At 33.7% G+C, this 144179-nt stretch overlaps 13 protein-coding genes, 1 long non-coding RNA gene and 1 other non-coding gene across 23 annotated transcripts; 11 read left to right on the top strand and 4 right to left on the bottom strand.

Annotated features, from left to right (window-relative positions):
* Nucleotides 1-16302: 16302 nt before the first annotated feature.
* LOC140841605 (LOB domain-containing protein 10-like) lies at nt 16303-19646 on the top strand. Of its 5 annotated transcripts, none has more exons than XR_012120237.1 (4): nt 16303-16527; nt 16675-16741; nt 17341-18426; nt 19445-19646. XR_012120237.1 is itself a non-coding variant. In XM_073209140.1 (3 exons), the coding sequence occupies exon 3, from the start codon at nt 17367-17369 to the stop codon at nt 18351-18353; it is 987 nt and encodes a 328-aa protein (XP_073065241.1). In that variant the 5' UTR covers nt 16303-16527; nt 16675-16731; nt 17341-17366; the 3' UTR covers nt 18354-19140. The 5 variants fall into 5 exon arrangements, 2 of the variants coding, with proteins under 2 accessions (XP_073065241.1, XP_073065240.1); XR_012120235.1 differs by lacking the exon at nt 19445-19646 and adding an exon at nt 18531-19139; XR_012120236.1 differs by lacking the exon at nt 19445-19646 and adding an exon at nt 18600-19138.
* A 5023-nt stretch (nt 19647-24669) lies between these two features.
* Nucleotides 24670-33612, top strand: LOC140841604 (methyl jasmonate esterase 1-like). Its single transcript, XM_073209138.1, has 3 exons — nt 24670-25083; nt 33113-33244; nt 33338-33612. Exons 1-3 carry the CDS (start codon nt 24712-24714, stop codon nt 33599-33601), a joined length of 768 nt encoding a protein of 255 aa, XP_073065239.1. The 5' UTR covers nt 24670-24711; the 3' UTR covers nt 33602-33612.
* LOC140841603 (uncharacterized) lies at nt 33305-43858 on the bottom strand. Of its 5 annotated transcripts, XR_012120234.1 has the most exons (14): nt 43681-43857; nt 43494-43556; nt 43310-43375; nt 43140-43214; nt 42704-42790; nt 42018-42614; nt 40921-41406; nt 40385-40446; nt 40207-40309; nt 40035-40114; nt 39588-39887; nt 39451-39507; nt 39049-39286; nt 33305-33354 (listed from the first exon to the last, which is right to left on the bottom strand). XR_012120234.1 is itself a non-coding variant. In XM_073209135.1 (13 exons), exons 1-12 carry the CDS (start codon nt 43744-43746, stop codon nt 39462-39464), a joined length of 2031 nt encoding a protein of 676 aa, XP_073065236.1. In that variant the 5' UTR covers nt 43747-43857; the 3' UTR covers nt 39006-39301; nt 39451-39461. The 5 variants fall into 5 exon arrangements, 4 of the variants coding, with proteins under 4 accessions (XP_073065236.1, XP_073065235.1, XP_073065237.1 ...); XM_073209135.1 differs by lacking the exon at nt 33305-33354 and having other exon boundaries at nt 39006-39301; XM_073209134.1 differs by lacking the exon at nt 33305-33354 and having other exon boundaries at nt 39006-39286.
* A 3852-nt stretch (nt 43859-47710) lies between these two features.
* Nucleotides 47711-48812, bottom strand: LOC140840538 (dof zinc finger protein DOF3.4-like). The gene has a single exon (XM_073207718.1). It carries the CDS (start codon nt 48501-48503, stop codon nt 47829-47831), a length of 675 nt encoding a protein of 224 aa, XP_073063819.1. The 5' UTR covers nt 48504-48812; the 3' UTR covers nt 47711-47828.
* A 13410-nt stretch (nt 48813-62222) lies between these two features.
* On the top strand, nt 62223-66232 carry LOC140841602 (uncharacterized). The gene has a single exon (XM_073209132.1). It carries the CDS (start codon nt 63124-63126, stop codon nt 65917-65919), a length of 2796 nt encoding a protein of 931 aa, XP_073065233.1. The 5' UTR covers nt 62223-63123; the 3' UTR covers nt 65920-66232.
* A 516-nt stretch (nt 66233-66748) lies between these two features.
* On the bottom strand, nt 66749-72022 carry LOC140841601 (extra-large guanine nucleotide-binding protein 1-like). Its single transcript, XM_073209131.1, is given in 9 exon segments — nt 66749-67160; nt 67162-67486; nt 67668-67828; nt 68083-68324; nt 68543-68723; nt 69571-69756; nt 69894-69998; nt 70087-70224; nt 70313-72022. Coding segments are annotated over 9 exon segments (2895 nt in total). The 5' UTR covers nt 71615-72022; the 3' UTR covers nt 66749-66905.
* Nucleotides 72023-77187: 5165 nt separating this feature from the next.
* Nucleotides 77188-78202, top strand: LOC140840537 (uncharacterized). The gene is made up of 2 exons (XR_012120016.1): nt 77188-77607; nt 77913-78202. It is a non-coding gene; the product is annotated as an uncharacterized lncRNA (long non-coding RNA).
* Nucleotides 78203-79721: 1519 nt separating this feature from the next.
* Nucleotides 79722-82303, top strand: LOC140841600 (BTB/POZ domain-containing protein At5g66560-like). The gene is made up of 4 exons (XM_073209130.1): nt 79722-80112; nt 80182-80251; nt 80353-81645; nt 81726-82303. Exons 1-4 carry the CDS (start codon nt 80090-80092, stop codon nt 82242-82244), a joined length of 1905 nt encoding a protein of 634 aa, XP_073065231.1. The 5' UTR covers nt 79722-80089; the 3' UTR covers nt 82245-82303.
* Nucleotides 82304-84210: 1907 nt separating this feature from the next.
* Nucleotides 84211-84280, top strand: LOC140842215 (small nucleolar RNA Z105). The gene has a single exon (XR_012120346.1). It is a non-coding gene; the product is annotated as a small nucleolar RNA Z105 (small nucleolar RNA).
* Nucleotides 84281-94997: 10717 nt separating this feature from the next.
* Nucleotides 94998-96817, top strand: LOC140841598 (oxygen-evolving enhancer protein 1, chloroplastic-like). The gene is made up of 2 exons (XM_073209129.1): nt 94998-95298; nt 95932-96817. Exons 1-2 carry the CDS (start codon nt 95065-95067, stop codon nt 96688-96690), a joined length of 993 nt encoding a protein of 330 aa, XP_073065230.1. The 5' UTR covers nt 94998-95064; the 3' UTR covers nt 96691-96817.
* Nucleotides 96818-98823: 2006 nt separating this feature from the next.
* LOC140840536 (CASP-like protein ARALYDRAFT_485429) lies at nt 98824-100981 on the top strand. The gene is given in 4 exon segments (XM_073207716.1): nt 98824-99207; nt 99210-99255; nt 100465-100597; nt 100678-100981. Coding segments are annotated over 4 exon segments (453 nt in total). The 5' UTR covers nt 98824-99125; the 3' UTR covers nt 100870-100981.
* A 7740-nt stretch (nt 100982-108721) lies between these two features.
* On the top strand, nt 108722-109414 carry LOC140840535 (uncharacterized). The gene has a single exon (XM_073207715.1). It carries the CDS (start codon nt 108796-108798, stop codon nt 109288-109290), a length of 495 nt encoding a protein of 164 aa, XP_073063816.1. The 5' UTR covers nt 108722-108795; the 3' UTR covers nt 109291-109414.
* A 14119-nt stretch (nt 109415-123533) lies between these two features.
* On the top strand, nt 123534-124082 carry LOC140840884 (STS14 protein-like). The gene has a single exon (XM_073208039.1). It carries the CDS (start codon nt 123534-123536, stop codon nt 124080-124082), a length of 549 nt encoding a protein of 182 aa, XP_073064140.1.
* On the bottom strand, nt 124082-127939 carry LOC140841597 (uncharacterized). The gene is made up of 11 exons (XM_073209128.1): nt 127389-127939; nt 126997-127057; nt 126687-126770; nt 126483-126596; nt 126017-126394; nt 125509-125903; nt 125320-125419; nt 125172-125231; nt 125001-125087; nt 124774-124902; nt 124082-124687 (listed from the first exon to the last, which is right to left on the bottom strand). The coding sequence occupies exons 1-11, from the start codon at nt 127451-127453 to the stop codon at nt 124379-124381; spliced, it is 1782 nt and encodes a 593-aa protein (XP_073065229.1). The 5' UTR covers nt 127454-127939; the 3' UTR covers nt 124082-124378.
* A 9294-nt stretch (nt 127940-137233) lies between these two features.
* On the top strand, nt 137234-138001 carry LOC140840534 (uncharacterized). The gene is made up of 2 exons (XM_073207714.1): nt 137234-137599; nt 137692-138001. Exons 1-2 carry the CDS (start codon nt 137281-137283, stop codon nt 137706-137708), a joined length of 336 nt encoding a protein of 111 aa, XP_073063815.1. The 5' UTR covers nt 137234-137280; the 3' UTR covers nt 137709-138001.
* Nucleotides 138002-144179: the final 6178 nt, after the last annotated feature.

Genomic DNA, 144179 nt, shown 5'->3' with positions numbered 1-144179 from the left:
TTAAAGAGACATTAATGTAAGGCAGGTTGGTCCAGCTGTTTGTTGCCTGCACGTGGCAATATTTGATTGGGTTATTAGATTAACAAAGTTCGATTTTATTTTATTTTTTATCAAATGATGTAAGAATATTTAATTTTTTGGATATTGTCGCCCCTATTTTGGTATTTGATTTGTACTATATAATAAAATATTTGCTGGGACATAATTTGGTGAGGTCTAAAATTAAATCAACCATTAGACTTGTTTAGCTTTAGTTGAAAAAATGACTTCTCTAGCTTACTTTGATATAAATAAAATTGACTTATTTAGCAAATAATGAAACCTTGGTTTCATGTTTGTTAATAAGATGAAAAAAAATAAGATCATATGTAGAAACTAATTAAAAATTCAAGATTAAGTTTAACATTTCATAAGCTCGGAAAAGTTTTTTTTATTTAATTAGGGATGCTTATTTATATTATGATGCACGCACAAACTTGTTTTAATTTACTTTTTTTGGAACTATTTATTAGGTATTTTCTCGGCTACGCTCAATTTTATTCGAGGCTTGTATTGTATTGTATTTAGTGATATAAATGAACTAAACCGTTTGTGAGTTATTCGAAACTCAATTCGATAAAAGTTCGTTTAATGAAGTTCGTTAAAATAAACAAACCAAGCTCAAGTTTTACAATATTTGTCTCGTTAGCTCGTGAACATGTTCATTTGTAAGTTCATGAGCTATCCCTTAGATTAAATAATAATAATTTTGATATTTGATTTATTGATTTAGTATATTATTCGTGAAATATATATAATAATACATTAAATTTATTTATCATAATAGATTTACAAAATTTAATAAGAATGTTATATTTTTCTCTAAATATATAATTTACTTTTTAATGAATTTAATGAATATTTAAATATATAATTCACATTTATTAAGCTCGTTTAGGCTCGATAAAATCTTTAATAAACTCGTGAGCCATTAATATATTTGTTAAACAAAACTCGAGATCGGCTCGATTATAAAAGAGTCAGACTCAAACATCCAATAGTTCGGCTCGACTCAACTCAATTACATCCCTTAGACATAGTTTGGGACATGGGATAAGAGATGAATTGATAAATAATCTTCCTTATCTTATGTTTGGTACCTTTTTAAAAAGCTCATGATAATATCATGGACCTTGATAAATAATTTTTTAGAAGGATAAAATATCCCTAATAGAAGGTGTGATAATTTTAATTTAATGATAAAATACACTACAAATGACTTAATTACCCTCAATTTATAAATGATTTTTTTATAAATCTATGCTAGTAGGTGGAAATTAAAATCAAATAAATATTTTATTTATTTTTATATATTATATAATATGATAATTATTTAAATGAATTCAAGATAATTATATAAATAATTTTTATAAATCTAAATAAAATTATTATTATCACTCGATTAACATTAAAAATTAATATTTAACTTGACTCAAAAAATCAAGGGCTTAATTATCATATTATATAATATATAAAATTAGGTAAAAATAAATAAATCATGCAAGTACTATCGACACATGATCAGATAAAAAATATGAACTCAAGTAACAACTATGAAATTATAAAATTTATTATGATAAGGTTAATTTTGTCATTACAATCTAATATATAAATTTAATCTACATCTTATTTATCCTTAACTTATCCTTATATTATATATCACATGCTTATCATATCATGTGTACCAAACTATGCCTAATTGTATTGTTAGTTTTAGGGGTTTCATATTAATTACACGAAAACGTTTTTACAAGATTACTGTATTATTAATTATTTAATAAATATTATGAGTTTTTTTCCCTTCAATCAGTAGTTTTTCCTTTAGTTTTGATGGAAAATTTTATTGCGTTCAAACCTAGACTTATCGTTTTCGTTCGTCGAACAAAGTGACATTGAAAATTTTTCTTTACTGTCTGTGAAATTGGGTTCGCTAGCTTCCGATATCATGATTGGTTATACTAGAGTTCATCTTTGATTCAAAATAGGTTAAAAAATCTTTGGAGTATTGATTCGGAATTCTTTCAAGTAATTGTTAGGGTTTTCTATTCCAAAAGTGTGTTGCTTTTTCAAGAACCTTTAAATAAAATTGATATTAATTTTTGTGTTTTCTTTTAAACAAAAACTTGTGTGAAACGGTCTTAAGAGTCGTAATTTGTGATACGGATCTTTTATTAGGTCATCCATAAAAAAATATTACTTTTTATGTTAAGAATATTACTTTTTATTGTGAATATCGGTAGGATTTATCCGTCTCACAGATAAAGATTCGTGAGACTGTCTCACAAGAGACCTATTACAAAAAAAAATGATTAAAACATCATATTAGTTAAACATCATTTAAGCCAATTGTTCTTATATATGTCCAAACTCTCATTTAATTATATCTAAGAATTTTGCCAGATTTATAGGTTAATTAACTTGGATGATTTGATTACAAATTTGTGATCGTATTTGGCTTGCTTTGATTTTCGCTAATCAACTTGATGTATTTAGCTTAAATTCAAAGTAAGTTTCTTTGACGTTTCAGGTAACGCCACGATTATCGAGATTAATTAATTGCAGTCAAAGCAATGCGTATAAATAGAGGTAAAAAAATTAAATGAATGTGTTAAGGTAAAAGGAGAGAGATATGTGAAATGTTTTGTTAAAGGAACTTTCACAATGCATTTTCATATTATATTATTATAAAAACTTTTATATGACCGTCTCACGGATTAGTTTTGTGTGACGGATCTCCAAATTGACCCAACTTACAAAAAATATTATTTTTCATATAAAAAATATTAATTTTCATGATAAGTATAGATCGAGTTGACATGTCTCACGACTATGAACCTGAAATATTATACTAATGATTTTGATACTAAGTTCCTTGAAATTTCAATAAATTTTTAATTATTATTTTTATATAGAAGTTGTAAAATATCCAAATTGTACTTTTAAATTCTCCATACTCAAAATTTTAAATTTCAAAACCTTCTAAATTTTTTTTTTTGAAATCATCCCACATTTAAAATATCGATTAGTTTGAGACACTTAGTTATTTTTTTGTGTCATGATCTGTTTTAATAATTACATTTATTAATAAACTCTGAAAAGTTTAATATAAGAATACAAGTCACATGGAATTCAGTGGATGAAGTCTTTATTTTCTAGATAATAAGTTGTAGGTTCAATTCTCAATGGAGTTTTTTTTATTTTTTTCTTTTACTATTTATTTTTTAATCATATATCAAAATTGCAGTGTAGTATCTCACTATTTCTTATAATTATATTTTGATACTAATTTAAATATAAATCACATGATTTATAAAAAAAGATATTATACAAACACGCAATATGTGTGTCAGTGTACTAGTTTGTATATATATATATAACTTTTAAATATTTTTTAATTAAAAATATCGACTGGCTGATACATATATAATCGATTTAAAAGATCGACGAACTGATTATTTTCTTCCTCGGTGTCTATCCCTTGCATGTGCTCATCCCCATATAAATCATTTGAATCGAGGATTTTTGTTTTTTTTTTATCTTTCGCAAATATGATTTGTTTAATTTGATAATTTAAGGACACCGAGAGATCCAAATAGAAAAATATTAACGAGCCAAATAGGTAGAGATATTTATTTTAAAGAAAAAATATATTGAAAGACGTTTGAGTTGTTGTATGATTTATTTGAGTTGTTTTTTACAATTATAAATTTTGAAAAAATAACAAATATTTGATCGGTTGATCTTACCTGATATGTAGTTTTTTGGGTAAAATTTAAACAATTATCACCCAAATTAATCCCAAACCTGCCCCTAAATAATTAAATATATTTCCATAATCATAGCCACAATTAGTCTAATAATCCTATTTGCTTTCCCCATTGTTTGGCTGGCTATCTTTCTTCTAAACAGTGTATATCGAGATTTTGAATAGTCGTCTCAAATCAATTTTATTTTACTTATTTCATAGAGAAAGACACTCAAATTATTTCCAATCCTATTACTTACAGATCAGATTATATATACTAGCTAGCTATCGTAACATACGTGTGGCGTGTGTAAATTAATGTGGATAATTGATACGTTGCTTAATCAATTTATTCAATTAATGTTGGATATTTATACATATTTTGGGTTTATTTTATCCTAATTTGTCCATGCATATATAGTACCCACTTTTTTTTTGAAATTGTATGTGTGACAAGATCTTACCCGTTGAAATGAAGTGAGGGTAGTGTCCACACAGATAGGATCTCATCTACCCATATTTTGACATTATAATACGATTTAAATTATATGTATTATATTACTATATTATTAAGTTTGAGACCCTTAGAGTAACTATTTTTGTGTCATTGAATATTTTAATAATTATATATATTAATCAAATATTAAAACTTTAATGCAAGTGACATATAACTTAGCAAATAGAGTCTTTGTTTCCTATACATTAGATTGTAGGTTCAATTTCTATTTTGGTCTTTTTTACAAATTTTTTCTATTTATTTTTTAAAATTCATATATAAAAATTACAATATAGTGTTTCACTATTTCATATAATTAAATTTTAATCATTATTTAAATTTAAACCAAATAAATTATATAATGAATGTTTAAGTCTTGAATCAATTTATACCGTGGATTTCGGATATTCGATAAATCTTACATTAATATAAGTTTTATATTTTTTTAGAAGTGACAAAAGCTGAATAAAATTCAAAATAATATCCATAATCTAAAAATTTTAGTAATAGAAAATTAAAATAACATTGATACCCCCATTAAGATTCGGGTTAAAATCACCCGATACTCAGGGTCACGACCCGTGTGCAGGGTCAATTTGCTAATTATCCGGGTAAGTCTTTTCTTCCCGAGCAGTATATCAGTAGCCCGGGCCTTTAAAGAGTCATCCGGGTATTTCTCACATTTCCGGGGAAGTTCCCGGTTACACCACCACTTGGGCAGCCTCGAAAATGGACACCACGTCGAGAAGTGAACCGCACTCGAGTGTGATTAATACAGATAATCCAATCTGTCAGAACAACTGGGGTTTGAAGTGTCCGAGAAGTCATCAGAAGCTAGTGTGGTGAACCGACTTAGTAGATGACGCAGAAATCGAGGTAACTACCCATTCCTCTCCTATAAATAGCAGGTATGGATGTCATACACAGAGATATATATAAAAAAACCTTTGAACTTTAAGTATTATACGTATTTTCCTCAAATATTGCTTGTGTTCATCATCTTCCAGCTTGCTTGACTTTAGCATCGGAGTGGTTACGTCGGACACCCCTCTGGCGCCCATTTACGAGTTCTTTTTATTGTCTGCAGGTGCTATCTAAGCCATTATCTTCGTTCAGAATTCCCAAACATTATAAATTGTTGATTCGATCCGTTGGAGCTCCTTACCCGGCTCATTCATTTCTTCGAGATCGCATCAAACATAAAACAACATTCTGAAACTTAATAGATTAAACATGAACAAATAAAAACCTATGGCTTGAGTAGCAGAATTTCGATTTGGCATAAATTGTGCCATTGCTAAAGGCCAAACAAAAAAGAGTTTTGACGTCAATATGTTTTTTTTTTCTTTTTTTCTTTTTTTTTTTTTTGCTTTTGCTTTTTGAGATTGAGTAAGCTTAAAACAAGAAGATAAACAGCCTTATCGAAAACAATTTTACTAAAGAAACTAATAGGTGGAAACAAAGATCAAATAATATTAGAAAACTTATCGTCAAAATCAACTGATCAAGAGCAACCTTTACTCAAGCGCTACCTCATTCGGAATGGATATTAGATTTAATTTTCTTAATTGTTGGATTGAAGCCTATAAATAGAGGGAGTGAGCAATCAGTCTCCCTAACTCTCGACCTTCAAAAACTTTCTATTATTCCCAATATATATCAAGAAGAAAAAATGATTGAGATTTTCATAAACACGCACTTAAAACATTTTATTAAATCGTCAATGATCAATTGTGCTTAATGTTTTCATTCCGAAATACTTGTAATTTGATAGTAAGAAGTCTTATTAATCATTTTGTGTTAAGTTTGTGAGATACTGAGAGTTTTAATTAGGCAGCAGTGAGTTATACTGAAGTGAGCCGCTGCAAAACGTAGTAATTATTGAAGTGTTTTAGTGAAATCATTCCGTGAGAAAAAAGAGTGAGGTAAGAGTAATTCAAGTTTTCCAACATCAGAAACATACATTTGCAATTTATATTATAGTTACTCTACATTTAGCTTTCATTTTTAGCCTAAATATTTCATACTCGAGCCATTTATTGTGTTCAAACCATACGAGCTTTATTTCTTATCCAACTGACGAATTAATTTCAAATGTTGCTAAGCCTAACCAAAATAATTTTTGAGTTTGTTGATATTATTTATTCACCATCTTTTAAATCAATCTCTGATCCTACCTAGGGGTAGCATATCGTACAGTACCGTACTGAAAATTGTATATTGTATCGAAAATTATGGTGTAAGAAAATTTATACCAATATCGTATCGAAATTTTCGATATACCGTCGATTATATCGAAATTTTACGTTATACCGAGATTTCGGTACGATATCCTTATATACCATTTGATACCGGAAAATTTTTTATATTTTAAAATTTTATAAATTTATTGTTTAAAATATTATATATTTTCTAATTTTTATATATTGTTTCATTATTCTAATTTATACAGAAATTTTCAAATTTCATATCGTAAATGTAGCGAAAAATTCGGTACTGTTATCGTACCATACCGAAATATTAGGTAAATTCGATATTTTTTCGCTATGTTAATCTCTGTATATCAAAAATTCAGTATTTTTTCTTTCCCCTAATCCTACCATAAGCGTAAGAGATGTGGAATGATTAGCAGCCAAAACAGGATTCTACGTGTAAATGGATTGATGTTGGATAGGCCAGAAGATATTAAGAAGACATGGATTTGCTTTAACCGGTACAAATTTCGGCATTTCTCAAGCAATTTTATGCAAATAAAAAATGATTAATGAGCCACTCTTGATACATCAAGTACCAAACTAAATATTAACAACAACAAGAGATATTTCAATTCTTATCTTTTGCTATAGTATAGAGCTCAAAGATTCGGAATCGCGAGAGCCCAACAAAGTTAGTTTATTTTTTGCCTTCAAAAAATATAAAATATACAAAGTATAAAACCCAAATCAAAATTAAATATTAACAACCATGCACTATAGAGATTATGAGAAAAGAATCTGTCGTTTGAGTAGAAGGGAAACGAGATAAACGTGAAGCAGTTTCTCTTGAGAAGTTAAGTGAGAAAGGAACATATAAATATTAAATGTTAAAAAAGGGTAAAATTGATATAAAAATTGGTGTCATCACCTATAAGTCTCTCAACTATTATATATACTAGTTACTCTGTACGTATGATGTATGTGTGTACAATTTTTTTTATCATTATCGATATTAAAGTAAAATTTGCTAAATTATAGAGGGACTTATAAATTAATATTTGAATTGTTGAAATAAAAAATAAAAATAAAAGTGTGTGTTGAAATTTAAAAAAATAAATAAAAGTATAATATTAATATCATATAAAGGTAAAGTTGAAAGAAAAAGTAGGTGTCCTTCCTAAGTGGTTACTATCATGCCCAAAACTTTAATAAAATATAAAATATATATAATAGATTAGTTACTCTGCACACGTGATTCGTGTGTATACATTCTTTTTTATCATTATCGAATAACTAAAGTGAAATTTGATAAATTATGGAGGAATTAAATTGATATTTGAATTGTTGAAATAAAAAAAATAAAAAAAAAGCGTGTGTTGAATTTTTTAAAAAAAACAAAATAGTATATTAGTATCATATAAGGGTAAAGTTGGAAGAAAAAATCAGTGTCTTTCCTAGGTGGTTACTATCATATCCTCAACTTTAATAAAATTGAATAGAACAGAATAGATAAAAAAAGAAAAAAATAGAGATAGAAAAAATTACGTGTTAAAAAACTCAAAATATTTGATATTTTCCTCTTTCAATGAACCTCAATTATGAGGATTGTTACTTAAATATCGTATGACTGCGAATGTCTATCAGATTCAGACACGTTCAAAATTTCAGTATTGGAAGAATCAAAGTAATTTCTTTTGGATTGAGAAAACAATTATTTGGATTATACATGTCACGCCCCGGGACGGGGGTTGGTTGACACCGGAGTTGCTCCCAAATTTACATTCTAAAATAACAAGCCTCAGAAGTACAGAATTTCAGAAACCAGTCTTTTATTCATAATAATCATTGTCTATTACAACTCAATGACGAATGTTTTACAGCGGAAATGTAAAATCATAAAATTACAATGCCTGAACAGATGCAGCTGAATATAAAACATAAATCAGAACTAAGTACAACGATCTTCATCACCAGCCCCAAAACTGACGTTGCTCCTCTTCTTCTATCAACTCTTCCTCGTTCTTATCTGAGATGGGTTTGGTGGGTGAGTGATATGATTGTCACTCAGTAAGCAGGAGCGGAATAACTCTCAGTTTTCGAAATCGTTTTCAACAGAAACAATAATACAATAATATACAGAAAACTCTTATTTTCAGAACAGTAATCAGAATTCAGAAGTTTCAGAACAAAAGTCAGAATTAGTAAGCACCGAGCACGTTAGTGAATTTCATGGCTAAACTGATATCAGTCCCCTATATGTTCTCTCCTCTAAGGGGTAATGCCAGAATCAGAATCAGAATTCAGAAGTGTTCAGAATATATATTTCTACCATTAGTTCACTAGGGAGTTTCAGTGCTTCGAAACAGATATCATAAATCAAACATACAGAAACTATGCTTTAAAACAGATATTACAAACTGATTTCAAGATATTTATACATAAGCCCACTTACTGTAATTTGCAATAAAGTTTCGGTAGAAGTCTGGAATATGCTCGTTCTTGCTACTGGTTTCTACTGCTCGAAAATAAGCAACCCTCCCTTTGCTCGAAAAATTCAAGTGATAATCTCAGATTTGTGTAACACCAATTCAGAGATATGAGAGTGTTATTTATAGGCAAGATTCTGACTGTTAGCCTCCCACTTAATGGCCATTATGTGCCATTACCGCCTTATTTCCATGATAAATGCTTCAGTTACAAGTCCTAAATAGAATCAGTAACTGTCTGCTGGAATCTCGTTCTTCTGCTGCTGGAATTCGCTCTTCTGCTGCTGGATTCTGTCTGCTGGATTCTAATCTGTTGGAAAGATGCCAGCTTCTGAAATAATAGCTTCTGCTGGAAATCCGTCTGCTGGAAAAATACCATCTTCTGAATTATTAACTGTTGCTGGAATTGTTTGCTGCTGGGAATTCGGTTCTCACAATACACACAAATTTTCTTTTGGAAGACATAAAGTAGCGAAACAATAACGTACGTAGAGAAGAGTAATCAACTTACTGTATTGAAAAACACAGCTGACTCTTCCAATATATTATTTCTGACTCGTAGTATTGGTTCGGATGGTAATGAGCTCGATTCTCCTTTTGACTCGGAAGGTTGAGTCTTGTGAATGGACAGACAGATGATGAAAGAGCCACGTACCCACAGTGGGTCTAATTAAGATGATTCGACTCCGCATTAGTTTAAAGTTAATAAAGCTTTGAAAATTGGATGATTTAGAAAAACTATATACTCAATTTATAGTTCATAATGATGAATAAATAGAGTTATTTTTGTACAAAACAAGGTCTAGAATTAGGACAGAACCAAAGAGAGAGAGTTTTAATCAAAATCAGAGCATAATGAATTAACATGCTGACAATAGCTTTGATGATTTTAATGAATTGCATTTAGTATACAGAGGTTGAAGGAATTGAGGATGCTCCATCTATCCCGCGGATTATTTCACTAGTGCCTGCACGGGAAGGGAACGGCCCGGATCACTCCTCATGAGTGATCCGGGCCCACCACCATGTATAAAAAAAAAAAAAAATTGGCTCAGATTTTTCCGAGCCGTTAGATCTACCCTGCGGGCAGTGCCCGCAGGGGTAGGGTCTACTTTACCCTATCCCGCCTCGCTTGTCATGTCTCTATTCGCTTTCACCCAAAACTTTGACCGTTGTGTGATGTGTGTGTGTCTATAAATGTGTGTCATTCATGGTCATCTCATGTAGGGGATGTGAAAATATACCGAATTTTTAATATATCGAGATTATCATCCCGAAGAAATAGAAATTTACCAAATTTTCGATATATCAAAGATTTCGGTACGCTGCGGTACGGTAACGGTACCGAATTTTTCGGTGCGATAATGATATGAAATTTGAAAAATTCGATATATATCGAAATACTGAAACAATATATAAAAGTTTAAAAATATATAATATTTTTAAACAATATATTTATACAAATTTTAAAATATAAGATTTTTGGCATAAAACTGTATATACTTATATCGTACCGAAAGCTCAACATACCGTATAATTTTGGTATAATCGATATGTTAGTTATATGTATCAAAATTTTCAGTATACCGATACGGTATCAATATAAACTTTCTTTACCGTATTTTTCGATATGGTATACTGTATTTAATTTTCGGGATGATATGTATATTACCCTTGATCACATGTACGTACGTATTTTATTTGAAATTTTTCTTATAGTAGTTAAGTTTTTTACTTATTTATTCACCCAAAAATAAAATATAATAAAATCAAAACTCAAAAATAATATTTAAAAACATTATATCGATATAACTGAATTTATATAAAATTTTAATGTGCATACATACATCGCATGCCAGAGATGCCACTCTTATACATCAAAATGTACATGATAATGGAAATATTAATTAGGAAATATATATTACGTTGCATGTCGGATAGGGATGACAACTTTTCCCATGAGTTTGGGGTCCCACGGAGAAAACCCGAAATAGAGATGGGGATCCTCGATTTTTTCGGTTTTGGGTTCGGGTTCGGGGATTTTTTTAAATTCCTGATGTAGTTCGGACGGGTATGAGATTAATATCATCATCCCCGAATTCGTCCCGAAAATAATATCAATAGTAAAATAATAGTATTATTAGTATCAATAATATAACATAATATTTTAATAATAAGTTTATTAAATATTGATATAATATAATTATCACTATTACTAAGATAATATAAGTTTGGTAAAAATATCGAATCTATGTTGTCATATTAATCGGAGTGGGAACTAATCCCGAAGGAGTGAGCAGTACGCACGATCCAATTGGGACGGGTCAAGCTCCATATTACCAAAAAAGAGTACATTAGCAGAAAAAAATACTTTCTGAGACCAAATAAGAGATCCGTCTCACATACGCCATGAGACCGTCTCCACAGTTTTGATTCCGAAGTATTCTGATTGGGGATTCCCGTCGGACGAGACGGTAATGGATGGAGATGAATTCGAGACGAGGATGGGATTGCAACCCAAACCGTTATTCGTCTTCCCATTGTTCCCTAAGCCAGATATGCTTTTTATAGCTCAAAAAGCCAGAAATCCCTCTATAATGAAAGAAAATTTAGAGGGTAAATTACTTCACAAGGAAAGGTTAGGAACCTACAAAATTTGCCGCTGTTGTGTATAATAAAAAAATGAATCAATATTAACAATGTCAAATCCATGCACGTGATATTAACTTCGTCATCATTCCCCATGTATCATGAAAGTCAAATTGGGGTACAAGAAAGCGTGGGAATTCTAAAGGTGTAGGACTATTTTTTATGTATATTTGTCCAATTTAGAGATATTGTAATTTTATTATAAACTCTATATTGCTATTCCTTCAATCATAATATCATTATTTTATTTTATTACTAGTAGCAGAAATATGAATAATCTTGATATTATAATTTATAGCTCAATTTCTATCAGTAAGATATCAAATAAAAGACAAGAGCAAGTTCACAGTATTGCTACGACGACATTTTTATTTTCTCAATTTTCATATTATTTAGAAGTCATAAAATCTTGTATCTAGATTTTTTTTTTAAAAAAATAGTGGTTTATTTTTTGAGAACTTAGTGAGGGAATAAAATTGGTCTTATATTTTATAACAAGTCAAAAGATAATATATCAATGTAGTAATTCAATATGAGATATCATGTCTCATTAGTAGTAACATATCGTTATCGAAATACCTTGTCAAATGAAATGTAGTGACTCTGTATGGCTCTGAAGTGAATATCGTATGATAAAAATATGGCTTCAACCAACTTTCGATGTAGCACTTTTCCTCACGTACTCAAGTAAAATATATATAATCTATCATTTGCGAGCCAAAGTGAATTTACATTTCAGGACCGAAGTCATATTGTTCAGATGAACCATATATAAGGGTCTAAACATGTTCATTTGACTCACTTTCTGGGTTGAAGCGCATTATCCAATGGACTATCAATCTGGTACATAGACTGTTGTTCAGGCTCAAGTCATTCAGTTAGTCGATCGGTAACCACTCAAGAACCAATATGTCTAGAAATTAAATTTGAAGTACAATATGACTAATAAATTAATAAATGCACAATATGATACAATATATGAACAAATAATTAGTTTATGAAATTTCACAATAAATTTCAGGACAAATTTCAAATTCTATTATTGAATAAACAAATAAAAAAACTCACATTGATATCTTACTTTTCGTGTTGATTTCAATCTCAAGTCAATATGATTTCTTATAAATATAATTTGAGTTATTTTAAATTGATTAAGACCGATAATGGGAGTTTGAACCTTTAAAAATCATTTTTGTACAAAACATGTACCGAGTAGTTTTGTATAAAACTTTAAAATTCATATTAATTAAAGTAACATGTCCGAAAATTATCATACTTTCCAGATATGCCTAAAAATAGTGCAGAAATGATCAGCTGTCGAAATTCCGACTATCAGATATACACGTTAAATTCACTCACCGCAGTGCCGTGCATGGTGGAGCTCCAACGGCCACACATGGCCAGAATTTTTATAGTGGATAGGTCTTAGTCCGATCTACAATTTTTGTGTTTTAACACTTTTTCATATTATGATTGGATCAATACAAGAATTTGAAAAACTAGAATGGTGATCAAGCTTGAATTCGGACGATCAAAGTCTGTACTTCATGTGACGTAAGGAAGATCGGCATGCACCATAATAAACTATAAAATATTTTGAACACTCTTTATTTTACACCACCTGTACATTTTGTTTTTTAGGTGAAAAATGACTGTTGTGTAAATTTTTTTGAATTTGTAGAGGTGGTTTGCAATTTTTCCTATTTTCTCTCTATTTTGCTTCCTCGCTATTTTTTCGTAAACTCGCTAATTTTGATCAATTTAATCTGATAATATGCTTGGAATGGACCTATTTATAGTAAAGAAGCAGGGTGGGTCTTATTTCTTTACACCAAACTAAGTCACCAACACATGTCAAGCTTAGTGACACTTATTTCCATTAACTTAGTGACACTTATTATTCCTTAATTTATTATTAATTAATTTGAATTAATTAATATTTTATTAAGTTTTATTTAAAGTTTTTGTATTATATACATTGTTTTATTTATTTATTTAAGTCATGTTATTTTATAAACATATTAATTTTATATTCCATAATGTTCAATATATTAACTTTTATTTGTAAGATAATAAAATTTATTTCTTTAAATTATTATTATTTGGAAGTAGTTTTATTTATTGCATAAAACATTTTAGAACAAAAGAAAATTAATGTATATACAAATTATTTATACATATCAACTCTTTTGTTAGAATATATAATTTTATTTATTTTATTATTATTATTATCCATTTATTAGATTTAAATTAAATAACTCCAAAATTTTTGTGGTGTTACATTATATAATGTTATTTATTTATTTTATGATAATATTTTATATCGCTTCGGTTAAAGTTGACTCTCCTAGTTTTATTGCACTATAAGAATGAACATGAATTTTACTAATAATACTTCGTCATATATTGTATACAATACATCCTTGTGCTTATATTTCAAAATAACAAATAATTAAATGTATATTACCATATGCATGAAATAATTTTGCATACTTCTATGCAGAGGCAGATTCACTGTAGGACCCGGAGGGTCCGTGGCCCCCACGAAATTTTGTAAAAAAATTATTACTATATAAGATATATTTTATTATTTAGTATGTATATTATTTGACCATAAAAAAATAAAGTATCTATAATTAGTTTAATGGTTATAGACTTTCAAGGTTTACACATGTGGTCCGCAATTACATTCTCTGCAATTTTTTTTTCGAAAAACTAAATAGCGGGCCTTTACATTGTAAATGCCACAAATAGTCAAATGTCCAACTTAAAACTTTCATAATTGGCGGTGAGCAAGCCTCAAACATATAATCCTGGATCCGCCCTGTTTCTATGGCAAATTGAAGTATGCGAGCTCTAAGCGTATAGAATGTGACCGCATCCAAATTTTATCGAAGTGCTCTAGGCGAAAATGTCTCCAATCCTCGATGAAATAAAATACCATAAATTGCAAGGAAATACACGAACATACAAAAAACAAAGAGGTTAGGCAAATTTATCATCAAAAAAGGCTGTCGGACTATAAAGTTTAAGGATGTGTCACTTCAATCGAATCAATTTTTTGAAATTCTTGAGTGGACCAATTATAATTGCTATTGCCAAGGTGCTATAAATGCGCGACCAATATAAAATTCCGACTTTGGTAATAAAAATAAAATACTCCCCAAATGAATTAGGTCAAAGCTGTTGCAACCATATTTGAACAAGTAAAATTTAATTACAATTTCATCTTAAAATAGCCCCGATTCTCATGCCATTTTTATAGTATTTGAAATTTCAAGTTTAAAATATTTTATTTTATTGTCATCAAGAAGACAAATTTTATTTTTAAAAACACATTCAAGAATCATCTAAATTATATGGAGGGATATTTGTATATCATATAGTGGACTGACTATATATATTAGGAGTAGGTATCTTTTGAGACGGTCTTACGAATATTTATCGGTGAGACGGGTCAACCCTACCGATATTCACGATAAAAAATAATACTCTTAGCATAAAAAAATAATATTTTTTCATGGATGACCCAAATAAAAGATCTGTCTCACAAAATACAACCCGTGAGACCTGTCTCACAAAAATTGTTACCATATATTAGCAAGAGTGTTGGAACTTGGAACGAAATGTTATGCTTCAATTGGTATAATATTTTCTTGCTGCACAAATATATATAGCAAGGACAATAACAATTTCTTAAATACGTGCATCATAAAATGATGAGACGAATCCTTGTGAGACGGTGTCACGGATATAAATTTGTGAGATGGGCCGACTCGGTTCATGTTCACCGTGAAAAATATTATTTTTGACAAAAAAAACAATATTTTTTCATTAGTTGAATCGAGACGAAGACTCATCCCATAAAATTAACTTGTAAAACAGTAAATTTTTGTGTAAAATGTTAAACGAGAAGGAGTAGAGCACGTATCCGAAACCCTGGGAGAAGCCGAAAACTGAAAGAGTTTAAAAAATGACAAAAACTTATGTGAGACGGTCTCACGAGTTGTATTTGTGAGACGGATCTCTTATTTGGGTTACCCATGAAAAAAGTATTATTTTTTATGTTAAGAGTATTGCTTTTTATTGTGAATATGAGTAGGGTCGACCCTGTCTCACAGATTTTGATCTGTGAGACGGTCTCAAATGAGACCCACTCTTAAAAAATTATACATAGAAATTTTAAATTCCTCATAATCATGAGAGACAACAATCAATGACATGCAAAACCCAAATTACATAATTAGTTTGAAATAATTATAAAACAAAATCCAAAAAAAATCGGAATAAAAACAATAAAAATAAATTAAATGCAATGTGATTAAGAAATAATTAAAAGAACCCCATCATTATTACCAATGTCTTCATCCATATTTAATTCCAAGTATGCTTGAACTAAAATCTGCCCAAATGGGGTGAACAATACAAGACACCGAAACGCCAAGGGCCAAAATGAAATAAAAAGAGGGGCAGTTTTGCAAAACTGGTACGTTACTCGTACAGAGACAATGAGGTAACTCAGAGCAATTCCTCAGGGAAAAAATGAGAACAAACCCTTCTACGAGATCCAACGGTTAAATATTCACCTGCGATCACACGTGGACGAACCGGATTAACCCTCTGCTTATTACCACATCAACTTCAATAATAAATGCACTAAATTTCACACACATTTTTACACGCACTTTCACACCCACATATGTTATAGCATAGGGCCTTCGCGTATGTATGATCTCTCCCTCTCTTCAAATTGATCCATAATCCGAATTTTCTCATGTCCCGCGAAGATTATTTGTAATATTTCGTCGTTTTAATTCTGAAATCATTTATATTTCCGGATCGCAAGCTACGGTTAAGATCGGATCAAAGGCTCTCTTGCTCGAACCCTCGGCCTCCGCGCTCTTTGATGTGAAGAAGGTTCGCTTTCCTGTCTTTTCCTCCATTTTTCGAGGTTTTATTACAACAAGAAATGAACCCGATTGGCTTTTCTTTCTTCTTTTTTTTAGCTTTTGTATTGCATATTATGTGTTCATATATTTTATGTCGTTTGATTTTATTTTGCAGGTGCTATCGTTCAAAGCGCTTCGGAGAGAGTGATTATAAGTAGGTTTTTTTCAGAAGGTAGGAAATGGTGAGATTTCATCTTTATTTTTATCTATCATCTTGTTTTTACGGGTTTTTTTCGTGTTTTTTATTCTCGGGTAAGATTGTTTCGAGATTTGGTTACAGATAAGGAAAGATCTCGACGTGTGGATTTAGCATAGAGAAGAAAACTGTATCGGAGTTTTTTTAAATTTTGGATTTTTTTGGATCTGGAAAATCCTTCATTTTTATTATCCCCATTTTATTCTAGTATTCAAAGTTGATGCAATTATGGAGGAGGAGAGGAGATGAAACCTACTTATTTTTTTCTCTGGTCACAGTAATGCAGTTACTACAATTCTCTCTTTGTTTTATATTTTATTCTTTGATTAGATTTGTTTGCTTCTGACTTTGTTTTTGTATGAAACCAATGCTTTGGGTTTTAATTATGGATTAATTGACTTTCCATGTTGGCTTCGATATGCACAATCCTCAATTCTCTTTAATCGGTGGGGAAAGAAGAACGAGACTTCGCTGAATACCAAACAATACAATAATGATCTTTCAATATGTATCCATTTTTAATTGTATACAGTGAATCTTGGGACATGTTAATTGATTGCTAGTGGTTTTCATGTTTCGTGCAAGATAAAAAATCGTTGAAGGGTTAAAAGATGTCTTCCTCAAACTCTCCGTGTGCCGCGTGCAAGTGTCTCCGCCGGAAATGCACGCAGGAATGTGTGTTCGCACCATATTTTCCACCGGACAACCCTCAGAAATTCACTAATGTTCATAAAGTTTTCGGCGCCAGTAATGTGGCGAAGCTTCTGAATGAACTCAACCCAAGCCAGCGTGAGGATGCGGTGAATTCATTAGCGTACGAGGCGGATTACCGCCTCCGAGACCCGGTTTATGGCTGTGTTGGCCTTATTTCGCTTCTGCAGCATAAGCTCAAGCAAGTTCAAGTTGATTTAGATATTGCAAAAAAGGAGTTGGCTTCATATATCGGACCTTCAGCTATGTCACCTATATTGAATCACCCGGGTTTTACGCATCAACATCTAAATTACGGGCCAGCTTATCAGGTGATGCCGTACAATATGCAACCGATGATGGGAGTCCCAACGGCGGTCCCACAAGGGGGGAATTTGATCATTAGGGAGCCGCAGCAGCACCATCAACAGCAACAACAAATGCTTGAGACGCAGCAGTTAGCGGCGGTGGCCGCTGCCAGGGAGCAAGAGATGCTGAGAAATTATGAACAGCAGCAGCACAATGATTTAGTGATGTTCAACAGTGGGTTTGGCGACACCGGAGTCCAGGTCGCTGCCACCGGATTCAATCAAATGCCTGAACCTGCAGCAGAAGTAGCTATGCAGCCTTCCTTAGCTTTGGGCTCTTATGAAAACGACCAATATCATCACCGTATTCAGCAACAAGCGCAAGATCTTCCGCATTCTCAACAAATCCATCCCCAATCTCATCAGCCGCACCAGCTTCAGCTTCAGTCAAACGAGCTCCTGCTTCAGCAACAGAGTGCTGCAACAGCTCACCAGCTGCTGCAGCAGAAACAGCTGCAATTAGCTCAACCGCAAGCCTCACACTCCCAGCCGCAGAAAGCGAAAAGCGATGAGGGCAGGAGCATTGGTTCTTCTTGTTGATCAAACATCACGTCAACAAAATCAAAACCCCACATGCCTGAGCTTTTATTCTTTCAAATAATCCAGCATCCAGGTAACTTCCTTCTACCCATTTCTTTACTGATTTAATGTTACATGTTTCGTTCGTGCATTTAGAATAATTCTCTCTCTTCCTCTATAATCCCATTAATGCATCAGAGGTGATGTATGATTACTCGCACGCATTAATGGTGGGAGATTTGGAACTGTTTTCTTTTGCATGAATAGGGTTATGTTGTAGCTGAGTAAGAAGAAAAGGCGCAGCAGAATTTACTCTCTGTCGAATAGCAGCAGTAGGGGGTTGGTTATGAGAATTATTGTCTTTTCACTGCCCAGACATGTCACCATTCAGTAATCATGATTCCTACTATAAACCCTAAGTATCCTTTTTTTCTCATCGGTTTTTGCATTTTATGTGGGGTACCATGTGGGAGCCAGATTTAGCTAGCATCTTCCCTCCACAGAATTGGTAGTACCATAAAGACAAATTTGTATATATTCCCTCCAGGTCCTAGGGTTTGCTTTTTATTTTTATTTCCTACTGATTAATTCTTTCAAATGTGTACCTAAATTTTGGATTTTATGTTCGTGCAGCATTTGTTGTCACCTGGGATGGTCGGTAGAATGTAAATTTTAAAGTTCAACTAAAATTGGGGGGAAAGATGTGATTTTAATGTGAGATTCTCTAACCTAACATCAAGACCACTTGATTTAATTACGATTCAATGACTAATACCCATTATTCAAATCTAAGTTTTCTTTTGATTCAATTGGACAGGAAAAATAAATTCTCAATATAGGAAATTAGTTGTCATCGCCAAATTTAATACTGCAAAGGGTTGATTTTTTATTTAAAAAAATAAAAAAAATACTTAATAGAATTGGGTTAGATTTCCTCCAATTGTATTCTTTGATTTCACGCACATATTACGAAGCATCGGAAATAAAAACTATTTTTTTCTCTACATTTTTTCTGGCAAAATGTGTATCTTGACTATTTTCATACACACATACATATATATATATATATATATATATATATATATATATATATATATATATATATATTACAGGTTTGACTTTTGTTGCAGCAAATTTTAGGCAGGGAACGAGCGTTGAAAGTAGAAAAGAGAGTAGAGTGAAGTGAGGGGAAAAAACAATTGTGAGAGTTATTTCACATTTTTTGGGAGATTTTAAGGACACTCATTCTTCAAGGGTACATTTAAAATGTAGGACAGTCGTATATAGTATTCCACTTTCCATTTACGTTTCATGATCATGCTAATTCTCTTTTTAGATAGTTAGTCATTTTTGTATTTAGGGTTAACCGTGCATCAATTCAATATTATATGCCCTTAATGAAACAGAAAACTATTTGTTTCCTTAACATCAACAAATTAGATAACTAAAATTTCAGTGATTAGCATTTGCTAAGTTCTATAATGAGCAAAATGGGGTTTTTAAGACAAAATAACAATTGCTTCTTTATTAATTTATTTTTGCATAGTAAAATTATTTTAACGAGTCTTCAAGAAATTCTTTAAAAAAAAGTGTGAGGTGAAATGTACTCCATACACAGGTGATATTGTCAGTTTTGGTCATTGGTTTCATGACTTTAAAATACGTCATAACCAAATGTGAGATTTCACCTAACTAAATATGCAGCATCTCTCTTGGTTTGGCTATGTGAGATTTCACCTGACCAAATGTAACGGCTCGACCCACTTGTGATATTTGAATGTCCTAGCCGAAATCTCAAATTGTCAAACAACGAGAGAAATGTTGAACATTAAAATGAGCGTGTAGCAACTCCTTGTGACGTGTTTCTAAAGTTGTAAGGTCACTGGCTAAATCGGACAATAGCGTATGTATGATGAGCCCCCACAGTTGGTATCATAGAGTCATGCCGAAATTTCTGTTAGCCAAAAAAAAAATTAATCGCTTCGTTGATTAAATTAATGAATTTTGGTTATTTTATCATTAAACACTAATTAGGAACACGAGCCCCACAATTAGTGTTCTCGTTCTCACGGGTTAAAGCAGATAATATCATTAATGAGCTGGACCGTTACAGATTTTAAATGTTAACTAATGCTCTTATTAAAATGTAGAGTAGATCCATTGAGAATTGAAATCTAAGAAAGGTCACATGCATGTGGCCTTTATTACAGCGGAAAAGAATAATGTATTTTACATAGTTTTGCATATTTTACCTTTATATATATAAAGGAAATTCGTTATACACTGCTTCAAACCTATTATTAATTTCCTCTGTTTGGAAACTCGTGGATGCATCAACTAGTTGGTAAATCGTATTACTTGAATCGGGCGTACTTTAAAAAGTCAAATTTGGCTACATATTTATCTTTTATGCAAATTTTAAAGACTTTTTTTTTCCCTTTTTGGATGGATTTGATAAGGGAATGTCTTATTTTCTTTTTTTAATTTTTTTTTTGCTTAAACATAGTTTACTTTAAAAAAAAACATATTTTTGTGACAAAAATTTAGAAGAACGACCTAAATTTTCCATTTTATAACATCTTGCGACAAATCTTCATAATTTCAAATCACGTTGAATATATGGATTTGTTTGATGCTTCACCAAGGTTATCATTCTCACCGGGTCATTCGATGCATAGTTAGGTCAATGACCTCGCATCCGAATTTCCGATAATAGGTTGAAAGTATAAATCAAGAGTTTTATAACATCTGTTAATAAACGGCACATTGTCGCTCATTTTTTAAAAAAAGTCTTAATATAATAAAAAATTATATATTAGTATCAGATATAAAACAACTGATACTCAAATATAATATATTAGTACCATATTTTTAAAGTTTTTTTTAATACCAATTTTCATTCGAAAAGACAAAAGTGTTACTAATACTAATATTTGTTATACATGTTTGGGCACTCAAACTCATATATTATTACTCGATCAGAAAAACTGATATTCAAATATTATATATTAATACCTTATTTTTAATGTTTTATACTGATTTTATCCAAGAAAAGGCATGGTCTGGGAGTTCAAACTCATTTTTTTATGACACAAAAATGAAATCAAATTTTTGTTTATTTTTTGAGATTTTTGAGCAATTTGCAGATCTGAGTAAGCCGGAATTATTGGTTAGAATATTAATATCATAATTAGATAAGATGAGAGAACCCATTTAATTTGCTGTTTTTCCTGCTTTTATGTGAAATTTACGCCCTCGTCCTCTTCTATTATGCACTCAATTAATTTTGATTTATGAATTTGTTTAATACTTTTACTCTCTTGAATTTTTCCTTGAAAAAAGCTTGGTCTCATTTATTTGTTTTTAATATAAAATTGGAGAAAAATATAATTTTGGTCATATAATTATGATTTTCACGATTTTTATTCTTCATCTTATCAAATTTTTAGTAATAATGTAACTTTATATTTTTGTTAATTTAAGTAATTTTTTAATCGAAAGTGCTGATGTAACACTATACACATCAACACCACATCAGTGCGCTATAGCACTACCTCAAAAAAAAAAAGATTAGAATTGAAAAAAAAAAAAACAGCGGACTAAAGTTGAAATTTGATAATACAAATTATCAAAAGTAAAAACAAACAAATATATAGAACCAAAAATATAATTTTCTTGATAAAATTTTTTGCATGCAGTGTTATACTTATTATGTTTATATAATATTTTATTTATTATTTGGCTCGATATAATTCAAACTATTTAAACATAAAATATATTTTTTCACATTGATTCTTCGCGCTTTTAAAATTTTTTTATATCTATTACTATTATTAAGAATTTTTATAATAAAAATAAAAATGGTGTCTTAGTCTGTTTTTTTATCTTCCAATTTTGCCTTTAAGTTATACTAATATTTGCACTTTTATTTTTTTTATTTTTTATTTCAACAAACACTTTTGTTTGTATTTTTTTTAAAATTACAACAATCCAAATAGCACTTTAATCCCTTGATAATTTATCGAATTTCACTTTAATCTCTCGATAATTATAAAAAAAAAACTATACATACCGTCGGTCAATGCGTATGCAAAATAATTTGTGAACCAATTTCTGGGACTGGGCCCTTCAATAGGAAAGACCACAGCGTTATAAAAGGTTTGGGCCGCAGTAAGTCGGGGAGCATATCTGGGGTCTTTCGTATTGAAGGGCCCAGTCCCAGAAATTGGTTCACAAAACTGAAAGAACCGGCTGGCAACAAAAACCTATGATTGATATCTATTTGTTTGCCTAGAAAGAATTCCAAGAATTGGCAAAATAATCCACCGGAAAACAGTTTTATGTATCAATATCATGTTGGGATGCAACCAAAGTCCAACATCGAAAGATCTAAAGAAAGATCATAGGTTAATAAAGATGGACTGATATCTCCATTGGTATGAGGTCTTTTGGATGGTTCCAAAAGCAAAACCATGAGGGTTAAAACCCAAAGTGGACAATATCATACCAGTGTGGAGATATCCGGATTTCATTGATCCTAACAGAACACATGTTCATGTCGTCCAAACCCCAAGAATTTCGTATTCTTAATTTGTTGCACATATTTTATCTAATAAATTTGATCATTTGAGTTTATCCTGAAGATCATGGAAGTTCCTAAGAACTCGTGACATACATATGGAAAATTTCACCATATTTTGTGGGGCACTGTCTTCATAAGAAGATCAAATGCCAAATTTTAACCACGCATATATGAGGTCCACCAATTTCTTTAAAACTAATGACCCAGATCATGTGAAGGCACTGCTCTACAGATAACATCGACATTATCCATATATACATGGTGCAAGATGAACGAATATCCACGTAGGTAGGTCTACACGGATCAATTATTAAAAGAGCAGCTGTATGTGGCACAATTTAAAAAGCTCCTCTTTTTCACGTGTGACAAATGGAGGGCTCCACTTTTTTTTGTTTTATTAGATACAAATTTGTGTGTGACGATAATACTGATTATATTTTGTGAGGTCATGTTTTATGAGACTATTTCACATGATTTCAATTAAAAATATATATTTATTTTTTATTAAATATAATTAATGAATATTAAAATATATCCATGATAAATTACATATATACATAAATGAATGAAATGTATAAATTGATTATGTAAGTTAATAGTTGGTCTTATTTATTAAATAAGATTATGTCTCTTGTGATACGATCTCACGAATCTTTATCTGTGAAACGGGTCAATCCTATCAATGTTCACAATATAAAGTAATATTTTTTCATGGATGACTTAAATAAGATATTTGTACGACCCATAAAACTGTCTCACACAAGTTTTTGTCACTAAATAATAGATGAGATATTTAATTGAGTGTATGGTTCATAAAAAAGTTGTGAGTTTTATCATATAACAATATTTACAATCATTATATCGTTAGATTATTCTATTATCTTTATATTCAATTTTTAATGAGATTTTGATAAAATTTCAATTTTTGTATTGAATAAGAATTTTGATGGTACGCTAATATTTAATATTTTATTGTTTTTGAATACGACAAAAAGAATGGTTGTGGCGTAGTCGTTATCGTGGATGTCCTAAGGGCAACTCCAACCCTTGCTCCACAATGGAGTTGCTCCATTGTGGAGCAAGGTTTTTCACTCCAATCCAGCACCAAAAATGGTGCTGGACTGGAGTTGCTCTCAATACAACTCTAGTGCTGCGCTACATCTCTTTTATTTTTTTTTAAATTTTTTTATTTGTTTTTAAATAATTAAAAATATTTAATATTTTATTATATATTAATTATATAATTAATATTTTTATTTTTTTAATTTTTAAATTAATTTCCTCTTGAAACTTAAATATTAATTTAAATTTTTTTAAAATTTTTTTAAAACTTTTTTTTAAAATTAAATAGATAAAATTTAAATAAACAACCAAATTCTTATATCATTTTCAATGTTTTTTAAATTATATATATCGTTTTCAATGATTATATTGAAATAAAATATTTGTATCATTAAATAATTATTTTATTTATATAAAATAATTAATCGATTTTCTAATAAATAATGAAATAATTTAATTATATTTATTATGTATAATTGTGTAATAGAATTATAAATAATTATTATTGAATTAAAATTAATATTAAAAGAATATTCTGCGAATATTCTCTTTTAGTGTAGAATGTAATGTAGATAGGTTGGAGATGAATTTAGTGTTACACTATTGTAGTGCAGAATATAGTACAGAATGTAGTGCAGTGGACTGGAGATGGTCTAATATTTAAATTCGGTGAGATTTAGGCAATATAGTAGTGGTGAATTAGCAAGAAAAAGTAGAGAGAAGCAGTATGCAAAAATGGAAGGGGATAAGAAACAAAAACACGTTGTGTTAATCCATGGTGCAGGCCATGGCGCTTGGTGTTGGTACAAAGTGGCGACGCTGCTCCGATCCCGACGTTTCCACGTAACCGCCCTGGACATGGCGGCATCCGGGGTCAATACCCAGCCTCTGTCGGAGTTGAGCACTTACTCCGACTACTCGCGGCCGCTGATGGAGCTCTTGGAGGCGCTGCCGCCGGAGGAGTCGGTGGTCCTCGTGGGGCATAGTATGGGTGGGATTTGCATATCCCTCGCCATGGAAAAATTTCCCCAGAAAATCGATGTAGCCGTTTTCGTAGCTGCTTCTATGCCAGGACCAAGCCTCAGTATTGAAGAGATCTTTGACCAGGTAACTTGTAATATTACCTCATTTTCTGAACTACAAAATGTTTGTTATCCCATATCGGTCGGTTGAATAAAATATTTGGGAGTCGTATATATGATTTTGAACAATCTTTTCTCTCGAGTTAGTTTTTAGGTTGAATTAAGTCCAAGTTCTAATCTTAACCTGATATCAAAGATCAAGTTTCACCATTATGTGTTAGACTGTACATAGTTGGATCATTCGTTCTGTTCATAATTGGATCATTCGTAAATTCACGTTATATATATTGTCTTGAAGAATCTCTACTTTAAATTAATTTTTGAGATTGAGTTAGATCATGTTCCAATTTTAATGCAAAAACAATGAATCCTTATTGAAGAATTAATACAAGATCTGAGTCAACCTCAAGGCACCATGTAAAATCCGAGATCTCGATTTTATCGTGATAGTGGTTGTAATTTTTAGATTGGATAATTCTATCGTGTACAATAAATTTTTCTCAAGAATTTAAATATTACCGTGTATATTATTTTTCAGATTTTGAGATATGCAGAATTTTACCGGATATAGATCTAAGATTTGATACACCTGGATAAAGATTTAAGCAAGAAGATGACCCAATCAAATCTTGAGGATTTTATCATGGGATTTTCGAAATATTGGAAGGATTATTAGGGATTTTTCGAAAATCATTAGAAGTCTACGCGATAAATACAGACTGGGAAAAAAGTTCAACTACCAGGATTTTAGGAAAAATAACCCAAATATTATTTGTGGAAAAATACCACTAAATTTTGGATTTAAGTAAGCAAATTTGTGGGATTTAAGAAATATAATTTTTATTATTTTAGGAAGTCAAAAATCTACCGAATATTGGGAATTAGACACAAAAGTCGAAATTTCACAGACTGGGCAAGGCATAATTTCGAAAATTACCTTGGGATATATATATATATTTCGAAATTTAGGATAGAGAATAAATGTAGATTTGATCACGATTTTAGATAAAGATTTGATTCAGAATCAACGTGATTTGATACACGATCAGGATATCAGCCAACCCCTATAAATAGGAGGGCATGGATCTCGAAAATTCACATCATTTTACACCTCATATTTTCGAGAATTGTGCCTCTAGTTCCTTAGGATATTTTTCGAGCACAGCGAAGCGCTGCCGCAGTCCAGCCACCGGAGTTTTCCACGTTTATTTTCTTCAAGAATTTAAGGTAAGTGGGCTTGTTTTAAATGTTGAATTTCGTGTGATGCATTTTCGGTTTTATTAAATTTCGGTCGAGTACAATTCTTCTTCTACCCCTTCTGGTTATGTATTCTGCATGAGTTTTATGTTGACACTGTTAGGATCCGACTGGATATGGGAGGGAATCCCAACTATGACACGACCCTCATACGGTGGGGATATAACCGATTCGGCCTCGCCCCCTTAGAGGAATAAAAATTAGGGACTGACGTCAGTAAACCATTGAAAGTAGAGGAATCTCAGTGTCAAGTCAAGTATACGAGTGTGATATGAGTCAAAGTATGCATGGTGTGTGTGTGTATATTTTCGAATTGTTATATGCATGTTGTTGTGTACTCGAACGACCCCCACTTGCTGAGTATTTCCCAAAATACTCACCCCCCCTTACACCTCCCCAGATAAAACTGAAGATAAATCAGAGGAACAGGTCGAAGAAGAGGAGTCGGACCAGTTTTGGGGCTGGTGAAATTATTATATTCGATTTATGCTGCAAGATTTAAGGATTTTAGTTGGTTTATTTTATTTGTAAACGCTTCCACAATTTATTCAATTTATTCAGTTGTAAAGACAGTGGTTGTTTTTGGCGAATTTATGAAATAAACTGGTTTCGGTTTATACTGTGCTACGAGGCTTGTCGTTTTTCGATTTTGTGATTGATGAGCGACGCCGGTGTCAAACCCGAGTTTCGGGGCGTGACATTTTAGTGGTATCAGAGCCGCCAGATTCATAATCCGTGTGGGAAAAATCGAGTTTCAAAAAAAAAATTCGAACATTTTCGGAAATTTTCGGCCAAACAGAGCCTTAGCGCGCTGCCGCGTATTTCGCCGATTCCGGTCGTGTCCGGTAGTTGTTTTTCGATCGGCGACCTTTTCTGGAATCGTCTCGACGAAACGAACAAAAGCCCTCAATCAATTTCAGATATTTTATTCGGAGGAAGCCGTAATTTCAGATCTAAGAATTTGGGCATAAACCCTAAAATTCCGAAAATAATTTCGTCCAATTACCCTACCAATCCTACTCCGATTTTAAATTAATTTTACCAAAACGATACACAATCCATGGGTAACGTTTAGCTCCAATCAATTTTGGAATCTGATCAACCGATCGTAAACACCCAAATTCGAGTTTAGTTAGCGAGTTGCGCGATTTCTCCGGCGAAATTAGGTAACTTCCCGACCGATTCTGGCCGTGCCATCACCGGTTCCGTGACCCTTACCCTGTCGCCGACATGTGCCTTTACTCCGACCGGAGTACTCGGCGAGTCAACTCGGCCGAGTCAACGAGTCAACCCGCCAGCATGTTTTCTTCGATTTTTTTCGTAGGAAACTCCGAATTCGGTTCGGTCAATTGTTCTGGAACCCTCTCGACGTAATCTTTCAATCCATATGTTAATCCCTAGACTTCTATTTTTGGTAAATATCTCGAAAAAAATTTCGTTCAACGCGTTTCTTGTAGTGCTTATCGGATTTTTATGGAATTTTATTAAGGAAACTATTAGTATTGACCGATATTGTTGAGATTGTATTTATCTAAGATAAGTTGATTTAAGTTTCTGATGTAAGGTGAAATATTTGATTTGGGACAATAAATTATTTTTGGGAAGAAAAAAAAAAACTAGTATGTCAAAATTTGAGATAAGAGTTATAATAAGTTTTGGATATTCCAAGATGGAAGTTGATTTTGGGCAATAGTTAAATGTGTAAACGTTAATTTGGGGTCTTAAGAATGCTAAGCGTTAAATTTAAATATGTATGATTTTGGGTTATCTTGTTTAAATAAATTGGGAGACAATATCTTAAGAATTAGTCATTTATATTACTTTGGGATAACCAGTATATTATGACCTTATGTAAAATAATTTACGAGATATTGTTTGGTATTGAGAAAAAAGACAGTATAATGAGCTTTGAATTTTGTTACGGTACTAAGAATAATTAAAGGAGAAAGACATTCAGTAGAACTAGTTGTGGTAGAGCTCTCTAAGCTAAAGGTCTCGAGGAAAGTAAGGTTTAGTGCAAGTAAGATTTAGAACAAGAATTAATTGAGGATTTATTTCATTTGTTCGAGGTTGAATAAGATTTTATGACGATTGAGTTATAATTTTTGGGATTTAAATCAATAGAGTATAGATTGATTATGAGTTAAGTTCCAAGATTTTATATGGGTTTTAAGTTTTGAGATAATAATTGTGATAATTTCAAGATAAAATAAAATCATCATTTATTCGCATATATTCCGTGCCGACTTGATTCCAAGTACTTTGGTAGATTTCAATGTCATCGTATGGATGGTTTGGTAATCTAAGAGCAGTGCAATAGCAGATTGCCGGAGTAAGAATTTCAAAATCCAAACCGTGAACCAAGAAAAAAAATCAGGTATCATGGCAATTCCAAGAGACAGAAATACATTTTTCTGCTTCCGAGACTTGGAAAGCCATAAAAAAATCAGGCAAAGAAGTTACCTAGAAATGGTGAACGAAGTGCAGGAAGAAATTGAGCTCAAGCTGGAAGATACCCTAATGATGCGAGAATTCCAGAACGTTTTTCTGGAAGAATTCTCAAGATATTCTCAGACCACGAGGTTGATTTCAAATCAATGTGGTTTTCAGTGCTGCACCAATTTCAATAGCACCATACCGAATGATGCCAACTGAACTCCAAGAGCCAAAAGAACAACTCGAAGAATTGCTAGAAAAGAAGCAATTCCAACCGAGTACGTCTCCATAAGGAACTCCAGTACTGTTTGTGAATAAGGAAGATATAAGTATGAGATCGTGTATAGATTATAGAGAACTCAATAAGATCACAATCGAGAATAAATATCTTCTTCCAATGATAGACGATTTTTTTCGATCAACTTAAAGAAGTTACAACTTTTCCAAACTCGGCCTGAGAAAAGACTACTACCAATTGAAGATCAGGGGTGAAGATTTTCCCAAAACAGCTTTCGGAAAAAGGGGTTCAAGACATTACTTGACAATTTTTTTAGCGTTGTTCACTGAAGAGATCTTCATTTTCTTACCAAGTGAAGAAGACCAAAGAAATAATATCTCACTTTTCATAGGTCAATGGAGAGGAAATTTTATTCCAGTTCAATAGTAGTGAGTTTCGGCTACAGAACGCCACAGACATCATGAGCTTTCTTGGACTGGCAGGTTATTACAGGAAGTTCGTCGAAGGTTTTTCTTCCATAGCTATACCACTGACTAAACTCACTCAGAAGAATTTCAAGTTCATCTGGGACGAAGGTTGCGAGAAAAGTTTTCAGACATTGAAGGAAACTTGCATCCACGCCAGTGCTAATCTTACCTACTGAAGATAAGGAATTCACCATCTACAGTGACGCATCTAAAGAAGGTCTGAGATGCGTACTCATGCAAGAGGGAAGAGTGATCGCCTATGCGTCAAGGCAGTTAAAGCCGCACGAAAAGAACTACCCTACGCATGATCTTGAGTTAGCAGCAATTGTCTTCGCCTTAAAAATTTGGAGACACTACCTCTATGGCGCCAAGTGTGAAATTTTCACGGATCACCAAAGCCTCAAGTACTTGTTCACGCAAAAAGAAGTAAACATGAGGCAAAGGCGATGGATCGAACTACTGAAGGATTACGACTTGACTATAAGTTATCATCCGGGTAAAGCGAACAAAGTGGCTGATGCTCTGAGTCGGAAAAATGGAGGCAAGATCACCCTAGCTTCACTCTCCGCTCGGCCATGTCTGCAAGAGACCGTCAAGTTAAATCAGGACCGAGACCCCGAGCTAAAAAAACTTAAGGAACAAGTCGAAAGCAGGAAGTCTCAAGATTTGCAAATTGATGACAAGGGAGTCGTTTGGATGAAAGGACGACTGTGGGTACCAGACAGCGATAACCTCCGCCAAGAAATATTATCAGAAGCACACAAGTCCAAGTTTTCAGTCCATCCAGGAAGTACAAAAATGTACAGAGACCTTAAGGGTAATTTTTGGTGGAATGGAATGAAAAGAGATGTGGCAGAGTTTGTCTCAAAATGCCAAGTGTGTCAACAGGTCAAAGCAGAGCACCAGCGACCTGGAGGATTATTGCAACCTTTGGAGATACCCGAGTGGAAATGGGAGCACATCTCCATGGACTTTGTGGTAGGATTACCAAAGTCGAAGCAAGGTCAAGAGGGAATATGGGTAATTGTAGATAGACTTACAAAATCTGCACACTTCCTACCCGTCCGGATGAAATACAATCTGGACAAGTTAGCTACACTGTACATGGACAATATTGTACGACTGCTTGGAGTGCCAGTGAGCATCCTATCTGATAGAGACCCAAGGTTTGTCTCACGTTTTTTGAAGAGCTTCCAAGGGGCCATGAGAACGAAAGTTACCCTTAGCACGGCCTATCACCCTCAAACCGATGGCCAAACCGAGAGAACAATTCAAACCCTAGAAGACATGATGCGAGCATGCGCCCTAGAATTTAGTAGCAATTGGAGTAATCATCTACCATTGATCGAGTTTGCTTATAATAACAGCTATCACAGCAGTATTGGGATGGCTCCATATGAAGCTCTGTATGGAAGAAAATATCGGTCACCCTTATATTGGGATGAAGTGGGAGAAAAGACAGTAGTAGGACCCGATCTCGTACAGATGACAGTAGACAAGGTTACAGTGGTCCGAGAGAAACTCAAGGCAGCTCAAGACAGACAAAAGAGCTGGGCAGATCTGAAAAGAAGACCAGTGGAATTCAACGTTGGCGATAAGGCCTACGTAAAGGTCTCGCCTATGAAAGGAGTTGTCCGATTCAGTAAAGCTGGGAAGCTGAACCCCCGCTATGTGGGACCCTTTGAAATTTTGGAAAGAGTGGGCACACTAGCATACAGATTGGCGCTGCCGCCAAACATGTCCAGAATTCATAACGTCTTCCACGTGTCCCAACTACGGAAATACATCCCGGATCCGAGCCACGTGTTGGAATTAGAGCCACTCATGATCGAAAGTAACTTGGGAGAAGAGCTAAAGTACGAAGAAGTCCCCATCAGAATCGTGGACTCCAAGGACCAAGTACTAAGGCGACGAGTCATTCCATACGTCAAGGTGCAATGGTCTAACCACACTGAAAGAGAAGCCACGTGGGAGTTAGAAGAAAGGATGAGGAACCAATACCCGTACCTCTTCCTAGACCAAGCCAACCAAAGTTTCGAGGACGAAACTTCTCATAAGGAGGGAGGGATGTAAAATCCGAGATCTCGATTTTATCGTGATAGTGGTTGTAATTTTTAGATTGGATAATTCTATCGTGTACAATAAATTTTTCTCAAGAATTTAAATATTACCGTGTATATTATTTTTCAGATTTTGAGATATGCAGAATTTTACCGGATATAGATCTAAGATTTGATACACCTGGATAAAGATTTAAGCAAGAAGATGACCCAATCAAATCTTGAGGATTTTATCATGGGATTTTCGAAATATTGGAAGGATTATTAGGGATTTTTCGAAAATCATTAGAAGTCTACGCGATAAATACAGACTGGGAAAAAAGTTCAACTACCAGGATTTTAGGAAAAATAACCCAAATATTATTTGTGGAAAAATACCACTAAATTTTGGATTTAAGTAAGCAAATTTGTGGGATTTAAGAAATATAATTTTTATTATTTTAGGAAGTCAAAAATCTACCGAATATTGGGAATTAGACACAAAAGTCGAAATTTCACAGACTGGGCAAGGCATAATTTCGAAAATTACCTTGGGATATATATATATATTTCGAAATTTAGGATAGAGAATAAATGTAGATTTGATCACGATTTTAGATAAAGATTTGATTCAGAATCAACGTGATTTGATACACGATCAGGATATCAGCCAACCCCTATAAATAGGAGGGCATGGATCTCGAAAATTCACATCATTTTACACCTCATATTTTCGAGAATTGTGCCTCTAGTTCCTTAGGATATTTTTCGAGCACAGCGAAGCGCTGCCGCAGTCCAGCCACCGGAGTTTTCCACGTTTATTTTCTTCAAGAATTTAAGGTAAGTGGGCTTGTTTTAAATGTTGAATTTCGTGTGATGCATTTTCGGTTTTATTAAATTTCGGTCGAGTACAATTCTTCTTCTACCCCTTCTGGTTATGTATTCTGCATGAGTTTTATGTTGACACTGTGAGGATCCGACTGGATATGGGAGGGAATCCCAACTATGACACGACCTTCATACGGTGGGGATATAACCGATTCGGCCTCGCCCCCTTAGAGGAATAAAAATTAGGGACTGACGTCAGTAAACCATTGAAAGTAGAGGAATCTCAGTGTCAAGTCAAGTATACGAGTGTGATATGAGTCAAAGTATGCATGGTGTGTGTGTGTATATTTTCGAATTGTTATATGCATGTTGTTGTGTACTCGAACGACCCCCACTTGCTGAGTATTTCCCAAAATACTCACCCCCCCTTACACCTCCCCAGATAAAACTGAAGATAAATCAGAGGAACAGGTCGAAGAAGAGGAGTCGGACCAGTTTTGGGGCTGGTGAAATTATTATATTCGATTTATGCTGCAAGATTTAAGGATTTTAGTTGGTTTATTTTATTTGTAAACGCTTCCACAATTTATTCAATTTATTCAGTTGTAAAGACAGTGGTTGTTTTTGGCGAATTTATGAAATAAACTGGTTTCGGTTTATACTGTGCTACGAGGCTTGTCGTTTTTCGATTTTGTGATTGATGAGCGACGCCGGTGTCAAACCCGAGTTTCGGGGCGTGACACACCATTTAATAAGGACTAGTTTGAACAATAAATCTGATTTCCGCAGTACAAGAAGCAAGGGAGTTTTGGTACGGATACCAAATTGTTCTATAGCAATGGAGAAGACAAGCCTCCAACATCCCGAACTGTTGGGCCCGAGTGCTTAGCCACTCAATTTTACCAACTTTCTCCGCTTGAGGTTAGCAATTCTAACTCATTTACCCCTCCTAATTTGTCTAAATTCTGAATCTTTAAACCTTTTTTTTCATATTATTTGTGTCCATTTTCACAGGATCTGACTCTTGCAACCTTGTTGACGAGACCCGTAGGTTTCTTTATAAACAATGTAGAATTTTCGGAAGAAAATTACGGATCGGTGCGTCGGGTTTACATGATTGCCGAGGAAGACACAAAAAGAGAATGCCAAGATTGGATGGTTCAAAATAACCCACCGGATGAGGTGAAAACGATTTATGGATCAGATCACATGTTTATGTTTTCGAAACCCAGAGAATTTTGTGTTTATCTCCAAGATATTGTTGACAAATATTGCTGAATTATGTGCAATATATGTTGGACGATGAATCCACGTCGATTGATGGTTTATTTTGAAATATAATTTAAAATTGTGTAAGAAATCGATATCTACTTTTCAAATTCGACTCTGGCGCCAGAATTCTCATTGAGAGGCAGTAAGGATTTTATTCAGATATTACTGTAGCGCAAATTTCTTTATTTCGCAAAATCACAAAAGAAATAACGATACAATTCGAATTTAAATAAAATTTTGTGGATGCAATCTCTAAATGATCCCTTGATTATTCTCTTCAATGACGATCTCGTGTAGAATTTGAACTTCTTGAATACTTGATCTTCGTGGAAGGTGATTTGATTTTTCAATAACGTTAATTCAATGGGTCGAAACCTTGATATTGAATTAATTTTCAAAATTTGAGAAGAACGTGATGAACGCCTTGAATCGTGCTTTGAATTTGTTGATCTTCAATTTGATGAAGAACAAGATCCCTTTGAATTTGGATGAATTTGAGGAAGAACACGATGAATGCCTTGAATCACGCCTTGAACTTCGCTGATTTCTTTAAGTTTGAAGAACTTGAGTTGAGAGAATTTATGTCTTGAATTCTTCTCTACTTCTTTGCCTTCTCACTATGTGAAAAATGACATTTTACTTCGCTAGGCGTTACTTCGGCAAAAATAAATTACGAAGTAATATATTACCAATAACTTCATTAATAACACAAGCGAAGTAAAATAATATATTTTACTTCGGATGTTTAAAAACACGGACTTCACTGTATTTTTTTTTATATATTTTACTTCGGCATATCAATTTTGATGAAGTAAAAAATAATGAAAATACGACCTAGTGAAGTAAAAAGATTAAAACATGCGACGGATTTTTTAAACCGTCGCCAAATTTTAAATCGGCGACGGTTTAATTTAACCCGTCGCTAATTTTAGCGACGGTCAAATAAAAACCGTCGCATATTTAAAACTAGCGACTGTTTTTTAGCGACGGGTTAAATTAAACCGTCGCCGATTTAAAATTTAGCGACTGTTTTTTAAAAACTGTCGCTATATTTAGCGACGGTTGTTAGTTGACCGTCGCTAAAAGTAGCGACAGGTTAAAGTCAACCGTCGCCGATTAAAAATTTGGCGACGGTTAAAAGAACACTGTCGTCATTTTCAAAAAAATTCTACCCCGGATATATTTCCCTCCATTTTAACCTTCGCCGATTTAAAATGTTGCGACGGTTTTTACTAAAACCGTCGCCATTTTCAAAAAAATTCAATCCAACCTATTTTTCCCTCTATTTTCTTCCACCACTCTCTATAAATACATACAAATTCTCTCCAATTTCTTCCACTTCACTTCACAACAATTAAAATTTTTTCTCACTTACACAATTTTACAACTTCACAACACTTAAAATTTTTATCACTTACACGATTTTACAATTTCACAACACTTAAAATTTTTATTTCTTACACGATTTTACCACTTTACGATACTTAAAATTTTTATCTTTTATACGATTGTACCAATTCATAACACAGATTTATTAAATTTTTTATATTTTACCGCACCAATTCATAACACAGATTTATTAAATTTTTTTTTAATTTACCTAACATATTAGCGACGGAACTCATATGAATCCCGTCGCTACGTAGCGACGGTTTTTGATATAAATTCCGTCGCACACTAGCGACGGCATTTAACATTACTTCTGTCACAAAATAGCGACTGTTTTGAACATGAATTCCGTCGCAAAATAGCGACGGTTTTGAACATGAAATCGCTAAATAATAATTAAGAGAAAGTTATATGATATACTACTTCATTATTCACTATAATCGATGAAGTAAAACACATTTATTACTTCGACACCGGTCCAATTCTGGACCGGTTTTTCTCCCAAAATCGGCAAAAAGACTTCGGTATTTTCAATACTACAACTTCGGGTATTATGCGAAGTAAAAGGTACATCTATTATTTCACGTCCATATAATTCGGCACTTAAGTACCCTATTATTTCAGATATTATCTGAAGTAAAAAGTGATTTTTGGCATAGTGTCTGTGTTGTTTTTCCCTTGCCCCTCCGCTCTTCTATTTATAGCTGAAGGATGCAAATTCTTTCCATTTTCATTTGATGAGGTGTCGTGATTTGATTGGCCCCTCATGATTGATTTGATGATTTATTTCCATTAACCATAATATTTGATTTCAAATACTAAAAATATTAGTATTCTTTTCCATCTTATGCAAGATTGGATTTTATTACTAAAATGTTAGTATTTTCTTCTCTTTTTAGCACAAGATTGCAATCTTGATTTAAGATCTTGATTTGCTCACACAAAATATATTCAAATATCAATTAACTATTTATTTTTTGTAGGAATCTAATATCCCAATAAATAGAATTTTTTTGATATTTAATATTATTTTGTACTTGCCATAATTTCATATACAACAAATTTAATTGTCTACAATTACATTTAGGTGGAAAACCAGGCAAGCGAAAAGAGAAGAGGATAAGAAACAAAAACACATCGTGTTGATTCATGGTGCAGGCCATGGGCCATGGCGCCTGGTGCCGGTACAAAGTGGTGACGCAGCTCAGATCCCAGAACCTCCGCGTGAGAGCCCTGCCCACCTCTGTCGGAGTTGAGCGCTTACTCCGACTACTCGCGGCCGCTGATGGAGTTCTTGGGACCAGGGGCGGAGTCATATTTCTGGCTCCGCTACGGCTTGGGACCAACACTCGGTCCTAAAGAGGTTGATGACCAGACAATTTGGAAAACTACATATTTTTAGATTTTCAACATTTTGAAGAATTCATGTTAGAAATTTGATGCTCCGAGATTGTCGGGGAGATTTAAAAATATGTATATATTAAATTGCCGTGGAGACAAAAAAATTGGTGTCACATGTAAAATCGTAAGGGTGTGTTTGGTTGAGTTATTTAAATAAGGACAGATTAATAGTCAAATATTTATCGTTAAAATTTTAAGTTGTTTTAATAATAATTTTGACCCGATTTAAGATCCAATTTTATGGATAACTATTTGATTAATAAAATTGGATCTTAAACCGGGTCAAAATGATTATTAAAACATATTAAAATTTTAATGATAAATATTTGACTATTAATCTATCTTTATTTAATCCACTCAACTAAACACACCTTAATTCGACTCTTTCTCCCTGATTTGATAATTATAGCCAAGTACAAATAAGCTAGTGCCTTCTGCACGCATACATATTAAAATTTTGAGTCGCTCCCATATGCAACAATCTCACGGACAAAGATGAAACTTTAGAGCAAAGATGCGGCCAGCAGAGTTTTGCCCCAATCTTTTATAATTTAACCCAATTAAAATTGGGAAAAAATTGCATAAATTAAGAACACAAAGTAAAGAGTAGGTTTCACAAGAGAAGAATTCATTGATCTATGTATGTGACATGTCGTCATAAAATTGATCAGTGAAAATGTCATAGTTTTTTCGATAAGTAAAGGTGTATTTAATTCAATAAACTTTGAATGGAGAATAGAGTAGGAGTAAGTCTCTTATGAGACGGTCTCACGAATCTTTATCTGTGAGACGAGTCAATTCTACCGATATTTACAATAAAAATAATACTCTTATCATAAAAAATAATAATTTTTCATGGATTACCTAAATAAGATATTTGTCTCACAAAATACGACTCGTGAGACTGTCTTACACAAGTTTTGCCATAAAATAGTTATTCACCCTTGCAATTTTAGATTTTCAAAATCTTTCAATTTTCCGGTATAATCGATTTGTCCATTTTCAAATTGAATTTTGTAATTACTGATTATTTTATTTTTAGGATTCTTGTAATGATATTGATAAAGAATTGCTAAATGATTGGTTTTGTATAGTTTTTTGATTGATTAGAAATTATTTTTGATTAATTATGAATACTTTTTTTTATAAAATATAGATTTATAATTGTAAATCAATTTTTCTCAAATTATTTTTATGACTAGAAAATATAAGTTTCTTCTCTTACTTTTTTTTTCCCCTATTAATACATGCAAAATAAATGCATCAATAATATATGCACGATATTTTGAAGTTGACAAAAAAAAAAGTAAATTTCATTAAAAAAATTTATTGGGAACTTTCAAATTAATTTAGAATTTGGGTATTGTTAAAATAATAGTGTGGACTTTGGATAATATAATTACAAAAGAAAATTATAAAGATACACTTATGTATTTTTATATGTTTAGAAATGCACTTGAAAAAAAATTGTCAACAGATTAAAAATATTAGGTACGTCCTTGTTCACGAATCTATATATGTTAAATAAGTTTACATAGTTTATACATACAATGAACAATAATATTTTTTTACATACAAAGTAATATTTTGCACTCAAATTAAATTTTTCATTTAAATCAACATATATTACACAATATTTGTTCATAACATAACTAATAAAAAATAATATTTTTTCAATAACAAAATAATACTCTAGACTTAAAAAAAATAATATTTTCACAAGACCATCGAGTAAATATATATCCCACAAAGTTAACATGTGAGAAGATTTTAAAAAAATTATTTTAAATAAAATTGTAGAGATTATATTAAATTTACAAAGTTTTTTTTAAAAAATTAATAGTATTTTTATGTTATAATTAATATGATCATTTAAAAATTTAAAAATTATATTGACATTAAAATTAATTACTTTAAGCCATTTAAATTTAATAATATAGCATAGACATAAATAAATAATATAGATCAGAAAACATATCAAAATCATAAAAGTTACACAAGAAAAAATGTCAAATTTTTGATATATCAAGATTACCGTATTAAAAAAATATCGAATTTCGATATACCGAAGATTTCGTTATGGTACAGTAATGATACCAAAATTTTCGGTAATATAACAATATAAAATTTGAAAATTTTGATAAATACCGAAATACCGAAAATTTATAAATATAAATTTTTAAATATATAATATTTTAAAATAATAAATTTATAAAATTTTAAAAATATAAGGTTTTTTCGATATAAAACGACATATATCGATATCGTACTAAAATTTCGATATATCGTATAATATCGATGTGTTAGTTATATGTATTGGATTGTATCACATAGGAAGTCGCCAGCACAAAAAAATCTGACCATCACACGCACGTACAAAACACAAATTGGAGTAATATCAATTTCGAAAAGGAAAGGCGGATCTGCACTGGATTGTAAATGGTGTTAAAGCAATGGAGTACACATGCCTCCGACTCCCATATTTTTGGGCCCGAGTGCTTAGCCAATCGATTTTACCAATTTTCTCCCCTTGAGGTGGAACAAATCTCACTCTGCGCCTATTTTCACCCCATAATTTGTCTTAACCAGTGATGATTTAAATATGGGCCAGATTTCTTTATATATTTTTTTATTCCATTTTCACAGGATTTGATTCTTGCAACCTTGTCGGTGAGGCCTTCAAAAGCATTGTAGAATTTCATGAAGAAAATAACGGTTCGGTTTGCCGAGTTTTCGTGATCGCCGAGAGAGAAAAAATAGAGAGTTTCAAGAATGGATGATTCAAGATAATCCACCGGATGAGATGAAAAAGATTTATAGATCAGAGCACGTGTTTGTGTTGTCGAAACCCCGAGAATTTTGCGTTTGTCTCCAAGAAATTGTTGACAAATACTGCTGAATCTGTGCAACATTCATCTAAAAAAGTCAATAATAATAGTTACTAGTGTTGACAAATACTGCTGATATTATTTGTTGCGGAAACACTAATAACTTGACAAGCTATACAGTTGGGAACCTCAGAAGTAAGATTTGAGGTGGCGAACTAATGAAAATGCCAATTTCACCTTGAAAGGTTCTAAAACTTGTCTCTCCATGCACAGAGCTCCTCAAACTGAAACAAACTGAATTAAGACTGAAACATCAAACCAGAGCAGAAATATTGAATCAATAACTATAGATAATACAGATGAAAACATCTTACCGCCGGAGTAGTACTTGTGGATTATATGGAAATAGATTCCTTTGGTTCAAGCTTTCAATGGATATTCTCAATGAAATCAAACAATCCCTAGCAGCCAAAAATGGTAGTCTATGTTTATTATGCTCTTGCTTGATTGAACCAGATATTTGAGCGTCAATGTTTGCAGGAGATACTGCTTCCTGAAGAGCTGAACTGTCCACCAAAACCTTTTGCCTCTTAGAATTTGATCTGCTCAAACCTTCTTCCACGCCGGGAAACTCAAGAAATAGGTCCCATGAATCGCATACAAGGCGTAACGATCTGACACCATGTAAAGTAAAAACAGAGAGACAAATGTAAGAGATATATAGGTATGAAGCTTACAGAGAACCGGCAACGAAAAAATGGTCTTGTTCTATCACACAAAGGGAAGATGGATAAAAAATAAAGATATTTCAGAGTACATACCTCAAAAGGTATTCAGCACAACTGGAACCAGTGTCCCCCGAGATGAGGTAATCAAGAAGTACTTGGTGGTCATAGAGTATCTGCGTGAGGAATAAAAGCATGTACAAACGCGTAAAAGAATCAAGTATTCAGTTATCCATTGCTTACCGTTTAATTTTTACCATCAACTTACCTCAGCAAGAAATAAATGAAAAAGGTGAAGAGGATTAAATAAAAGTGAAGCCAGAAAGAATTTATGATTCTTCACCGTTAAAAGGGCCTCGCTCTCAGTAAACCTGCAAGGGGTTACAAAATATCCATTAGAAACTCATTGCCACGACGACCACAAAAGGGACATTTGAATCACTTACTGATGCTTTGGATTAAATGGCAAACAGAAAAATTGCAAGAGCATTTGAAACAGGATGTCATCCTACAATGCAAAAGAACAAAAGGAATCAGAATAACAAGTGTTTGGCGCGCTTGAGATATGTCTGCTCAAAATGAACAGATCAAATGTGTGATTATCATGATGTATGTTTTACTGAATTAGTACAAGTGACAGAAAAGAAAAGAGGAAATAATACGTAAAACTACAGGACGCCAAATAACAAGAACTAAATAGTTCATTATTGACTCCGCTGAGTTTCTTGACACAAACAAGAAGCGTGACTGCACTACTACTTTCCAAATCCTGCAATACGCTAATAAAATCCTAAAATAAGTTTCATTCCTGATAACTGGAATACAAAAACATGGTACAACAAATAGCAAGCCTAACCGTTGTATTGTAGATATGCAATGAAATGGTTATTTTCAAAGGAAATATCAAAGAAGATGTAGGGATTATAAAATAGAAACTGAAAGAAGCATATATTGGAAACTCGCAGACAGGAGTAAGACAAACCTCATGTATATACAGCTGAAGAAAAGACCGTGTAAATCTCACATATCGATCAAAATGTAATTTGTTGTACATGAAAGTATCAGCAGGAACATGCACTTGAAGCCATTTCTGAAGATCGGATAAACCTTGACATTTAGCACAGTACTCGGAATCCAAACTCCTATCAGACGTCAAACAAAGCCTCAGATCTTCATGGGTGCATTGTTTATCGCTATTTTCTTTTGAGCTGACCAAATTCAAGGAAAATTTAAGGAAAACAAAAGTTGCAAGTCTTTGCAGATGGTGAGACAGCATATCCAGTTTTCCTGGTTCAGAAATGCTACTACAGAAAGGTGAGTCTTCCACAGAAGAAGTCTCGTCAGGCTTTCCTCCTGATAATGGTTGAAACAGTAGATCTTCAAAGTACTTGTGGATAAGATGAATCCATATGATATCCTTAACATACCTTTGAGAATACCTTTGAGAACTAAGTTTGACCATTAGCATCTGTGATTTTAATATCAATTCAGTTGACCATAGATGCTGATCTAATGCTAACAAATATGTAAGAAAAATATATATTAACACTACTTTGCAAAGAAAAAAGTAATCAAAATCAGGTTGGGTCCAAAGGGACGAGCAGATTGAAGATAAAAAGACAGAAAGAGCAGCATGTTTTTGCATCTTCATTTACAAGAAATTAAGGTACGGTATAGATATCAAACACATGAACATGATAGAAACAAAAAAAACACACAGTGAATGCCGCCTCCGGCTTAACATATTATTTCCTGGAATTCAGAGCTGTAAAAAATGGACATCTTTCAGATTACAAACTAAAGGACTTTCACCTATTGGAAAAAACATAACAAGTAACAATGATACACAAGAGTTTGATGGTAAAATGGCAACCAATTAGAATATCATAATTATCAACATGGTAGCCAATTTCTTAAGCACTTGAATGCAACCAGAATCAGTTATCAATGTTTTATCAAAAAAAAAAAAAAAAATCAGTTATCAATGCATGCAATATATTTTTTACATGCAAATAACTAAAATGAAGAAGATTTACAGCATCATTTCACAGGACAAAATGCAGGATTGAGGCAACTTACCAGTATCTTGTGTCTGGAGTATTGCAAAATGGAGATATGATTAAGATTTTGTAGCTTATCATGGCAGCAGTCTACAAGTTTAAGTACAAGATCATTTATTTGACAGATATGTGCAGAAGGCCTCACTCCATCATCCACTTCGTCTATTTGATCCACAAAGGAGCAGAGAAACTGAAGAAGATTGCCACATAACATTTCCATTTCTCTCGGATGTACAAGCTTCGAGTGAAGTGAAACATCTTTATCAGAGCCTCTCAGAGCTTCAGCATTACAATCAACAATGATCTCACTCAAAAAATCCCATGAAACATTTAATAACAACGAGCCAACAGAATCTAGGTACACTTTCATGTTTTTGCCACCACCATCTTGTTTTAGATATTTGAGTATGTTTCGTAAAACCCGAATTATAGCTGTCACAACATACCATTTAGCACTTTCAGGTTTCGACGTCAATAACCAATTTGGTATTGACAAGCCATAATTTGAAATTTTTGTTGGCAATGCACTAGCTTTACGTGAAGATGAAAGAGTGCTACTGATTGTCAATTCCAAGAAAAAACACAGAAGATGCATGAAGATTTTCCAACTGCTCCCCTGCAAAGAAAACACAATGTTAGAACAGGAAACACAACTAGAGATGCCACACTTGACAAGAAAAATATGGTATCACAAATTAAACATACTGACGCAATCACAAACTTGGAACTGGCTAGAAGAGTATTCCCCACCAAGTGTTGAGCATATGGATTGTTGACAGCAAGCAAGAACACCTAGGACATATAGATAGTGAAGAGAGTAAGTACTAACTATACACGAAAAATCAAGAACAAAAATATTAGAAGCGTACACAACCAAGTGTCTCTGCTAAGAGATAACTGATTAATAATCAAAGCAAATTTCAGACAGACAATTTCTATTTCGTTCTTTCAAGGGAGCATTTGGTGTGCTAGTTAAGGCAACATTGATAAGTATAATATGCCTATGCTGATCTGGAACACAAGTAAAAATTGGAAGAAAAACAAAAACAAAAAAGATGGTAACAACAATGCAATTTGTACGGGATTAATCAGAAAAACATCACGTTGTAGCTCATTATTAAGCGTGAGAAGCAAGATTTACCAGGTCGCCAATGATCTTGGCCAAACAATGACGATTGTCCAAATATGAATCACCGCTATTAGAAAGGTCCAACTCCTGGAAACAAATTTTCTTCTTCGGAAAGGGAAACTAAAAGGTTTGAAACGTATAGAATTTCATTATGTGCGGGAGGCTAAACAGAGAGTACAAACCTCATCAGGATCAAATTTTGACTGGGAACCGAGTTGGTGCGTCCACTTCTTAACTTGTGTGAAAACCTGAAATTAATCAATTAAAATCAAGATACCTTCTTCAAGAAAATTAAAAAAATATATTGAAGAAATGGCTTAAAAATTCCAAGTACAATTCAGTAGAATCTGTATCAATAAGCTGAACCTGAGATAGAGCGATTAAAAGTTCTTTCTCAGTTTCCTGGCTTAAAAATTCAGCTCCAAGATGCTGCAGATTATCAAAATTATAACAAGAAAATTTCAAGAAACAAAAAACAAAGACGGGTTATAATCTAGAATGATTTGTTTTTTTTAAGGATTATAGACTAGAAAAAAGTGAAGAGGCACGTTACTGAGAAAGGGCGAAGAGCGACGTCTAGAAAACCACAGAGAAGTATATATTCGGGTCGAGGACTCATTCTCCGGTGATATTTCCGGAACCGAATTGCTTGAGTATCGAACCTGACACCAGCCCTGAATGCGAAGAGGAAGAAGATAGGTTATTTAAATAAATAACAATGTTAATTAAATTGATCTTCCTTACAATTAATTATAAAGACCCTTTTAAAATAACAAATAGACTCTTAATTTTAGATATTAAAAACTGACCAAAATATCATAATCAAATTTGATAGTAATTTGATTCAAAATCTTCAAATATTAATTTATTTTCATTTAATCTAGATAATTATAAAAACCTAAATAACAACTATGAAAACATTAAAATTAGGATTAAATGGCATTTTGTTCAAATTGCAATAAGTATATGTTAAGATTGAGATTTTGCCGCAACTCAACCTCGAGAAATGATGATTGTCTAAATCTATATATAGAACTCCCTATAAATTAATTCAACCAATGTGAGAAATTTACATATACAATTCTCTTGAACTTAATTCAGTCGATGTGGTATATTTAACACATCCATTTCTCAAGCTTAAGAATAAACATCTAAAGCATAAAGTATACAAGATCGGACGGCTCATAGGCAGTCCAAAAACTTAGATCTGATATTATATTAATATTGAGAATTAAATCTAACTCAAATCCAAAAACTACCTTGAAAAATAATGACCAAGTTCATATATACAACTCTTTATACTTAATTCAACTAATTAGGGACATTTAAAAGTATCATTAGTAAAAAGGTAAATCAAGATGTTCCAGCAATTTTTTTTTTATCGTGGTGTATTTTTTATTTTTTATTTTTGAAGATGTAATATGTAACATAAGTAATAATATTAAAATAATATTTTAATTTTTACATATATTTGGATTTGATTGTAAGGGTGAGAAACATCAAACTGAGGTGAGCGTAATTAGCCTTGAATAATATAAATATTTATTTAACAAAATATGTAAATCTATCAAGATTTTATTAAACTCAATATTTGACATTAAAGATTTGAACTTAGCTAATGTGATTTTTGGAATTAAAATTCATAGAACATCTTAAATCATAGTTCTAAGTCAGTCACATAATGTGGACAACATACTTGAGAAATTCAATAAAGATGACTATGCATTGGCTAAAACTCCGATAGATATCAGTCAACATCTATCAAAGGATCGAGGCGAGAGTATATCTCAATTTTGAATATTATCTGGTCATTGGAAGTCTGATGTACTTAATATGTTGTACAATACCAGACTTAGCTTATGCAGTAAGTAAATTGATTAGATTCACAAGTAACCCAGGAGTTGAACACTAGAAAGCAATTATCATATTGCTAAGGTACTTAAAGTACACTCGTGACAATGGACAACACTATACAAGATATCCTGCTATTATTGAAGGATACAGTGATACTAACTGGATATATGATATGAAAAATTCAAAATCTACAAGTGGATTTATATTCAATTTAGGAGGTGCAACAATTGCATGTAAATCTTTTAAACATATTTTAATAGCCAAATCCACGATGAACTCTGAGTTTATAGCTCTCGACAAATGTGTTGAAGAGGCTGAATGACTGCGTCAATTCTTAAAAGATGTACCAGGATGGGAAAAACATGTGTCGACTATATATATATGTATAAATTGTGATAGCCAATCTGTAATTGGAAGTGAAAAAAATTTATGTATGTGGGAGATTGTTGAAAATTTGAATCAGATTTAGAGTTTGAATAAAAATTATGTCTCATGAATGTGAGACTGTTCTTTGGATCTCCACATTCTTTAGTTAGTTGTGACTCGTTATTGTGGAAATTTCTTTTGACTTTCCACATTCTTGAGTTAATAGAAGATTAATTGAGTTAATTAATCTTGCATGACTCTTTGTGTGCATTTTGAGACTTATAAATGTATTCATTTTCTCTTCTCAAATACATGAAACTCTTATCTCTTTCAAGCATTTAGTGCATTTCAAATTGTTAGATTCCATTTGGTCTCCGTTAAATTTCGGTGACAAAGTGAAGATACATTTTCAGTTCGTCGTAGTAATATCTTGTGCTAAGTCATTGATGGTTGTTCCGTTGTATTTTGGGAAACAGACGTCCAAGACGATCCTCGAAGCACAAACAAGATGTAACAAATCTATTTTAAAGACGTTGTACTTCGTACAAGCTTCGGTTTGGTATATATATATTGAAATAAAGGCAATGTAATATTAGATGTACGAATGGTGGCCAAAATCTATATTTATTTAAAGTTGTATTTAGATCAATGAATTTTAATTTTATTCATTTTAAATGTGTTTTGTTATATAGAAAAAAAAAGTAAAACTACTAATTTCAAATGCGCTCATGACAGCATGACATATTTATGTAGTATTTAAAAAAGATGAATTTCAAGTTATCTAAAAATGATGTCATTTAAAATTCATTTTATTTTATATTACTAATTTAAAAATAAATAATGTATAAATATAAGATTTGATATATTATTTATCGTAAACAATAAAAGTAATCGAAAAGCATAAATTCCGAATAAATCTTCTCAAGCGACAAGGAATTTAATTGATACACGTGTCACAATCATCAAATACATGAATTGTAAAATTCGGAGGATGATAGAATTTTCAAATTCTTTCCACGATCAGTGTTCTTCAAGTGGTTGCCTAAATCATTTTTGAATCACTTGTCGTTCGTATTGTTTCAAATCTTAACAAAAACGTGTCAGAAACTTTCAATCGAAATATCTCTATATATTTTATATATGAAAAAAAGTTTATTTCACAAAAAAAAGTTATCGTATTATTATAATTTTTAAATTGGAAATTAAAGTACGGGAAAACCAAAAGACGTTTTATTTTAAAATTAATAATGCCAATGTATAGACTGCAATTATTCAAGCGTCGACACTAAATATTTGTTGTTCCATTAACGTTTTATTCACTTATTTAATCGCTTATTAAAACTGTATCATTTTAAGGTTGTCATGTCCTTTTATCCACGCATTTATTTAATTTTCACTGAAATGTTATTGTTATTATTATTATTATTGTAACAATAACAACAAAGACAGACGAATTCAGTTTTTGGTTCCCTATTATTACAATAATCCAAACCCTATATATAGCGGGGCGGAACTCGTTTAAATATTTCGAGTTTGGGCTGCCTGCATGCAATTTAAGACTCTTTCGTTCATTAAATCTATCTTTCTTATTTCACGTGAAACTTAATGAACACCAGAATCAATGTAATTATTGTTTATTAAAAAATTTGTTCGTTTCGTCCCAAATTTTATTGACGTCGAGACTACTTCTTCGCCATAAATTCCGATATTATAGGATTCTAGGTAGGTTCGATGCTATATGTGAGGCACTGCCCCCATATGGTTTGAACCCATGTATGTGTGGTTAAATTTGAGCCATTGATTCTATCATGGGGCACTACTCCTACATGTAAGATAGAATCAACCCTATTGGTTATTGAAGACTTGGAACTTTTAAGAGGTAATCTTGGTAGCAACTAATTAAGTAACATCGATAATCTAAGGGGCAAAGGGGTGTATTAAATATAAGTGATTTACTGATTTTTAATGACTTTGACGTCGAGACTACTTCTTAGGCATAAATTCCGATATTATAGAATTCTATTTATTATTGAAGACTTGGAACTTTTAAGAGGTAATAATCGCAACAAATTAAATAACATCGATATCTAAATGTTTTTGCATCAACTTGGGTCGGGAACATGATGTGGCTAGACATAAAAGAGACATTATGAAAAACATTATTCAAATGATTGTTTAGAATGTTGTAACCTTAAAATTTGATTATACATTACATTTTTTTTAATATTATATGGTTTATCAGTACATATATTGATAGGATTTTAAGCTCACCAATGGAAGATAGATCACAAATTCTATTATTCTCTATGAATATACATATACTACGCAATGGCTACCATTACATTATATATATGGCAATCGCATGTTTGGGCTAAATTTGAAACATGATTGATTATGAAAAGTGCAAAATGTTTGAAAACTTGGAATATATTGTCAAAAGCATAAACCAAACATTACGGCGACGAGAAAAAATATTTCGTTTCATTTCAGAACACCACCCGGTGTGGAAATAGCGAGATCTGGCAAACTGAAACAATCCCCACCACCATACCCACTCTCTCCATTCTCAAGCTGCCAGGTATGTTCCGACAAGTTCGCCGTCCCGCCGCCGCTGGTCGGAGCAGGAAAGGGCCAGACAGCCCTCCCGAGCCCGAAACCCATGTCATCGAGCCCGAGCCCGAATCCACCCAACGCCAAAAGTCCCGACGTTCCTTGAGTATTGAGCAGCGAGGTATAACTCCCACACATGTTCAACCCAGCCTTGGCATCACCAGGAAAAGGTAAAGGTCCGCCGTGATCAGCGGCCAGGGGGACAAAGAACTGAGAACCCACGGCGGGAAAGTGGCGGAACTCATGATGGGACGACGAAATGGCTCCTGAGTTTGAAGCAGATACGGCACTGGTGGTGCGAGATCGTTTGGCATTCTTCCGGCTTCCGCCACCGACGGGTATGTCGCGGAGGGTTCCCCCGTGAGTCCAGTAGCGTCGGCACGACTTGCAGAAATGTCGAGGCTGGGAGAAGTTGTAGTTGTTGTAGTAGCAAAACTTGGTGTTGATAGAGTCGCAGCGCGGGCAAGGTAGATGCTCCGGCTCAGGCGGCGGTGCGCCGACATGGGCAGCCTTGGTTGCCTTCCTCTCCACAGTATCACTCGCCATGGGTAAACAAATGGTAATGAAAAAATGGTGGTAGCTTCGGGGGTTTTATTGGTGTAATGTACGGGGAGAAGAAGAGATTCTGTCTGGGATTTTACTGAAACGGTGTGTTCTGAAATATTCTGAGAATTGCGAGCAGCTTTTGCAGAGTGAGAGAGGAGAATGCGTATTCGAAAATGTTGAGTCGGCCGGGAACAGGCTTTGTGTGGGTCGGCTCCTAAACGGGGGCTCTTGTTGGGGGGGCTATAAGTATGTATAAGCGTGAATGAATAATACTCTCGCCTTTTTAAAGTGCTCAGACATTATTGCCATTATTGTCCATTTCTTCCCTCTTTTTAAATTTTCCCGACTATTGATATTGAGACTTGGACATAATTCAACTTTAAAAGTTAATTCAAAAGAGAGAATTGTTCAAATCCATATGTACAACTCACAATGATTTAATCTAGCTGATTTGGGGCATCTAACACACAACCTTTATGTCCATAAATGAACAATTGGATGGTGAAATTTACATAATGGTGGGTCTGAGCTCAGATTTTATGTTGAGATTGAGACTTGATTATAACTCAACCACAGAAGATAACTCAAAAAGGAGGATTGTTCAAATCCATATATATATACATCTCTCAATGGCTTAATCCAGCCAATTTTAAACATCTAACACACGCATCTCATGCTCGAGAATGAACAATTGGATCGTGAAGTTCATATTATCTGGCTGTCTATATGACACTTCAACACATAACGGTGAGTTTGAGCTCAATATCATGTTATGATTGAGATTTGGACCTAACTCAACCTTAAAAGTTAGTTCAAAGATAATGATTGTCCAACTTCATATATATAATTTCCAATGACTTAATTCAGTCGATGTGAGATATATAACACTGACATAAGATAGTTAGAAAAAAAAACAATTCCAACATAATATGGTGTATTGCTATGAAGTTAAAAGTCGCATAATCAAAACAAAATCAAATTCATAAAATTCTTTTGTTATTTGACAAAATTTGAAGTTTCCCTTTTAATTATAAGCTTGCCTGGTGTGAATGAGTAAATTTTCCATTGAAATGCAAAAAGAGTAGGGTGGGGACAAACAGAACACTACGAGAAAGGACAGAGGTGGGAAGGAAAGTGCAGAAACACACTGTACGCGTGTAAGAAGGTAGAAAATTTTCTTTGACTGATGGGTAAACAATGTATCATATACGACCAAAATTTTTATTTTGATTTTTTTAATACAAATTTTAGTGGATTTAATTTAAATATCAATTAATTGATTAATTAAATATACCATTTATACATTTTTGTTCTTGACTTATCACTAATACAATTCTAGTTTGATCAAGCAAGACATCTATTTCTACTAATTTTTCCCATTGAAAGAATGTTGCTAGCTAAGCAAGTAGTAATGGAATACTAAAGAATATTGTTGATTAATTTGACAACTATATATTATTTAATTTTAACGTAATAACAGTTGATTAATTAAAATATTAGAATAATAATAATAATAATAATAAATGATGGAATGTCGGAATGGCGTGGGGGTGCAATAATTGGGTTGCTTCCCGTCGTTTTCAGGCCATATTCCGTACCCTAATTTCCTTGCCGGATTTCTCGTGTCCTGTCCACGCCTTCACCAATACAAATCACCAATATCAAAATTCGCTCAAGAATTTATATATGCTAGGGAAACAGTCTTTTTTTTATATTTAATTTAGTTTGTATTTAAATTAGGATTATATTGTTGTAATCGTAGAAAATATCGAGGGACCAATATGTAATTTTGAAATAATGAATTTTAAAAATAAAATTGGAGTTGTTCAGTAAAATGCACCACAATAAGAGTTGGACAAAAACTTTTGTGAGACAGATATTATATTTGGGTTATCCATTAAAAAATATTCATTTTTATGCTAATAGTATTACTTTTTATTGTGAATATCAGTATGGTTGACCCGTCTCACATATAAATATTCGTGAGACCATCTCACAAGAAACATACTCTAGGAGTTGAACTTCAATCCTAAAACACCTTTGTATCCACTTATCTACATACACTTTATATTAGCTAGGAAGTTGACGCTTTGTTTATATATAGCAAAATAAAAACAAATCATGGCAACAAGTCTTTTTAGCTCTACTATGAAGAAACTTAATCAACAATATATATATAAATAAATGATAAAGAATACATAAACACTTAAGTGTTTCATGGCAAGTATATTAAAAAGAAATTTTGTTTGCATTTTTTATGTAAAAAATATATATTATTTTATTATTATATGATACTTATAGATCAAATATGATATATTGAGATAATCTGATTATTTGATAAGTGAAAGATAAGTTGGACAAAAAATCAGAAAAAGATAGAGATATATACAAATTTATTAATACAATCGCATCAACAAAGTTAGCTAATAAATATTATAAAAGATAAAATTCTAAAAAAAAAAAATTTGATGTCACATAAATTGTAAAGAAACTTTGATGCCACGTTAATATATTGGTGATATATTGTACCGTATCGTATCGAAAAATGCATACCGTGTATCGTACATAAGATTACGACATTAAAACTATTTATATTTATACCGTACCGAATATTTTGGTACATTATCAGTATATATCGCTGTATACAGAAAAATCTTATATTTTTTGAAAAATTTAACTTCATTAATTAAAAATATGATATATTTTTAATTTATATTTATTATTCGCTATTTCGATATATACTGAAATTTTTTCAAATTTCATGCCTTATCATACCGAGAATGTGGGTATCGACATCATACCATATTGTATCAAAACTTTCAGTAAAATTGGTATTTTCCCGTACGATAATATCGATATTCCAAAAATTCGATATTTTTTATCATCCATATGTATTGACACACTAAAATTAGTTAGAACGAGGGTGTCAAGTTTGATGATACCGTATATATAATACATGCAGTCGCGCAATAGACTAAAATGGGGTGTCCAACTTTGAAAGCGACGAGTGATGACCAACACTTGGCGATGAAAGAGGTTTGGAGTGTGAACATACAGTGCATTGCAGTCCTTGTGTGTATGTGTCTTTTTTTCCTTGTACCTATTGGGCTACTTGATATTTAATACATTATTTTTTCAGACAAATAAAACCTGATGGAAAAAGCATATTCTATCATAAGGACATCAATTTTAAGAATTCAAGACTAGCATATCAATTCTGTTAAAATGACTTTGATCGATACAAACAAGTTAATTGAATCGAAAAATTTTAAATTCCACTGTGTTTTGATGGAGGACCCAACATTATGAGCATTCGAATGAAATCTATAATTTATAAACATGATCCAAAACATAGCATCTATCTTGATGGAATCGTCGTCTCTTGATAAAAATGAATAGTGGGAGTTGATCCACGATCTTAGAACTCAACCGTAGATTCGAAGAAACAAGGAAACCTAACCTTGCATGTTGATAGAGGAATTAAAAATTGACTAAATACTCCTCTTCGCGAATATATTATTATATAAAAATTAATCTCAGAACACGCGACATGATCAATGTTACATGGATCATCGCTTTGGTTTCGATAAGGTGATGTATAATTCACATCTGTGACTTTAAAAGACAAATAGATTATTGTAAACCTTTTCATTTTAGATTATCGAGTCCTCCCTCCCCAACAAAATATAGACAAAAACTTGTGTGAGACGGTCTCACGGGTCGTATTTTGTGAGACAGATCTTTATTTGGGTCATCCATGAAAAAGTATTATTTTTATGCTAAGAGTATTACTTTTTATTGTGAATATTGATAGGATTGACTCGTCTCACAGATTAAGAGTCGTGAGACGGTCTCACATGAGATTCACTCCAAAATATATTATACTATGGGTATCAAAATCTTTGGCTGTGGACATTGTTAATGGTCCGTAATGAGAACGAGTAGAGTTGGGCCCAATACTATTTTTGTAAAAAGATTACGAAATATAAGCCCGATAAATTTTTACGAGGCCCGTAAGATATAGCAAAAGCCCAGCTCGATCATTTTACTTTAGAATCATGTGATCTCGTGCAAAATGTATGAAAAAAAAAATTCAATATATACGAGAAGAAGAGAGAATTTGTAAACACTGCGGTGCAAATGTTTCCTAATGTCTACTTGTATTATAAAAGACAAACCACTAAACAAAAGATAAAGCATCCCAAAAGAGACCACCTTCTCATCTATCATTGAAATAAAATAATGGTTTGTCCGATTTTAAAGATGTAGTAAAGTAGTGAATCAGGACTTTGTCAAACAATAGCGCATGCATGCGCAAAGCCCCTTTTCTTAGTTGCCAAGGATGGAGATCGTCAATTACGATTCGTAGTGTTTTCGTCGAAAAATACTTAAGTTTCGTTTCACTCACATGTACACTGATTTGCTTATATTATCGAAATATACACCATCGAGAACCACTATAGTTTCATGTCCACGTTGCGTATATAAAATTTTGAGAATTTTAGGGAAAATAGCGATTTCATGGAAATTGAGGCTTATCTAAAGAATATAAAATAGAATAAGGTGGGATTGTTGAGCAATGATAGGGAGCAAGCCACTAAAGAAAAAGCATTTGTTTGCCACTTTGGGAAAAAAGGTCCATGAAATTGAAAGGTGCATAAGCTTTATCATTATCTACTCAATACATAAAAGGAAACAGTGATTATTGCATATTGACCCAAGCGATAGGTGAAAACTAAATATTATTAAAATAAATTGTTTAAACATTAGTATTTTCTAAACTCAAAAACTTCTAATGTTACAATTATCTATACCTAGAAGCACTATGGTCTAGGTAGAATCAGGGGCGGAGGTACATCCTCTTGTACCCTTTCAATTTTTTTTAAAAAAAATTTATATGTAAATTTTTGTATAATTTTGAATAAATTTGATATTAGCCCGAGTAGATCAATTTAAAATATTAAAGGATGATAGAATTTAAAATTCTAGTCCGGATAATACCAAATTCCTGGCACCGCCACTGGGTAAAATCTTCAAAATAAGTTAGCAAGGCGCCCACAACACATCATTGGGCGGAGAAGGTCGACTCTGCAGGTCTAGCCCATTTTGACGGTTTTGGGTGTCACGCCTCGAGCCCGGACTCGCGTCTGCGTGACTGAATAATGAGCTCCTATAACAATTACTTCGTATTCGTCATCTCTTTACGAAAATGATTAACCCAAGTTACTATAAAAATCCATTGTAAGTCCATTATATCTTATTTGATACAAATGAGTCCATAAATTTAGACAAGAAAAATGATTAAATATAATTTTGAGACTTCTTATTCAGGGAAAAATATCTATCAACCAAATCACAAAAACTTCGAGTTCATTTTCAGTAGTATGTAATTGATTCGTATTCAAAATTATCGAATTAGAAATACAATTTTAATATGTTTGAAGTGTTTTGAAACGAATCCAATTCAGAATTGTTTTATTTGATATTTTTCTCACTAGTGATCACCGTACGACTTTTGTTATAATATGATCCACATTAAGCATGATTTGTGGCACATGAAATCTTTTTAGGATACTAATTGAGCAATAATAATATTCAAAGAAGGATGCCTTTGATCGATCTTGCTTTGTTTCATATTGATATCATGCCATTCTTGACAAATTTTAACGTTTTATGTGCGATAGTCGGTGTCTTAAAAGTGTCGTTTAAGACAAATTAAGTCAGCATTCCAAAAGATGAAACTTTTAAAATATTATTCCAAAAAAGAAACAACTTTCTAAGATTATTACACTTAATTTCATTTTTATTGCAGATTTTGAAATAAACTAGTAAATTTTTGAAATCAAGCATCTGCTTCAACTTTATATTATAAATTGACATTACTATCAAAGAGTTAAAAATAATAAATAATATGCCTCAATGCTATTAAAAATGACGTGCCAAAACAAAAAATACTTCTTGGAGGGTTGTATTAATGATTAGGTCTTTTGTGAGACGGTCTCACGAATCTTTATCTGTGAGACGAGTTAACTTTACCGATATTCACAATAAAAAGTAATACTCTTAGCATAAAAAGTGATATTTTTTAATGGATGACTCAAATAAGAGATCTGTCTCATAAAATACGACTCATAAGACTATCTCACATGAGTTTTTGTTTTTATTCCTAAGCAAGAGACACTGTTCAATTGGGGACAAATTGGGTACTATTTTGGTCTTGTTTGTTGTCCTTTGGAGATTGACCGGGGACAATAAGAATATACTATTGCAAGATATTGAACAAGGTTGTTTCTTATGTATAATTGTTTGATTTCAATTCCTATTACACATCTTTTACTATTTATTAAGTTTAAGCATATTAGAATAACTGTTTTTGGTGTCTTTGGTCTGTTTTTTGGTTTCCCTATTTTGCCCCTATTTGATATCAAAATTACATTTTTGTTTTTTTTTTAATTTCAAAAAACATTTTTGTTTTTATTTTTTTTATTACAATTATTCAAATAGCACTTTAGTACCTCGATAATTTGTCAAATTTCATTTTAGTCCATAAATAATTTTACTATTTATTAAGTTTAAGCATATTAGAATAACTGTTTTTGGTGTCTTTGGTCTGTTTTTTGGTTTCCCTATTTTGCACCTATTTGATATCAAAATTACATTTTTGTTTTTTTTTTTAATTTCAAAAAACATTTTTGTTTTTATTTTTTTTATTACAATTATTCAAATAGCACTTTAGTACCTCGATAATTTGTCAAATTTCATTTTAGTCCATAAATAATTATAAAAAAAAATTGTACACACACGCACCGCGTGTGCAGAGTAGCTAGTTTTCATTAAGGTTTGGTTCATCCTGCATATAAATAAACACTTTTAGCATTATATATATATAGTTGGACGAATCGAAAGATATAATTAAGAGTCATTCACAATACCTCGTAATACATTGAGTGAGGAGTTAAGGTACACTGATTTTACGGTTTAAAGACGATGTTAAAAATTGTAAATTTTGTAATATTGTTAAATTTCATATGTAAAACTTATGTTGCAAAATATATCCTACAACTTTTAAAATTTTACTTAATTTCAATGTATATTTTTTAATGCTTATAAAAAATAAAATATTAAAATCGTGTTATATTGTATTTATTCATTGGATGCTTTTTGCCATTTCATTATCACATGGGATATATTGTACTGTAAATAAATACGTAGCAACGTCCACGATGTTTGCATTAAATACTCGCCAGCTACTGAAAACAGCCGTATTACTTCCCTGCCGTTGCAACCCATGCTATGCGTGCAGTTACTTCAATTATAAAATCAAAAGTTGTCCACTATATTTAAACTTGCCCCATAATTTTTAAATCATATATAATACCATGTTCAAGATCTAGATATTGGCACAAAGTAAATTAATTTCCTGTAGATAATTTTAGAATATTTATTTGCTCAGAATCGATTTCGTGTGAATGATAAATTGATTATTTAAAGTTGAGTAATTAAGTTTAGAGTATATCTCTTGTGAGATGGTCTAACGAATCTTTATCTGTGAGTCGGATCAATCCTACCGATATTAACAGTAAAAAGTAATACTCTTAGCATAAAAAGTAATATTTTTTCATGGATGACCCAAATAAGATATCCGTCTTACAAAATATGACCCGTGAGATCGTCTCATACAAATTTTTTGCCTTAAGTTCATTGTTTTCTTAGTAAAGAAACATAGAGTACTCGTCCCACGTTAGAAAAAATCCAACGAAACATTATATACAATTATGTGATGTTAGAAACTATAACGATCAAGTCAATCATACCAAAGTAAATCGAGTGTGAGGGAAGTGTAACACACCGACCAAACCAGAGTCTGCGCTCGTGCCGAGACCGAGCCGTTCACGTCGCAAAAGGTGCATTGACGGTACACTTTACACTTCGCATTGTCGCAAGGAGACTTTAATCATACGACCCCGAAAATTAGGCTCGATGACATGTCATATGGTATAGTCAACGTACACATGGTAGTGATGGGTAATGTTGCAAGTGATTGTGCACCACTAGGACGAGTGAGATAGCAGCAATCATGAGCCTTTTGGATCGTTATCTGAATGATAACGATGAAATGGTGTGATGATTCAATAATGGATGCGATCGGAATCGTTAGATGATGATCAGATGAGCTAGATTGATCTACATCAACGATATGAACTCTGGACCATGAAATCAAGATTGGCGGTTGAGATTTGCTAGATCTAGGGTTTCATCCAAAGATCGTGTTAATACAAAAGAGATGTGATCTTGATTGTCCAACTCAAATGGACGCATTAGATTGAATCTCATAAAAAAATATGAACCAATGGTTGTGGCTCACCAAATAGGTTGTGATCTATACCGTTAGATTAAGATATGACGAATCAGATTATATCTAAGCGGAGAGTCACAACAAATCATGAAAATGCCTTCCTACAATTGGAAAAATATAAATAGACATCTATATCATAATAGGGTTAAACAATCACAAACTCGAAAATACAGATACATTTTCTTCCAATGCCCAATTTTTGTTTGCTTATACGAAAAGTTCAAAAAAATATCTTAGAAGTTCTCCTGATTTTGTGATTTGAGTGTTTCTATCACAAAACGCAAGTCGTATCTCGAAAAACGATTGTCGTCTTCCATAAGTATCGTGTGTGAGGTAAATTTGACTTAAAGAGATAGAATTCAACTATCATCGACTTATATTTTTTGTTGTCTTGTTCCAGCATTTGTTGCAACATTTTTAGGAACAACTTCCAGACAGTTTCAGATTTGCTCAATTTCCTGCACCAACAAACACTAACTTTCACCGAAAACACTGGTATTATGGTAATAATACCAAGTTCTTAGCTCAAACCCAAAAGAAAAGATCTTCGTTAGGGAAGAAATAATCAATGCATGATTAAATATGAAGTCAATATTTACTCATGCCGTAAAACCTTACGAATTTATAAATACGCTCGTGATAAATGATATATTATAACATGGAGGTAGGTAAAGAACGTGAAACCGACCCAACTGCATGTTACAAAAAAGAAAAAGAAAGACCAACTTCAAATAAATATTTTATATTTAAATTCTTGAAGAAAAAAAAAATGTGAAGGTAAGGACAACATGGGAAAAAGTTTGGAGAGGTGACATTAATTGTGTCTGGCTTTTTTAATGGGTCCGAATTGCAATACCTCGATCTTAGTAATTGTTTGCGGAGCTCAATCCTCTCTCTTCTTTATTTTTTTATTTATTTATTATTATTAATCTTGTTTTGACATAAATTAAAAGGAAAACTTTTATTAATAGCATGGGTTAAATCAAAATCTTGAAGTCAAAATTAATAGATATTGTTTCTCCCACAAACCAAGAAATATGGTCAATGTTAACTTTTATCTTCTTTTTTTCTTTAACTCTTTAATTTAGTAGGAATGTCTGGGTAAAGTCTATTACCCACCAAGCCACCACTCCACCCTTGCAAAAATATTGTGTCTCATGTGAGATCGTCTCACGAATCTTAATATGTGAGACGGGTCAACAATCGTTCAACGAAGTTGTGCCTTACGGGATTTTAAAACATAAAATTCATCAATAATAGAATTTACATCAATATGTTTAGCTAAATCTCGTTCAATATAGAGTGTCAAACAATCGGCAAGAAAGTCATCCTCCATTTTATTGCGAAGTGCCGTCTTCATATGCTTCATTGCTGAAAAAGCCCGTTCAATAGTGGCAGTAGACACAGATAATGTCAAAACAAGATGAATCAATATAGTCAACATAACATAAACACTTGACCGTCCACTCTCGGTCAATTGCTGACACAACTCAACAAGTGTAGAAACCTTTAAATTCTGCATCACATCGAGTTTATAAATGTATCAATTCATACTTCAAAACAACAATTTCTTGATCTGTGAAATCTCCAGGATAAAACTTCTTCGCAAGCTTGCAAATATCATCACTGTTAAATGAGTCAAATGAAATTTTAGGATCTGAAGCTATACTAAGAGAAAGAAGTTTCACCGATGACTCATTGAACATATCTATATTCATAATAAAAAGTAATAATTTTAGCATAAAAAATACTACATTTTCATAGATGATTCAATTAAGAGATCTATCTCACAAAATACGACCCGTGAGACTGTCTCACACAAGTTTTTGCTCAAAAAAAAAGGTCTATTATTTTCCAAGAGTGTTTTCATTGTTAATTATGTGTTATACATATAAATTCTACATTTTGAAGCTTTGAGCAAAAACTCGATCAATTTTTATTTTTATTTTTTAAAAGAGATCTTTTTGTTACGATGGCCATGTGCAAGTGCAGCCACCAAAATTTTGAAAATTGACCTTACAGGATACGAGAAATTTGGTGGCTGTCACTAATTTGGTTTTGTGTTTTATGATTAAGAAATTTCCTTTGTCAAATTATAGTACCTTGATTCGATACTTTTTGGAGAGATCTATTTTAACCTAAACTGTTTGACAACAATCACGATGACAAATCTTCTGTCATGATCATTGCTGATCGTGAAATTTTAAGAATATATTTCTTGTGAGACGAGTTCACGAATTTTTATCTGTGAGACTGATCAACTCTATCGATATTCACAATAAAAAGTAATATTTTTTCATGGATGATCCAAGTAAAAGATATGTCTCATAAAATACGACCTCTGATACCGTCTCACGCAAGTTTTTGTCAAATTTTAAATATATTTGCAAGTCATTTTTTAGTGGAAATAACCAACTAAAACCATGATGTAATTGAAAAGAATTTCTGAGCATGCTAATAAAAAATTGTAAGTTTCGTTACAATGTTAATGGCTCAATTTCCGAGCATCGTTTTGTGTGATTGATGGGATATTAGTTGTTTATGCATATTTGTTTCATCTAATTTCGACTCAAATTCTACAAATGATTAGAGTCATAAATCATTAATTATATTATCACTTCTATATCGTGCATTCTTTATTATTTTATTTCACTGGTTGTTGGACTCTACAACATTTTATATTTCTTATTTTTTAAGATTTATATTGATTAAATAATTAATATCACCAAATTAGTGGTTGAATACTTGAATTATAGCTAGTCTTCGTTTAACTCGAGGCCAAATTACAAAGTCTAACGGTCTTTTTCTCCAACTTCCAAAACTGAAAATTTGACAAATTGATTTCATCATCCATTTTTAGTATACGCACAATTGATTCAGACAAACACAAGATTTAAAAAAAAACATTAAAAAAATAACGGGATCCTGTCCTGTAATGTCAAATAATTGTTCGCCCCAGTTTTAAAAAAAATACAATTCACTAAAAAATTATTAAAAACAAATGATTTTTTTTATGAACAATTTCATTATTGAATTTGTGCGAAAATGTTGCGTTGCGCTCTTTTTTTATCAGTTTATATCTAATCAAATTGTTTATGTTTTAGAATTTAGCTCGTATGAGTTTTGTTTGAAATAGAAACTTCGTCTTCATGAATCATGGTATTAGAGCTCGAGTTCCACCGTTATGTGTTGGATTGTCTATAATTAGACCACCCGTTCTGCCCATAATTGGGTCATTTGTAAAATCCACGCTCCAGATGTTCATTCTTGGATGTGAGAGTGGTGTGTTAATTGTCCCACATCGGTAGGATAAATAACCTGAGAGTTGCATATATTGACTTGGACAATCCTCCCTCTTTAAGCTAGTTTTTTAAGATTGACCAATCTTTAACAGATTCGATGCCTTTATTTTGGCAAAAAAGTCTGTAATTCTTAACTTGTTGAATTGTTAATGCCAATCTTTGTTTTACTTTTTATAAAATAACAATAAATTTTTCATCCATTTTTGTTTTCTTAAAAAATATTACAAAATCCGAATAAAAATTACAAAAAATATAGGACACTGTACACTCTGAGGAGATTGATGAGGAATCAACTTTTGGAATGAGATGATTGGATAATTGACTTGGAATCATGACTGTTAGAAGAAAGGGACTCAGAGGAATGTAATGGCTGGTGGAACCCATTTAATAAAGAATCCATTATTATCTTTCAATATGTTTTTTTTAGTAGATCTTTTATGATACGGTCTCACGAATTTTTATCTGTGAGACCTGTCAACCCTATTGATATTCAAAATAAAAAGTAATACTTCTTAACATAAAAAGTAATATTTTTCATCTATAACCCAAATAAGAGTTATGTATCACAAAATACGACTCGTGAGATCGTCTCATACAAATTTTTGTTTTTGATTTTTACTAATTAAACAAAATACAATCACATAAAAGTCACATATTCATTGCGGATGTGTATAAATCTTGATCTCTAATACTAGTAATTTCTCATTCTTCATGTTTTTACAAAAATAGTATAAAATACTAAACAAAATTTGATTCTTGGAGTGTAACTCGAATGATATCATCTCATTGATTTTTTTTTAATATATTTTCATCCATTTTTGCTGAATAATCTTACTTAATTAAAGTTTTAATAATGTATAGAACATTTTTAATATCTCATAAATTGTTTCTGTAAATATTTTCTCAACCACATTGTAAAAGCGGCGGAGTTTAGAGACGGGTTGGTGTGATCGTCTTGTGTGCGCCGGTCTCACCCGTCATATTTTATGAGACAGATCTCTTATTTAGGTCATCCATGAAAAAATATTATTTTTAATGATAAGAGTATTACTTTTTATTGTGAATATAGGTATGTTTGACGTCTCACAGATAAAGATTCGTGACATCGTATCACAAGACACCTACTCATATATACATATATATTTTTTCACATGTATTCAACTAAGGTATAGTTTGGTACATGAGATAAGAGAGAGATTGATTTAAATAATCCTCATTATCCATGTTGGTACCTTTTAAAAAGTCATGATAATATTCATGGGCTCTTGATAATAATTTTTTTAGAAGGATAAAATATCCCTAATCGAAGGTGTGATATAATTTTAATTAAATGATAAAATACACTGCAAAAGACTTAATTACCCTCAATTTATAAATGATTTTTTATAAAATCTCTGCTAGTAGGTAAGTGAGAAATTAACAATCAAATAAATATTTTATTTATTTTTTTATATTATTATAATATGATAATTATATAAATGAATTCAAGATATTATATAAATAATTTTTATAATCTCAATAAAATTTATTAGTATCACTCTGATTCTTAACCTTTTAAAAAATTGTATTGACTGAATCAAAAAAATCAAGAGCTCAATTATCATTATATAATATATTAAATTAGGTAAGGTAAAACATAAAATAAATCTTTGCAAGTACTATCCCGCACATAAAAAATAAAAAATATGAACTCAAGTAACAACTTTGAATTATAATATTTATTATGATAAGGTTAATTTTGTCATTACAATCTAATCATATAAAATTAATCACTCTTATTAAAATCATACCAAACATAAATATTAATATCCTACATTTTATTTATCCTTAACTTATCTTTATATTATATATCACATGTTATCTTATCATGTGTACCAAACTGTGTCTTAGTGTTTAAACATGACAAAAATGCTAGAACATATTTCATACAATAAGAAAAATTTTATATATAACAAAATACTACAACATATAGCATACAATCAGAAAATCCATAGTAGACCCCTAGGCCCCCCAAATAAAGTCAATGTCAAAGGAGGGGAGATGGAGAGAGAAGTATATACTGAAAGAGAGTGGGTGCAGTGGGGTAAACTGCAATCAATGAGGGGTATGTTTTTTTTTTTTTGATTAACCACAGAGAGTGAAAGGGATGCGAGGGGGATTGATTGAAGAAAAAGAAGGGTGCTCTCACTTTGATCATTATTTTCAAAGATAAGATTTTGGGAGCTATTTTTTTCCGCAGCATTTGTTCATATAGGGGTGTTTTCTCTGTGGTCTGCTTCGTCTTGGGGATCTGAGATTTTATGTTCTTGTGCTTCTCTTCACATTCTCCGTACTGGGTTTTTTTTGTTTTTGGAAAAAACTGATGTCAAGGTTGAATTTTTGGGATACTGGATCCTGAATCTGTTGTGGGTTCATTTTTTGGGTTTCTTTGCTATTGTGGAACTTTCACTTAACTCAGGCTTTGAATCCCGAAATATTATGGCGGAAACTGCGGAGTTTACACATTTTTTTCTTTTGTTACTTAGGCAATGTTCCGCTTCTTGTCCTCACCGGAACTATGTCTTCAAGATATTTCGAATCTAGGGTTTTCTTGATCTGGCCATTTACTTTTCCTCTGTTCTTTGAATTAGGATTAGGATTCTTTTTATTTTACCCCAATCTCTGGTCTTTGTGTTTGAATGTTGGCCTAAAAGGAATTTCTCCTCTCTTTCCCTCCTTAATATAGAAGATTTTGATTTTTGAAAGCAAAGTTTTATTCTAGGGGAAGCTTTTTTTGGCTGGCTTTGATTCCTTTTGCCTTTTGGGATTTTTTGTTATTTCAAAACTGAGCCACCTTTACAGTGGTTTGCTGATAGATGGGCTGAAACCTTAATGCAAGAACATTTATCTTCCCTTTTGTTGCTCTGAGATTACTGGTTTTCTCTCATTTGTACTCTGTGGAAAAGGAAAGAAAAAAGCTTTAATGCATCTCTCACTATGGAAGCCAATATCACACTGTGCTGCTCTTATCTTGGACAAAAAGAGCCGAAGAAAAGATGGTTCTGACAATTCGAGCCATGAAACCAAGGCGAATCCATCGGTTCTCCGGAAATTGCAGGAGCACAAGTTGAGGGAGGCTCTTGAAGAAGCGTCTGAAGACGGTTCTCTTGTAAAGTCTCGAGATATGGAGGCCGAATCTTTGGCGGCTAACCCCGCTGATAACTTGGGAAGATCACGATCCTTGGCTCGATTAAACGCCCAGAAAGAATTCCTCCGAGCCACTGCCCTTGCAGCCGAGCGCATATTCGAGGCTGGGGACTCGATCCCACAGCTTAATGAGACATTCTCCAAATTCCTCACGATGTACCCCAAGTATCAGTCGTCGGAGAGGATTGATCAGCTGAGGTTGGATGAGTATTCACATCTCTCTGGTGCTGGTTCGAAGGTATGCCTGGATTACTGTGGATTTGGGTTGTTTTCATTCTTGCAAAGTGTCCATTATTGGGAATCATCTACATTTAGCTTATCTGAGATTACGGCCAATTTGAGCAATCATGCTTTGTACGGGGGAGCTGAAAGAGGCACCATAGAACATGATATAAAGACAAAAATAATGGATTATTTGAACATACCTGAGAATGAATATGGTCTAGTTTTTACTGTGAGCCGAGGATTGGCCTTTAAATTGCTTGCTGAATCGTACCCTTTTCACACAAACAAGAGGTTGCTGACCATGTTTGATCATGAGAGCCAGTCATTAGATTGGATGGCTCAAAGTGCTAGAGGGAAGGGCGCCAAGGTTCAGAGCGCATGGTTTAAATGGCCCACGCTTAAACTCTGCTCAACTGATCTAAGGAAGCAGATTTCTAACAAAAAGAAGAGAAAGAAAGATTCGGCCACTGGTCTTTTCGTCTTCCCTGTTCAATCTCGAGTCACTGGTGCGAAGTACTCATATCAATGGATGGCTCTGGCGCAACAGAACAATTGGCATGTCTTGCTTGATGCGGGGGCATTAGGCCCGAAGGATATGGATTCTCTTGGATTGTCTTTGTTCCGGCCAGATTTCATTATCACATCGTTCTACAGGGTGTTTGGGTATGACCCAACTGGATTTGGGTGCCTTTTAATCAAGAAATCCGTGATGTCAAGCCTTCAAAATCAGTCTGGTCATGCAGGTTCTGGTATTGTGAAAATTAACCCCGTCTTTCCTTTGTACTTGAGTGATTCAATGGATAATTTCCCTGGATTTGGCGAAGATGAAGAAGCAAGTGGGAATGGTGAAGTGGGCTCTGAAACTCGTCCCGGAATGCAATTGCCTGCTTTTTCTGGGGCTTATACTTCCGCTCAGGTGAGGGACGTTTTCGAGAGTGAGATGGAGCATGATAACAGCTCCGACAAGGATGGAGCAAGCACCATAATTGAAGAAACTGAGAGTTTCTCTGTTGGGGAGGTTATGAAAAGCCCGGTTTTTAGCGAAGATGAATCATCTGATAACTCATTGTGGATCGATCTGGGTCAAAGTCCTCTAGGTTCTGATTATGCAGGTCATTCAAACAAAAAGAAAACCTCGTCTCCGCTTCCACCAGCATGGTTTTCTACCTGGAAAAATAATAAGCTGACGTCTCCAAAAACTTCAAAACAATCAAACAGCCCTATGTATGACAAAGAATTGAACTCGCTGCATGATGATGATGCTTGTGTCTTGTCTTTTGATGCTGCTCTTCGTTCAGTGTCTCAAGAATTAGACCATTTCAAGGGGATTCCTGAAGAAGAACAGTTTACAGAGATGCCCCCTGCTTCAAGAGAATATAGGACCCCGGATAATCAACGCCTTCAAGAAATAGAACAAGAAACCAACTTGGGCTCGAGTTTCAAAAACAGGGCGGCTGTCTCCAAAAATCAGGGAACTTGGAATAGCAGATCTTCTGAGATATGTGTTGAAGCAAAGGATAGTGCAATAAGAAGAGAGACGGAAGGCGAATTTAGATTGCTAGAAAGGAGAGAAAGAAGTAGAATTGCAGGTGGAAGATTTTTCGGTATAGAAGTGACTGAGCAGCCCGGAAGCAAAGGAAGAAGGGTATCCTTTGGGACAGATGACAACCACGGGGCTCGTCTTAGCCAAACTCTTGAGCCTGGTGAATTATATGCAACGAGTCTGGATGATGATGACTATATCAGCGCCGGGGAATATGAGGGGCAAGAATCAGAAAGAGGCGAGCCAGAGATTACTTGCAGGTATCTTGATCACATAAACATGTTGGGCCTAAACAAGACCACTTCTAGACTGCGTTTTTTGATAAATTGGCTTGCAACATCGTTGCTGCAGCTAATACTGCCTAGTTCGAATGGAAAGGATGGTGCTCCACTTGTTCATATCTATGGCCCGAAAATCAAATATGAAAGAGGGGCTGCTGTTGCTTTTAACGTTAGAGACAGAAACAGGGGTCTGATCAATCCCGAAATTGTTCAAAAACTGGCTGAGTCACATGGTATTTCATTAGGTGTTGGAATACTCAGTCACATACGAATATTAGACACTCCCAAACATCGAGGGTCTCTGAGCCTGAATGATACGACCCTCTGCAAGCCAATGGAAAACGGAAGGCATGATGGTAAGAGCGGATTCATCAGAGTTGAGGTTGTCACTGCTTCACTTGGTTTCTTGACTGATTTTGACGACGTCTACAAGTTGTGGGCTTTTGTTGCCAAGTTTCTTGATCCAGCTTTTGTGAAAGAGGGTGACGTCCTTCCAACTGTTGCAGAAGAGGGAGAAATATAAACCGGAATCTACACACATGTTTGTCCCTTTCGCCTCTTCAGCCACGAGCAGAAAACTGAGAAATGCTTTGCTTTTTTCATTAGCACGCGCGGGTGGATTTGTTAGTTCTTGTTTTTTATTTGCTTGGATTTAGAAATTTGTATGATTTCAGATAGTAGTGAGCCTTTCAGAATGAGTCGTTAGCGTAGGGGAATTGCGCCTGTGTAAAAATCATCTTGTTTTGCTTGGTTCTACTATAGTACTTATACATTTACGTATCATTTCATTTGCGGCTTATTGCAAGCCATAAAAAATTTTATTCGCTATTTCAAGATTTATTATGTCCAAGTCAAATAGGCTGATATATCGCATACCATCATTTCTGTTATAAATACAGATGAGTCCTTTTAAGTTTCAGGCTATTTATGATAATAGGCTTTCTATAAATTTACGCATTGCATGCGTGCGGTCAAAGATGATAAGAAAAGGTAATATTCTTTTAATAATTATTGTTGGGGAACACCGATAAATTTTGTTTGTCACTGTAAAAATGTGATGGGGTGCTATTAATTAAATTTATCTACAGAATTTTTGTTCTAGGAGAAGTCATTTATTGGAAAATTAAGTCTGAGATTCTTATTTTAGTGGTCTTCTCAATCGACAGTTTCTTAGTTATGATTATTTACAAAATACAATAAAGAATTACTGCATAATTTTAACATTTAAATTGAAATTTTGGTGTAAAATAATTAAACTGAAACATTACATTTCATAAATGGACGTTGTAAACACATTTAGAATTTCAGAAGAATGAAAATTTTTCGAGTCAAAAAATAAAATATGAACGAGGTTGCAAAACAAAATAACAATCATTTTCTATTCTCTTGAATTTCACATAAATAAGAAGTACCAAATCCCATATTACAAGAAACAAATACATATATACCGGTTCTTGATTATACAAAAACAACTGTACACGGGCAAGAAAAAGCCTAATCTTGCCTGATTCAATGAGAAGAGCTCGTTTCTGTGCTATAAATCGAATACTCGCTCAAGCCCAAGTTGTCTCTCTCTTCATCCCAGTTAAGAATTTCCTTTGCATATTTAAGTGCAGAATCTACACTGGTAGTCTCTACACCCTTCACTTGTGAGACATACAATTTTCGGCCAGTGACAGATGAGAAGAGCCTTTTGAACTTTACAGCGATATAGTGAAAAGCCAATTGCCCAATTGTTGGGTGATTTGGATTGTTGCTGTTAGGAGCGATTACGGCTCATTACGGGTTGAAAATCATCAAACCAATCACATTTACTCAAAGGGACTTGCTCGATTTTCTCCTCAAACAAGTCGAATTTGTTCAATAGGAGAAGGAAGTCTATCTGATAAAATGTTGGATGAGTAACCATGCTCTCAAAAAACTTCTTGCTCGACACCATCTTGTTGGTCGAGTTTCCTTCACCATCCGTTTCAAACAGATCATAGTCATTTAGAGACACGCAGAAAATTACAATTCGAACGTCTTCAAACATTTGAAGCCATTTGCAGTTTTCTCCGAATCCTTTTGCCTGTAATCTGATCAGCTGAAATCTGAATGCCAATTAGAAAAAACAAAAATGTTAAACAATATCGCGTAAAGCCACAGGAGGTTGAGTTTACAGTGATCAAACAATGAATCGGAGAATTGGATGTACAATGATAACTACATATTTTTTCATTTGAGTTCATTGACCAAAACAAGCACAGCATAAACAAGCTTTATTTAGACTACCTGAGCCGGGAATCAGATAGATCTCCTGTTTCTGCATCATCATTTGACGACTCAGGAAACGAGAAGTCCACACATGAAAGCCCATTGGATGAAGTAACACGTTCAGCATAGAGTATATCGACATCAGAAGGTTTATAATCAGGTTTCAATATTTCAACAGCCTGAAGAAACAGAGCAACATAAATAACACAACACATAAACAATCAATTTCAACAAAGGAGTCAGCCAAACATCAAACCTTATCCACGAACTCGTGAAAAAAGTTGTACATATTAACATCCAGGCAACAGACACTTCCTTCTGCTATACAGTGAACTTATTCAAACATGGCATCCATAATTCACACATAAAAGCATGATATCCTACACGAGATTTAGCAGTCTTCATACTAAAACATTTGGAAACATCATATTACCCGCTCTAAAAAATAAGTCGCAATACTGGGGAGAGTTTCCAATTCACTTCTCCGCTTGTACGTCAACTGGAAGGCAGCATTATTCCAGAGTTCCTCAACCAATGGTGCATATTCTCGACTAGCAGCAGGGAATATTGCTTCCAATGTACCAGATGCCATGGTTTTAAGAAGCCAATCGGAGAAAGCCTTCAACCGTGGGCAAATGGCATATAGAGTCTTTTCATACTTATCATCAACAAGCCCTGCTATACACCCAAACATGAAATAAGTAGTGAATCACAGCCTTCAAAAGCTTATGCTAAACAGAAAACAAAGAAAAATATCTAAAGACATTTATGGTACAAAATATGTAAAGATAAACTGATGAAAAACTTCTGGACTTGAAAAGTTGGAGGAACGAATAAAAAGCAACAAACAAGAATCAGTTTAATCTGTATAATATATTTAAATAAACTTGTACCAGTAGTAGTTAAACCATCAGGAAACTGATTTTTCCTCAACTCATGTAAACTTTCTTCTTCAAAGCGCTCACGGGCATCAAGGAGTATTCCAATATAACTATAAACATTGCTCTGAATCACCAATTTAATTTGATCTTGCTCATCCTCCGAAAATGGCACCTCTTTGTAAAGGATTTTAGCCTAATACAACAATTTTTTTAGAAAGTAACAACAGCAATTTTTAATAATATTAACAAGTTCTGGTATCATAGAAACAGTATGCCACAAAGTGGACGTTGTCATAAAATAAGAGAGCAAGGAAAGAACATGCAATTTGATCAAGCATATAAAATGAGAAAAAAAAATTATTATTATCAGGATAAGAAAAGAAATGGAGATGGATGAGTGACAAATAGTGTGAGTAAAACGAAAATAATTCTCTATCTGACATAAAGCAATTTCTAAAGTTTTCTACATCATTTCAACCCCTATGCACCTACAAGCATTTAAAAGATTTCAATAGCAGTCACCACTGAGTACCCATGAAACCGTGATGGAAGTTTTCTGTAACAGAAACCTAATAATTATGTCCATTCATTGTTCCAGAAAACAAGTTTGTTGCTGGGGAAAAGTCAATTTGTCCTACTAATTGTTTGTTAGTCTCATGTCACCAAATAAGAATGCAAAAAAAGTAATTCAAAGATAATATAAAGGGAAACATGCTATTCAAGACAAAGTTGCTGATGTCCCATTTTCAAGATATACACTTACGATAATCGATGTCTTTATTTAGGGTTACGCATGCCACTGACAGAAAGCTCAAAAGTGGACAAGGTTTGAGAAAATTGTATACCGATTAGTAATATGAAAAAGAAAAAATGTTGCAAAGTGCAATAACAACAACAATGATTATATGACTGCAAGAACAGCACATGAGGTATATTCAAGTTCAACAAAATGAAGCATGACCTTTTAATAATGTAGACAATCAAGTCAACTCGTGAGAATTTAAACTAAAAAATATTTGGGAAAAATTGTTAAGAGTAACCTGTTTAAGTATGGTACTTGTCCCAGATCCACTATATCCAATCAAAAGAAGTTTCTGAACTGTTTCATGCCCAAGATGGTCTGGGAATGCTTGACTACTCACAGTAGTTACTTGCTCTCCACTAGGATTGGATACTTTTGAAGGTACTGGAAGAGAAAGTACAGCACAAAGCAGCTTTGTGCCAGCCTGAATAATAGCAAGAATAAGGAAAGGTAATAAAAAATGAACAAGATTTTAGAGGCAGGTAGCATAAAAGTTTCCTCCATTTCCGTTAACTTATAGGGAACAAGAAGGCATAACACAAGATTTGATAGAAATCGAACCTTGCCCCAGATATAACCTTTGGTGTTTTTTTGTCCCTCCTCTTGGTATGAACCATCTTCATTCACCCAAAAATGTGGATTTCCAGCACACTGAACTCCTGCTAACTACATTATTCCAAACCATGAAAAAATCAATAAATTATGTCAAGCAAATAGAACTCAAAATATATGGTGGATAAAGCCAAACGGCAACCTTCAACATCCGCAGCTCCACATTAGTAATCTCACGACCATTTATATAGACTTGTGTATTCCCATTGCTAGCATCTGCCTTAATTGAATCCCCAACATTCAGATGAGGGCTAATTATTTGTAAAGGTTTCTTCCCTTCCTGTTAAGGTCAGCAAGTTTGTCAACTTAACAGTGGCTACTAAAGTTAAAAGCAAAAAAGCTAAAATATTGAATTTGATTCTGTTCACCTTTCCCCAAAGACCGGATTCTTTGTCGTACCAATATTTTCCTGGTTTCAGCTTCTTAGGGGGATTGGAGCAGCTTTGCAATGCGATCAGCTCCTCATGATAAAGGGGAGAACCATTCACAGAAATATACTCTGGAGGTAATTGGTTCACATCACACAATTTTTCGGCCTTCATGATTTGACGAACCTCCAGATCATTAAGCAATCGCTTGAGCATTCTTGAGCACTTCCCCAAATTGCCTCTCTTCGGTTCGTAAATGGGGAATCCAATGCAACCCACACACTTTCTACCCTCTGGCATGGACCCCATTGCCCTAAGAACACAATTGAGGCAATACTTTGCATCACAAACAATACATACTTCTTTTTCCGTAAATCTATTTCCTTTTAAGCACCGGTAGCATGCTCCTTTCTTCACCTTAACAGCAGGTTCTTTCTTTTCTCTAACCACCACAGGTCCAGAGTTGCTAAACTCATTAGCATTTCCATCGTCGGACTCGATATCACAAAACGTCACTACAGCGGCTCGCCTCAGATCACAGCAAGATTCATTATTTTCATCTCCAAATTTACGAGAAGACACTATAGATGATGGATAATCCACACTCAAGACCGAGTCATTTGATGCCCAATCCAGTCGATTATACTCATTCAAATCTAAGCTCTCGTTAAAACCATTAGGCACCCTAACGTTATGAAAGCTCCCAGAAAGTTCAGTGGATTTCACAAACATATCTGAAGCACCCAATGCGCCTGAACTTCCAACAACACCCATTAACTCGGAGGAATTATCTCGACTTGTAGAAGAATACCCCTGCTCATTCAATTCATTGGCTCCAAAATCAGTATTACGACACTCCAAATCACTAAACTCCCCGGACAAAGCACAATCACCACTATCCCGACAATTCACAAGTTCAGCATCTTCAAATGCATTATTAACAGAGATAGGCGACACAGTAGCATCAGACTCTAACCCTAGTTCTTTACTGTAAGATCCCTCACTAACCTCATTGTTCCGCGGCTCAAACGCAATAACTGAAGTCGGGGAAACGGTCAATAAATCCGTGGAGGAGTTAAATTTTAAATCTTTCGATAGTTTCTTGCTAAAATCAGCTGCTGATATCGGTTGAACAATGGGCAACAACAACTTGTCTGAAAATGGAAGCGGCGAAACGACAGCAGCCACGGGGATCCTATCCACATTGATGGGTACCGCCCATGGCAGCTCAAAGGTTATCGGTGGGCCGTCGTATTCCATTGCAAATGAATACTCCACCCCATCTCTCACCTCCACAGACATGTCTTCCTTCTCAATCGACGAATCCCAAAATCGAATCTTGAACCCACCTCACCTAGACACAAAAACCACCAAAACCACGATCCTATGGTCCCAAGCAGAAGTTAACAGCAATTTTCCAAGCGAAGCATGGAAGAAAATACAATAGGGTATTTGGGGTGGTGGAAAAAAGTATCGGGAAAGGTAAAGTGGGCACTGTCAGGAGTTTGGCATCTTGTGTTGTTTTCTTTATCTTTTGGGGTTTATCGTAGTTTTTATTCGCAAGTTTTTCAAATTTTGGTAACAAAGAACTGAAATCCTGTGTGTGCCATGGGTGACGTTAGGGTTGTTGGGGGCGGTGACAAATGCGGAGTTGGCATGTGAGTGAGAGGTGCGGGGACGGGAATTTTAGTCTTTGCCTCGCGGATATTCAGCGACGGAATCAAATCGAAAAAGTTGTAAAACCAAATCAAATCACATTGTTTGCATTTAGTTTTCAGATCTAAAAATTATTCGGAATATGTTTCTCTAGGCAAGAAAATATCTAGTAAAGGTTTAGGTTGAGATTAACTCATAAATGACTTAATAGGAGATTAAATTACTCATTTTTTTGAAAGAATAGATCTCTTGTGAGATTGTACTATGAATTTTTATTCGTTAGACGAGTTAATCGTGCTCATATTTATTTTGATAATATTTTTTTATGAATATCTCAAATAAAATATTCATTTCATAAAATTGATCTATGAGACTGTGCATGTGATAGGAAGAATCTTATGTCCAATTAAGATATTTGTATGGACTGAGATAATGATGGTCAAGTGACTCCTTTAAGCAAGATAATTAAATCTAATATTTAGCGTACATCTACATTTTTTTAGATTTGACCTTGGAAGACTCAAACTTGAATCAGAGCATGACGTCCGTCAACTTATTTGAACAGATTTCAAATATGACAAAAACTTGTGTGAGACAGTCTCACAGGTCGTATTTTGTGAGACGGATCTTTATTTGGATAATCCATGAAAAAGTATTACTTTTTATGCTAAGAGTATTACTTTTTATTGTGAATATGGGTAGGGTCGACCTGTCTCAGAGATTGTGATCGTGAGACGGTCTCACATGAGACCTACTCTTCAAATATATTTACTTTATAAAAATTACAAAATTAATTACAAGAGGTAAATTATATGTTTTATTACAAAAGAGTAAAATTGTACACCTCGGCATTTTAAGGAAAGCAATGCATAAGCATATATAATCTTGTAAATATTCTCACGTCTCTCACACACACATATATATAGGTTATTTAAAAAATTATTACAAAAACAAATTTCACAAAAAAAAAATTGAATGTAGCTAATGTATTTTATGAATGAGGTTATAATATTGGCATAATTTTTTTTTAAAAAATGCTAAATATAAATTAACATTGAATTATATATAACACTTCCCTTTAATTCTATTTCTATTATTAAGTTTCCTCTTGTGTCATGATCTGTTATTAAAATTAGATATATTAATTAAGTTTCAAGCATTCAATGCAAGATACATGCAATTTATTGGATAGAATATGGATTTCTTAAGGGAAGAAGTTGTAGATTCAATCTCTATTTGAACTGTTTTTGGTCTTTTTCTGTTTCTTTTTAATTCATTATATCGAAATTTCAGTTACATTAAATATTAAAAAAACTGTATAAACACACAACACATACCAATAATCACTAGTCCAATTAAATTGGTAGACAAAGACAAGAAAAGTCGGAGCAAAGAGTGTAGAGTGGACAAGAGCAAATCAAAGATTTATCAAAGTTTTTAGTGCATTATTCTGTGTCACTTTGAAATACATTCTGTAGAATCTATTGAGTGAATGATAACTAAGATTGGTTATTCCATGTGGGAAGTTGTGAAATGTAAGGCTATTAATTCTGCAGTGAAAACCGTTGTTGTACTAATTTATCTAGTGAAATCATTCGAAGAATCAGTTTCGGGCATCTTGGAATGGATACAAAATGCGCTTCCACCCGATACTCCCAATATCATCATCTTTCAAATATGACTGTGTCTACGTGCCTGCAGTTCGGCGGAATGCGGACACATTTCCATATTTGAAAGATTTGGGATTATGTGTGCATGGGAGTGCATTTTGTCTCCATTCCGGATGCCCGAGTTAGCAAGATCAAACTCCAGCTTCATCGAGAGATTCGATGTCATGATCCACGTTTTCCTTGAGTGTTTTGAATAATATTCTTGCCTTCCCTGCATCATGCTTGTATACAGAGCTTGAATGGATATCAGCAGCTGATTTTAACCATCGAAAACGCAAACGAGCTTCCAAGTTTGAGTGAGCCCATTCTTACAAGCATATACCAGGTAGTGAATTTGTGTTGTGAAGCGTCTGAATCCGAATCCTTATGGTGGCAAGCTTGAATGGAATAAGAAATGAATTAAATCAACTTCAAAATGAAAATTAAATGTGAGAAGAACACTACAAGAAAAAAAGCAAAAGACAACGGTTTTTAATCGTTGTCGTATGTCAAATGAAACTGTTGTTAAAGCCATGTGGTTAAAAGGTGTGCTCAAAGACAACGGTTTTTAACTGTTGTCGTAGACGTCTAAAGACGACGGTGAAAAACCGTTGTCGTAGGTCTTGTAAAAACCGTTGTTAAAGGTCCTGTGGTTAAAGGGTGCGCTCAAAGACAACGGTAAAAAACCGTTGTCGTACATGTCTAAAGACGACGGGAAAAAACCGTTGTTGTAGCATTGAAAAATCTTGTTAAATTAAATATTGCGACGGTTTTTATACGAAAATCGTCGTTAATTAGCGACGGTTTAAGCTAAAATTGTCGTTAATTAGCAACAGTTTCTATATGACTTCCGTCGCTAAGTAGCGACAATTTTGGCATATAAATTCCGTCGCTAATGTTTTACGGAAAATAAAAAAATACTTTTATAATTTAATAATTATAATAATAATAAATTTAAATCTTTGTCATATAATAATAATATTTGTAATCTTAACTCCGAAATTAATTTGTGGAAGAGAGAAAATTTTTGTGAAAGAGATAAAAATTTCGTGTGGAGAGAAAAATTTTGTGGAGGGAAAAGAAAAAAATTTTGTGTGGAGGGAAGAGATAAAAATTTCGTTTGGAGGGAAGAGAGAAATTTCGTGTTGAGGGAAATGAACAAGTGCGCCGATATTTATAGACAATGTGCGACGGTTTTTGTATAAACAGTTTTAACGGCCTTTAATACACCGTCCTTATTTTCAACGGTTTTATAAACACCGTCTTACATAGCGACATTAATTTAGAACCGTCGCAGGTTTGAAATTAGAGACGGTTTATACCGTCGTGAATTTGAATTTGCGACAGTGTTTATTGAAACCAATAGCGACAGTTTGATAAAATCGTCGCAATATTTAGCGATGGGTACAACTGTCGCTAATTTAAAATAGCGACGATTTGTTTAACACCGTCGCTAAATACCGATTTTTTAAAAAAATTTAGAACAATCACAACGGTTTTTGACAAAAAAAAATTAAAAAACGACAACGTTTTACCAAACCGTTGTCGTCGTTCTACAAAAACCACATGAAAGACAACGGTTTACACAAACCGTTATCTTTGACCTTTGACAAAAACACATATAGACAACGGTTTTGAAAAACGTTGTTGTAGCCCAAAAAACACATTCATGGACAACAGTTTTAAAAACCGTTGTCGTAGCCTAAAAAAAATGCTCATATACAGCGGTTGTTAAAACCATTGTTGTAGCCCCAAAAAATTTCTTTTAGACAACGGTTTTTAAAAACCGTTGTAGCAAAAAAAACGCTAATAGACAACAGTTTTTAAAAACAGTTGTCTTAGACACATCAAAGAAAAAAACCGTTGTCTTTAAACGCGTTTTTATAGGATACGACAACGGTTTTTGTTAAAACCGTTGTTAAATGAAAAAAACAGAAATTTTAATAAAAACCGTTGTCTTTGATGTGATGTTGAATGTGTATTTTCTCGTAGTGAAATGTACATGAAATGAGAAAGTATAATCAAATTTTATTTTTATTTAAATATTAAAATAATTGTTTTGTACTATTTATTATGTATAATTAATATTTTACTTTTATTATTATTAATTTGAGTAGGTCTCTTGTGAGATGGTTTCATGAATTTTTATATATGAGACACGTCAATCCTACGATATTCACAATAAAAAGTAATACTCTTAGCATAAAAAGTAATAATTTTTCATGAATGACCCAAATAACCGATATTCACAATAAAAAGTAATACTCTTAGCATAAAAAGTCATACTTTTTCACGGATGACTTAAATAAAAAATCTGTCTCACAAAATACGACCCATGAAACTGTCTCATATAAGTTTTTGTCTATTAATTTTGTCGCTGTCAAATAATAATTAATTTTATTTAATTTTGAAATATCCTTATTAAATGATAATTTTAAATTTTTTTAATTTATTTATTATTATTAATTTCTTATCATGTATTTTTATCATCAAATAATAATAATAATAAAAATAATAAAATTCCCAAATTTGATACCACATCACCAAACTCTGCCGTCTAGTACCAATTTCCGGCCAAATTAATTAATCATGCAAAAATTGGACCAAAACAACATAAATATGCAAAGATATTGGATGTTGAATTGGTTTGACAACATTTATGACGAAATCTCAAAATGATCTAAGCATACCAAATGACTATTTTCCCAATAATAAAAAAAACCATATTTATTTATAAGATTTCCATATATATATATATATATATATATATATATATGTGTGTGTGTATATATGGCAAAAACTTGTGTGAGACGGTCTCACGGATCGTATTTGTGAGACGGATCTCTTATATGGGTCATCTATGAAAAAGTATTACTTTTATGCTAAGAATATTACTTTTTATTGTGAAAATGGGTAGGGTTGACCCATTTCACAGATTAAGATCCGTGAGACAGTCTCACATGAGACCCACTATATATTTGATGTGATCATGTTGAAATGGATGAGTCGGGTAAGGACTCCAATGGATCAAATCAATTTTTTTTTATTTTGAGTGAAGATGATGGCTGAGATAACACCTGCAAACAATGAAAAGAACTCGTGAATGAGCGCCGGAGGGGTGTCCGGCGTGACCACTCTGATGCTAAAGTCAGCAGGTTTTTCAGGCGAACACAAGTAATATTTGAGAGAAAATATGTGTACTGCTTGAGAGTTAAAAGATTTCAGAATCATTAAATGAGAAGTATACTTGCTATTTATAGTAGAAAATGGGGTAGGTACCTCGTTTCCAGTGCCACCTACTATGTATGGCAAGTTGGTTGCCCATACTCTAGTTTCTGAAGGCTTCTTCTGACAGATTGGTGATGGTTGCCCGGGAAGAGCCGCAGTGCCCGGGAAGAGAAGATTCACCCTGGTCATCAGGAAAGTAACTAGCTTATTGAGATGAGATATGGACTATCCAAATAACAAACCGGATTGACGAGGACCCAGATCCTTATGGGAGTATCAATATTCCCCAGCAAACATACAACAAACAAACAAACAAAGGAGCAAAGGTCCTTAGTTCTTGGAGTTGCAGCCAACTAGAAAAATTGAAGAATCTCTATGCACATCGTTATCTTCAATACACATGCAAGAATTAATAACCACAAAAACTAACTTTTCGATGTTTACGGTGTTAATGGCATTCTATATATATATATATATATAAACAGAATGCGTGATTGGATAAGGTTATCATCTCAAAATTTTTATCAGAAATTTTGGTAGCCTTGAAAACAATATAACTGAGAATCATGTGCGTAAGAGTAGATTGCAGGAAGTGTGGGAAGTATTCTTGGATGGGATGTGGAAAACATTTGGTCTCTTTGTACGCCGGCATTGAGAAAGGGAAGCATTGCATGTGCAAATCTTGGCCGGGAGTTGTTATTCCCTCGAATACTCAAAATCAGAACAATCCTTCATGTGGATCAACGCCGGCCAAAGCCACCGGTACGCTTTGATTATATATAGAGATGATATCTGATGTTATGTTAGCAATTATCGATGATATTATATATCAGACATATAAAATCACAAAGGAATTATTGTAATAAAATTTAATGTCGACTAGTTAATGGATCAACATCTCATTTTGGCAACCTGCGTAACGGACTTTGCTATTTTTCAAAAATTTAAGTAAACTTCTTGAGTGGACTACCGGAATCCTTAGTATATATATCTCAAAATCAATATCGAAGAAATGAAAAATTAATATTGGTTAAACAAATAACTATTTTTGGCATTTTTTTTTGCAGGTACTGCAACAACTTCTTGATGATTTCCCGAAGGACACCAAATCAACGAATAATAAATAGAATTTATGCATCTTAATCCCACGAATTCGCAGTTGCTTGGATTAGTTTTGTTTTGTCGCTTCGCGACGAAGAAATGTAGACTTGTTACAAAGTATATGTGTAATAATGTGCAGCAAAACGTGGATTATGGAGTGAAATATTATGGTCAATACTGTGTTGATCAATATCATGTTTCAAAAATGGTGTAAAAATATTATAAATAAGAAACACTGCACCTCTGTTTACCTTAATTATTTGGTGGACTTTCTTCTGTACTGTCTATTTTTCACCTTATATCGTGGAAAAGTTTCGATCTAACCGGAAATGACCCTAAAAATGCAAGGTGTTTTTCAATAGACCTCGCATATATTATAAAGTATACAGCGTTAAATATATCATTGAGGTTATGACCTAAACATGACATCTAAATTAAAGCAGGTGATCTTATTCGTCATTTAATATCTATACGAATATGAAACGGATGAATGGTATGAATTTTAGAATAGATACTCTAGAGTGTGGTTGGTTGAGTGGATTAAATAAGGATAGATTAATAGTCAAATATTTATCGTTAAAATTTTAAGATGTTTTAATAATTATTTTGACTCGATTTAAGATCCAATTTTATTAATCAAATAATTATCCATAAAATTGAAACTTAAACCTGGTCAAAATGATTATTAAAACAACTTAAAATTTTAACGATAAATATTTGATTATTAATCTATCCTTATTTATTACACTCAACCAAACACACCCATAATATGTCTAGCAATCATGGTTTACGATGTTGAGTAGGTAGGTCTCTTGTGAGACGGTATCACGAATATTTATCTGTGAGACGAGTCAACCCTACCGATATTCACAATAAAAAGTAATAATTTTAGCATAAAAAATAATACTCTTCATGGATGATCCAAATAAGAGATCTGTCTCACAAAATACGACCTGTGAGATCGTCTCACACAAATTTTTACCTAAGATGTTATGGTTCAATATAGAATTTATGAGAAAGTAGTATAAGAATTATACAATTTTTTCATCGAAAATTTGTGGTTATATTTACTTCGAAGGGCGGCAAAATAAACTATTTGCGGGAATTTGATTAGGTCGAATTTGTGTTTGCCATATGGATGCCATTGCATTTATGGCCTATAAATCATGAATAATTCGTCAATTAATTCTTAAAATATTTTTATTTAACATGAGATCTTACCGTTACCGACAATGAAAAAAAAAGGATATCAATGATTTCGCATTCAATATGATGGTTCGTTCCACATGGGTTAAATTCAATTTTTTTAAAAAAATTACCAATCAAACGATTGCCATTTATGATTATGATTTTATGTATATAAATCAATAATACTATACTGATAGCTATTAACCACGAAAAGTGAAAACTAGCTAGTTTGCAAAGAGATATAGAGTCCATTATTTATTATAAAAATAAAAGCAAGAATTTGTGTGAGACAGTTTTATGGATCGTATTTTATGAAACAAATATCTTATTTGGGTCATCCATGAAAAAATATTACTTTTTATGCTAAGAGTATTACTTTTTATTATGAATATCGGTAGGGTTGACCCGTCTCACAAATAAAAATTCGTGAAACTGTCTCACAAGATACTTGCTCAAAAATAAATTTTAAAAAATGATATGGCTAAATAATTAATTTTCCAAAGGCGCAGCGAGTGTATATTGTCGCTATTTAAGTATTTCTTGAAATTCAGAAATTTAAGTGGCGCTCTTTTTTCTTCTATCATGAACCTCTCTCGTTTCTTCCCCAGCCCCCCATTCACTCGACATAGAAACTAGAAAGAGGAGATAAATTAAAAGAAACAGAAGATTGTGGTCTGATCCAGTGAGCAAAATCAACCAAAATCACAATTTCACTAACCCTATTTCACTTTTCTCAATTTCTAATCAAAACCCAATAATTATTGCTGTTCTTTCAATCAATTTCTCCGTACCTACTCCCCCTTTTTATAGACTCTGCTTGGATTTCCAAAAACCCCGGTCATTTCATAAGACTCAAAAACTCAGAAAAGTGAAGCAAATTTAGTCAATTACCTTTTCAGTTTCCAGCTCCCATTGTCTGTCTTGAAGCCAACTTCAAGATTTTCTTGGAACAAATATGGCGTCTAAAGGCCAAGCATGGTGAGCCCAAAATCTCTTCCTTGAACTATTTTGTCAAGACTTTTTCTTCATGGGTGATTTTTGTTTCAGGTTCTGCACCACAGGTTTGCCCAGCGATGTTGCGATTGAAGTTGATGTGATGACTTTTCATCTTCACAAAGTGAGCACTGAAGAACCCTAGAACCGAATTACTTCATTTTTGTTTTTTTTTGTTTTTGGTTTCTAAATTTGTGATGATTCGTACTCTCGGTTGTTGTTTAGTTTCCTCTGATGAGGAAAAGCAGAAAGCTTCACGAGATGATAACAGAACAAGAGACAAACCGAACAACAAACAGATTTGCTACAATCCAAACCGTCTTTGAACAGAATGAAAATGACCAAGGAGAGGAAGAAATCCAAGTGGAGGACAACGAGGGTCAGTTTCATATCGCGCTCCCTGACTTCCCGGGCGGCTGCGAGGCGTTTGAAACCGCCGCGAAATTCTGTTACGGCGTGAAAGTTGATCTCTCCGCCACCAACGTCGCTGCAATCCGCTGTGCCGGAGAGTATCTGGAGATGACCGAGGAATACTCGGAAGATAATATAATCTCTAAGGCGGAAAGATTTCTTGTTAAGTCTGTATTAAAAAACATCAAACATTCGATAAAGACTTTGACCTCTTGTGAAGGACTGCTGCCCATGATGGAAAATCTGGGCATTGTTCAGAGATGTATTGACGCCATTGCTACTAAAGCATCCGCCGAAGATCCCTCTCTTTTCGGTTGGCCGATGAACGGCGGAGCTGTGGATAGTAAAACTGAAGTTGACTCTAGGAGGAAATACGGTGTTGTGACGCGAGGAGCTGTGATAGCGGATTCGTGGTTGGATGAGCTTGGATTTTTGAGTGTGCATATTTTCAAACGTTTGATTTTCGCCATGAAAACTTTGAATCTGGGCGGAGATATCATAGAGAGTTGTTTGATAAATTATGCGAAGAAGTTTATACCAGGAATCTCTCGCACAACAACACGGAAGCCATCAGCGTCTTCCGACCTTCCATCGGAGAATGAGCGGAGGGAGCTTCTGGAGACGATAATTTCCAATCTTCCGATTGACAGAACATCTCGATCAACTTCGAACACGACGAGATTCTTGTTCGGATTGTTAAGAACGTCCTACATTTTGAACTCTTCTGAGGTTTCCAGGCGAGCCTTGGAGAAAAAGATTGGATCGCAATTGGAGCAAGCTACATTGGACGACCTGCTGATTCCGAGCTATTCGTATTTGAACGATACATTGTACGAAGTTGACTGCGTGGAGAGAATTCTAGTTTATTTTCTACAAAGGTTTGAAGAGAGATCGGTCACCAGAATTCAAGTCAATGAGGAAGAAGGTAACATCACTGTATCTACCGCGTTGATAATGGTGGGGAAATTAATGGACGGTTACCTGTCGGAAATAGCTTCCGACGCTAATTTGAAGCCGGAAAAGTTCTACGAACTGGCCGTTACTTTGCCCGATCGTGCTAGAGTTTTCGACGATGGCCTCTACCGAGCTGTTGATGTTTATCTCAAGGTGAATCACCAATTCATTCAGGATTACTTTTTCTGCATTAGTCAAATCCAAACAATTCAGCTCTATCTTCCTTCTCACAGGCGCACCCATGGGTCTCGGAGACGGATAGAGAGAAAGTATGCGGACTTTTGGACTGTCAGAAGCTGACGTTAGAGGCGTGCACTCACGCCGCACAGAATGAGCGGCTGCCGCTCAGAGTGGTGGTGCAGGTTCTTTTCTTAGAACAACTTCAGCTCCGACAAGCGATCTCCGGCACCATTCTAGGAGGGATGGAGGGGGAGAATGAGGATGCGGAGATGGTTGAGACGTCAGGCGCGGAGAAGAGGAACAGCACGTGGAGGACAGCGGTGAGAGAGAATCAAGTGCTGCGCGGGGACATGGATACCATGAGGGCGCGGGTGCAGGATCTCGAACGTGAGTGCTCAATAATGAAGAAGGCCATTGAGAAAATGGACGAGTCGGGACCATCTGGACACGGGGAGAATAGTGGTTGGTGGTCAAAGTTGGGTTGCAAATTTAAGATTCAGGCGTGTGATTCACACGAACAGCCGGCGGCGAAAGGCGGGAAGCGCCGCCGAGAAGGCAACCGTGAACATTAATGAATTCTTGTTCCACCTTTTTTTTTCTTTCTTTAAAAAAAATTATTCTCATCTTTTATATTTATTATTATTATTATTATTATTATTATTATTATTATTATTATCTTGTTTATGAAATTGTAAATTTTGATTTATGAATGATGAATTCTGTGCATTGATGCAAAGTGAGGTGGTGTGCACAAGGAAAAAATCCTAAAGAGAAGCCTTAATTAATTCCATGGTGCGATCTACAAAGTATGAATCTTCACATCATTTATATATTTTCATAGTTTCTAAAACATTTTTCTAACCAATACTAAGATTGGAGGATTCCCACCACATCAATTGGTCTAATTCAGATTTGGATCCTTTACTATATTGAAAATACATCACTCGATGTTGTACATTTTTTACACGAGATGATCACATGATCATCTTGTAGACATCACATCATATGAGATAAATTTAAAAAGTTATCAGATTAAACAAGATAATCATATTATCATCTCAGGTAAAAAGTGCACAACACAGTAGAAGATGTAAATCCAGTCTAATTCTTCACAAACCAATGTCACATGGCAACGTCATATCCCCTCCTCCACAGGAGGTGTGAATTGGTCACTCATTTCTTGGAAAACTCACCATCACGCCACACCCAAAATCATCTGGATAGTGGAGCCAATGCCTTGTCTGTATTATCAAATAGCTTTGAGATTAAGGGAAGCCAATGCCCTTTTAACCCGATTCTTTCCAACTAAAAAGAAGCCAAATTACGTGAAAACAGAATGGTGAAACAGTGGGATATGGACTTGAATACGAAATGGCATAGACCATGCCACCAACACCAATTCCAGCTTCCTCTTTTCCCACCCCCATCACACAACTAGTTAGTTCTTGTGCTAATTTTGTTTACTTCACATGCTGTTGTTTGATCTACCTTGGTGAATTGGTTGATGGAATTCGATTCTTCATTTCTCAGTGCTATTGCTTTAAATTTCGTGCGACTTTTGGTCCACCCACATGCATTAAGGGGGGCTTGGGCGCTTGGCATTGTAATACAGATATTTGATAGGTTTTCAAATGGTCCCTTACTTTTAAGATGTGTGCATCAGTTTTTGAATTGAGTCACATTTTGCAAAGAAATCTAATATCAAACCACTAACTACTAATTTGAAATTATTTATGCGTTAATTGATTGTGACATATCTTGATAAATAACTATAGACTAGAAGGACAAGATGTAAGAATCTTCATAATGACAAACAAACGTAGCTTTCATCTATCAAGGTGATATTTATTTATTTTTTTTCCCGAAAAATGATTAAAGCTAAAATTTTAATATAAATTAACTCCAATAACTATATTAAGTCCAAATTCAAATAGTTAAACTGGGTCAATATCCCACTTATACCTTCTATTGCGCTGGACTTTGAGCCCATAGAGCGCAGCCCAAATGCAAGCAATGGCAATTTAGTCAATTCCGTCTATTAGGGCCTCGAGGCGATATCCCTAAACCTAGAAACCCTAAATTCAAAATTAGCAAGAGAAGCCGTTATAAGTACAGCTGCTTGGATTCAGCAGCTGCCACAAATACGTCGCCTCCGATATCAATCATTACCATTGGATTTCAGGTAAAAAAATCATCATTCAATTCATTTTTCTCAATCATTGCTCTCCATTTTTGATTATATTTTCTCCGTCGGCCGTAGTCTCCCAGTATCTTTTTTAAAATTAATTTACGCTTTTTAGTATAATTTTTTCTGGATGATTTAACGAGAAATTTCTCGCGATGCATCTTGGCGACGAGCAGATTACTTGCGCGGCTCCGATTGAATTCCATTTGTTTTGAAACCGTACGACAAATCGAAGCATTTTTCACTTCTCATTTTCTCCGTTTCTTTTTTTTCTTTTGAATTCGTGGATTTTTTTTTTTGCGTTTTTGTTTAGTTTTGTTATTTGAGCATTCCTCTTAACTATTGTTTTTTGAGGGGCATAATGATGATTAATTTGTTCTGAATTTTTGTTGATTGAGTTCTACAACCTCCTACTCATACTGAATGCCCCTGTTTAGATTTTTAGAACCTTAAAACTCTCAAAATCTTGGATTTTTAGTTGATATCTATTTCGTGGAGATTTTAATTTGCACTTTTTAATTCTCACTCTGAATGGAAACGTGTTTTTTGAGTAGCTTGTGAGAATATTTTAAAAAAATTATGGCAAAAAGTTTCTTAAATCTAAAGCTGTGGGGAAGCTCAAGTGTGTGTGTGTCTATATATATATATATAGCAAGAGAAGAAACGTGGCAATGATGAGAAACTCAACTCTTTTCTGTCAAGAGATGAAGTAGCCTCTCAATCATTCGTTTGGGAGGAAAGCTATGATTTGTTTTTCAAGCACTTTTGAGCCGCTATTTCCATGTCTTTATTTTTATTTTCTTTTCATTTTAGTATACATAATTTTGATTCTTAAAATATAGGTTCTTAAGTTACAACGTGTACCATAATTGATATCCCACCAATTGAATATTAAATTTCGAGAAGTAAATTGGTATTCTTGAGAATGCAATGTGTTTGTGATACGCTCTCACGAATCTTTATCTGTGAGGCTGGTCAAATATATCGATATTCACAATAAAAAGTAATACTCTTAACATAAAAAGTAATATTTTTTTCATGGATGATCCAATAAGATATCCGTCTCACCAACTACTACCCGTGAGATCATCTCACACAAATTTTTGTCATCTTTATATTACAATCCGCGGTCAAAGGTCCCCCGATTTTCTTTTGTCGAACTTCACCGGAAAAACAAAAACAACAACAGTTTGAGGACTAAGTCCTCGAATGAAATTTGTTCCTGTTTTTTTTAATTAAAAATTTGAAAAACCGTATTTATATTACTTATTAGAGACGTTTTCAAAACCCTCTCCCAACTTCGCGACAGCTTTTAGAAAACCATAGGTTAGGTGACCAATTAATTTAGAGACGGCCTACTCTAAAATAGGACTACAGGTTACTTCTTTAGAGAGGCATTGACAATATAGACGTTGAAGGACAAAAAAAATTTAGGAGGGGTACAAGAATAGGGGTGTTTATCAGTTGGTTCGGTTCGATTTTTGGTTTTTTATTTCGATTTTTTTGGTTTTCGATTTTAGAAATATATAATCCCATATCCGAACCATTTTTCTTCTGTTCGGTTCGATTTCTATCAAAACGGTTCGGTTATTTCGGTTTTTGTATAATTATCTAAATTAATAATGTAAATATATTGTAAAATATAATATGTTAACTTTCTATATGTTTTCCTAGTAAAATATTTAAATATAATGTCTAAATTAATTAAACAAACAATAATCAACTAAAAATTGTTCAAAATAGTTTTTTTTCACTAAATATCATATCAAAATATATAATATAAATAAAAATATAAAAAAAGTTATTAATTTAATGAAATTTAGGTTTTTCGGTTTGTTCGGTTTTGACATATATAATCCAAAATCGAACCAAATAAACTTCGTTTTAACATTTATATCAGAATTACGAAATTCGACTTTCGGTTCTGTTTGGATTTTTCGATTTTTTCGGTTTTATCCGAAGTTTGAACATCCCTAGACAAGAGCAAATATTAAGAAGAAAAGTGAAAAAATATAATTATTTTTAGACCTCTGGTCAATAAAATTTAAAAAGACAAAAAAAAAAATTAGGAGGGGGACAAGAGCAAATATTAAGAAAAAAGTGAAAAAATATTATTATTTTTAGACCTCTAGTCAATAAAATTTAATTTAAAAATTGAAGCGGGCAGTCGTACCCACCCACGCCCCATTGGCTCCTATAAGTGGTTATGGATATTAGTTCTCCAATATCAATCTAAAATACGTGGGATTGAGGTCGTGTTTACTCTTCCTTTCACATGACCAAACCATATTTGGTAATTATCTATTTCATAAATTTTTTTATTTGTCTTTGTTTGAATATAATATTCTTAACTTGGTATATTTATGTTTAAGTTTAACCGTAGTTTCTTATATGATTTTAGTTGTAATGTGTTTGTCGTCTCCGAAAGTATATCATTTCTATTCATTCAAAAAAAAAGTATATCATTTCTTTATGACTAAGTTATTCATTACCTAATAAATTATATGTGTGTGTGTCTATATATATGTTTGAATATTTTAACACATACTTAATATGTACGTTTACTGTATAGTTATTTAATATAATTTTTATGCAAATATATTGTTAAATAAATGTATGATTTATTGATTGGTAATTTTTACGGTATAACTGTAGAATAAAATGTTGTGTATAGGCTGCATAATTTTTTGAATATTCTACTTGATTGTTTTATTTAAATAGGAAATACATAATTGATACTAACAGAAATTAAATGTATCACCGGTTAGAGAATAGTAACAAATGAGTTAAATTGATGTCTCGAATCATTTGTAGAGTTTGCGAAAATGCGTGCACAATGTACGTATAAAAGAGAACTGTGTTGTCCGTGTAATCTTAAGAAATGTAGAAATAAATTATTTTTAGACAAAAATACAGTTAAAGTGTACTTAGACCAATATGGATTTGTATCAAGATGTTATCTTTGGTATCACCGTGTGAATATATATGACTAAAACTTGTGTGAGTCGGTTTCACAAGTCGTATTTTATGAGACGAATATTTATTTTGGTCATCTATGAAAAATTATTACTTTTTATGTTAACAATATTATTTTTTATTGTGAACATCGGTAGAATTGATCCGTCTCACAGATAAAGATTCGTGAGAGCTCAAAATATATTTGTCCTTCGTTTGCGAATAGAATCCCGATGCTCCTACTACCTCCCGCATCCATAGGAGGCTGCGAGTATCGACACTGGTGAATGGATTAGGGACGCCGGCATTTTGTATATAAAATAATTATTGAAATTAATTTTAGCACAAAAAAATTTAATATTATATCACAATATGGTTTCTATATTTATGTTGATTGATATTTATATCGTATCCATACACGTTGCATTTTAATTGAAGGTTTCATTACATAGACTTTTCTCTCAATTTTTCCTACTTGAGCAACCGATCAGTCATTTATTTTTATAATATATAGTAAAATTGTTAATATTAAAATATATCTAATGTTCTCTTTCAAATGTAGAGAATATTAGTAAACAAAACTCATGTTATTTCACAAATCAATTTCGTAAGATGGATTTCAATCTGACTCGATACATAAAAGTTTTTTTTTGTTTTATGTGCAAAATATCATTTTTTACTATAAAAATATATTTAATGAATTTATATTCATTAAATATGTAAATTTGAAATACAATACATATGTACTGGGCATCTCCAATAGATAATTAAAGCCACTGAAGTCCTACAACTGTTGTTACCTCTTCTCGTCGAATCTGAAATATGGGTCTTGAATCTCGAACAACAGCAGCAAAAGTATTAAGTCGAGGCAAGGATTCTCCTTTGTCCGCAAGACGAAATTGCCCGTATCAAAGTGCTATACGTTTCAAGCAATCGTCCCCAAGATACAACGACTTCAAATCAAAACTTTGCAGCACCACAAAGCCTTGATATCAGCGAACGAATTTATATGCAAGATATCTCAAGTATTTCGAAGAATTGAATGCAGCAAAATGACAAGAAGTAAAGCAAGGCAAGATGATCAGCAGCCTTCGAAATGTGGTGATAGGATTTATTTATAGATGGTCACCGGACACGTAGAGGAGACACATTTCTCCAGACCGGATGCTTCGAAGAGACACCATTCTAGGCAAGGGATACATTGGTTGGGGCGAAAAACTGATGCCATGACCGCCAAAGGACGCGCATTTTTCCAGAATCAGTGTTGCACGCGCAGCCGCGCGACAACACGCGCGGTCGCGCGCGATACACTGTAATTGTGCAGCGCACGCACAGTGAGGCGCTGCGCGGCCGCGCGCCCTATTCTGGACGAATGCGCACATTCCAGTGACAAGCTCGCATCCGCGCGGGATGTGGCGCCCCCGCGCGGCCAGTTCTGTCCGAGTGCGCACCATGCACTCTTGTGTGCATCCATGTTGAGTTAACATTTAGTTTCCAAATAAATTTGGTCTAAAAAGATTAACTTTGGTCAAAGACCGCACCGCACCAACCCGACCCGACCCGAGACGAAACGAGCGCGCGCGCGCGCGTGTGTTTCATCGAGACACAGCCTATTAGCGTCTTCCCCCTTCTAAAAACTTCTGGTACCCCTTGGGGCCCAAACCCCTATTCAAACTTGGAGCTTATTATGGACACTTCATTTGGTGATTTTCTCAATGTGGGACAAACCACATTTGAGACATCCCACTTCCCTTTACAACTCCTCACTCTTCCTCTTATTTCCTCTTCGGGAAAACTTCATTTATCCAACAATCCCCCACATAAATGAACTTAATGCATGTATGCAGATTTACTTGAAAGCTCTTGTGAATTATTATTGCATTAGGATAGGTAGCTTTTGACTTTGAACCTTCCTTAGTAACATACCATAGGATTTACTAGTTGAGTTGTGACACGATGTCTTGAACTAGTCAACCGTTTATGTAAACCAAGTCAATAGTATTTACACAATAATAACTCTAACATATTCTTGTTCTCACGTTGTGTCCGTTTCGGCCCTGGACCATATCTTAGATTCATAAGTGTTTTTCATTGAAGCGGCCATTACTTCTCACTTATATAGGTGATCTCCTATCTAGAGTATCCTGCCATACTCTACCTCATAGGTATAGGAATCATTAAAAGAAAACTTAACCTCACCACATGTTGCAGGTCTTTTCTACTTGGATTTCGTAGGAATGAGCCTTTATTTATTCCAAGTACTCAAACTAATATTTATAACTTAGTTGTCCCATTGAACCAAGGTCATGGGATCTCCACTTCACAAGGTTGGGTTACCGCTATAAATATTTTATTTTGTGGGTTTTAAGCCCATTCCTCTCAACAGCTTGTACATTTGATCTCTATTTATACCTTTAGTAAACGGATCCGCTAGGTTTTCCTTTGACTTCACATATTCCACAGAAATAACCCCATTTGAGATCAATTGTCTTATGGTATTATGTCTTCGTCTAATGTGACGAGACTTACCATTGTACATACTGCTTTGTGCTCTTCCTATTGCCGATTGACTATCGCAATGAATGTTAATGGAAGGCACTGGCTTATTCCAACAAGGAATATCCTCTAGGAAGTTTCTTAGCCATTCGGCTTCTTCCCCGGCTTTGTCTAATGCTATGAACTCGGATTCCATAGTGGATCGAGCTATACACGTTTGCTTAGACGATTTCCATGACACCGCTCCTCCACCTATTGTGAATACATACCCACTAGTGGACTTGGAGTCTTTTGTGTCAGATATCCAATTGGCATCACAATATCCTTCTAGAACTGCAGGATATTTTGAATATATCAAACCATAGTTCAATGTATATTTCAAATATCCAAGCACTCTCGTTAAGGCTTTCCAATGATCCTTACTTGGATCACTTGTGAACCTACTTAATTTATTAACTGAATATGCAAGATCTGGACGAGTACAGTTAGTCAAGTACATTAGACTACCTATTACCCTTGCATATTCTAGTTGTGAGTTGGGTTCTCCTCTATTCTTTGCTAAATGAACACCTAAATCTATAGGTGTTCTAGCGGGTCGAATGTTTAAGGTACTGAATCTTTCAAGTACCTTTTCAACATAGTGTGTTTGTGATAACACTATTCCTTCAGGTATTCTAGAGATTTTAATCCCTAATATGATATCACACAACCCCAAGTCTTTCATATCAAAAGATCTTTTCAACATATTCTTGGCATTTATAATCAACTCATGATTACTTCACATAATCAACATGTCGTCTACATAAAGGCATACAATGACATAAGCACTTGCACTACCTTTAATATAAACGCATTTATCACATTCGTTGATTTTGAAACCATTTGACTTCATTGTAGTGTCAAATTTTTCATGCCATTGCTTAGGTGCTTGTTTGAGTCCGTATAGTGACTTGACAAGTTTACACACCTTCTTTTCTTGTCCGGGAACGACAAATCCCTCGGGTTGTTCCATATAAATTTCCTCTTCCAGTTCTCCATTCAAGAATGCTGTCTTTACATCCATTTGGTGAATCTCTAGGTTATGCAATGAGGCAATAGCTATGAGAACACGAATGATGTAATCCTAGTGACTGGAGAGTATGTGTCAAAGAAGTCGTATCCTTCTTTTTGTTTGAACCCTTTAGCCACCAAACGGGCTTTATATTTGTCAATAGATCCATCTTTTTTGTATTTCCTTTTAAGGATCCACTTGCATCCTAAAGGCTTACAACCCGGAGGGAGATCAGTCAACTCCCACGTATTATTATGCATGATGGATTCTATTTCAGAATTTATAGCTTCTTTCCAAAAAGAAGCTTCGGGATTGGATAGAGCTTCTTGAATAGTTCTTGGTTCATCATCTAACATGTAAGTCATAAAGTCAGGACCAAAGGACTTTTCAATTCTTGCTCTCTTTCCACGTCTTGGTTCTTCATTTACTTCTTTAGAATCAACACTAGATTCATAAGACCGTTTAGATGAACCTTCTTTTCTTTCCTTACAAGGAAAGTTGTTTTCAAAGAATATTGCATTCCTTGATTCCATAATTATTCCTTCATTAATATCAGGAATCGTTGACTTATGCACCAAAAACCTATATGCACTACTATTATAGGCATATCCAATAAAAATGCAATCAACGGTTTTGGGTCCAATTTTAACTTGTTTTGGCTTTGGTATCTCCACTTTAGCCAAACACCCCCACACTTTTAGGTATTTATAAGATGGTTTGTGACCCTTCCATAACTCATATGGAGTTTCATCTTTCCCTTTGTGTGGTATTTTATTAAGAATGTGGTTTGCAGATAATATAGCTTCCCCCCACAAGTTTTGAGGTAAGCCCGAATTTATCAACAACGCATTCATCATCTCCTTAAGAGTACGATTTTTACGTTCTGCAACTCCATTTGATTGAGGTGAGTATGGTGCTGTTGTTTGATGAATTATGCCAAAGTTAGTGCACAATTCTTCAAATGGAGCGACATACTCTCCACCTCTATCACTTCGAATCATTTTGATCTTTGAACTCAATTGATTCTCAACCTCATTCTTATAGTTTTTGAAAGCTTCTATAGCTTCATCTTTACTTTTCAATAAGTAGATGTAACAGAACCTTGTGCAATCATCAATGAATGTTATGAAGTACTTATTCCCACCTCGAGTTTGCACAAACTTTAAATCACATACGTCGGTGTGAATTAAATCAAGTGGATTCGTACTTCTTGTCACAGAATGAAATGGAGCTTTGGCCATCTTTGCTTCAACACAAATCTCACACTTATCTTGTGGATTTCTTTTAAATGCAGGTGTTACATTTAAATTTGCAAGTCTTTGTAATGTGTTGAAGTTAACATGTCCTAATCTTTCATGCCATAAATTAGAACATTCAACCAAGTAAACAGAATCATAAACTTTATTCTTCGCCTCTTGGCGGTAAACATTCATTACATTCATTTTGAAGAGACCATTATCTTGGTACCCTTTTCCAACAAATACACCACTTTTGGTTAGGACAAACTTGTCCGATTCAAACACAAGTTTAAAACCCGCCTTACTCAACAAGGATCCCGAAACTAAATTCTTTCGAATGTCTGGCACATGCAGCACATTCAACAATGTTATCTCTTTGCCGGAGGTCATTTTCAATACCACCTTGCCAATTCCTACGACCTCAGATGTCGTAGAGTTTCCCATAAACAATTTTCTATCACTCACAGTAGTGTAGGATGAGAACATACTCTTTTCAGCACAAATGTGGCTAGTGGACCCGGTATCTACCCACCATTCCCTTGGATTATCCACCAAGTTGCTTTCAAACACAACCGCGGATAAATCAAGTGTTGATAGGTCTATCGGTACACTTCTTTCCTCGACGACATTGACATGCTTTAGTTTCTGATTTCTGTTGTCTTTCCTTGGAAGACGACAGTCTTTGGCCATATGATTCGGTTTGCTACAATTGTAGCAAGTTCCTTTGAACTTTTTGGCCAGCCCTTGTTTCTTCTCATTTTGAGGGCGCTTTCTCTTGTGTGTGTTGCTAGATTCTGTCAGATTGGCCTTGGCCTCGGCCTCCATCGCCCTTTTCTGTGTTTTGGCTTCAGAAGATCGGCTATCTTCCTCAATACGAAGCCTCACAATAAGATCTTCAAGTTTCAACTCCTTGCGCTTGTGCTTAAGGTAGTTCTTGAAATCTTTCCACATCGGTGACAATTTCTCAATGATAGCCGCCACTTGGAATGGTTCATTGATTTCCATTCCCTCTGCCAACAAGTCATGAATAATAATTTGAATTTGTTGTACCTGACTTATTACAGATTTGGAGTCCACCATTTTGAAGTCTAGAAATCTACCAACTACGAACTTTTTCACTCCTGCATCTTCTGTCTTGTACTTTTTCTCCAATGAATCCCACAATTCTTTGGCTGTCTTGACAGAGCAGTAGACACTGTAAAGCATGTCGTCAAGTCCGTTTAGGATGTAGTTGCGGCAGAGAAAGTCACTATGGTTCCATGCATCAAGAGCATTCCTTCGTTGCGAATCGGTATCATCCGCAGCAATGACAGGGGGTTCTTCCTTGAGGAATCGAGATAGGCTAAGTGTGGTGTAGGTAGAAGAGCATTTTCTGCTGCCAACGTTTGAAGTCTGCACCATTAAACTTTGCAGGCTTCTCTCCATGAGCAGGAGCAGTAGGGACGGTAGGCATTGGTGCAGGAACAGTAGGAGGAGTCGACATTCTTCAGAAACGAGAAGAGAATAAACAATAGAAATTTCGTCTTGCGATTGTTGTTACCTCTTCTCGTCGAATCTGAAATATGGGTCTTGAATCTCGAACAACAGCAGCAAAAGTATTAAGTCGAGGCAAGGATTCTCCTTTGTCCGCAAGACGAAATTGCCCGTATCAAAGTGCTATACGTTTCAAGCAATCGTCCCCAAGATACAACGACTTCAAATCAAAACTTTGCAGCACCACAAAGCCTTGATATCAGCGAACGAATTTATATGCAAGATATCTCAAGTATTTCGAAAAATTGAATGCAGCAAAATGACAAGAAGTAAAGCAAGGCAAGATGATCAGCAGCCTTCGAAATGTGGTGATAGGATTTATTTATAGATGGTCACCGGACACGTAGAGGAGACACATTTCTCCAGACCGGATGCTTCGAAGAGACACCATTCTAGGCAAGGGATACATTGGTTGGGGCGAAAAACTGATGCCATGACCGCCAAAGGACGCGCATTTTTCCAGAATCAGTGTTGCACGCGCAGCCGCGCGACAACACGCGCGATACACTGTAATTGTGCAGCGCACGCACAGTGAGGCGCGCGCCCTATTCTGGACGAATGCGCACATTCCAGTGACAAGCTCGCATCGCGGGATGTGGCGCCCCCGCGCGGCCAGTTCTGTCCGAGTGCGCACCATGCACTCTTGTGTGCATCCATGTTGAGTTAACATTTAGTTTCCAAATAAATTTGGTCTAAAAAGATTAACTTTGGTCAAAGACCGCACCGCACCGCACCGCACCGACCCGACCCGAGACGAGACGAGCGCGCGCGCGCGTGTGTGTTTCATCGAGACACAGCCTATTAGCGTCTTCTCCCTTCTAAAAACTTCTGGTACCCCTTGGGGCCCAAACCCCTATTCAAACTTGGAGCTTATTAGGGACACTTCATTTGGTGATTTTCTCAATGTGGGACAAACCACATTTGAGACATCCCACTTCCCTTTACAACTCCTCACTCTTTCTCTTATTTCTCTTCGGGAAAACTTCATTTATCCAACAACAACTCCCTACCAAAACAAACCGGCAAACAATCAACTAACTGTATAGATGAAACTCAGAAATAATCTAAAAATGAGTAACTTGATTTTGTTAATAATTGCATCCATGTGTGGCTTCTCATTCGCAAAGATTGCTCTGTTCCTTGCATTCCAAATGTGATACACTGTCGCTGCAAGAGCAGAGGTCCTCATCTTGGATAGTGTGGAGTTCCCGCGATAAATCTTTCGAAATGCCCTAAACACTGTTGCATCTGATCCCATTATTTTTCGCATACAAAGCCATTGTCGAATATCTGCCCATATTTTCTCAGAAGTCGGGCAAACGAAGAAGAGATGTGCCATACTCTCGTCTGCTACATTGCAAAGCCCGACTTTTGTCTTCTATAAATACTAATATGTCTCGTGTAAGGAGCTTTCGGTGTGCGAATAACCAAAATACAAATCGATGATTTGGGAGAATGCATGATTTCATGAGTAGCGATTTCCATGGCCACCGAGCCTCCTTAGCTCATACTAAGATGTCAGAAGTTCAATTGTGGTTTATTTGATCAACCTGATTTGCGTATTATTGTGTTGATCTTCAGAGTTTATCTAAAATATATTAATAATAGCGACGGTAGATTCTAATATTAAAAATAAATAAATCGTTTTTGACAAATTATTTAATATCGTAACACAAAACATTCCTCTCGTGGTCCAATCAGTAAAAAATTGTCTGATTGAAGAGGTACAAATATCTTTATCCAAAACACCAAAATTGCCACGTGGCACCCCAGGAAACCAGTAACATAAAATCAAACTAGCCAATAGAAGAACACTTATCTGATATCTTATCCTTCTCGAATCCAAGCCACCAGTGCAACTTGTCCTCCATCATCCCTGGTACCCCTTTGTAATAAGGAGAAACAAAGACGATTGGAGTCTCGAAATCAAGAAAATGGCCAACTCACTGCAGGCAGCTGCCACTCTTATGCAACCAACCAAGGTTGGAGTCTCGGCCCGGAGCAGCTCCCAGCTCCGACCATTTCAGAGCGTCGGCAAGGCTTTCGGAGTTGAAACCGGAGGCGCAAGGCTGACATGCTCTCTTGATGTCAAGGAGTTGGCTCAGAAGTTCACCGATGCTGCCAAGATTGCTGGCTTTGCTCTTGCTACTTCCGCACTCGTCGTCTCGGTATGGATTGAATCTTGTTTAGCTTTCCGGCGGATTCTTTTGTGTTTGTTATGTGTGAGATAAGTTCTAGATGATTGATTCCAGATATGTATGCCAAGGGATGGTAACATCTGTTGCAGAACAACAATTTTGATAAGGAAATTTAGATCACTGAAAAATATTTAAAAATCAAGGCTTGTGAAATCGAGGACCTCGGAACGTTTTGTTTGTCTGTTTTTTGTTTCAGATCACTCGCGATTGTGCTATACGGTCAGATTCATGAAGTGCTAAATGGGTATTTTGAGATAAACTTGAATCTGGTAAACGAAGTTATTTGAAATTATCGAAGTGGAAAAGAGTAGACGGGTGGGGGGTAGGAATTTTGTAGCTCATCACATTTACAAGTTAATAACAAGTTTAAGTTTTTTCCCAGTCTATCTAGATCTTGAGATATGAAAACTTGATCGAATTGTTGATGAACAGGTTGAATTTTGTTGTGATAGCTCTGCTATTCCCAAGATTGTACTTCCTACAGTTCTTTAGAATTTCAGCAAGTCTCTTGTTATTTTGTATGTCTGGGTACATAAATTTATGCTGTGTCGGTATGTATTTTGTCATTGGAACCTTCAATGTTTTCTTGTTGAATTTGCACAGGGAGCTAGTGCTGAAGGTGTTCCGAAACGGCTCACGTACGATGAAATTCAGAGCCAGACCTACACAGAAGTGAAAGGATCAGGAACTGCTAATCAGTGCCCAACCATTGTAGGTGGTGTCGATGGATTTGCCTTCAAAGCAGGCAAATACAAGGCCCAGAAATTCTGCCTAGAGCCCACATCATTCACTGTCAAGGCAGAAGGTATAAACAAGAATGCACCACCTGAGTTCCAAAAGACCAAGCTCATGACCCGTCTGACCTACACCCTCGATGAGATCGAGGGACCATTTGAAGTATCTCAAGATGGCACCATCAAATTTGAGGAGAAGGATGGGATCGACTATGCTGCTGTCACCGTTCAGCTCCCTGGTGGTGAGCGTGTGCCTTTCCTCTTCACCATTAAGCAGCTTGTGGCAACCGGCAAACCAAATGGCTTTAGTGGGGAATTTCTGGTCCCATCATACAGAGGTTCATCTTTCCTTGACCCAAAGGGTAGGGGTGGATCTACTGGATATGACAATGCTGTTGCGTTGCCTGCTGGAGGTAGGGGAGACGAGGAGGAGCTACAGAAGGAGAACATAAAGAACGTCTCTTCTTCGACAGGGAAGATTACATTGAGCGTGACCCAATCAAAACCCGAGACTGGTGAGGTGATTGGAGTGTTTGAGAGCATCCAGCCATCGGATACTGATTTGGGGTCGAAGGCTCCCAAGGAAGTCAAAATTCAAGGCATCTGGTATGGTCAGCTGGAGTCTTAGGCTAACTTGATCACCATTGTACTGTTTCTTGGTTGAGTTGCCTTGTACCATTAAATGGCGCTGAGCTCCTAGTGAAGTTGCACTCAAAACTATTACAATTCTTGTATATTATTGTGAGTTTTAATGATGTCTGAAAAAAAAATAAGCACCTGTGATACATTCATAGCACCGGAAATTCAATCTTAAACCACTCAATTCCTTTTCAAGAAACGTGGAAAGAGCTACCTATTTTTGATTCAGAGACTCAAAATGAGATGAAAAGTTTGCAGAAACTTTCAAACCTAATTTTCAAAATTGACAAAGTAAGCAGGAGAGCCTTATTTTCTAAAAGCCCATTTGGATCTATCCTTTCTTCCTAATTCTTCTCTTTTTTCCAAGAAAAGTTTCTATTTTGCAAGTTGCCATTGAAGGAATGCCATTGCAAAATTTCATTTTTGTTTGTGGTAATTTGTTTATCCAAATATAAAAATTATTGTTATAACTTTGATCTTTTCATTATTTGTTATCGGAATTAATTTTCTCTAACAAAAATAATCATGTAAATGATTACTATGATTTTTAGTCCATTCTGTTTGATGATAAAAAATTGGTCGTTTAACTATTGAGATAATCGGTTTATTTTTATTAAATGAAAAACAATAATTATATCGCTGATTCAATAAAAAGTACTAATTACATCCTAAAATTTTATTTGTGAGTTTATAATTTTTGTGAATCTTAAGAAGAATATGGGTAGAATTGACCCGTCTGACAGATTATGATCCGTGAGACGGTCTCACATGACATCTACCTTTTTAAGAAAAGACTAATTTGCTGGCAATATAACAATTATTTTTCATTAAATAACGGAAAACATATTAAGTAATATAAATAATTAACATATTAGTAATTTCAGGGCCAGGATCCTCTACTGTGGCATCCCCACAGTAGGGGATGCTGTGCCACAAAGTTTTTTTTTAAAGCTTATATATATATATATATATATATATATATATATATATATATATATATATATATATATATATATATATATATTTTAGTTTTTTTTTTCATTTTTATGGAATTTTTGTTTTAATCTTTCTTTTGCTTTCATTCAAAATTTTAATTTTTAAATATTTTTTACTCTTTTTAAAATATATTATAATTTATTTTTCTATTTTTATTTTTTTTGACATTTTGTTTATCTTGTTTGTTTTGAAAGTAAAACATATTTTATGTTTCAATTTTAGTTCTTTTCGCATGCTTGATTCGTCCATTTTCATCGATACTCGAACAAGATTAAAAATTTGTGTTTTGTTTTCGTCATCAATCAATTCTATCAAAAAACATCGAATTTTCATTAATGTGATAAACACTTGGTTCTACAAATAAGAAAGAGGGAAAAAAATTATAATATATTTTAAAAGGAGCAAAAAATATTTTAAAATAAAAATTTTGAGTGGGAGTAAAAAAAAAATTAAAACAAAAAATCCAAAAAAATTATAAAAATATATATATATATATAAGCTTTTTAAAAAAAAATTTGTGCACAACATCCTCTACTGTGGAGACATCTAAAATGAATTCTAATTACAGGAACCAAAAAAAAATTTATAATTGCATGTTTGCAATTAATTCGATGTGTCAATAGTGAAACCACTTAATCGATTGTCAGTAAATACACTTAAAATAATTAAATATTCAAATAAAAATATATTACAAAATATAAAAATATAATCTCTCTATCTATCTTCATGAGATAAATTGATATAATCCATATCAAAATTGAAAAGTAATATTTTTCACATGTCTATTAAATTAGGAGATATGTCTAACTAAATTAACAATGAGACGAAGTCGCAGGAGTTTTTGTGCCCGTTGAAAATTAAAAGTTGACCAACATCCCTCGAGTATATTATACTTGCCAAACAACAACCAATGGTCAGTTATATCTTATTATATATTCATGTAACAAAGCAGAATATTTCATTCCGAAGATTACACACTCATGCATACACGACGATACCTTGAAACAAAATTTTAGCAATAATCAACTTTTAATTGATGAAACAAATTAGGAAATCTTTGATTAAAATTTTAAAAGAAAGTTTAGTGAATAACATTAAATTAAATTTATTATACTGCTCACCGAAAAGGACACAGAAAAAGTCTTCTATCCAACTCCTGATTTCCTCCGACAACTCTTCACCATTGGTATTGCCATTCCAGTTTCAAATCCACGCAGGAAGAAGATTTTCTTGCTTTCTTTTTTTCTCCAGCTTTTATCTTTAAAATCCCAAAGAATTTCTATCGTTTTTCTTTTCCTTTAATCCCTTGTTATCTTTTGATGGGAAACGTGGCGTGGCCGGTGTAAGGAATTGAACGGACATGATCGTGGAAGCTGACGAATTTTATGTCTAAAAACTGAGGAAATGGGATTACTATGATTGGTTTTGATGGAAGAATTGCCAGGGTCTCTGGGGACAAGTGCGAGCTTGGTCTTGAGATTGGGACAAGCCATTTTTGCTGTTGTTTCATTGATTTCATGTGTATAGATGTTGAGTTCTACAGTTACACTGCTTTCTGGTAATTCTAAATCTTAAATGTTGCATATCTTTTTCTTTCTTTTTCCCTAAAAGAATCTGAGTAATGAAATAATTTATTTTTAATAATTTTCTTGTAGATTATTGGATACTGATTCTTTGTACTATTTGATTGCTGTTTGAGTTTTTGCGAGTATGAAATTGGGTCATTAACGGGGCAGATGGATCACATGGATTCTATTCTATGGTAACAAATGTTGTGCTATCTTCCTTTCTTCTTAATTATTGGCGGGTGTGAGTGGTTGCCACATAACATCTATTGTTTGACATTTTTGAGTTGGCACTACTAGAATCCAGAATCAGATATGCGTGTAAGAGAATAAAGAAATATTACAAATTTTTAAAATAAAATTAGAAAGGGAGATCAAGGAGTTGCATTTTAATATGTTGAAGCAACTAGTGATTTTGCTTTTGAGATTAGTGAGTTTTAAATTGTATTATTATTCTTGGGAGAGAGTGTCGTGCTTCCATAGTTGCACTAATGTCATGCAAGAGCCAAGAGGATCGGTAAAAGTAATTAGCGTCGCGTCCCAAGATTTGGTTTTGCTGTTGATTTGGGTGATCTGTGTCTCATCTCGGTGTTGTTTGACTTCAGTTAAAGACGAGGAGGGATTATGCGAAGACTTTTGTTTTGGATGATGAGTGAAGGTGACACCTAAACATTGATAAGTGGATGAAGAACAAATATGGATGATTAGTTTCTCAAGGAGGATATCAAGCACCGTTTCTGTGTCTTGTAATGTGAAGTTCGAGTATGGGAAAATGCAATTATTTAGAGTGGTTTTCTCATACATTACCCTTAGTAATTAATAGGCTCTCATTGATGGAACTGGTTGTCCACAGTAGGAGACAAGACAGGATTTCACAGGGGAGAAATGATGGTTATTTCTTGCAGGGTTGGAGAAGATATATGTAGGTGATTTGAAATGGGAAATTTTGTTTGTTCATCAAACAACCTTTAAAGAGGTGATATGTTTTAAAGACTAGGCATAGAAATGGACACAAAAGTTGGATCTTATGTAGTAGGGAATCTATAACTGATTCATTGTCATCTTCCCCATGCATGATTCTTTGCTGCTGCATTGTCCACTGAAAAGTCCTACGCATTTGCTAAGATAACGAATACTTCTGTCTTGTTCTTGCACGCGTGAATGCTTTTTCACATGTTTGTCATAAAATGTTCTACTTGCAGCTTCTTGGTTACTATCATGGGATTAACGATTCCATGGAGCTTGACTTTGGCAGTCGTAGATATATACTTCGTTTTCTTGAAACGCTCACCTAATCAAGTTGGCATACTCGCCATCGTTCTCATGGGAGATTGGGTAACTAAAAGCCTGATATAACACATTTTGCACCTAACAGAACAACACAATTAACGTCCAAAAAATAAAATTCTCTGTAGGTTCTATCATTTCTATCGCTGGGTGCGTCTTGTTCAACAGCCAGTGTGACCAATCTTTTGCTTTCTGCTGGTGGCTTCTGCGGCCTAAAGTTTTGCACAAGATATCAGCTGTCTGCTGCTATGGCATTCTTGTCCTGGTTTCTGCTATTTGCCTCATCTCTCTTCAATCTTTGGCTTCTTCCCTCTCTATAGCTCATCTATACGCCTAACATAACGATATTCGGGTTAGGCGTGCAGTGATTTTATGTTGTTGATTGTAAGAAATTTTTTTGGATGATTGTTTTTATAGATGAACTTTATACTTCGGAGAGAGTTAAGAAATTGGAGTTGAATTATTGTTTTTATGAGGCACTCTCAATTCGTAACTTGAGAGCTTGTGTACACTGACACGGAAATGGTTCTTAAAATTCATCAATCGATCTCACATAAACGTAGACGTAATGTAAACATTTATTTGTGATGGTTTTTAAAATTTAGAAATTAGAGGTGTCTAAATTAAAGAGGATAATTTAGTTGTTCCCACCTTACTCTCAATATCAGTGAAAGATGCGGAATTATGTGCTATCAGGTTCGGCATGGAGTTTTGTTTGAATCTAGGCCTTCACGATGTTAATATTTTCTCAGATTCGTTATTTGCTGTTCAAGCTATTAGCACCTCATTAGTTGACCTTGGTCCGAGTGGTGTGCTCTCAATCGACATTCTCCATATGCTGAGGATGGATGCTTTCTTGTCTATCAACCACATGTCGAGATCGGCCAACAGAGCTGCTCATCGTTTAGCTCGTGTAGCTTCTGATGTTTCCTCTTTTGTTGTTTGGTGTTCTGGTGATATACCAGTTTGGTTACGTAATATTGTAAATCATGATATTATGAAATAATGAAGTTGTTTTACTTAAAAAAAAAAAAAATGATCAAATCAACTTGTAATTGTAGAATTCAATACAATTCAATAAATTAGAGGATTATTTATTTATTCGATACAATTCAAAAAATTGATTGCTCTCAAATTCTAACCCAATCAAAAAGGATGAAGGGCTAGTCTAACCCAATTGTTTTCCTCCGTATAAAAAATAATTGTCTCCCTCCGTATAAAAAAATGACATCAATAAAAAATGTCAGGATAACTAATCTAATATGTTTTTTTATTCTCTGATTTATTTTATCTATTTTTCCCTCCTCCTATATTTATCAAACCCAAATATTCTCACATTTGTTATTATCACTATAAATAACATACACGACACTTTTAGCTGTCATTATAAATGATTTTAACTAACATATAAATTTGTCATTATTACTATAATAACAAGACATGTATAAATGTATTTAAACATGAGTTTTCCTGACATTTAAAATTGTCATTATATGAATAATTAGTTAACACGTATTAAGTTGTCATTAACATCGTATAATGACATTAAAAAATGTCAGTAAGTTTAAGACGACATTGGAACAGATGATATTTGTTGGAGGTGTCACTAAAATTTAAATGTCACTAAATATTGAATATGGTGATATTTATGAATGTCAATATACGCATTTATTTTTGTAGTGGCTCTCATATTTAGTTTTGATTGAAAAAAATTTGTGAAATTCAATTTTTCGTTCTACGATAAAAACCGAGCAAATGCTCCTCTTTGCTCCAACCTCCTCTCATTTCTAATTCTGTGACTACTCCTAACTCCGGACTAACTTTAACTTAGGCTTCAAATGAGAGCAGGGAATTTCACTGAACAAACAAGGATTTGTTTATACTGTAAATCCTAATCATTCCACTTTTTTCCAAATCTCCCCGAAAACATTTCTTCAAGTATAATGAAATTCAAAATGGATAATTTTTCCTTGAAATATATATACTTCCTCTCCCCTTTTTAAGTTGTAATTAATTAGTATGACGCTAATTTTCACTAGTGGTCAGAATTATGGTTGATTCCATTCTATATGTAGGAGCACTATCCACATGATAGAATCAAGGACCCAAATTTAGTCACACATACATGGGATCCACTAATTTTTTTAAAATCACATGTGTATAAATCTTGTTCATCTAAATCATGTGAAGACAGTGCCTCATTAGGTAGCATCGACTTAACCCAGAATTATGGAGACGTGGCAACACAAAATATAAATGTACATAATAATTTGTATAATATAATTAAATATGCGTAGGGTGTATTTATTTGCATTGATATACTAAAACGTTATCTTGCCGGTTGGTGACTGCGGCCACAAACGCGTGACCACATATGTATGTTATTCGTGTTAGAATATATTGTTGTTAGTTTCAAAGACATATTAATCATTTTATTGTTTTTGTGTTTATCTTAGTTATATAAACATAATTCTTTGTATTCTTTATGAATTTAACAATATCGCGATTTGAATTTTTTGTTCACTCTCTATTTCTTCAATTCGTCACTCTCACTTGCGATATAACTCATGACACCAAACTGTAAGTACATTAAAAATTGAGATTTGTAACTAACTCAACTCCAAAAATTAGTTTAAGAGGAAATATTATCCAAATTTATATATAAAACTCTCAGTATTTTATTCAACCGACAGGGATAACTAACACACCCTCACACCCAAAAATAAACATTTGGAGCATGAAGTTTACAAATTGCCCAATTATAAGCAGATCGACATATAACGGTGGAATCTGAGTTTTGATATCATGGTAAGATTGAGATTTAGACCTAACTCAAATCCAAAAGCTAGTAACTCAAAGCAGAAAGATTGTCTAAATCTATATATACAACCATAAAGATTTTATCCAATTTTATGTTAAGAATGAGGCTTAATATATAATTTGACGTCTTTATTAATATAGGCAAAAACTTGTGTGAGACGGTCTCACGGATCTTATTTGTGAGACGGATCTCTTATTTGGGTCATCCATATAAAAGTATCACTTTTTATGCTAAAGGTATTACATTTTATTGTGAATATGGGTAGGGTTGACCCGTCTCACAGATTATGATCCGTGAGACGGTCTCACGTGAGACTCACTCATTAATATATACAATTTGAAGTCTTTATAAGTTGTATATTTACTCATACACCAACCATTGGCACACAAATTAACGTACATCCATTAAATATGATGAAAATAAAATTGGAGATCAGAAATTGCATAGTCGTTTATAAAAAGTTATATAGACGATAATAATCATATATTTCAACTTTTTCAAACCACAAAACAGTTTGATCGTCACCTTTCAATAAATATATTTTTAGGAAATTCAAAATAATGAATTACATAATTATTTTCTATTACATGGATCTCAATCATCACATGCATAAGAATATATTTTAATTAATAATATATAACGCGATCTAATGGCATTTATTTAACGAATACTATTCAAAACATTATTTATTTTTAAATCCATTTCACGTCGAGGAAGCTTCAATATGGGTGCTGGAGATTATAACTAATTAATCATATTGGCCCACCATTTTCTACGGTAATAATTAGTTTAATTTATTTCAACGGACATATTATGTATGAAATTTAAGGTTATTATATGGGGTTTAAGTTTAATTTGTCGGAGATTAAGCCAGAACATTTAAAAAAAATTCAAAAATTGTTGTCGGAAGAAAGGATCACTAGCTACACAGCTATTAAATATACGTACAAATTTTGATACGCTACACACTCACCGTGCACACTTATGTAAACATCGATGAAGTGACACTCATCTATTGGATCATTAACTAATCTCAAATTAAAATACATGAAGCTGGAGTTTAATTTGAACCGTTTTACTAATCAAAAGTTGAATTAAAACTCTCAATATTCCTATTTTATATCTTACAAATATACTCAGAAATCGTATGATCGAGCCGATAATCGGCTAAAATAAAGAATTTCGAACTCAATTTGAACTCAAATTATATTTATTAATTTGTTTTTTTTTTTAAAAAAGAGAGACTAATATTCGAGTGGATTTTCCAGCGAGGTTTGCCAACTTATGTCGCACAATCGAGTCCCCAAGTCAGCCAACATTTGAACCTTTTTCTGGTTGTTTTGATGCTAATGTCCTAAAACCTACCAATACAAATATTATTGCTTGTCGATACCCAATAATTAATTATACCCTATAATTAAATAATTAATTATTATGAATAATATTTAAAAAATAAATAAAAGCCCTTGTTCTAGCTGTACGTGGCTATGTGCATTTTTTTTTTTTTTGCAGCGCAGCTTCGAGAGTTGCCAGGCTCCAGCTTGTCCCGATGATAAATAAATCTTTCAAGTTACGATTCGTTTTATTGAAATTTGTTTTTCTATATTAATTTATCAGGAATATTAATTTTTATAGATCCACCTCTCACAGATTCAAATGCTCATGTTTTGGGACAAACATATTATAATATATATTTGACATGCATGATTTAGGGGTGTTTGTGAGAGTTTTTATTTATTTTAAAGTGAATTTTTCAGAGATTTTTTGAAAATAGATCAGAAACAAAAGTAAGAATTGTTCAGAATAAAATCTTAAAGTTAATACAAGTTAAAATTTGAGTGTTTGGAGAAAAATCGCTTTCAAACTTATTTTTTAAAAAAATTACAATTTAATGTACATAAAATTTGCCTTTTTTAATTATATAAATTTTGGTATTCACACTATTAACAATGTATTTATATAACTATCTTCGTTAATCATTACCAATACAAAATTCCCATGATTAAATCATTAGAATATTGTACGTCTTAGATAACACAAAGTTTGTAATAAAAATGATATGAAATTTATAATTCAATCCCGATATTTTTTTTTAAAAAAAATTCAAACATATACTCCCTTTTTGGTCGCCTTTGACCACTAAATAATTCCACAATTTTATATATGCGGACAAGAATAAATACCGAGTACACAAAAACTCCACCACTACTTGCTTATTGGTTCATCTAAGCCGCAAGAATCATGTGATTAATCACGCAGATAATAAGTATATATAAAAATTATTTTGTATTTATTTTCGTTTTACGAATATTTAATGTATTGTATAATTAATAATATTCACAATATATTATACGTTTCTTAGTAGACTAAATTTTATTGGAGTGGTACTGGAATGACCACGCATGAAATATATGTTACTCTGGACTCACATTGGTTAAAAATAAAAATTTTAAATAATATTTTATTAAAAAATTACGATAAATTTATATAATAACTTGGGTTAAGGATTTTTTAATCTTAAATTAAATTAATTTTATTTTACAGTATTTTATTAATATATTATCTGCTCGAAATATTAAAATTATATTGAAACTAATTAATATATATTTTCAGGTTTAAACTTGGATTAAGCATACTTAAACTTGTAATATTTTATTCTTCACCTCAAAGCTTTTCCATGTTTTGGGAATTTTATAACCTTGTAAAAAAACATGGATAAACCCAAAATTCATTTCACTTACAATTAAAAGTAAGGAAGAATGTGAATCTGCTCATTATAACTGTCAAATTTCAATCATGGTTAGGTTAAAGATGACCCTCACTATTTTGTTATTGAAATTTTTGGTATATATATAGTTTGTATCCGGGCTGGTCCAATTTTTTTTAAAAAATTATATGTAATTTTTGTATAATTTTAGAATAATATGATATTAATTCGGGTAGATCAATTTAAAATATTAAAATATTCTAAAGTTTAAAATTCTATATCAGACATAGCCATATTTCTGGCTCCGTCACTCTGTCTACCCATCGTGTCCATCTCTCTGTCCACCAATGAAGTGTCACTCATTTATTAGATGTGATGAAATATACACAAATTATACATTTAATGTGCAAGTGACGTCTATTGATAAGTACAATGAATGAGCAAAATGATAACGAAATTTGCTGCTGCTTTTTTTGTAAGCTGAAATTTGTGTTGCCATATAAAGTAAGGATAACACTGTGCTCAAGAAAGCTTTTAGGGTAAAAGAAAATAGAGGAGAAGAGTCCACCATTAAAAGCAACCAATCCCCAACCATCACATTTATTTAAAATTTGACCTTGATATATCTTATCATGCTGATACCAAAGATTTTTCATACAAATTTTAAGAAATCACAATCATTTGTTTTTGTTTACACTTGTATAAATATTATACTCGTGAAAACATTAAATTTTAAAGGACTCATATCTTTAAATCTGCCTCCTTTATGTTTAAGCAATCTTTTCTTCCCCACATCTCCATATTTCTTTTTAGAAGTTTTCTTAGATGGGAAAAAAACATAAAAAATGAGATTAGATTATTCGAAAAGCATTAAGATGTCGAGTAGTTGTGTCACGCCCTGAGCCCGGGCTTGCGTGACTGCACAATGGGCCCCTATAGCAACTATTTCGTATTCGTCCTCGCTTTACGAAATGATTAACCTAAGTTGCTATAGAAGTCCATTGTAAGCCATTATAAATTCATTTTAAATATTTGATTTTTTCGATGTGGGACAAAGGTATCACAATCATCCCTCCTTCAGATCGCGACGTCCTCGTCGCGGCCTGACCCCTCGATCCACCACACCGAGAATCTAGAGGTGACTCCTACAGGTTCAAGAGGTGGCTCCCGTCATGTAGCACTTTGTCCTGCAGGTTCAAGAGGTGGCTCCCATGCACGTAGCACTTTGCCCTGCATAGCACTTATTTCCCGGTGTTCCATGCCGGTGACCGGCTCTGATACCATTCTATCACTCCCCGAGCCTGCGTGACTGCACAATGGGCCCCTATAGCAACTACTTCGTATTCTCATCGCTTTACGAAAATAATTAACCTAAGTTGTTATAGAACTCCATTGTAAGCCATTATAAATTCATTTTAAATCTTTGATTTTTTCGATGTAAGACAAGAGTATCACAAGTTGGACCACATCTCTAAATTGTTTTTAATACACGTTGTAATGATATGTTTCGGAAAATCATTTTTCTTATATCGATAATAAAAACAAGAAAACAAAAAAAAAAGGCTTTTTTCCAGTCACTCTGTCCGTAAATTTGATGGAAAAAACGTGGATAATGGTACTACAAGGGAGCAGTACTCCTTCATACAACCTGTCACGCACGAGTTGACAGGTTGGCATCCCCGCCAACCGATTCCTTTATTAATTTTTTGCCCACACCGTGATCTATGTATTATTTTTTATTTTCCCATAATACCAGTCCACGCGGAAATTGAACAAAAATTAATTATTGCTCACGAATGCACGGATAAAGTTGATTTTATGTTGGTTTTTGGCTAATAAATTTAATAGACGAGTGCAATAATTATCTTTGTTGAGTAAACGATCGATCGAGTATTGTTGTCTGAGTTGTCGTACAATATAAAAAAAATTAGATTTTCCGTAATTACTATCGACTATAACTTTTGATAAAACGATAAGAGTTCATTTCTACTATTGGTATTTGAAGTCAAGATCATATGTTCCATGTATTGATTACAAAGAATTCATTAATTGAAAGTATATTGTTTGTGATACAATAATTATCACGGTAGATGAGCTCAGACTGTGACGCTTGAATGTAGTACATTTAAATATTTGAATTATACTGATACCACAAGTTTATAATTTTTTTATACCAAAAATCGTTCAATCCTAAGCAAATTGATCATATTTAATCCGGGTATATAAATTAGTGTCTGTTAAATATCTTGTTCATTTTGGTCGGAGGTGGTTAACATGAACATGGATATTACAACTACTATAGTGTTGGATAAGTGTTATATACGGTTTAAATTGTCTTCTTAAAATTTGATATTGTTTATACATAAAAATCTATAATTTTATTTTTTTAAATAACAAAAATATATTTGAAATTTATCGATCAAATAACAAATAACAATCTTATAAATATCAATCTCACATATCAATTCCAGCTCTCTTTCAATTATTCAAGTTGGTTAAGTTTGGTTATATTTTTCAGATCACATATATAATTTAAAAATGAAAAACCCTGTAGTGTTTGTTTATTATTTGACTTGTACTTCCCATAATACCCCTCAACTCTGTATTTATATAGACACACACGCGTTATTGTGGCTCTCTCAAAATCAACCCAAAAAGAAGTGCAGAAAAAGAGAGAGGAGTTGAAATTTAAGAAACTACACAGATTATTATCATTCAATGGGTGTATGCAGTTCTTGCGAGGCGACTTCTGTGGCAACGGCTAAGTTGATATTGTACGATGGGAGATTGCAAGAGTTTCCTCACCCGGTTAAGGTCTCCTACGTCTTGCAGAAGAATCCATCTTGCTTCATTTGTAATTCTGATGAAATGGATTTCGACGACGTTGTATCGGCTGTGAGCGATGACGAGGAGCTGCAGCCGGGCCAGCTCTACTTTGCGCTGCCGCTGAGCCGGCTGCAGCGCAGGCTGCAGGCGGAGGAGATAGCCGCGTTGGCGGTGAAGGCGAGTTCTGCTCTGACCAAGAGTGGGGAGAAATGCGGGCTTCGGGGGAATGTGTTGGTATTCGCCGAGGAGAATGGTGCCAGAGTACGGCCGAGGAAGGTGTCAGATGCGGTAGATAGCGGATCCAGGAGGCGGAATGCGGGTGGCGGCGGTGGTGCCGGGAGGCGTGGTGGGAAGTTCCCTGAGCGGTTGAGCGCGATTCCTGAGTAGGGTTATTTTGGGAATAGGGGTAGGAATATTCATTTTTTGTAAATATATAGTTTATGTACTATGACTCGAGCAAAAAGTTGAAATCTCAAATTTCGATCTACAATTCCTCCTGAATTTACAATTTTATCCTCGTTAATTCACCCAACCTTAATTATATAGCATATATGAAATCTAATATTTAATTTACAACCAGCAATAACATTTAAACTTCATAGGTAAATAATATATATATATATATATATATATATATATATATATATATATATATATATATATATATATAGTTTTATATGTTATATTGTACACTTATTAAATATATAATTTTTCTATATTTCATCGTACTTGTGATCAGTGTTCATATAAGTGTGCATGATAGATGTACATATTATAATTATAATTATATATATATATATAAAAGATAAAGACACCAAAATATTTAATTTCATAATTATTATTCTTGATCATTATCCCACTAAAATCCTACTCAAATCACTATATTTTACATAGTAAAACTCTATCTAAACAAAACTTTTTTTGTTCTTGAATAATTTTTTTGAAAACAATTTCGTATTAATGGTTTAATATTATTTATTCAATTTAAAAAGATAATAACAAACTCCATTATTGTGGATATGCATGTATCACTAGTATATATATCTATTACTATTATTAACAATCTTTATAATATAGACAAAAATAGTGTTTTGGTCTGTTTTACTATTTCAATTTTGTCTTTAATGTGATGTCAATATTACATTTTTATTTTTTAAAAATTTCAACAAATACTTTTGTTTTTATTTTTTTTAATTACAACAATTCAAATAACACTTTAATCTCTCGATTATTATAAAAAAAATTATACACATCACCGCGTGTGCATAATAACTAATATATATAAAGTTCTAAAGTAAAATATGATTAGATGTACACCTACTTGACGTGAATCATTTTAAAAATGAGATAAAGACAAGTAAAAGGTATGCCCAATTCATTACCTTGTCATTTGACCTTGTGGTTGTATTGCGACTTTGCGAGACTGCCATTTATAAACGCCGGCCCGAAATTACTAACTGCCAAGATTACATTAACATCATGATACTTCTATTAAATCATATTTACAACTTCGTGAATTCTCATCCCCGTATGATAGCGAGATAAAGAAATAAGCTGTTTAGATATACATGAAAGACACGATTCAAGATTTTTAAACTGTATAACATTTCAAACGTCAGATTTCAAAATATGCAAGAGATTTTGTATAGCATATATGATATATATTATAAATCTTGAATTCGATGATGTATTGGAAGATTCTTTTTGTGTATTCCTGATTGATAAATGAGATGGAAGTTTTGAATTTTGGTATCAATTTTTTTTATATCCTAATATAGGAGATGGAGAAAACTCGAACTTGAGTCAACATATAGGAAATTCCGGTGAGACAATTGGGCCAAGCCCTCTGTCTCGAATTTTGGTATCAATTTAATGACGTGATGTTAGAAGAATTTGGAACTCTAACATGGTATATCTTAAAAAAGGCAAAAACTTGTGTGAGACGATTTCACGAGTCATATTTTGTGAGACGGATCTTTTGTTTGGATCAGCCATGAAAAAATATTATTTTATATGCTAATGTATAGTTTGGTACTTGTGATAAGAGAGAGATTGATAAATAATCTTCTCTTATCTCACGTTTGGTACCTTTTTAGAAAGCCCCTGATAATGTCATGAGCCCGTGATAAATAATTTATATAGGGATAAATCTCTTTTAAGAGATGTGATAATTTTAATCTAATGATAAAAATATTACAAATGACTTAATTGCACTCAATATATAAAAATCATAAACCCTATTGTTCACTCATTTTGCTTGTAGTTAGAAATTAAAATCAAATAAATATTTTTATTTATTTTTATATAATATATAATATGATAATTATATAAATGAACTCGAGATAATTATATAAATGATTTGTATAAATCTCAATAAAATTATTAATATCACCCGATTAATATTAAAAATTTATATTTGACTTGACTCACAAAATTAAAAGCTCAATTATCATATTATATAATATATAAAATTAGGTAAAAAAATAAATAAATCATGCAAGCACTGTCGGCGCATGAACAGATAAAAAATATGAACTCAAGCAACAAATTTGAAATTATAAAATTTATTATAATAAGGTTAATTTTGTTAATTTTGTCATTACAATCTAATATATAAATTTAATCACTCTTATTAAAATCATAACAAACATAAAATATAATATCCTACATCTTATTTATCACTGATAAATATTTGTGATATCGTCTCATAAGAGGCCTATTCTATTAAAAATTGCACGAAAAATAAAATAAAGTGGTGTTTAATTATTTCCAATTGTCAATTATTTCTCGTTCAAGTTGGGTAGGGAGCTAACATAGGTTGGGTATACAGGGCTGTGAAGTGCTTTAGAGTTTGAACCACACAATGTATATACGTAGGTAGCTAAATAGCTACATTTGGTTGAATAAAATAACATAATGTTGTCAAATTCTAGAGTTTGGCGAATTTTTCACCCCAAAAAATCAAGTGTGGACTCCCAAAATCACCTTGTATTGTATGGGTGGAACCCAAATATGCTACTCTAGATTTCATAAGATTAAAGAGTTTCCTTGTCTTATTAATGAAATTTGACGGATTCGACCTAAAATTCAACCCAAAAAATAAGTTGTGTTGTGAAAAGGTAAAAATTTATGGTAAAAAGTAAAAATCTCAAACTCTCAAAATTTACCAAACTACACACTTTATAATATTTTTCTCTCTACTCAATTGTGATTTTCTTCACAAATGAGAGATCTATTTATAGAGTTTCATTACACATAATCCAAAAATAACAAAACATCATTACCTACATCATCACACACAAATTTCTAACTTTACAACTCTTATTTTCAACATTCAAATATTCAACTATTACTTTTTCCATATTAAAATATATTATTTCAACACTCCCCCTTGTGATGATGATCATGATACGATGATGTCTTCATTACGTGTTTTGTACTGTCTCGTTAAAAACCTTACTAGGAAAAACTCATTGGGATAAAAACCATAGTAAGGGAAAAAGAGTGCAGTCACGTGAACTCCCCCTCATGTTGACACGAACAACTCTTCACAAATTTCGTAGATTGCGCATCCCAATATTATATATGTGCTTTCTGAATATTGACGTAGGTAGTGCCTTTGTGAAGAGATCTGATGAGTTTTCACTTGATTGAATGTGACGAACATCAATACATTTATTCTTCTCAAGCTCCTTGGTGAATGAGAAGAACTTAGGAGGAATATGTTTAGTTCTGTCGCTTTTTATGTATCCTTCATTCATTTGAGCAACACATGCAGCATTATCTTCATATAGTATCACAGGCTTCTCATCGAATGATAATCCGCATGAAATTTGGATATGTTGGGTCATTGATTTTAACCACACACATTCACGACTTGCTTCATGTAGTGCAATAATCTCGGCATGATTTGATGAAGTTGTTACGAGCGTTTGTTTCTGTGAACGCCAAGATATTGCAGTGCCTCCACGAGTAAATACATATCCAGTTTGGGAATGTGCCTTGTGTGGATCAGATAAGTATCCAGCATCGGCATAACCAATTATACTTGGATTAGCATCTTTTGAATACAAAAGTCCCAAGTCTGTCGTTCCTCGTAGATAACGGAATATATGTTTAATTCCGTTCCAGTGTCTCTTTGTTGGACATGAGCTAAATCTTACCAACAGATTCACGACAAAAGATATATCAGGCCTTGTACAATTTGTAAGGTACATAAGGGCACCGATGACACTTAGATATGGTACTTCTGGACCAAGAATATCTTCATCATCTTCACATGGACGGAATGGATCCTTTTCTATGTTTAATGATCTAACAACCATTGGAGTACTTAAAGGATTTGCTTTATCCATATTAAAACGTTTAAGGATCTTTTCTGTATAATTTGTCTGGTGAACAAACATTCCACATTCTTTTTGTTCAATTTGTAAACCCAGACAATACTTGGTTTTTCCAATATCCTTCATTTCAAATTCTTCCTTCAAGTATGACACAACTTCTTGAATTTCCTTATTCGTTCCAATGATGTTTAAATCATCAACATATACAGCAATAATTACGCATCCGGATGTTGTTTTCTTAATGAAAACACAAGGACATATTGAATTATTTACATATCCCTTTTTCATCAAGTGATCACTTAGTCGATTATACCACATTCGACCTGATTGCTTTAACCCATATAATGATCTTTGTAATTTCACAGAATAACATTCCCTGGGTTTTGAACTTTGTGCTTCAGGCATCTTAAATCCTTCAGGGATTTTCATATATATATTACTATCAAGTGATCCATATAAGTAAGCTGTAACAACATCCATAAGACGCATTTCTAAATTTTCAGATACCGCCAAGCTAATCAAATACCGAAACGTAATTGCATCCATCACAGGAGAATACGTTTCTTCATAAACAATTCCAGGCCTTTGAGAAAAACCTTGTGCAACAAGTCGAGCTTTATATCTTACTATTTCATTTTTCTCATTTCGCTTTCGAATAAAAACTCATTTGTATCCAACAGGTTTTACACCTTCAGGTGTAAGGACTATAGGTCCAAAAACATTACGTTTATTTAGCGAATCCAATTCAACCTGGATGGCTTCTTTCCATTTTATCCAGTCATGCCGATTTTTACATTCACCAAAAGATTTTGGTTCATGATCTTCATTATCATTTATGATGTCGATTGCCACATTATAAGAAAATATATCATCAATTTCATCTATATCTTTTCGGTTCCATATTTTTCCAGTATTAATGTAATTGATAGAGATTTCATGATTCTCGTCAGTTTGTGGTTCTGACAGAACATTTTCATCATCATGTGTTTCTTCAGGAACAACATTCTCTATTTTGTGATCATCATGTTTCTCTATGAATTTTCTTTTTCGAGGATTTTTATCCTCGGAACCGACTGGCCTTCCACGCTTCAGGCGTTTAATGACATCATGAGTATCTCCTATTTGTTTCTTTGGAATTTCAATTCGAGCAGGGGCATTTGCAGCATGCATATATGATTTAGTTACCCCTTTTGTGTCTGCAAATGCATCTGGTATTTGATTTGCTATTCTTTGCAAGTGTATAATTTGTTGTACATCTTTTTCACATTGTTTTGTTCTTGGATCCAGATATAACAATGATGATACATACCATGTAATTTCTTTTTCGGTATGTTTTTGTTCTCCCCCTAACATTGGGAAGATTTCCTCATTAAAATGACAATCAGCAAAACGTGCTGTGAACACATCTCCTATCTGAGGTTCAAGATATCGAATGATTGATGGACTATCATAACCGATATAAATTCCAACCTTTCTTTGAGGTCCCATTTTCTTTCATTGTGGTGGTGCAATAGGCACATACACCATACATCCAAAAATTCTCAGATGAGAAATGTCTGGTTCTTTACCAAATGCAAGCTGCAATGGGGAGTATTTATGATATGCACTTGGTCTGATGCGAATTAATGAAGCAGCGTGTAAAATTGCATGTCCCCATATAGAAATAGGGAGCTTTGTTTTCATACTCATTGGTCTAGCAATCATTTGCAGACGTTTAATCAATGATTCAGCCAATCCATTCTGTGTATGTACATGAGCAACAGGATGCTCAACAATGATTCCCATAGACATACAATAATCATTGAAAGTCTGGGAAGTAAATTCACCAGCATTATCAAGTCTAATTTTCTTGATTGTATAATCGGGAAATTGATTCCTCAATTTTATTATTTGAGCAAGTAATCTTGCAAATGCAACATTTCGAGTTGACAATAAACATACATGTGACCATCTGCTGGAGGCATCAATCAATACCATAAAGTATCTGAATGGTCCACATGGTGGATGGATTGGTCCACAAATATCACCCTGAATACGTTCAAGAAACATTGGTGATTCAGTTTGGATTTTGCCTGGTGATGGTCTTATAATAAGTTTTCCGAGAGAACAAGCTTTACATTGAAACTTATTATTCTGAAAGATCTTCTGGTCTTTCAACGGATGACCATGTGTATTTTCTATAATTCTTCGCATCATTGTTGAACCAGGATGTCCCAATCGATCATGCCAATTGGTTAATATCAAAGAATTATCAACTACCATGTTTGATTCAATGGGACTTATATGTGTATAATGCAATCCAGTAGGGAGCATTGGTAGTTTTTCAATCACATATTTCTTTCCTGATTTATATGTGATAAGACACATATATTTCTCATTCCCTTCATTCATTGTTTGAGTATCATACCCATGGGAATATATATCATTAAAACTCAACAAATTTCTTTTCGATTGTGGTGAATATAAAGCATCATTGATCAAAAATTTTGTACAATTAGTTAACAAAAATTGTGCTTTACCACATCCTTTAATCAAGTCTATAGGACCTGATATTGTATTCACCGTTGTTTTTGTTGGTTTTAGTTCCAAGAAATATCTTTTATCTCGGAGGATAGTGTGCGTTGTACCACTATCGGGTATGCAAACTTCAGCTTTGCTCATAGCATTTTCCATATTTGTACTTCAAAAAAAAATATGCAATGAAATAAAATTACTGACAATACATATATAAATATAACGCATATCATAATTGTACAATAAAACATTATTATATGAATACATGAAAAACAAATTATTGTACATTTATATTCTACCACTATATTGTTCATTTTCAGAAAAATCATTGAGAAAATCTGCAGCATCAAAATTGTTCATTTCTATCCCACCACATGTTGATCATTTCCAGAGAAATCATTCATAAAGTCACCAGCATCAAGATGAGTTGAATCACTCAAACGGTCACTGCGTTCAGTGAAGTTGGTCTCCTTTTCTTTCCCCTTTAATGATTCTTTATAAAGTTTACAAAGGTGCTCAGGGGCTCGACAAACTTTGGACCAATGTCCTGGAGTACCACATCTGTAACAAGAACTTTCATATCTTTTTGAGTGATTCTCATTAACACTTGTATTCTCATGATGTCTTTTCTGTGGATGGTTTGGGACGCTCTTTTGAGATGAGTTATAAAAATAACTATCTCTATTATTTTCAAAACCACAGCCGCGTCCACGACCACGACCAATTCCACGTCCACGTCCACGACCTCGACCTCGACCTCGACCAAAACCTTGTCTTTGAAATTGATTTTGGTTTCCAGGTATAAATTCATTTTTACTCACAGCATTTACTTCTGGAAATGCTGTTGATCCAGTGGGTCGGGACTGATGATTTCTCATTAATAGCTCGTTGTTCTTTTCCGCCACAAGAAGACATGCGATGAGCTCAGAATATCTCGCAAATCCACGTACTCTATATTGTTGCTGTAGAGTAATATTTGATGCATGAAATGTGAAAAATGTTTTTTCAAGTATCTCAGATTCTGTGACCTCATGTCCACAAAATTTTAATTGCGAGATTATTCTATACATCGCCGAATTGTAATCACTGACTTTTTTAAAATCTTGGAATCTCAGTGTGTTCCATTCATCCCAGGCGGTCGGAAGTATAACTTCCTTTATATGTTCAAATTTTTCTTTTAATCCCTTCCACAAAGCCATGTGATTTTTTTCAATCAGATATTCACATTTCAATCCATCGTCGAGATGTCGACGCAAAAATATCATGGCTCTTGCCTTTTCTTGTGACGTGCATATGCCATTTTCTTTAATGGTCTCGCTTAGACCCAATGACTCAAGATACATTTCTACATCTAGAGTCCATGGCATATAATTCTTTCCCGTGATGTCGTGCGCAATAAATTCGAGCTTTGTTAAATTTGACATGGTGGTACTAAAAAAAATTACGATGCATTTTATTAGTTAGTAAATATTGCAATACAAAGTAACGGATAAACAACAAGTACAAGTATTTGTAAAAATAAAGAAAACGCACGAGGGGGATATTCTCCGATAAATACAAGACTCGTGAGTATGATAACCAAAATAATTAAAAATATCCTTGAGAAAGCCATCTTCTTTTTTCTTCGAAAAATTTGATGATGAATAATTTTTAGAGAAGGAGAGAAAGTTGGAGTGATTGAATGTGTTTGTGAGATGATATTTATAGGGCAAAAACTAGCCGTTTGTTACCGTTTATGACCGTTGGTGTACAAAAAATAAATGTATGTATTTGTATAATTTTATGGTAATAATATGATGTATATAATATTAGACATGTTTAAATAATTATGTATATCATATCATAATATTATAATAAGTGTCATAATTTATTTTGTTTAAAAAACCTTATAGGGTTTTATACTTGTCGTATCCCTTACCGGGAGTGTGGGATGTCGTCTTAACATCCTCCCAGGATTTATAACAAGTTTATGAAAAATTTATTTTTATTATTTCTAATAATAACATTATATTGTATATTAAATAAATACACAATAAATAAATAACAGTAAAATAAATATTATTACTTTTTGTTTAAAAACCTTATAGGCTTTTATACTTGTCGTATCCCTTACCGGGAGTGTGAGATGTCGTCTTAACATCCTCGCAGGATTTATAACAAGTTTATGAAAATTTATTTTTATTATTTCTAATAATAACATTATATTGTATATTAAATAAATACACAATAAATAATAACAGTAAAATAAATATTATTACTTTTGTTACCTTTTTCTTCTGTTTGGAGCTTGGAATAGTATGTAGGGCTTTTAGAGCTTCGTGCTGATAACGTGTTGTGAAAAAGTAAAAATTTATGGTAAAAAGTAAAAATCTCAAACTCTCAAAATTTACCAAACTACACACTTTATAATATTTTTCTCTCTACTCAATTGTGATTTTCTTCACAAATGAGAGATCTATTTATAGAGTTTAATTACACATAATCCAAAAATAAAATACATCATTACCTACATCATCACACACAAATTTATAACTTTACAACTCTTATTTTCAACATTCAAATATTCAACTATTACTTTTTCTATATTAAAATATATTATTTCAACAAGTTGAAATTATATTAAAATGAATATTACCTTACTTGCGGGCGTAAACGCTTTTTTCACTAAATCTATGCCTAAATTACTCACTTCAAAAGGCTAGGAATTAATGGAAATAATCGAATTTGTTAAGTATATTTCGGGTATTGATTATTTGATCCACTTCTATTTCATTATAGCGCTAGCATAATTTCAAATTCGTGACAATACTTGAGTGAAATATGATTGTAAGAAAAAATATAAGACACATGAATTTTTTTGAGAGCGAGATCTATGGCTACACAAACTATTGAGGACAATTTTAGGCTTTTGTAACCTTAGACTCGTTATGTTGTTCGACTGAACTCATTGGCTCCACAAATTGAATATTAGTATAAAAAATCCCTCGAATTGATTTAACATTTCTATAAAGTATATATTTGATAACTCTAAGTTCACATTATCTCTTTCCTTTCTAGGATCCATTTTAAAGTAAGAGATATGAGACATTATTTCTCTAGGGTAACCGGCAAAAAAGAATTCTTAAATTAACTTATACTACGTTCCCGTCAATAGGGATTTTTTTGAGGTGTGTTTTAAAAACATCAAATGGTCTCTCCTAGCACGAGAGAAGGGGTAATAGAATTGACTTGAATTCGAGAATGCTATCTCATTTCGATGAATGATCGAAATGAGAATAGTTGAAATGATAATAAATACAAATGAAATATAAATTGAAAGAGTGTTGTTGATCATAAACGAATATGAAATAAATGTAGATGTGTATATCAGAAATTAGTGTTGTACTCGATTGTTGTCAACATCAGCGCACAACATGCAGCGAAAATTAATTACTTAACACACGTAAACTTTATTAACCAGAATAAGTCATATCAAACTATGTACAAGTACGAATACTTGTATAACGTCTCATGACAAAAATTCACTAGAAAAGTCTGTAAATCATTTATACAAAACTATACTAGTGAGATTAACAAAACTAAATTCCTTGACATTCCAATAAATTAAAATGCATTAAAAACTCAAACCAAATATTAGATACATAAAACAAAAAGCATATTGTTCAAAACCAAACGAAACACTCTTCTCCCAAAACTTCACGTAGTGTTGTTCTTCCAGTGTCATCAACACCAATCAGCAACACAGCATAGTGATCACATGATCATAGAAAAACGTCTGAGCAAATAGATATCGAACTCTCGTATTTTCTTCTATGTGAAAACTCTTCTCTCGAACTCTATGTATGATCAGTAAAACTCCAGTAGCTGTGTTCACTGCTTCTCTAAAATATATCGTGTGTGTGTGTGTGTTTACATACCCATATCTTGATCTATCAATCTTACAAAAATGGAAACAAGAGTTTAATAGAAATAAAACTATTTTAGAGATAAATATCCTATAAAAAAAATTTCTAATATCTAAAGATAAATTAAACAAAATCTTATAATTTAGAAAGACAAAAATTTAAATTGATATTATCAATTCAGCAAAATAAATAAGGAATACAATATTCCTTTCACAAACTATCAATTTCATCGGGTTCGGATAGAGACCAAAGAGCTCACCCTCGCGGGATCATAACCCTTCGTCCTGGCTGTTGTAGCACATGCATTGTCGCCTGGGGGCTTTAACATGACTAACTAATAAAAGGGCATTGAAAAGTTTTAATATAAGTAGTAGGATTCACAGATATTCCATTTAAGGCTTGAAGCAACAACTATGAATGACACGAACTTAACCCAACACCTTACGAGACGAGCTGACGACAACCATCCATCACCTGTGTCCGCATTCTCGAAGGATCTATCACTTACTCTCTTTACCTTCGGATCCTCGCGCCCCCCAAAATAAAGAGCATTGAAAACTAGAAGAAAAGCGCATCGAAACAAATGAAAATGAAACTAAAGATGAAACATGGATTAACCCCCCAAACAATCCTAATTTTCCCTACGGCGATAAGGGGCTAAAAGATGGTAAAAAAAGAAGAAGATGGATTCAAGGAGAGTTTTATATAACGTATTAATAAACTAGACCCATACTACGAGTTGAATACAAGGAAACAAAAAAAAAACAACTAACAAGATCATTTTAAGCCAAAATTTAGTGTCACATATATTATCATTGAATTATAATTAAATTTAGAATCCACAAGTAAGCAAATGAATAAGTTTATGATCCAATAATTATATTTTCATATGGTAAATTATGGTATAACACACCTTACACCCGAAGAAGAAATCAATAAATAGGAGTGATAATTTATCTCGCCAATAGTTTTTTGTAGGACTCGTATATAAATTTAAGGAAATAAACTTTTTTTTTTAAAAAAATTATATCTTAGAATGACTATTTTTATATGATAATACATTTGTGTTAAATAATGATTAATTTGTGGTCGGCACTCTTTAATAATCAGATTAGTGGAGTATGGGAAACGGGGCTAGGCTGGAACAACTAGATATATGGTGTGAATTCTACTAATTATTTGAGACAAAAATTTGTGTGAGACGATTTTACATGTCGTATTTTGTGAGACTGATCTTTTATTTGAGTCATCCATTAATAAATGTTATTTTTTATGCTAAAAATATTACTTTTTATTGTGAATATCGCTAGGGTTGACACGTCTCATAAATAAAGATTCGTGAGACTGTTTCATAAGAACCTACTCATTATTTTATAATCAGTTGCCTACAAGCGACCTTGACATAATTAATTCTTTTTCAATTTGCTTATCGGTTTTTTTATAAGTAATTTAAAATATTTTATTAATTTTATAAAAACAGTAAAAAAAAGGTGGCAAAAATAATGCAGAACGCGAGCTTAAATTTTTACAGCGTCCGCCCTTTGTCGAGGTTGCCAGTTTGTCACCGTCCGCCTGAAAATATCATATTTATATTAAACAATTGTATTATTTTTGTCTTGTTAATTGTATCTTCGAAATAGTTATCAGTGTAAATAGTTAAGAATTAAGTTTCACTAAAATAATCAAAAAATAAAATTTTAGTCTGTCATTGCAAGACAATAAAAATTTAAAAGGATGTAAATTGATTATTATAAAAATTATGATAACTTATGAAAATGAAACAATGTTTTCCCATTCTTGAATCTTTTGAGAGTATGTTTCTTGTGAGACGGTCTCACGAATCTTTATCTTTGAGACGGGTCAACTCTACCGATATTCACAATAAAAAGTAATACTCTTAGAATAAAAATTCATAATTTTTCATGGATGATCGAATTAAGAGATCTGTCTTACAAAATACGACGTGTGAAACTGTTTCACACAATTTTTTGTCATTTTTTTAAGGTAGCTTTAGTTTTTAAAATAAATAATTAAGTCAAAGATTTTTAAATTTATTTAACTAAAATTTTTAAAAATATATATAATCGTGGATCGATTCACCATTTTTTCCGGGGGGAAAAATCTAGGTAAAAAAAAAAAATTGTATTGTAAATTATGTTAAAATTGAATCTAAAAATAGCCAGGTTCGGAGGGGTAAAGAATAAAGTATATTTAAAAGTTAACCTTCTATATTTGATTAAGATCAAAATTTCCCGACTTTTATTGTCAATTATTTTTTCCGGCGTTAAAAAGTTTTTGAACTATACGAATTAATTAAACTTAAAAGACCATGCATGCCAGTATTGATTACAACCATAATTACACGATTCCTACCACTACCAGAAAAAGGGTAGAGTAGATGCTATCTGTGGGGCAGTACTCTCACAGGATCTCAGCCATTGATTTTACATGGTGATTAAATCTGTGCCTTTGATCACTTCATGGGGTGTATGTGTGTTTAAATCTGGGCCTTTGATCACCTCATGGGGGCAGTGCCTCACAAGGTAGAGTGAAATAAACCCAGAAAAAGAGCTTACGAAAACAGTTTTACATTAAACCATCGTCAGCATTTGCGATTTTTTTAAATAATCATCGCAAAACCCTAGTTATAATAAAAATATATAGTATTTTTTGAATAATCATAACTTACTCAACATTTTGAACATTTTGAAAAGGTTTAAATTTCATATATATATATATATATATATATATATATATATATATATATATATATATATATATATATATATATATCCCGAAATTATTTAAAGTTTGATTTTTTTTAAATCAGATTGATAAAAATAAAAAATAGATAAAAAGTAGTATCATAAAAGTGTGTATTTTTATAATAGAATTAAAAATTAATTTTAAGGGTGATTTTATCCATTATAATATAATTTTTTAAAAAAAAAAATTGTATAATAAATTATGACGTACAAAAGAAACCTCCCTCAATAATATAGTAAGGTATAATCGAGAACTTTGCTGCGTCGGTTGCAAGAATTGAATGTCCCGATTTAATTCTTCGCCAACGCTTCAAGATGGTGCACGTGCTCCGTCCTCAAATTTCACTTAATTCTCTCGCTATATATTATTTATTACTTCCAAGTATTATTTTCTTACAAAATTTTTATGAGTACGTCTCATTGAACAATTTTGTGATAAAAACATTTTATATAACCCGATACATAAAAAAATATTATTTTTATTTTAAATATGAATCAAATCAATTGCACTGCATAAACTTACATGTCAGTAACACTCAAATTCATTGCACAAATTTTAATGCATTTCTTAAATAAGTAGGAGTGAAAACCAACTCGAGTTACTCATGATAAGTATATGCTCGACTTGAGTTCGGTCAAAACTCGATTTGAGTTATGTTTGACCGAGCCAGTCGGTTCGAGTTACTCGAGCAAATTTATATTTATATATATTTAATCGTATATATTTATAAATCTATTTATTTTTATATAAAATTATTAATTATATTTAAACTTTTAAATAATCCTTTTAAAAAAATTTGAAATCGAGCTCGAGTAATGCAATACGTTATTGAGTCGATCTCGAAAATTACTAATCGAGTCAATCGAGCTCGAGCAGAGTCGAGCTCGAGTAGCACTCGAGTTCGACTCAGCTCGATTGCACCCCTACAGACAAATAATCTAAATCAATTTTAACTATACCAAACTTTTGGTATGATTTAATTCTTATAAATTTTGAATATAACTAAATAAAATAAGATCTTTTTTATAAAACGCTTTTTTACGGAGCTTCACACTCTCCAAATCATAGCCCTGAAAATAATTTTGACACTCTCGGAATGAAAATGAAGATGTTCCTACTCTTGCCAATATTCACTTCTCTCCTACTCATTTCGCAAGCTGCTGCCCGAGCTCAGCCGCCACCTCCTCCGGTGGCCGCACCCCCCGCTCCATCAGTGCCTCTCCCCAACTCGACCCAAGAATATCTTGAAGCCCACAACCAAGCGAGGGCCCAAGTAGGTGTCGGCCCCCTCCTGTGGAGCGAGCCACTAGCCAAATCCGCCAGCCTCATGGTGAGGCTCCAGAGGGATAAACATGGCTGCTTCTTCGCTAACTTGACCAACAACAGGTACGGCAGCAATCAGCTGTGGACCGGTGGCTTAACCGTAACGCCGCGCATCGCTGTGGAGACGTGGGTGGCGGAGAAGAAGTTCTATACTTATGCTAACAATTCTTGCGCGCCGGACCACCACTGCGGGGTTTACACGCAGGTGGTGTGGAAGGACTCGCAGGAACTGGGGTGTGCTCAGGCTGTTTGTCCCAAAGAGCATTCTGGTTTAACCATTTGTTTCTATAATCCCCCTGGAAATATAGTGGGAGAGAAACCGTACTAGAATCAAGTACTATGAATGTCATGCAGCAAAAGATGTTTTTTGAAGTTGTCGAATCATCATTTTTGCTACATTTTTTTTTTGTCTCTGATTTTGGTTCTCAATGGTTTCCATTTCTAAATTTCTTGTTTAGAGCTCAATTTCTTGAAGACGTTAACTTTCTTGCATGTCCTGTCAACAATTTAGTCTTTCTTAAACAATTGTATACTTGAAACTGAAATTTGATCTATATACAGTACAAAATCAGACCTTTCAACTGAAGAATGTAACAAGTATAAAGAATGAACCCGGGCTAATCTTCACTTCACCAGCTCTTTCATTATTATGTACCTGAAAGAAAAATTATGTGGAACCCATTCGATGTATTTGCGCGGAGATTGAGCAAGCTTGGATCTCCTCTTAATTGTTTTCCTTGGAGACTCGGGTAAAGATTGTTGGATCATCTGTACTATCTCTCCGGTGCAGAGACCTGACTCCTTGGCGAAGTACTCGACGATCTTCGGCAGGATAATCTTTTTATCCTTTCGTATACCAAATGTCGCTCGAATGTACTCTTCTTTTGCAGCCTCCAGCTGATGATATACCCTCTTTGGCGTGTATGTACGAACCTAATAGCATACAAATACAAGCCTGTTAGATCCAAATAGCTTGAACATGATAAGGTTTGAGAAAAAGGGCATGGACAAATGATTACTGCTGGATCGGAGTGGCTCCCTGCTGAGAGAGCGAAGTGCAGAAGTGGCTCGGATCGTTCTATTGCATATGTTTGCCGTGCATCACTTGACTTAAATTTTGTTCTTGATGAAAATATTAACCTAAGCCACTGAATTAAGAGCAAATTTCATCAGCAATGTTCTATATTTAAACTTAGACAGAAAGAGCGATGAAAATATGTATCAAGATTCAATCCAGGCAATGTACCTGTCCAGGATGCGGCATTCGGCATCCCAGTATAGAATTCTGTATCACATCTGCGCTCACTATTTGACCTCCAACATTGTAGGCAGCCTATGCAAGTAAAACTGTGAGATCAAAATTTTCCAGCCGAGCCTTTTATGGAAAATGTAAATGATTGATTTCTTGCTTTCTTACCTTCATTAGTAGAAACATCCGCTTCATATTGTTTTCCGGGATGCCATATGCCAAAAACGCCTGTTAAAATAAAAATAAATACATGTATAACTTGTAATCTTTATAATATTTGTCAGGCTGTAACGATATTATTTGTTCGAGTTTATACATGCATCACCAAAGCATTGTGTACATTGATCCAGAAAGCCAGCTTCTCCTCATGTGTCATCCGCCCGGGATCAATCTCTTCCAATCGACAAATAAGCGACCTGCGAAGTATAAATTCAAATATCATATCAGGCTTGATCAAGGTGATATTTCTATAAAAAAACTTTGTACAAAATCTGACTATCGTCACCTAAAGTCCCGTAGTAAGTATTCGAAATCATTCAATTTCTCTCTACTTCTGTATATACAATTCACTTCAACCATTGTGCTGTAAGGTCCACTAAAATCTTTCAGCCCTTCAGTATGAAACAGATTATCCAGCCGAACATCGAACGAAAAATCGTTTCTAAATCCAGGACTCCACAAGTCAGTCTGGAATTTTGGAGAAAATGCACCCACAGATGACAAAGATGAAGAGGGCGACGAGTAGCTGTGGTGCATCAATGTAGGATCAGCAAGCTTATAATATATATTGCACATGCAGTTGACCATTTCTTCAGAAAGCTTGTTCGGTGTGTCTGGTAAATGATCTGAAATACGGGTTCCAAGATGCTCCGCCAAACTAATAACATTTGAAGACGTATTCTGAGAATAATGTAAAAGGTTCAAAACATTGCAATTCATTCGATAAATCTATAAAGATGAGAACCCTACAACTTCAGCTCTTGAATATCATAAACCAAGCTTAAAATGGATACCTCCATGATGGACAATGGCTGAGAATGACATGCCCGAAGAGAAGTTTTGTTCGATGGTGGTGTACGTTGAGAGAGTGAAGAGTGGGAGCGTTGAACTACTGACTCGACAAGATTATCTTCATCGATTTCCTTGGAAAATGAACAAGTATCAATTTCAGGTGCTAATTTCTCTCTTGCTGACGAAGTATCTGTTCTTGAAAAATTTAGTCGCCTCCTTCTCGAGGTCGGTAATGGTGATTTTACTCCATATTTCTTGGATGGGGTTAAGGAAGGGGATTGAGGATCAAATGCTTTTCGATACATTGATAGAAGATGATGCTCTAAATGCTCAACTTCTAGCTCCAATACTGCAATGTCTTTAATGAGTTCTGCAGCTGACTAGAATCCGGTAGCAAATCTTTCGTTATTACACTTTAAATACTGATGATTTTAAAACTTAGAAGCAAGAAACTGATAAACACTATACCTTAGGAATAGCGGTTTCATTTATATACTGGGACGAAGCCGTGTGACCAAGTGCCTTTTCCATGGCACAGCGAACAGATATTTGATCCTTCAATCTTTTTTCGAGCTGCAGTATCTGCATTGAAAGTAAAAATTACAAAATCTCAAAGACTTAACAGAACTACTTACTAAACTGCAAGCAGAAAATGCCCTTTTTTTTGCATACCTCTTGACTCAAAGAATGTCGAATTTCAGATTTAGATAAATGACTTGTAATGCTGCTGGAACAGCCATTTAAGTGTCCTGTATCCTGGAATCCAAAAACAAATGTTTGCGTCGTCGTTTAAATGCCTTCTATTGAAACTTAAAATCTACTAAATCGATCACAAATGATTTATTATGTGGGATTTTGAAAGAGTAGAACAAAGATAATTTCGCCTTTTCGGGATAATCTGAATCCGGAAAGAATTGAACAGGGATTGATCATATGAACCGGGAAAGTCTCTTGAAAAATGTTCACTTTAAGGATAACTTACCAGCTTCTCATGACGAGATTGTTCAAAGTTATCTTCCTCAGGTTCTCTGGGGTGTGGGAAGCTGCCATTACAGCACAGTGACAGGAAACAGAGTATTAATTCAGCATGTAAATATCATAATTGCTAACTCTATCTGTTCATCTAAATACCAAAATAACCTTTCCAAAACTCAATGCAGAAATAATAACATAATCAAAATGCATTAGAACATGGACAGGGATCAAGAGTTTACGCAGCTCCCACCGACTAACAAATTCTTCGAAGATCTCCAAAAATAAAGGATAAAAGTAAATGAAGACAAAGAAGATGGCTGACAAGTCACAAAGCTAAGCTCAACACAACCCATTATATAAAACTGCGTAGTACAGTAAAATAACCAAGTAAAAAGGTACCTTTTGGAACGCCTGTGTCTAACCAGCGCAGGCAACTTGCTGCTGCGAAACCCTTCGAAACCCATTAACACGAGAAGGCAAACGAACAAGGAAGAAGTGGCAAACTAACTCAGGAGCTCTATTTTGAAAAAAATGATTAGCAAGACCGGCGTAAATTTAGGGTAGAAAATGCCAGAATATGAAAAATGGTCCCAAAAAACGTAGCTTTTAGTCAAAGGCCGGCATTGCCCTGTCCTATATTTGTCTATATTTCAGCGCTAAACCAGGCAATCACTCCATAAATACAAAGTCATAACACCAAAGAGGGTCATGTGCGCACACAAAAATGGCTGAGAAAAGGAAGCCCTTTTGACCATTAGGCGCACCTTCTTTGTTAAAGAAAAAGCAGCTCCCATTACCATTTTCTGAGAAAACTAAGCTTTTGTGCAATGGAGGGACTGACTTTCCGCTTGGCGTCGAAATAAGGAATCGGATTTTGTTCGCTTTTGTCGAAGAAAGTTCGCTGGCAATGTCAAAGTGTTGAGAGAGCGCTAGTGCTCAGAAAGTCGACTAATTTGGAGAAAGAAACAACTGGGGATCATGAGCTTTATATATATAATTTTTATATCAATCTTTCTTGTTTTATCTCAAAAAAAAAATCTCAAATTTACTTTATGTTTATGGCAAAAATTTGTGTGATATGATATCATATGTCGTATTTGTGAAACAGATATCTTATTTGGGTCATCCATGAAAAAATATTATTTTTTATGCTAAGAGTATTATTTATTATTATGAATATGGGTAGGTTGACCCGTCTCACATATTAAGATCCGTGAGACGATCTCACATGAGACTCACTCTATATTTATATATATATATACACATACATATAGTTAAAAATATGTATAATGTATTTGGCAAAAACTTGTGTGAGACGGTCTTACAGGTCGTATTTGTGAGACGAGTCTCTTATTTAGGTCATCCATGAAAAAGTATTATTTTTTATGTTAAGAGTATTACTTTTTATCGTGAATATCGGTAGGATTGACATGTCTCACTGATTAAAATCCGTGAGACGGTCTCACATGAAAACCTCTCAATATATTTTCTACCATTTCGGTGGTTTTATTTGATATATAATTGATTATATTTATCAAAATAATTTCATCTTTTTTACGATAAATTTTTTAATAGTTCATTATTCCAACAAAAAAAACAAAAGCATGCTAGGCTATTTAAATATTATGCAAACAAAAGCAAGCCTACGCAAAAGAAGCTAGAAATATGAGGTCAACAAAAAGAGAGAAAGGTGTATGTAACTAAAAGTATTGGAAATTCGACGGCTATAAAAATTAAGAAATATTGCACCATATACTTAATATACGATTCAAGACTCAAGATACACATATATTTTTAATCCTAATAATAGAATTTACATGTACAACTACAATTTGAATATTTGTCGAGTATTTACAAGTTGAATGAATTAAAGAACAGTAGAGGAACTCGCTTGCTATAGAACAGAAAAATAAATAAAGAAGCATGTTGTGTTACCTCAAAAGGGATGAAAGTTAATTAGCTATAAAAAGGGAACATTGGATGCTTAATTGAAAGGAAATGAAATTTTGTGGGTTTCCCTTTGTCTAAACCTTCGCGGGAAAATTAAGAAAAATGGGAGATACCCACGTTGTCTTTGGTACAAAAGAGATTATCGTTTGTCAAAGAATCAGCAAATAAAATAAATTATATATGTCGATGTGTACGTGGGTTAATCTTTTCCAAGATCCGTACAAAAGGTTCTTAGGAATTATGCATTTTTTATTTTATTATTATTTGTCGTAGAACAATATTGTATAGGTTAAAGAAAAGTTGTGTATGAGTTTCACTAGTTTTGTTCCTATTCGACCAGATCTGGAGTTCAAATTTTGTGAATAAAAAATTAAGTGTTAGAACTTCTTTTTTTTGGTAATGGGCAGTAAAACTTTTTTATTTATCGCTGTTGTCAAATGTTGTCTCGATTTATCTAAAAAATACGCTTCTTCCCACTTTTTTTTTTACGTTTTTTAGAACATTGAAAACAATAGCTAACATGATAAAACAAGAATATTTTAAAAAGAAAATGTCTTCTGTTTTTTCTTAAATATATATTCTCATTTTATACTGCGACTTCTGTAAATTCTTAAATGTCTTTTTTAAAGTATACTCGTTAAATGTTTGGAAATATATTCTTTGGGCAATTTTAGAGAAAACCAAAATAAGTGTCACACGTGGACCAATGGATTAATTAGACGACGACGACGTGGTTCTTACATGTCACAAGTTGAGCTAAAACTCCGCCGTTATTGGTGCGGACATATGCGGAGCACCAACGTTGTTGCATTGGTAGTGCATTTTATTTTATTTTGTTAGTTATTTAATGGGCAATTTGGAAAAAAATACATCTGCACATAATTTACTTAAGATTCAGTACCTATCAAATTTTTTTTCTATTTTAATACTTGAAAAAATACAAACTTAGTTTTTAGTACATGTTTCATGCATTTTTACCTTTTTACCCTTATAATTAATAAAAAATTATATAAATACATATTTTTGTTTGTTATCTTCTCTTTCCACTCATGACCGATGCATTTGGATTATATGTATATTTAATTTAAATATTTTTTTATTTAAAAAAATAAATTCACAACTAAGAATTGAACTTTTTGAAATACTAAGTTTTACTTACGAAATACTTAATTTAAATTTTAAAATACTTAATTTAGTAAATTACGAAATTATTACTTACGAAATACTAAGTTTTACTTACGAAATACTAAATTAAGTTTAGTATTACGAAATTATGAAATTATTACTTACGAAATACTAAGTATTTACTAATACCTGAAATATTAAGTTTTACTTACGAAATACTAAATTAAGTATTTTAAAATTTAAATTAAATACTCAGAATGTGTATTAAAATACTGGATATTTGAATATACAACGCAAGTTAACCAAATGCTCTCATTTCCATCCAAGATGCATTTGGATGACATCTTCATTTCATTTAATTATTTTTTTACTGTTAAAAAACAAATTGCAGCTAAGCATGGAAGTTTTTCAAGTACTTAGTTTTACTTGTGAAATACCTAATTTCAGTTTTAAAATACTTGATTTGGTAAATGAGATACTCAGAATGTGTATTAAAATACTAGATATTCAAATATGCAACGTAAGTTCACCAAATGCTCGCATTTCCATCCAATATGCATTTGGATGACATGTTCATTTCATTTAATTATTATTTTTATTTAAAAAACAAAAACAAATTCGCAACTAAGCATTGAACATTTAAAAGTATTTACTTTTATTCGCGAAATACATAATTTCAATTTTAAAATACTTGATTTGATAATTGAGATACCCATAAAAGTTAATAAAATACTGGATATTTTAGTAGGCAATGTAAGTTCACAAAGTGCTGGCATGTCCATTCAAGATGCATTTGGATGACATGTACATTTCAATTAAATATTTTTTTATTTAAAAAACAAATTTGCAACTAAGCATTGAACTTTTTCAAGTACTTAGTTTTACTTGCGAAATACTAAATATCAATGTTAAAATACTTGATTTGGTGAATGAAATACTCAGAATGAGTATTAAAATACTGGATATTGAAATATGCAATGTAAGTTCACCAAATCCTCGCATTTTCATCCAAAATGCATTTGGATGATATGTTCATTTCATTTAATTATTTTTTTATTGTTAAAAAACAAATTTGTAACTAAGCATTGAAATTTTTCAAGTACTTAGTTTTACTTGCGAAATACTTAATTTCAATTTTAAAATACTTGATTTGGCAAATGAGATACTCAGAATAGGTATTAAAATACTGGATATTCGAATATGCAACGTAAGTTCACCAAGTGCTCGCATTTCCATCCAAGATGTATTTGGATGACATGTTCATTTCATTTAATTATTTTCTTTATTTAAAAAAATCGCAACTAAGTATAGAACATTTTAAAGTACTTACTTTTATTTGTGAAATAACTATTTTCAATTTTAAAATACTTGATTTGGTAAATGAGATACTCAGAATGCGTATTAAAATACTGAATATTCGAATATGTAATGTAAGTTTACCAAGTGCTCGCATTTCTATCCAAGCTATATTTGGATGACATATTCATTTAATTTAATTGTTTTTTATTGTAAAAAAACAAATTTACAACTAAGCATTGAACTTTTTCAAGTACTTAGTTTTACTTGTGAAATACCTAATTTCAGTTTTAAAATACTTGATTTGGTAAATGAGATACTCATAATGAGTTTTAAAACACTAAATATTCGAATATGCAACGTAAGTTCACCAAGTGCTCGAATTTCCTTCTAAGATGTATTTGGATGACATGTTCAAGGACTTTTCAGCAGCTACAAAGTTTTGAAAGAGAAAAATAGGCTTGAAGCGAATATTTGAAGATTCCAGGCAATGTTCTTCGAGAGAATAGCCTCTGATAAGAACGAGTAGCATAATCTGTGAATTTACAATTTACATAGAAATATGAAGTCGGATACCCGTCGATAGTCATAGTCCAGTAGGTCGAAATAAAACGACATGCAATTCACCCTTGATAAATAATTAAAGAGATTTAGTTACTTCATTGAGTTGAATTAGTTTGACATAGCTTGAGAGAGCATGTTCAATTGGATAGGAAATCTCTTCGAAAGAATAGATCATTGTCGAACGAATTAAGTAGATTAACGAGGGGTAGGTGAACCGAGATTCTCAACAAATTCATTTCTCATTGAACTTTAATCAATCATTCTAGCTTATTTATTTCATCATTTAATCCTTGAACTATTTCATTGAGTTTTTATTTAATAATTGTAGTAGTAAACAATCATCTGAAGTATCGCAGCTAAAAATTGAATAAATGAGAATAATAATTGAGAAATACAGTCCTTAAAGGAACGATAATCATACTCTTGTACACTATATTATTACTTGATATCGTGCACTTGCGATTATTTCGAGCTTGGATATTATTAATTTTTACTAAGAATTTTACAATGAAAGATTTGCTCGATCACTAAGCATTGAACATTTTGAAGTACTTACATTTACTTGCGAAGTACCTAATTTTAATTTTAAAATACTTGATTTGGTAAATGAGATACTCATAATATGTGATATAATACTGGATATTTGAATATACAACTTAAATTCAGTCATGGTTGGTTTTTCCAACTAAGATTTATTAAAATACTTATTCATGTCATTTAAAGAAATGAATACAGTTCATTACTAATCGTGGAGTAAGAGTAAGTTGTTTGTAGATCAAAATAAGCTTGTTTGTAGATCAAAATAAGCACTTACTTTTAACAAAAATATAGTAGCATACTTGTCCCGGAGTAAAAGTAAGTTCTTTCTTTGTATACCAAAATAAATTGTTATTTTTATTTCATGAGGAGTGATGAACATGTTAGAGTAGGTGCACGTCGAGCCAAGTGTTGGCCGACTGTTCACAATGAAACTCTTTGTATAAACGATCTTTATTTTAATAATATTTCAATTTATTAATTTGGCGCATCTTTATCTTTATACCCATGCTAGTTGCATAGATAAAGTCCTTGAATATACAAATAGTAGAAAGAATATGAGATGCTCATATGATGAGTATCATGAAACTCATATTTGGAATACTGTATATTCTAAACCGTTCCTAGTCGATTCAGCCGCCACTAAGAAGGATAAAGGCCGCTCGAGTTAGAGACTAGTATCTGCGATGTGAGTACCATGTTTCATTGGTAGGGGACATTGTGATGTCCGAACATGCAGATAGGTGCTCCTTGTAGAGTGCACTGAACAACCCTCCATAAAAGGACTTTCCAAGTGGTTCTCACTTATCGAGTGGAAAAGTCCTGGTTTATGGTTGTACAGAATTAGTCCTTATGACCCGGGACAACATTGAGACTCTATGTGCTAGCGTTTCACTTTGACTTGTTTACCGACTCTTATGGGGTCATTAGGTGGCAAGGTTGGGTGTTACGGCGAAACATATAGGAGTCGATGCATTGTAGTCGGGGATTCACCGCTTACCTACGGGTATGGATATCCTATGTGTTTTTTCATGTATATGTGGGTTGAAATCTCTGATCAGAGTATGGTGGTAATTATGAAAGGGGTTTCATAGATTACACCATCGATGCAACCACAACATGACACATAGTATCGATTCATTGACAACTCTCGATAGACCAATAGTTGTCGAATCGGTCGGGATATATGAGTTGAAGGGACCGTACTGTACGCTAACCATAATTGAATGGTTCTTGCAGGCACTATCATGTGATACCTAGGGAATCACGTAAGCGATGCTGCTAGGCGTTTAACGTGATTGGTTGGGTACTATCAGACTTGAGTTCTGACGTTCTTACTATCAAGGAGTTGATAAGTAAGAATGGAGCAATTGGGGTATGCTCGAATAAGGACATGTTTAGTCCGAATCACATTGAGATGTGAACCCACGGCTAGTTGTATCAATGAACCATTGAGGGCCACACAAGTACTTGCTTAGTAAATCCCGAAGAGAAGTAAAATAGTTCAATGTGTTGAACGGCTTATAAATGTGTTTATAAGCGTTAAGAAAAATAGAAGTATGACTTCTAAGAGAGAAATACAAATTTTAATTTATGGAAGTGTTCCTAAGATTAAAATTTGGCCGAGTAAATAATGTAGTTGAAAATTGTGATTTTCATGAACATTATTGGAGACTAAATTAAATTAATTCAAGTGTTGAATTAATTAAACACTAGTGGACCTAGTAGAGTCTAAATAATTAAATTAATTCAAGTGTTGGATTAATTAAATAATATTAAGTCTAGTAGAGCTTAATTTAAATAATTATTTAACTAGTGGGACTTGAGTAAAATCAAGTAATATTTAATTAATCTCAAATGTGTTTGAGATAATAAAATTTAGTCTATGGTTTTTAATGTGTTAAAAACCATATAATATATGTGAGACATGCTAGGGTTTGCATGCTTGGGAGGTGAAAGGTTGTTGATTACTTTTTAATAAAAAAATTCCAAAGACATGCAACTTTTGAGAGACAACTTTCACAACTACCTAGGCTAGTCTCCCACTCTCACTTGGAACTCACTTGGCCGAAATCTTCTTCTAATTTTCTCTAAAATATTTTCAAGTTTTGTTCCTCATTTTGGAGAGCAAAAATCATTCTCTTTGAAAAATCTTCTTGCTTTTCTAGTGCAAAGTAAGAAGGGATTTACATAGCCAAGTGGTGGGCCTTATTCTTGAAGGGAAAAGAAGGAGCTTGTAGATTTCTTTCATCCATACAAGAGCCAAAGTGTTTACACTTGGTTGGTGCCATTCATCAACTCTAAGGGGTTGATAGGTAAATCCTAAATCATCCTATGAATGGTTTTAATTTGATTTTGTAAATATTGCACAAATTTATTAAGGGGGCCGAAAATTTTGTTCAAAAATTTATATTTTTCGCTTCCGTTGCGTTTCCGGCCTCCGTAACCGGTCCGCTTTCAAGTGGTATCCGAGCTAAGGTTACGGATTTTGTGCTATATTTACATAATATTATGTTGAGATTCGATTTCTAACCGCTTGAAATTTTATGTGCAAGAATATGAGCAAGGCCGAAAATTTTTGAAGGAAAACAAAAAAAAAAAAAATTATTTTCGGGCAGCTTGTTGCTGCCCGTGAGTTTCGGGCTGCCCGAATTATTTCGGGCAGCATGTTTGGGCAGCCTACGGGCTGCCCGGAAATTCCTGTTTTAAATAAAAAAAAATTTTTTTTTTTGTTGCCGGAATCCGGCGACGGAGCTCCGGCGACGGCGATGACGGCTAGGGTTTCCAAAAGTGTTTTGGACAATCTTAGTGTCATGGGCCTTGAGTTGTTGGGCCATTGGATGGCCAACATAATTTGTGAAATTTAAATGGGCCAAAGTATTTTTGGTGAAAAATGGTTTTTGGGCCCTTAAGTTTAAATTTACAATTGTTGCACATATTTTCTCATAAAATAAATAATTGAAGTAGGACTTTAATTATTTATAGTAAATTGTGATTTACAAGAAATTCGATTATAAATAAATTAATTTGAAAGTAAACAAAGGTGTTTGTATACTTTGTTAATTTAATTTATAATTGTGGCGGTTAGTGATTGGATCAAGATATATAATATTGGATCAATTAATTATAGTGATAATTAATTGATGGTGTATGATATGTGATATTATGCATGAAGGATGATCAAAAGCCCAAGCCCAATTTGCTAGGTGTATGCTAGGATATTTGTGTTGAATGATTGTAATAATTATCAATTTATTAAGTGGGCTTGGTTTATGGCCCGTTCCCACCCCATGAGATGTATCCCTATGTGCCATGGATATTTAATTGTAAATATTAGAATAGGGGAAGATCAAGATTGGAAGATGGTGGCCTTGGTGATTATGAAGATCGAAGACATGTAATATAGGATGCTAATGTAATAGTTTAGTTGCATTGCATCCCTTGCATTTACCCTAGGATTGGACCTAGGCCCGTGTTTGGCTCACACGGGCCATTAGTGTTGGGGCAATTGATCATCCTTGTACTGTTTTCTATTTATAATATATGCATGATATGTTATAAATAATGAGTATGTGCGTTATTATTATTATAATAACAAAGTTGCATGAATCCGGCAAACATACGATCAAACATGGCGAGCTTTTAAAATAAAATTAATGATGAGACCTTTCAAAATTAAAAACCCTCATTTTGAATAAGATTCAAAATTAATATCAAGTCCGAAAAGGGGAATTATAAATTTGTTTATAATTTCCTTGTCTTCCATCGACAATGGATGCATGATGAACGCTACCCGTACTCGGGGCTCGGCTCATATTATTGGGAGAGCCTTGAGTGCCGGAAAGCTGTGACATCCATTGACATTGTGATGTGAACTACGTGGAACTCCCATGATTTCGGCTCATATTATTGAGGGAACTCATGGCGACCGTCCATTAAGGTTCAATATCGATGGGTTAGGCTTGACACGTAAAGATGAACGACGTCATATTATTGGGTCCTAATCAAACGTGAGACAAAAGTTTACGTAGAGGGTTGCATGGCGATGCAATTGGAAACTACCTTTTAGGAATTGTGATGGCCGATATTATTCGGGATCACAATTCGCTAATTGGACCTTACGTACCTTCTGAGGAAAGTGTTTCCCGTTTTCACTAGAGGGTAGTGAAAATGTCAAAACAGTGGGAGCGATTATTTATAAAGTAAAAGTCCAAACTTTATATCTTATTAAATATTTTAAAATAGTCATTAACATTTATCTGTTTTACTTTTCAGTACAATCTTTGACATGTCATCAATTCGCAACCCGTTTTCGGTCATTCTCGAAAAACACATTCTAACCGGACCAAACTATATCACTTGGCTAAGAAATTTAAAGATTGTCCTAAACTCGGAGAAGATCGCATATACACTTACTGAGGCGCCCCCTGCTGAGGCTCCTATAGGCTGCACTCCTGAGGAATTGCAGACCTACAAGGATTGGTGCGACCATGACTTGAAGGCGAAGTGTTATATGCAGGCTTCGATGAACGATGAGCTACAAAGGCGATTCGAGGATGCTAAGAATGCTGCTGACATTCATATGCACCTCAAGGAGCTCTTCGGTGAGCAGACTCGGCCTTTGAGGCATGCCACAGTGAAGGAGCTCATCACTTTACGCATGCGAGATGGGACTTCGGTCCATGAGCATGGCCTAAAGTTGATTGGGCTCGTGGATAAACTCGTAGGCATGGATTTGATCTTGCCATCGGAGTTGACCACGGATGTGTTGCTGTTGTCATTGCCCAGCTCTTTCGATCCTTTTGTCGTGAACTTCAATATGAACAAGCTTGAGCCCAGCCTTGAAGAGTTGGTGAACATGCTTGTGACCTTTGAGTCCACGATCAAGAAGGAGAAGCCGGTTCTTTATGTGGGCTCTTCATCTGGCACGAAGACCGGTCCACCTGGGAAGGGAAAGAAGCGTTCTTTCCAGCGTACCAAGAAGAGCGAGCCCTTGAAGAGGCAGACTTCGAGTCCCGTTGTGGCAGCCGCGCCAGTGAAGGCTGAAAAGACTGTTGACATCTGTCACCACTGCAAGAAGCCTGGACATTGGAGGCGTAACTGCAGGGAATATCTTGCGCAGAAGGGTTCTGCTAAAGGTATGTTCTACATTGAAGTGAATATCTCTATTAACTCTACTTCTTGGGTATTGGATACCGGCTGTGGCTCACATCTCTGTAATGATTTGCAGGTGATGGGAAGAAGTAGGAGGCTCCGAGAGGGTGAGACCTTCCTGAGGATGGGCAATGGAGCAAGGGTTGCTGCCAAAGCCGTAGGAGATGTTTATTTATGTTTGAACAATGATTTTAATTTGGTTTTAAGAGATGTTTTGTATGTACCAGACTTGGTTAAAAACATTATTTCCATTTCTATGCTAGATATTGATGGATTTTCTTGTTTATTTAGCAAAGGTGTTTGCAATATTTACAAGAATGAATGTTTAGTTGGTACCGGTGAACTTGAAAACAATCTCTACACCTTAAAATTAAAAGATATTCCACTTAACAATGTCCAAACGATAACAACAACAAATAAGCGCAAACAAGATACTCTTAATTCGGCACAATTATGGCATGCTCGATTAGGTCATATTTCCTCAAGAAGGATGAACAAGCTAGTGGGAGTTGGCATGTTTGATATGTCTGATATAAACGCTCTCACGACTTGTGAATCCTGTCTGAAAGGAAAGATGACCAAAATTCCCTTTAAGGGCCATGCGGAGCGAGCCAAAGGGTTATTGGATTTGATCCATACCGATGTGTGCGGTCCGCTTAGCATCACCACTAAGCATGGACATGCCTACTTCATCACCTTTACCGATGACCATTCGAGGTATGGGTATGTGTATTTGATGAAATACAAGTCTGAAGCCTTTGAAAGGTTCAAAGAATTCAGAAGTGAAGTAGAGAAACAATTGGGACGAAGCATCAAGACACTTCGATCGGATCGAGGTGGTGAGTACTTGAGTGCCGAGTTCCAAGAGTATCTTAGAGAGAATGGGATTCTCTCGCAGTGGACTCCGCCCGCTACACCACAATTGAATGGTGTTTCGGAGCGTCGTAACCGGACTTTGATGGACATGGTTCGGTCTATGATGGGGTTCACGGAGTTGCCGCCATCCTTTTGGGGATATGCGCTTGAAACAGCGGCACTGTTGTTGAACAATGTCCATACAAAGGCAGTTGACAAGACTCCATATGAGATATGGATGGGTAAGCCTCCCAAGTATTCTTATCTAAGAATATGGGGGTGTCCTGCTTATGTGAAGCAGACAGTGGGAGATAAATTGGATAGTCGATCCATTTTATGCTACTTTGTGGGATATCCAAGAAATTCCATTGGATATTATTTCTATCATCCCCAAGAAACAAAAGTGTTTGTTTCTAGGAACGCAACCTTTTTGGAAAAGGAATTTCTATTAGATAGAAAAGGCGAGATGATAGAACTCGAAGAGGTTCGAGAGGCACCCACAGTTGTAGAACCCACACCCAATGAGCTAAGTGAGGAGATACAAGCTCCTAGAAGAACCGAGAGAGTCTCGAGACCACCTGTGAGGTATGGTCTGCTTCTTGAAGAGGGCCATGATGAGCCTAATCTTGGATGTGATCCAAGGACCTTCAAGGAAGCATTATCAGATGCCGATTCATCCAAATGGCTTGAAGCAATGGAATCTGAGATGAATTCCATGCATTCGAACCAAGTGTGGAATCTTGTGGATCCACCTGAGGGAACTGTTCCCATAGGGTGTAAATGGATTTACAAGAGGAAACTTGGGGCGGATGGGAAGGTATTGACCTTCAAGGCGCGATTGGTAGCAAAAGGGTATACTCAAAGACAAGGTGTTGACTATGAGGAAACCTTTTCTCCAGTTGCGATGTTCAAGTCCATTAGGATATTGCTAGCCATAGCTGCATGGTTTGACTATGAGATATGGCAGATGGATGTGAAGACAGCCTTCCTTAATGGGGATATTAAGGAAGAAATTTATATGTCTCAACCTGAAGGGTTTACATCCATCGGAAGTGAGCATATGGTATGCAAACTTCAAAGATCTATTTATGGTCTTAAGCAGGCATCGAGGAGCTGGAACCTCAGATTCGATAGTACAATCAAAGAGTTTGGTTTTACTAAGAATCCTGAGGAACCCTGTGTGTATAAGAAGGTCAGTGGGAGTGCTGTGACATTCCTTGTTCTTTATGTTGATGACATTCTACTCATTGGGAATGATGTAGGAATGTTGCAATCAACAAAGATATGGTTAGCAAGTAAGTTCTCAATGCAGGACTTGGGTGAAGCATCTTTTGTATTGGGAATACAGATCTATCGAGATAGATCAAGAAGATTGCTTGGTCTCACCCAGTCCACATACATTGATACCATCGTGAAGCGGTTCTCGATGGATGAGTCCAAGAGAGGACATCTACCAATGTGTCATGGCGTGTCCCTATCCAAGTCTATGTCTCCCAAGACTGATGCAGAGATAGCGGCGATGACACGAATTCCGTATGCTTCGGCTATTGGTAGTATCATGTATGGGATGATATCTACACGTCCTGACGTGGCATTTGCACTAAGTGTAGTGAGTAGATATCAATCCAACCCTGGTCTTCCACACTGGAAAGCTGTGAAAGACATCCTCAAGTATTTGAGAAGGACCAATAAGTTGTTCTTGGTCTATGGGGGTGGAGAACTAAAATTGGAAGGCTATACCGACTCTAGCTTCCAAAGCGATGTTGATGACTCGAAGTCAACCTCCGGATTCATATTCATGCTCAATGGTGGTGCTGTCTCTTGGAAGAGTTCCAAGCAAGACAGTACTGCGGATTCCACCACTGAGGCAGAATACATTGCTGCATCGGCTGCAGCAAAGGAGGCTGTTTGGATTAGGAATTTCGTCCAAGAGTTGGGCGTCATTCCAAATGGAGTTGCTCCTATCCCGGTGATGTGCGACAACACGGGAGCCATAGCTCAGGCGAAGGAGCCAAGGTCTCATCAGAAGTCCAAACACGTATTGAGAAAGTACCACATCCTCAGAGAGATCGTGGAAAGAGGAGATGTCGTGATTGACAAAGTCGGCTCCGCAGAAAATGTTGCTGATCCACTAACTAAGCCTTTACCAGGACCATCGTTCGAGAAGCATCGCGAATCAATGGGTCTAAAGTATATAGGTAGTTGGCTCTAGTGCAAGTGGGAGATTGTTAGAGTAGGTGCACGTCGAGCCAAGTGTTGGCCGACTGTTCACAATGAAACTCTTTGTATAAACGATCTTTATTTTAATAATATTTCAATTTATTAATTTGGCGCATCTTTATCTTTATACCCATGCTAGTTGCATAGATAAAGTCCTTGAATATACAAATAGTAGAAAGAATATGAGATGCTCATATGATGAGTATCATGAAACTCATATTTGGAATACTGTATATTCTAAACCGTTCCTAGTCGATTCAGCCGCCACTAAGAAGGATAAAGGCCGCTCGAGTTAGAGACTAGTATCTGCGATGTGAGTACCATGTTTCATTGGTAGGGGACATTGTGATGTCCGAACATGCAGATAGGTGCTCCTTGTAGAGTGCACTGAACAACCCTCCATAAAAGGACTTTCCAAGTGGTTCTCACTTATCGAGTGGAAAAGTCCTGGTTTATGGTTGTACAGAATTAGTCCTTATGACCCGGGACAACATTGAGACTCTATGTGCTAGCGTTTCACTTTGACTTGTTTACCGACTCTTATGGGGTCATTAGGTGGCAAGGTTGGGTGTTACGGCGAAACATATAGGAGTCGATGCATTGTAGTCGGGGATTCACCGCTTACCTACGGGTATGGATATCCTATGTGTTTTTTCATGTATATGTGGGTTGAAATCTCTGATCAGAGTATGGTGGTAATTATGAAAGGGGTTTCATAGATTACACCATCGATGCAACCACAACATGACACATAGTATCGATTCATTGACAACTCTCGATAGACCAATAGTTGTCGAATCGGTCGGGATATATGAGTTGAAGGGACCGTACTGTACGCTAACCATAATTGAATGGTTCTTGCAGGCACTATCATGTGATACCTAGGGAATCACGTAAGCGATGCTGCTAGGCGTTTAACGTGATTGGTTGGGTACTATCAGACTTGAGTTCTGACGTTCTTACTATCAAGGAGTTGATAAGTAAGAATGGAGCAATTGGGGTATGCTCGAATAAGGACATGTTTAGTCCGAATCACATTGAGATGTGAACCCACGGCTAGTTGTATCAATGAACCATTGAGGGCCACACAAGTACTTGCTTAGTAAATCCCGAAGAGAAGTAAAATAGTTCAATGTGTTGAACGGCTTATAAATGTGTTTATAAGCGTTAAGAAAAATAGAAGTATGACTTCTAAGAGAGAAATACAAATTTTAATTTATGGAAGTGTTCCTAAGATTAAAATTTGGCCGAGTAAATAATGTAGTTGAAAATTGTGATTTTCATGAACATTATTGGAGACTAAATTAAATTAATTCAAGTGTTGAATTAATTAAACACTAGTGGACCTAGTAGAGTCTAAATAATTAAATTAATTCAAGTGTTGGATTAATTAAATAATATTAAGTCTAGTAGAGCTTAATTTAAATAATTATTTAACTAGTGAGACTTGAGTAAAATCAAGTAATATTTAATTAATCTCAAATGTGTTTGAGATAATAAAGTTTAGTCTATGGTTTTTAATGTGTTAAAAACCATATAATATATGTGAGACATGCTAGGGTTTGCATGCTTGGGAGGTGAAAGGTTGTTGATTACTTTTTAATAAAAAAATTCCAAAGACATGCAACTTTTGAGAGACAACTTTCACAACTACCTAGGCTAGTCTCCCACTCTCACTTGGAACTCACTTGGCCGAAATCTTCTTCTAATTTTCTCTAAAATATTTTCAAGTTTTGTTCCTCATTTTGGAGAGCAAAAATCATTCTCTTTGAAAAATCTTCTTGCTTTTCTAGTGCAAAGTAAGAAGGGATTTACATAGCCAAGTGGTGGGCCTTATTCTTGAAGGGAAAAGAAGGAGCTTGTAGATTTCTTTCATCCATACAAGAGCCAAAGTGTTTACACTTGGTTGGTGCCATTCATCAACTCTAAGGGGTTGATAGGTAAATCCTAAATCATCCTATGAATGGTTTTAATTTGATTTTGTAAATATTGCACAAATTTATTAAGGGGGCCGAAAATTTTGTTCAAAAATTTATATTTTTCGCTTCCGTTGCGTTTCCGGCCTCCGTAACCGGTCCGCTTTCAGAACAATGTATTTGTTAAAATTTCAATTGTATTGAAATTTCATCATGATGAATATTAGAAATATCCAGTATTTTATTACATATTCTGAGTATCTCATTTATGAAATCAAGTATTTTAAAACTGAAATTAGGTACTTATCAAGTAAACTAAGTACTTTAAAAGTTTCATACTTAGTTGGGAATTTGATATTTTTTTTTACAAAATAGACATCACATGAGAATGATATGTCGTCCAAATGCATCTTTCGAGAAAAGACCAATAATTGATGAATTTACGTTGCATATTCGAATATCCAGTATTTTAATACCCATTATGAGTATCTCATTTATCAAATTAAGTATTTTAAAATTGAAATTAGGTATTTCGCAAATAAAAGTAAGTATTTGAAAAAATTCAATGCTTAGTTACTAATTTGTTTGTTTTTTTTACAAAATAGATATCACATGAGAAGGATATGTCGTCCAAATGCATCTTTCAAGGAAAGACCAACACTTGGTGAACTTACGTTGCATATTCGAATATCCATTATTTTAATACCCATTATGAGTATCTCATTTATCAAATCAAGTATTTTAAAATTGAAATTAGGTATTTAGCAAGTAAAAGCAAGTATTTGAAAAATTTCAATGCTTAGTTACAAATTTGTTTTTTTACAATAAAAAAATAATTAAATGAAAGGAACATGTCATCCAAATACATCTTAAATAAAAATGCGAGCATTTGGTGAACTATCATTGTATATTCGAATATTCAGTATTTTAATATTCATTCTGTAAGGCCCGAGAATTTAATTACCGTAATCTGAAATGATTTGGGTATAATTACCGTAATTTAAGATTAATCTGGAATGATTTATTGATCAATTGACATGATTGGGGTTATACAAACTTGAATTAAAAAGTCGGGCATTGTTACATTCTAATCCAAGATGTTCGGCCGAACATCTCAAAAGAGACGACCGGCACATATGCGCGAGAAAGGGCGCGCATATGCGCGAGCACTACAGTAGGTCTCGCGCATATGCGCGAGATGAAGCGCGCATATGCGCGCGGCATGCGAATTGCTAGATTGCCACTTGCCGTCTTGCATGTCACGGAGGTATATATATATATATATATATATATATATATATATATATATATATATATATATATATATATATATATATATATATATATATATATATATACACATGCAAATTGCCTCAGAATTCAAAGGGAAGAACCGAGAGATTTTAAGGAATTGGAGTTCGAGATTTTAGAATTCAATTTGCGAGAAATCCGTCCATCAGATTTTAAATCCGACTTCAGTACCGAGTTCCTATCAACGTAGGCTACAACTGGACGTAAGTTTTGCTACGTTTTGATATGCTTTGAAATTATGCTGTTGTCATAATTGAATAAG

The sequence above is a fragment of the Primulina eburnea genome, chromosome 9 (genome assembly GCF_022965805.1).
Source record: "Primulina eburnea isolate SZY01 chromosome 9, ASM2296580v1, whole genome shotgun sequence".
In the NCBI taxonomy this organism is placed as follows: Eukaryota; Viridiplantae; Streptophyta; class Magnoliopsida; order Lamiales; family Gesneriaceae; genus Primulina; species Primulina eburnea.
This window is presented reverse-complemented; position numbering and strand designations above follow the sequence as displayed.

Coding starts and splice junctions, on each gene's coding strand:
- LOC140841605 (XM_073209140.1), top strand. CDS start 17,367: ATGTCTTCCTCAAACTCTCCGTGTGCCGCGTGCAAGTGTCTCCGCCGG.
- LOC140841604 (XM_073209138.1), top strand. CDS start 24,712: ATGGAAGGGGATAAGAAACAAAAACACGTTGTGTTAATCCATGGTGCA. Junction 25,084..33,112: donor TTGAAGAGATCTTTGACCAG/GTAACTTGTAAT, acceptor TGATTTCCGCAG/TACAAGAAGCAAGGGAGTTT. Junction 33,245..33,337: donor ACCAACTTTCTCCGCTTGAG/GTTAGCAATTCT, acceptor CCATTTTCACAG/GATCTGACTCTTGCAACCTT.
- LOC140841603 (XM_073209135.1), bottom strand. CDS start 43,746: ATGAGTCCTCGACCCGAATATATACTTCTCTGTGGTTTTCTAGACGTC. Junction 43,557..43,680: donor TCGCTCTTCGCCCTTTCTCA/GTAACGTGCCTC, acceptor GATAATCTGCAG/CATCTTGGAGCTGAATTTTT. Junction 42,791..43,139: donor CCAAGATCATTGGCGACCTG/GTAAATCTTGCT, acceptor TATATGTCCTAG/GTGTTCTTGCTTGCTGTCAA.
- LOC140840538 (XM_073207718.1), bottom strand. CDS start 48,503: ATGGCGAGTGATACTGTGGAGAGGAAGGCAACCAAGGCTGCCCATGTC.
- LOC140841602 (XM_073209132.1), top strand. CDS start 63,124: ATGCATCTCTCACTATGGAAGCCAATATCACACTGTGCTGCTCTTATC.
- LOC140841600 (XM_073209130.1), top strand. CDS start 80,090: ATGGCGTCTAAAGGCCAAGCATG. Junction 80,113..80,181: donor GCGTCTAAAGGCCAAGCATG/GTGAGCCCAAAA, acceptor TTTTTGTTTCAG/GTTCTGCACCACAGGTTTGC. Junction 80,252..80,352: donor TGACTTTTCATCTTCACAAA/GTGAGCACTGAA, acceptor GTTGTTGTTTAG/TTTCCTCTGATGAGGAAAAG.
- LOC140841598 (XM_073209129.1), top strand. CDS start 95,065: ATGGCCAACTCACTGCAGGCAGCTGCCACTCTTATGCAACCAACCAAG. Junction 95,299..95,931: donor CTTCCGCACTCGTCGTCTCG/GTATGGATTGAA, acceptor GAATTTGCACAG/GGAGCTAGTGCTGAAGGTGT.
- LOC140840535 (XM_073207715.1), top strand. CDS start 108,796: ATGGGTGTATGCAGTTCTTGCGAGGCGACTTCTGTGGCAACGGCTAAG.
- LOC140840884 (XM_073208039.1), top strand. CDS start 123,534: ATGAAGATGTTCCTACTCTTGCCAATATTCACTTCTCTCCTACTCATT.
- LOC140841597 (XM_073209128.1), bottom strand. CDS start 127,453: ATGGGTTTCGAAGGGTTTCGCAGCAGCAAGTTGCCTGCGCTGGTTAGA. Junction 126,771..126,996: donor AATCTCGTCATGAGAAGCTG/GTAAGTTATCCT, acceptor TTTGGATTCCAG/GATACAGGACACTTAAATGG. Junction 125,420..125,508: donor TACTTACTACGGGACTTTAG/GTGACGATAGTC, acceptor TATACTTCGCAG/GTCGCTTATTTGTCGATTGG.
- LOC140840534 (XM_073207714.1), top strand. CDS start 137,281: ATGAACAAGCTTGAGCCCAGCCTTGAAGAGTTGGTGAACATGCTTGTG.